At 32.8% G+C, this 113,476-nt stretch overlaps 5 protein-coding genes and 1 long non-coding RNA gene across 13 annotated transcripts in view; 3 read left to right on the top strand and 3 right to left on the bottom strand.

Moving 5' to 3' along the window:
- The window catches only part of LOC106068549 (transient receptor potential cation channel subfamily M member 1-like), a 47,776-nt gene extending 27,967 nt beyond the window's left edge, over positions 1-19,809 (bottom strand). Inside the window, exons 1-2 of the mRNA XM_013227956.2 lie at positions 19,665-19,809; positions 2,224-2,422 (exon numbers count right to left, since the gene is read on the bottom strand). The gene's annotated coding sequence lies outside the window, so the exon portion shown is untranslated. The remainder of the gene's footprint in view (positions 1-2,223; positions 2,423-19,664) is intronic.
- Positions 19,810-24,532: 4,723 nt separating this feature from the next.
- Positions 24,533-35,812, bottom strand: LOC106068550 (quinone oxidoreductase-like protein 1). 8 transcript variants are annotated; one of them, XM_056033818.1, is made up of 13 exons: positions 35,734-35,787; positions 33,216-33,360; positions 32,939-33,118; positions 29,625-29,702; positions 29,281-29,404; positions 28,752-28,820; positions 28,455-28,636; positions 27,645-27,708; positions 27,405-27,503; positions 26,712-26,845; positions 26,437-26,542; positions 26,128-26,173; positions 24,533-24,876 (listed from the first exon to the last, which is right to left on the bottom strand). In XM_056033818.1, the coding sequence occupies exons 3-13, from the start codon at positions 33,011-33,013 to the stop codon at positions 24,780-24,782; spliced, it is 1,074 nt and encodes a 357-aa protein (XP_055889793.1). In that variant the 5' UTR covers positions 33,014-33,118; positions 33,216-33,360; positions 35,734-35,787; the 3' UTR covers positions 24,533-24,779. The 8 variants fall into 8 exon arrangements, with proteins under 8 accessions (XP_055889793.1, XP_055889809.1, XP_055889780.1 ...); XM_056033834.1 differs by lacking the exon at positions 33,216-33,360 and adding an exon at positions 35,046-35,132 and having other exon boundaries at positions 35,734-35,749; XM_056033805.1 differs by lacking the exon at positions 35,734-35,787 and adding an exon at positions 35,442-35,727.
- Positions 35,813-35,826: 14 nt separating this feature from the next.
- Positions 35,827-84,432, top strand: LOC106068571 (intersectin-1-like). The gene is made up of 47 exons (XM_056033864.1): positions 35,827-35,951; positions 42,520-42,588; positions 42,760-42,843; positions 42,972-43,035; positions 43,133-43,335; positions 43,441-43,596; positions 43,831-43,861; positions 44,006-44,097; positions 44,198-44,261; positions 47,972-48,144; positions 48,416-48,517; positions 49,281-49,431; positions 49,570-49,681; positions 49,770-49,919; positions 51,059-51,199; positions 51,333-51,417; positions 51,516-51,655; positions 52,018-52,178; positions 52,310-52,350; positions 53,612-53,743; positions 53,942-54,036; positions 54,133-54,260; positions 55,075-55,159; positions 56,436-56,642; positions 56,759-56,814; positions 57,419-57,489; positions 57,921-58,096; positions 59,102-59,812; positions 60,485-60,512; positions 60,749-60,870; positions 60,962-61,078; positions 62,359-62,425; positions 62,998-63,180; positions 70,800-70,915; positions 71,032-71,138; positions 72,900-72,975; positions 73,120-73,227; positions 74,004-74,102; positions 74,337-74,504; positions 74,757-74,828; positions 75,049-75,186; positions 75,335-75,450; positions 75,745-75,827; positions 76,907-76,984; positions 77,496-77,567; positions 79,344-79,517; positions 80,809-84,432. The coding sequence occupies exons 2-47, from the start codon at positions 42,573-42,575 to the stop codon at positions 80,955-80,957; spliced, it is 5,700 nt and encodes a 1,899-aa protein (XP_055889839.1). The 5' UTR covers positions 35,827-35,951; positions 42,520-42,572; the 3' UTR covers positions 80,958-84,432.
- On the bottom strand, positions 40,052-41,917 carry LOC129924245 (piggyBac transposable element-derived protein 4-like). Its single transcript, XM_056018409.1, has one exon. The coding sequence runs from the start codon at positions 41,915-41,917 to the stop codon at positions 40,052-40,054; it is 1,866 nt and encodes a 621-aa protein (XP_055874384.1).
- A 1,818-nt stretch (positions 84,433-86,250) lies between the features above and the next one.
- On the top strand, positions 86,251-110,809 carry LOC106068551 (uncharacterized). The gene is made up of 10 exons (XM_013227962.2): positions 86,251-86,509; positions 101,941-101,992; positions 104,370-104,428; positions 104,574-104,656; positions 105,258-105,331; positions 106,262-106,332; positions 106,425-106,531; positions 106,654-106,718; positions 107,026-107,120; positions 107,279-110,809. The coding sequence occupies exons 1-10, from the start codon at positions 86,419-86,421 to the stop codon at positions 107,440-107,442; spliced, it is 861 nt and encodes a 286-aa protein (XP_013083416.2). The 5' UTR covers positions 86,251-86,418; the 3' UTR covers positions 107,443-110,809.
- Positions 90,688-97,006, top strand: LOC129926961 (uncharacterized). Its single transcript, XR_008778672.1, has 6 exons — positions 90,688-90,967; positions 91,613-91,695; positions 91,822-91,899; positions 92,039-92,215; positions 94,021-94,140; positions 94,828-97,006. It is a non-coding gene; the product is annotated as an uncharacterized LOC129926961 (long non-coding RNA).
- Positions 110,810-113,476: the final 2,667 nt, after the last annotated feature.

Below are 113,476 nucleotides of genomic sequence, written 5' to 3'. Positions count from 1 at the left end.
TCACGTGAACACTTGCAGAATGTGTTCAATAGTTGGGGCCATAACTTATCCCTAAAACTCTCTATAGAACGTTAGACTTAGCAAATGTCCAAATCAAAATCAAACTATCCAAAGAAAATCTATCACATCATTGACAACAAGAGATGGGACGAATATGTCTATACAAAGATTTTAAATAGGGTGTCAAGTCACATTTTTTTTTTACAATTGCCACATGGCTGTAATGCAAATCTCGAGAGTTAATCTGAGAGAAAAAAACATCGATCTGTTAAGGAACGACCTAGTTTTCGGTCGTTTAAATGGGCTTTTGAAATAGATCTAGTTTGTTTTGTTCTAATTCCTATCTTGTAATAAAATGTAGATGTTTAGGATCAATGTTATATGGCGACCTTGGTCGTTCATAGTGACCTCAAATTATTGCGCTCGTTTGCCTTAAGCAGAATGTCTAAGCTAGGATAGCTGAATGATCGTGTGAAATAGTCTGTCTCGATGGTGCCAGGTTCGAACCCCTGAAAGCCCTCCCCCTCTCCCAGCAGTCCTGCGGGATGTTTGGGCTAGGTCTAAAAAGTAATAATTCTCAAAAAACATTCGAAACATGTAAAACAAGCTACATAACAAAATACCCTTTCTCTCCTAATTGACGATACCATCGTTGATTTGACCTCATTAAATTAAATTAATGTTTGATTTAAAAACAACAAAGCTTATATTAATAATAATAATCTTTATTGTCCGTACAGAAATTTGTCTTACAATATGTGCATTACACCAAACAAAAAACATAACTATAAGAAACCAAAGTATACATTCACACCAGACTCACTCATAATTTACATGTGACAAAGTTCTTATTTAATGATTTCATTGCCAGGGGAACAAAAGAGTGTTTGTGTCTGTTTGTCTTTGCTATCGGTGTCTTGTATCTCTTTTGTGATGGTAAGTGTAATGGTATCAATCAGTTTGGTTCAGTCATGTAATTATAGGAATGATTGACCTAGACACAATATAAAATGTGCAATCAGAAATATTTTTACCAATTCTTTTTAACTTTTAGCTTTCTCAATGCGCTGTGATCCTATCACTTGTCTGGAACAGTTGTTAAAGAGGAAGGACAGAAGGGGGTATCGTTGTGAATGTATGCGTGATCGTTTTTTAAATGCATAAAAAAAAGTTCACTCCGGTCTCAAGAGTCCTCAAGGGGACTAATTCAACTTATACCACCACATCTGTCAAATACGATTTCTTTGTTCAAGATACTAAACAAAATAATTAATTACCAATAGTTAATTAACTAATTGGTTAATTTTTATTCTTGTGTTGTCAGGTAAAAGAAATAATTGTGACAAATTTCAACTTAATTCGAGATTGGGTGTGGGAGAAAAAAAAAACGATTTACTAGACAGACACAGACAGACAGAGTGAATTGATATAAAAAAAAAATAACGTGTAAAAATGTTTTACCATACAGACAGACAGACAGAGTAGATAGCTTTGTAAAAAGAAAACAAAGACCCTTGTATTTTTAAACGGCCAATTCGCGATGTGACTATTATGCGTTTAAGAAAAAAAGTTCGAAATGTGATGTAACTGTGAATCGAATCGTCGTTCTTGACATGGCTACACTTACTTGGACCAATGTAAGAAATTGTGTTTTTATTGCAGTACATTATCTGGTTTTGTGACATGGAAGTATTCTTTTGATGTGCCATTTTGAAAGTTTAGTTTTTAAATGTACACATTGTTTTCAATCTTCATGCCCAATCTACTGATCGTTCTCTCTTGTCTAGACGGCTTATCATTCATTGTCTCACAGAGAATGTCTTCTTTTTTTTCCATCAAATTAAAGCCGTTCACCTTCAAACGTGCAACCGACCCTGCCTCTTTCCACAACAACCTTTTTTTTTTCCTCAAGATGATACAATAATTTCGACACATTAGGCTTCGAAATAATCAACGATTTTCTTTAATAATATCTATGTATCTTTTTATCAATCGATCAATTTAATCTACTGCTACGCCTGCCATCTCTCCCCCCCCCCCCTCATTGATCAGAAGAGAGAGTTATATAGACAAAAAGACACAGATACAGACATACACAGGACAGATACATAAGTACCGCTACATAGAAAGACAAGACAGATAGACAGACAGACAGATGGATAAATAGATACATTAGAGACTATATTGTATTTTTTTTAAAATCTATGTTTCCAATGAACTTACATGATGATTGCAGGTCAAAGAGTGATGGTGTCTCGCTAACTGATGGCTGACTACTAGTAGTGATCATCCCTAGATTACGTACGCCGTTCTTAATCCGGAGACTCCGAAACGGTGCAGGAAATAGATCTAGTCTCAATTGCAGATTCTGTGATGTAAGCCAAGACAGGCGAGACCACTGATCATCGAGATGGTGACGTAACTGAAATATGAACAAGTTGATAAGAAAAGAGTAGGCATGCCACTGTGACATCATCAGACAGCCACACGGTGTGTAGGCCTATAGCCAGTTTTACTAGCCATTTTTTTTTTGTTGTAAACAGGCCGGGGGTGGGGGGGGGGGAGCTATATAGTGGCAAGATCCATTAATGGAATCAGGTCTAATTACAAAAAAGTGATCGTATGGTTACAGTGTATTATAAAGTTTTGAATAAGACAAATGTAGGTTAACCAAGCAATGCTTAAGTTGTTAGACACGTTTTTGATGTTGATACAGTCACTTTTAATTGATTTTACGCTCACGATATACTAAAACCTAAGAATTGTCACTAAAATACTGGTCCATTGCTAGAATGTAAGTTCGATACATTGTATAAGCCTACCAAGATTTCTAGAAAAGATAATTCACTATTGGCGTCAAGTGTGATTGAGTCTTCACCTTCACCTATCCCTTAGTCTGTTGAACCGTTGGGGCACCACACAAGATCTGTTGAGAGTCTTTCTCCATTCTTCTGTCTTCGCCTTCGATAGGCCCGTCCATTCTTTTACGTTGTTTTCCCAACGCTTTCCCTGCCTCTACTTTTCCTAGTGTACTGTTTCCTGAAGGAAGGTCTTTGCGAGAGCTGAGGACTTTGTGATATGGCCATAGAGTTTTAGCTTGCGTTTTTTGACAGTAGTTAGCAGGTCATCGTGGGTGTCCAATCACTGTATTAATCCTGTCTCTAATCTCTTCATTAGTGATGAGGTCTTTGTATGTGATACATTAAAATCTTTCTGTAGCTTCTCAATTCCATTGCTAGGATCCTAATATCTAGTTCTGAAGTCAAGTGTCCAAGATTCACATGAGAATGTGACGTGATTTTAGTATCGAGGGCTATGCCTTTGTCTTTCCAGATTGTTATGAGTGAATTGTGAATGAGTCTCTTGCACTTTAAATGTACATCTTTCAACGAGTAAGCTTAATTGCATTCCTAATACTAGATCTTGTATTTCCTAAACTAATACTTAATGCGAGTAATTAGCTCAGGGCTGCTCTCTAAAGACTCAAATTCCAAATGCTAGTAAACATGCCCCTAACCCTAAAACTTTAGGCGTACTACACTTAAACAATTCCATAAACTTAACCTCGTAGACTTTCAATTCGTGATTGAACTCGGGCTGAGTTGTGTTACTGGAAACAAAGACAGTGAGTAACTTTATGCTTTATCCTGCCCTCAACAAAAAAAAAACAACATAGGATCTGAGCAAAACGATTGTGTTAGACAATGAAGACGCCATACAAAAAGAAAAAGAAAGCGGCAATACAGCGGAATGTCGGGCTATGGAAAGACCAGGTGGTTACATAGGAAGCCTTCGGTGGAGAAACTATTTAAATTATATTCTACTTTGAAATCATATTTGTTTTTCCAAGAGAAATGTCCCATCATAGTCAAATGTTTATTTAAAATCCCATGTGCCGAATTGTGGCTGCATTTTGTACACAACATTGCGGCAATATTCCATGCAGAAGTTTTGTTTATTGGGAGAAAGAATGTTAGTGCTCTTGAAGTATGCACGAGAAGAATTATGCACGAGAGGAAGTATGCACGAGAAGAATTATGCAAGAAAGTATGCACGAGAGGAAGTATGCACGAAAGTATGCACGAGAGGAAGTATGCAAGAAAGTATGCACGAGAGGAAGTATGCACGAGAAGAATTATGCAAGAAAGTATGTACGAGAAGAAGCATGAAAAAGTTCCTCCCCAAAGAAGTACCGGTACACATAAGACTTAACTATTTTGAATGACGCGTTTTGATTAGAAAAGTGACTATCGTAAGCTTTTACGTGAACCGTGCAGAGTATTTCAGAGAGAACAGCGTCCTATTCGATAGGTTAGCCATTTAATAGGATAGCACAGATAGATGATCTCTCTTGGAAAAACTTTTCTGAAAGCTTTGAATTATTTAAATTATTGTGTGTGTGTACATTGTAATGCATTGGCATTGTAATAAAGTCTAAGTTGTTGAAACCAATATTGCTCGGAAAAAAAGCCTGTTCCTTTTAGGTCTCATGATCGACATACATCCCGCTTTATCGCCCCAAGTATCTGGTCCCCTTAACAAAGCCAGAAGATAAATATAACCTTCCCAGAAGCTCAATCAAATCGTGCTACGTGAAACTCCTAAGAATGAAAAGTCACTATAATTTCGTATCAACTTTCAATCCAAAATATGTATGCAATCAACAACAAAATATTTAATTAAAGGCTAACTTTTAGAAAGAAAAGAAAATTGACAACAGTGTTCGATTTTTGAAGCTATATCTACACAAGGTAAAACAAGTGTTTTTAGTTTTCGATTCAGAACTAAAACGTGTTTTATTTTTCGAGTTAGCCCAAGCCGGCTCCAAGCTCTACCTACAGAGATGTGTAGATGAGCACTTTGAAGTAGGTATTAACATAGTTTGCGAGTGTGTTTTTACAAAACTAATATAATTCACTCTGTCTGGTATATTATAACGTTTGTACATGTTATTTATCACATGGTGGCATAAGTTGAATTAGTCTCTTGGGGAGGGTTGAGCCCTCAGTTCGTTATCAAGACATACATTTTTTATGCATTAAAAAATAAACGATCTCGGTATCATTCACCCAGATGATAAATGCATGAAATAGCGCTAAACAAAAACAATTAAAAAATTCTAATCGCACTATAAATTTAATTACATGACTGACCCAACTTATACCTAATATAAGCTTTTTTTTAAATTACTTTTTTGTTGTTTTCTTGTTTTAAATAACTACGTTAGTTGATGAAGGCCTACCTGGAGTAGCTCAACTTAATTATCTTTCAACAAACAAACAATACAATTACAACAAAAAACAACCTTAACCAACACACCCATTCCAAGTTTGGATAAGACTGTCAAAAGAAGACTAGGTTTTAGTGTGTAGAATGTTTATTGAAGACTATCTTTGGCCTTAAAATTATTTTCAACCAATTTCGAAATAAATTGTACACAGTCGGTTTAGTGGTGTTGATTTCAAAAGCTGAGAACATTTCTAGGGATAAAAGCGTGCTTTTTTAACACGGCACAACAGAATCACGGGTGTGACTATACATTGTCAGGATAAATACAAACACACACACACACACAGTATCACATACACAATGAAGTTGGTGAACGTACCATTGAAATCTTTCAAAAATGTGAATGAACCCAACGTTCTGATCGGAGCCATTTTGACATAGAAAGCAGACTACGCTATTTAATCATACCTACGTTTCTTTTTTTCACTCCACGGAATTCTATTTAGCAAACTTGACAGAAACTATTGAATGTTACCGATTTGTACAGCAATAAAACTACCCGATATGACTTTAACTGAAAGACTATAATGTAATTAGTATGGTCCTTAAAAAAAAAAGATTCTGTATCAGCTAAAAATGAATCATTCCCTTCTCTAAGGATGATTAATAACACTTTTTAGCTTATTCGCTCAACAGGTGTGAGTGAAAATAACCACGATGATTAATATTGCATAATGCATTGACTTGGACGTTTGTTATCTTCAGGCATTAACCAAAGATCCAAATAAGAATCAATAACCTTCCATGGTTTGAAAAATGTGCCATGTATCAACTATTTTACAATCGGTAAACTGGTGAAGTTTAGTGGTTTACTATGAAAAAAATAATAATGAGTGTGTAACTACACTGGTAAGCGTATTTCTTACAGTACCGTAATATATTTGAAACCAAGGTTTAAATTTTTAAATATTGATGAGACCATCTATACTATTACAGTCGAGACCTCGTGCAATATTATTCCAATAGTACCGGTAGTTATGATTTAGAACACACTAAAGCAAACATTACTTCATTTAAAATACGGTATCAATAAATTATCCCGTCAATTGCAAGCTAACTTACCAGTGAATAGAATCTCGTGTTATCCAGATAATCAACTAGATTTTAGATCTACCAGAGACGTCGGTTTGTACTAGACGTCGATGACTGTCGAACAGAATATTGAACCGAAAGATCCTCGACACAGCAATCGTAGAAAGTTGGTCGGGAAAAATGAGATCTTTCCAACGGGGTCTAGTCATTTGATTAATGTTTACGAAGGACGTTGGGTGGGGACTTGGAGGATTTTATGACTCCACTAGAATATTCGCCACTAAAGTAGGTCAACTGTAACCGTTACTGGAGTAGCAATCCGACTTAGAAAACGGACGTCAGCTGGTGACAATGTGACTCTTAGAATACATTGTTCTGGCCCGTAAACAAGGGCATTCATTCATGTTTCTAAAGAAGATTTTATTTAGGCTTGGCCTGTTATATCAATGATCGACAATGTCAAGTGTAAGTGTGTGTGTGTGTGTGCTACGAAACCATTTACCTACACCAGTTTAAAATAGCGGACCAAAAGACTTCCCCTTTCCAGACGAGACTGTTATCTCTGCCTCGTGTTTGCAAGCATGGAATAAACAGGAAAAGTAACGCCAATCTAGCACGTGGTGTGCCTGTCACCACCACTATGGGAACTTAATTTAAGCAAACAATAACTTGGTCCCAAGCTTTTAGTTTCAACTCAGCAGATCTAGATCTAGTTACATAACATAATTACCTTAAGTTTGAACTCAGCAGATCTAGTTACATAACAAAATTACCTTAAGTTTGAACTAAGCAGATCTAGTTACATAACATAATTACCTTAAGTTTGTACTAAGCAGATCTAGTTACATAACATAATTACCTTAAGTTTGAACTAAGCAGATCTAGTTACATAGCAAAATTACCTTAAGTTTGAACTAAGCAGATCTAGTTACATAACATAATTACCTTAAGTTTGAACTAAGCAGATCTAGTTACATAACAAAATTACCTAAAGTTTGAACTAAGCAGATCTAGTTACATAACATAATTACCTAAGTTTGAACTAAGCAGATCTAGTTACATAACATAATTACCTTAAGTTTGAACTAAGCAGATCTAGTTACATAACAAAATTACCTAAAGTTTGAACTAACCAGATCTAGTTACATAACAAAATTACCTTAAGTTTGAACTAAGCAGATCTAGTTACATAACAAAATTACCTTAAGTTTGAACTAAGCAGATCTAGTTATATAACATAATTACCTTAAGTTTGAACTAAGCAGATCTAGATACATAACATAATTACCTTAAGTTTGAACTAAGCAGATCTAGTTACATAAACATAATTACCTTAAGTTTGAACTAACCAGATCTAGTTACATAACATAATTACATAACTTTGAACTAAGCAGATCTAGTTACATAACAAAATTACATTAAGTTTGAACTAAGCAGATCTAGTTACATAACATAATTACCTTAAGTTTGAACTAACCAGATCTTGTTACATAACATAATTACCTAAGTTTGAAAGGTAGTATGAAATAAATACGTTGGACAGCTATTGGGACATTTGACCCTTAGCAACACAAATGTTAATAATGGGCCTACATTTATATCTAAATTACTAAAAACTGAGGTTAAAAGTAAGCTGTTCCGGTCAGTGGCGTTACTAGGGGGGGGGTGCCAAATTGAACTATAGATTAATGAAAATGTCTTTGATTCCAAAGATTAAGGATGAGTGCAGAGTTTCACATGACTACGCAAACCCATTGAACTGTAGATAAATTGATATAAACAACTGAATTTTACAATTTAATAGACTCATGTTATAGTTGAACAATCAAATAAAGTATGCAATTATAAACTATATGTATAACAGCGCAACATACAAGCGAAACAAATGATCTTTAAAGTGGTTTGGGGGCGGGGGGGGTGACACCCTGAGCTGACCGCACCGGGTGACACCCACCCTAGTGACGCCACTGGTTCCGGTAGTAATTGTTAGATTTAAAATTTCTTCATATGTCGTTGCATTTCAGTTTAAAATTAGTTTTTAGCTCAGTGTGATTCCAAACGTTTTATGAACCAATGGTTCGACCATTTTTGTATTAGTAGTATACGTTTTTCCCCCATTTCCAATGAACTTGTTTACTATCTAAACAGATATGCACTAAGCATTCTAAAGCAAATCTGATATTCATTATTATCTACTTTTATTGATGTAAAAGCATTTATTTTGACTTATATTTATTTGTTGTAATGTGTTTGTGTTTTGTCTTGGAACTAATGTGATGAACAAACATTAAAATATAACAGAATGGAGAAAACAAATAATAGCAACAATAAAACTATGATAGTATATAAACAACAACAACAAAAAGACTGGAAGAATAAAAAAATAATGTGTTAGATTATTTGTTAAAAATCAAGTTTGAATCAGTAAAGACAAATTCTGTTAAATCAAATCGATTAGTTAAAGGTCAATATTGTTCCAGAAAGTGCTAAACACTTGAATGGTAAGGCTACTGCTTAAAATTCTATTCACCTCTTAACTATCGACCGCTCCTTAAGCCGCCCGTTATTAGTTTGGACACGCAATGCGACCTGCGCTACATCAGAAACATGAATTGTCCACATGTCAAGAAGAAGAAATACATAAAACGAGTTGCTTACTTCTCAGACGACATTGTCGCGTGCAGAAAATGGACAGACCAACGTTTACTGCCTGCAACGGGGGCCAAGAAGCGAGATTAAACTGGCCTTAAATGGTTGGTCACAATGGTCGTTTGTGGAGGTTGAGACGCAAACCAATTCACAATCAATACAAACACAATCAATACATCAACTTTGTTGCAAGTAGCAGGAAACAAACAAACCATCACACTGAGAAACAGGGGGAAAAATGTCGGATTTGGCGGGCTCTTTCGAACCTCTGACTCCAGTTTGAACAAAAGGAAGAACAGCGTTGAGAAAATGAATGTTGGTGAAAAGGCATGCCATAGTTTTATCATTCATAACAGAGCATGTGGACGCGTTATATTTTTTTTTTATAACTGAAGTAGAATTTCTTGATTGTCAGAGTGTAAGCAAGTAATCATAGCCAAGGTCAGCCGCCGAAAGACTAGCCATCAAAGGGGGCCTCTACCAATTTTTTTTTTACAAATATGCATATTTAATATGGAAAAAAAAAAGAATGAAAATTAGATCAAATGTTTTATTAGTATCATTTTCATTAAAAGTCTTCGAAAGATGGTACTGGGTTACACAAGAATACTGTTCAGGGTCAACTACTTAGACTCGGAGATGGTCATAGGCTCGGACGAAATTATGTTACGAATGCAAACGTATTGGCAGATAAAGGCGAGAAACAAATTGACAATTTGAACAAGTGAGCCCCAGCTCGTCATCACAAACTAAGCCTCATCGTTTTCTGTGCATAATTTTAATACATTGTGACCACTGACGCAACATTCGAATAAAGTTATTCAGCGGTTCTCAATGGATAAATGTTTAATTAAACTACAGCTACTCAACAGTGGACGAAAGTGAATATAAACCGACCGTGAATTATAAAAGAAAACGTGACTATAAACAAACAATTTAAATGTCATATTTATAATGTGCAAGTCATAGGCTCGAACGAAATTATGTTTAAATTGTTATAGCTGAATAGTTTCAAGGTTGAAATTATGTTTAAATTGTTATAGCTGAATAGTTTCAAGGTTGAAATTATGTTTAAATTGTTATAGCTGAATGAAGCCCCTTAAAAGTTGGGACTACCAATTATGTTATTTTTGCTGACAGCTCCTGCAACTGAGGATAACATCACTAAAGACAAGAGGGGACTATGATGCATATACAACCGATAACCTTTATTTAATGATTTCACTTTTGTACCTGGACTAATATAATTAGGGAGGTAATTTTTTTTTTAAATTTAAAAAGGTTTGTGGGACTTAGTACCTTAAGGGCCACCGAAGTTTACAAGTTGATTTGGAGTAATTTATGATTACATCCTGCTCTCTATCAAGAAATCTTGGATCCAATAGTGTAATGGACCATAAATGCCAAAGCATTAAAACAATTTTTAGCATGCATGCTAAGGTGGCAAGCTTTGTCAAATGCCTTAGAGATGTCCAATAAGATGGCATCTATTTGCTAAATTTTATTTAAACCTTTCGAAAAATCATCTATAACATCAATTAATTGAGTTTCACTTGATCTAAATATCCTAAAATCATGCTGATATGAAGCTAATAAGCTTAATTTTTATGCTAAAATTACATATAATGAAGACAACATCACATTTAAGAATGATTTTTTTCTATTTGATATTTCTATGGTCTTGATCCTTCTGCCTTTTATTATGCAGAAAATATAGAAAATAATAATTATCCAACAATACATTGAAACAGTGCAAAGTAAACATCACTATAACTAACAAGTCCAAGATATTCAATTTGTATTCATCAAGATGATGATCAATGGCTAGAGTTTTCTGTATTGCAAGGATTACTTTGAATGAGATGCTATAGTCGCCTGTAATGCTAATTTTTTGTTTTGTTTTGTTTGTTGTTGTTTTTTTTTTGTTCTCTGGTCTCACTCAATAGCTGTCACTTTTCTGAATCTAAAAACAAGTTTCCATTATGGGTCAATGTTAAGTAAATTTCAATATGGTAACTTGTTTTCAATTATTTTATAATTTATCACCTTCTAAAAATACTTTAGTTCCTGGACTATAACAAATTAATGTGAATCAGTACAAGCAATGAAGACCAAAATTTTATGGACAAGCTCTCATCCAAATTTAAAATAAAATGATCCCCAGTATAAGCTATCCCAACATGACCAACATAAAATCTTTTGCTGGACACAACAGAATTAAACAACACATGTTCTGGAAGATTGGGATTAGTGAAATCTGCCCTTGTGGAGTGTCACCAGAGAATGACCATGTGTGACAAGTTGGATTAAAGTATTGGCCGTTATAGGTGTCTAGGGGATTTTATGGTTTGAGAACCCACGCTTGCACATATAAACTACAAGCACAGCGTTATAATGCAGGCAACAAATACTATATTTAGATGTAAAAATATGTACAGTTTATTATACAAAGAATAATTAAAAGGTAAAATGCTGTACAGTTGCTAGAATAAGGTCTAGCGTATTTACATGTAGGGGTCTATCATCATTAGATTTGAGAACCAAGTGGTCTGAGTGTCATTAGGCTGGTTGCTTAGCTTTTGGTCCGGTGCCGCACTGATGAGACGGGTGTGGCTGGTACTGATGCTGTCTGCTGGTGGGCTGGCGTAGTGGATCCAGGCTCCGGTTGCAGTCCAACTTTATATGGTTGCAGAGCTAAGCTGCGTCTACCATTCAGTCAAGCCAGTGACGAGTCTGTGGCTAGCGTTATTACTTGGACTCTTGAAGGATGAGTAGGGCTGATGTCTTCAGACCTGATGCCAACAAATCTGGTAACAGCTTGAGGTTGCTAAGATTTCAGGCGGATGTAGCCTATAGATAAAAGCTGCAACGATATGATGTTCTAATTGATTTAGCCATAATGATAACACTGGGAGGTAGATGCCTTTCCGTGAAGGACATCTTCAGACTGATGTAGAGAAACTATAGGCTAGTTTCATAAATATCAAAGGGAACTAACAAATGAATATAGTGTCCCATCAAGGGAGATAACAATAATAATGGGGACTCCCATAAAGGGAAATAACAAACAGTAATAAGTGATATAAAAGTAATACAAGTGATGTTCACCAGTCACGGTGAATAGCAAGTACATACATCGCTTAGATAAAAGAGATGAAAGGGGAAGGGGAGATCAACGATTGATACTCGCCCATGCTCTCACGTAAGTAAACATAGAGCATAAGTAATTACATACTCAGTAATAAGACATGTTTACAGGAATGTTTTGATAATTCCCTGCCAAGGAATTAATCAATGATGTTGTATTGAAGGCTCGTGCTGAGCGCTAATATATCAGAGTTGAATTAATAATAGTTAAAGAGCTAAATACATCTGGTAAGAATTGTTAATAAATTCTAGTCCAGCTGGCTTGAACATTTAGCCACAAAAGTCATGATATAAAATTTAAGTATACAGTAATCTACTTACATTGTCCATGATAAGAATGCACAAATATGTACACAAATAATGTAGTAATAAATGCACAAATATATACATGCATTACTAAGTAAAATGGTTCCCAAGCACTTTACTAAGTTACATACCACCAATCCAAAGTGAAATAAGGGAATGAAAATAGTCCAGAGCTCAAGCAAGAGATAGATGTGTTCCCTGTCAGCTCTCCACCGAGAATGAGACCGGACGATGAAGTTTCGTCCATATACACGTGGAGAGGGGGAGGGTGGCGGGAGATAAGTGCAAAGGTGGTCTAGACTATCTGGCGTCTTTTGACAAAGGGATCCCCGCTTGACCATGACGAGTTTCCGGGAGATAGACATTGCGCGAAGGCGCGAGTTGAAAGTCCAGGAAATCAGCCCAGGTGGTCAATAATAGTCCCCAAAAGGGGGGGGGGATTATCAGAGCTTGGCCAGATCAAGGGAGATTATACCTTGATAATGGCTAGGGCTAGACGAACAGGGTTGCCCGAGGCGTTGAGTTGAATGGGCACTTTGAAGTGACCAGCCGCTCCCTAAAGGGGGGGGGGGTCAACTGGTGTTTGTCAAGATAGATGGAGGGAGCGTACTCTTGTCAAGAGTCTAGTGTGACGCGTGTCAAGGTTACCTTTACCTATCCCTTAGTCTGTTGGGGCACCAGACAAGATTTGTCGACCGTCTTTCTCCATTCCTCCCTTTTTTTTTGCCTTGTTTAGAACCTCTCTCAATGGCAGGCCTGTCCATTCTTTAATGTTGTCCTCCCATTGCTTTTTCTGCCTGCCTCTTCTTCTTTTCCCTGGCACTGTTACCTGAAGGAAGGTCTTTGCGAGCCCCGTAGATCTTGTAATGTGGCCAAAGGTTTTAAGCTTTCGTATTTTCACAATAGTTAGCAGGTTGTCATGGGCTCCGATCGCTACTGTAACCCTGTCTCTGATTTCTTGGTTTGTGATGCGGTCTTTGAATGTGATGCCTAGGATCCTTCTGTAGCATCTCAATTCCACTGCTAGGATCCTCCTCTCAAGCTCTGCATTCAATGTCCACGACTCGCAAGCATATAAAAATGTGGCCATGACCAGAGAGCGCATCAGTCTGATTTTGGTGCCGAGGGCTAAGCCCTTATCTTTCCATATTATTTTAAGTTTTGAAAGGGCTGCTGTGGACTGTGCTATTCAGGCCTATAGTTTGGGTTTTGTTCCCTCATCTGAGACAATAGCTCCGAGGTATATGATGCTGTTAACACTAGTTAGCTTTTCACCTCCAATACTGATGCCCCTTTTAAAGCCCTGATGGCTATTGGTCATAATTTGAGTTTTTTCTGCATTTATTTGCATGCCATATGCTGCGGAAGTCTTGTCAATGCGCATCACTAGGTCAGCTAGTTCTTCTTCGGTCCCTGCTAGGCCGTCAATGTCATCTGCGAAGCGCAAGTTAGTAATTCTTCTTCCTCCAATGCTAACAGTACCTTCATAGCCCTCAAGGGCATCTTCCATTATCCTTTCAAGGAAGATATTGAAGAGTGTTGGTGACAGTAGGCAGCCTTGTCTTACTCCAACTGTGGTTTTGAACCAGTCCGAAATATTATTGTTGAAGTACACCGCACTGGTGGCATCCTTGTAGAGGTTCTGGATAACTTTGATTATGTTTTTATTAATGTTGTACTTTTCCATTGTCGCCCAGAGTGCTCTGTGCCATACTCGATCGAAAGCTTTCTTGAAATCAATAAAGACATGGAAAAGATTCTCTTGGTGTTGGAGATATTTCTCACAGAGTATTCTGAGGTTTAGGATTTGCTCTGTTGTGCTGCGACCTTGTCAAGGTGGGGATAGTAAAATGTGACATCGATGCCAAAGGGGGTGGGGTTGGATTGGAGGGGTAGTGACTGTGTTTTTAGCGCTTGATCGCTAAATTAGTAAAATTGATGATTAATAGCTTGCAAATAAATTAATTAAATGCTTACACCTGAGTGATATCTTGAGTGAGCTAAAACGGTTCGTCACACCATCTCCTTCAAAGCTACATTATCCATAAAAAAATTGTAATAATAGACTAGATCTTGGATAATTACACATGGTTAAGATTTTAACTTTTAGGAATGTATACCAGAAATTTCAAAACATTTATTTAAACCATAAATAAACAAGTTCATTATTGACTATGAAACCTTGTTACTCATTTTTTAAAACGTAAATCATAATTGCACAATTTTTATCTAGATTATTTGACTCAAAACAAATTTTCCCCTACAAACGTGTATGATAGTAAAATGAAAAGGTTATTAGTAACACCACGAACAGTTACTGACTTAAGTAGATTCTAGAACTAGAACTAGTAGTATTGTAGTCTTAATATGATGGTTATAATGTATGATTCCGTGAATAGCTCCAAAAACATTTATAAAGTGAATAGAAAAAAGTCTAGAAGTAAATATTTATTTTGAAATACTAGTGTTGTGCAGTTTTCAGGATGTAGTGATTCTAGATTTTATTTAGTGATACTACTGTGCTAAAATAATGCAAGACTTTTTTAGTACAGAAACATGATTTCCAATTTAAACTTAACAAACAGTACTTTAAGTGAAAACTTGAATTGCAGAATAAATCTAACAGGCATAATTTCTACAGTATAATAACACTTTACAGTTATTATAGTTGAATTTAATGAATAAATCCACAATCAGAACACTGAAATTTTACAACTGACTGACCATATTTATTTTCTTCCACTTAAAATATAACAGACCTTTTTTATTAGAAGTTATTGTTATTTTTCACACATCAGCACTAAAGTACATGTCTTGGATGTCCTTCACTTGCTTTTTTTTTAAACCTTATAGTTATTGGAATTGCATTTATATTATAAATAGTGAAGTGTGTGCTGTAAATCTAGACTATAGGAGAATATCATGCATTCTTGCAGCTCAAAATGCATCAAATATTATAAAAGCTTGTATTTACAGCACTCCCAAGCCCAAGGCTCTGATAGAGGAGGGCTGCGTAGTTTGTGGTTTGCAGGCTGGACCATCTTTTGGTTGTTTCAATGGTCACGATTCATACCCTGTCCACTGTCATATCCCGGGAGGTTTGATTTGGACTAGGAAGCATATTATCTTCAACTCTAAAAAGGAACATCCAAAACATGTAAAAAGTTTTACATAAACAAAAGAACAAGGCACAATCCGGACCCACTCCTAGCAAGCTGAAGGGATGCAATAATACAATATTATGACACCAATTATGTCACATATGTGAATTTCTTATTATTGAGTATAGTCTAGAATAGATCTAGCTATAATTCTATCATGTAGAATCTATGACACAGATCTATAAAAGTAAAAAAAAAGTTCCCCTGGCGGAAAACAGATTGAGCTCTCAACATTCTACTTTTAGGGCTATTTTTTTTATCAATTTCAAAATGGCTTTTATTGACATATTATATATCATTTTTATTGCCCAGGAATAGAGGAATTCAAAAAAAAATAAAATCAGAAGCAACAGACAATTATTTAACATAAAAAAATTGGGTCAAACACACTTACCCCTAAAAATGAAAAATCCATCACTCATAGAAGATATGCCCAATAATCCATGAATTTCACAAATTCACAATATTATTATCAGAAAAATGTGTCACAAAGTAAAGTATATTTATAGAACATTTGAAAAAAAATTAAAAAATAATTTTTAAAAAACATTTATGCCTGTTAATTGAGCCCCCCCAGACCCCACCCTCACGTAAAAAAAAAGTTGCAAATTATACCTTATCATCATGCTTAATAACAAAACCAGTTAAAGTTTTGACATATTATATATCAATTTTAATGCCCAAGAATAGAGGAATTTAAAAAAATAAAATCATAAGCACCAGACAATTATTTACCCATAAAAAAATAGGTCAATCACACTTACCCCTCGACATGAAAAATCCATCACTCACAGAAGATATGTCTTTTAATCCATGTATTTTACAAAACAAAAAAAAATATTAAAAGAAGAATGTGTCACAAGGTAAGTATACTTATAGAAGATTACAAGAAAAAGAATTAACATTTATTTTTAATATTTATGACTAATAACTAAGCCCCCTCCCCGACCCACCCTTCTAAAAAAAAAAGTCAAATTTTTGTTTTCTTATATCATGTTTTGACATATTATTTATATTTATCCATTTTAGATAGATATACATTGTAGATATAGCCTAAATAAGAATGTTATTTATTAAAAAAAACTTATGTCTAGCAACTAGCTAGATCTTGGATGGTATTACATATCATAATGATATTAAGAATGCAAGATTACTTTGCATATCAGAAAGCTTCAAAGTGAGTCTGTGCTACATTTGGAAGCTAGATGATCTAGATCTAACTGATGTTTAAAGTACATTTTAGACTACAAAAGATCTAGATCTGGATTTAATAGATTATTATATATAACTTGTAAGAATGTAACTAGTCTAAATGTAAATAAAACAATGCTATGAATGTTGAATGTTTGATTGTGCCCTAGATTAAGATAGCCATGATAGTGATAGCATGATTTAGATCTTCATATTAGACTTTATTAACTTTATAGAATAATATAGAGACTATAGATCTAGATCTAAATCTATAGATCTAATAATAGAAATATTATCAAGATATTTCAGAGATCTGCAAGAGGTCTAATTATTCTAATAGACTTTTGAGAGTCAAGGAAGGGTGGATTAATTAAGGCATAATATTGTTTATTAATTATCAGTATCTATTCTATTTCTGAGAAAAAATAAAGAACAATACTTTTATACTTATAAACATCTAAAAACATCATTCTATTTGTATTAGTATTATATTTAGGTATAGTATCTAATTAGTGTAATGCTTTTAATTCTTTGGATCAAGGACTAAATGTGTAGATCTAGAATCTAGAGTAATCTAGACCAGGCTAGATCTTGAATCTAGATCTAGTAATCACAAATCAATTAAACTAGAATTTAATAGATTAGATCTCGATCTACATTAAATTGATTAAAATTATTTAAAAATGTCACAGTATGTGGTAGATCTACTAGGTCTAGATCTAGATAATTGAAGAAAGACAGTATGGCGAGTACGAGGTTTTAATGAAGTCTAGATCTAGTCTAGTAGATCTAATTCTAATGTACACAATTATTTCTAGAATTAATTAAATGATTATTAATTTTTACGTTTTAAGACTTAAGACATTGATTGAACTAGATTTGATTTGTTTGATAAACTAGATCTAGTAAATCTAGAGTATTACATATCTATTATCTACACACTACACACGTTTTGGTCTAGTACTAGATCTAGCTAGATCTAGTAGAGAGGCTATCCATAGATCTAGTCATAGATTATAGATCTATGATTATTCTAGATCTAATCAATCTAATTTGATCCATAATATGTTTCCCTTGATTAATTAAGACGTAGATATAAGTTAGAAACTATTAGATCTAGACATGTATTTCTGGAAACTAGATCTAGATTAGTGTTACTGTGTGTTCTCCATATGATCCATTGTAAACACGCGTGCGCTAATGTCGACCTCGATCTCATCTCTAACAATCTCACATCTGCGACTGACTAATATTAAAGTAAAATATTTACCAAAATAGTTGATAATATTTCAAAATATCATGTTTTTTGGCTACTTTAGACTTAGATAGCATTTCTTAGATGCTGCAGCCTAGGCGATTCAGCTTGAATGATTGAAAATCAAGTTTTAAAAAAAGGGTATCACGTCCATTTCCGACGACGAATTTCCGATTGGTTAAAAAAAACAACGTGCTAAAAAAAAATTTTTTTTTTAAATATATACTTTTAAGTACTAAAATGAATGAATTAGGATTCCTTAAGTTAAAATTATGTCTTTAGTAATCTAGATATGAAATATTTAAGTGGAAATAAATAAATATCTGAAAACGAGATCTGACGACGAACAATATGGCGGAATGTCATCGAGGCTATTTATTTTTAATTCTAAGGCAAACAAATCTTTTTATTTACGTTTTTTTTTCTTAATCATTTACAATAACCATTTTTTAATCGTAAGTAAGCAATTTTTTTCATATAATTATAAAAATAATATGTTTCTTACCTTTTCAAACGGGATCACATAAATCCATAAGTAAAACCTGTTCGTCGTCATATTGATACTTGGGGACATTCACAAACACATCAAATCTTTATAAAAACGAATTTCTACAAAACTTTGATAAGGAAGCTTATACAAACATAGATCTATACCTCAGTATAACCAAATATGCTACGGATGGCCTATATCTAAAAATGCATTTTCAATGGAAAATCTGTTTTCCGCCCCCTTTGCGATCTATAGCAGTATAGGGCACATGATGTTAAAGTTAAGGTCATCTGTTTCTTTAGCCAACTGTTAATGAGCAGGGTGTTATATGGCCAGCACAACGAACAACCACCTTTACTTTCCCCAATTAAAGTCAGGTACCCAGTTGGGTGGACCCAGGGCGCCCTAAAAATCCTGGAATTCAAAATGCCAGTTTTCAACGAGATTCAAAACCAGGACCCCAGGTTTGGAAACTTTACTAAGCACTTAAGTCTTAACCACTCAGCCACTGCGCCACCTTACATCTAAATAGATCTACGTTCTATATGTAGTGTCCACCCAACTCTAATTCTAATTCTTGACTTTAGTTGGGGAAGTAAAAAAAAGGCGGTTGGTTGTTGTGACAGTGCACCCTGCTCATGAACCATTGGCCAAAGAAACAGATGACCTTAACATCATCAGGCCTTTAGGTCGAAAGGTATGAAAGGGAATTTTACTTTTTTTTATTCTGTTATCTAGACTTAGACCACTACTGAGTCAGTGAGTACTCTAGCTTAGTAAACTAGTCTGACTAGACTACTAGTTAACTAGACTAGGTCACTAGTACTCGGAGAAGTACTAGACTAGATCTAGTAGGCCAGTAGTACTACTATATAGTATACTACTAGTACTAGACTGTAACTAGACTAGAGTCAGTGACAGTAGAGTAGTAGATTATGTAGATAGTAAGATCTAGAATCTAGATCTGTCATCTCTGACTCTAGTCACTAGATCTAGATCTAGCGTTCTATTCTTCAACTTTTCTTGTCTTATAACTTAAGACTTAAACAACTTATAATTTTAAATTTAACTTTAACTTGTGATTACTTGTGGTGAAGTACATTGAATAACGGTGACATTCACATTGCTGTATCTTAGTTCTTACCTAACTGGGCCCTGGCCTTTTACTTCTCAAACTTGAAATAACTTGAAGATCATCATCATCTGATGCCAATTATAGAGTTTCTCCAGTCCATAAGTCTAAGTCCATACACTGATGATACAGACCAGACACTGGTCTGCTAGATCTAGCCTGTAGAGATAAAGATTCGGATTAGATCCAGTTTAAAAACACTAAAAAAAAAAAGATTAGAAAAAGCAGCGAGAAAAAAATGTCTATTTTCACGAATTCGACAATATGATAGTACAGAAGACTAATCTTACTATAGATCGACTTGATTGTTATTACATTTAGCTCTAGATTCTAGACTCATATAGAAGATAATTATAGGCTACTAGATATCTAGATATAGTCTCTGTGATACTAGACTATATAGATATACCTTTAATATCTAGTTAGGCAAATTTAAATTAGAATATGCACCCTCTGTTTGGGATCCCTCAACTGAAGAAAACGTTAAGAAACTAGAACAGACACAAAATATAGCAGTGAGATTTATAACAAACGAATATACCAATTTAATTAGAGTAACACCATTAGTAAAAATCACTAAAATTAGAGACACTTCAGGACAGAAGAAAACATAAAAGTTTAAAGTAGCTAAAATACTTAGACAGACTTAATTATAGACTGACTGACTTATATATGGCATATAGGTCCTCCCGCGCCGTTCGGCGCATTCGGCGGCAAGCTGTCCCCACAAAAATCTATCACTGGCAATGTCTTAAGCCTCCTCCCACCTGGTGTCCACTGTTCTTTGGTCCTCCATGAAAATGTGGCGCCAAGTTATACGAGGACGTCCCTGTTTGCGCTTTCCTCGTATTGGCAGAGCTCCATGTCATCGCAACTCTTGGTATGCCTAGTTCATTTTGTCGGAGAACATGTCCCACAAACCTCATGCGACGCTCAACTGTCACAGCCTCACTAAGTGTTCGACTCTCAGTTCGGCATAGGATTTCCTTGTTTTGAGACCCGATCTGTGTTAACTGACTCCCAAAATCCATCTCAGACTTATGTTGAGCCGCATTATTAGTCTTTTCTCAATTTTTGCAGATGGCTTCCATGTTTCACATGCATAGGCCTATGTTGTTGTTGGGATGACGATTGTATTAAGAAGGTGTATTTGTGTTTCAAGTCCAATGGCTTGGCTAGTCCAAATAGGATGCAGCCTTTGGAAAATGCTCCCTGCCTTTCCTATTTGGCACAATACATAATCGTAGGCATCCCCATCGTTTGTTATGATGCTGCCATGGTATGTGATAAGTTGTCCAACTCTTCGAGCTTTGACTCGCTAAGTCTGACGAGTACCCTTTGCCTTATATAATCCCACTCGCAAAATGTTAGTCTTATCCAAGTTTATGCGGATAAAACTTTTGGGAGCCTCTCTATCTAGGCTCTTCGTCATTTCTTGTATGCTTATATTTGTAGCCCCGAGTAGTGCAACCGTGCAACGTCATCGGCCAAGTCCAAATGCGTCATTCGGTTTTGTTCACGCCATGGAATATATACCAAAGGCAGTCTGATTCATTGCTTTCCTCATTATGTAGTCGATAGTCGATGGCTAGGAGGAAGAAGAAGGGAGTTCAGATGCATCCCTGTCTCACACCTGTCTCGATGCTAAAAACTTGATTGTCGTTCCTTCTTCTGTTTTAATGCAGCAGCTAGATTGACAGTATAGGTGTCGTAAAATCTGGACAAATTTTTCTGGGATGCTGTATTCTCTAACTATTTTTATAGTAATTCTCGGTGGACGCTATCAATCGCTTTCTTAAAGTCTACAAAACTGATCGCTATCTGTTGTTGGTACTCGAGACTTTTTTCTATGATATTTCGTAGAACGAAGATCTACTCTGCACACGATCTGACTCTTCGGAAGCCTGCTTGCTCTTCTCTGAGCCTCTCATCTACAGACTGTTGAAGCCGTCTCACTTTGCATGCGGCCCGTTTGGACACCTCAAGAATTGTAAAAATAATGTTTAATTATTAAGTGTTTAACAGTCGCCACTAATTTTCATGTAAAAAAAAAAACAAACCAAAATGTAACAATCATAACTTTGTTGTATTCTTTAACGATCAGTGCAACTCCAGCTGATTAAAGAATTGCAATTACATTCGTTGTTGAAAGCGAATTATACAGAAGTGGATGTGCCAAAATGTTAGTTATTTACTTGAATTTACGTTGAATTTCGGAAATTTGCAGACAGTATTCTTGCTTTATATGTAGGCAGATGCATGCAAGCACATTTTTTTCTGAGCAAAGTTTTTCCCTAATGAAAGCTGTATAAAAAAAATATATATCACCGTTCGAGATCATTTGATCCAAATTTCTCCTCAGTGATAAAAGTGTCAGTGGCAAACAAACTTCAACCTGACATTAATAAACTTGTAACCCAGAAAAAGATGTCAAGCATCAGGACAACGAAAATAATGCGTAATCATAGTAATTTTCAATGAACAAAATAGTACTACAGATTTAGCTAACTAGGGGACGTATTCCAAGTATTATTGTATTTTATCTAATTTAGAGAACGAAGAAGAAAAGTTTCTACATTACATAAAACTAGCAGGCTATGCTTTCCAACTGATTTTTGGCTGCGGCCCTTCAGGTCATTGACAAGCCTGATATATAAGGTATATAACATTAGCAATAAAAGGTATTGCTCAAATGACATAAATGTTTTATGATTTTTCTCTTCAAAGATAACCAAAGGTGATTGGTACCAGTACTGATATCTTAAAATGTCTGGAAAGAGATGGGCCTGACTTTTTGATGTGTTGAGTTCAGGGATATGATAATGCAGCTACAATATCTGGAATTCATGAAGGACTGCATGCAATATTTAAAAATAAAAACACACAATGAAAACGCAATTTTTAATGGCGCAACAAAAAGATCTTAACAATAAGTTTTTATTGGGAAGATTTGAGGGGAAAGATGAGGGAGGGGTAACACCCATCCCAGAGACGCCACTGGATCTATACATTCGCTTAACCAGGATTCTTTATCGTGGGTAAGTGGGGGGGGGGGGTAAATATGTTTCATTGTTTTTAATCTAACATTCATTAGTTTTTACGAGAAAAATAAGTGTATAAAGGTGGTATATATATTGTATTTTTTTGAAGTATTATTTTTTCTTGTTTATAATGTACGTATCTTTCCGCAGCCATCTCTAAAACCTGTTTGCTTCTCTTGTATAGTTTTGTCTATTAAGGTTTAGCGAAATGAAGCAGACACCGAACTAGTCCCTTATTCGGCTAGCAGGTCTCTAGAGCACTACAAGCTCCACCAGCGGGGATCCGAGGCGGAGCCCTGCGTTTTACAGGTGACCGGTCACTTCATCCCCAATTAAATATTTTATATATAAATATGATTATGTAGAATGCTTTTTGACATTTTATGACTTGTTACTAATGGGTTTATAGTGTTTCCTCTTCCACTTTGTTTTCTTAATGAGAAATCGTATATTTTATTGTAAATCTGGGTGTGTACTTAGCTATAGCGCTTCTATTGGATGTGGGGGTTGTAATATCATAATATTATCCGGATCGAAGGCCAAGGTTTGGTGGAAGTAGTAAAAAATAATTTGAGAGATAGAAGTGCGATTACAATAATTATGACCGTGCCGCTGATAACTTATCATCGAAGGCCAAGGTGTGGTGAAAGTACGACCATGTTTCACTTTATTTTATTTTTAAATCGCTCTTTCTTGAAAATGGGCGCGTCATTTTTAGCCTTGAAATAAGGTTTTATTTTTTTTCAAATAAAGGCGGAGTTCACCCATCCTCATGTCGCCTGTATAAGTTTTGCTTTAATTCCTTTTAAACATTAACGTGTTACAATTTTGTCATTTAAATAAAAAAAATGAATACATTAAATATTGCTCATTTCATGATTTTTTAAATTACAATTTGTTAGATAAAAATGATCAGATGATGAAAATATCTGGGGATGAAATGACCGGGGATGAAGTGACCAGGGGATGAAGTGACCGAGGATGAAATGACCGGGAACCGTTTTACAGCTTCAGAAACTCTTTCTCCTCGAGTCTATAATGCACTTTTTTTTTTCTGAAGAGGTGTTGTGTTGAAACTAAAGTGTGAGAGACATTTAAGGTAGTAGACTACTAAGTAGAGCATGTAAAGTTGTAATGACTTGGTTGTCATAAAGACGCCCGATCAATAGAACGTTACTCTGGAGGAAGTAGTCCGTTCTGAAGTAAGACTGTAGTAGAATCTAGATTCTCAAACCACGTTGTGGGTGACACATTGAAATGTCTTTTTTAAGGGAACCCTTTGAATCGATCTTTTTACTAACGTCTTTCATGAAAACAAAATGAGAAAAAAAGGCTCTACTTAGAAGATAAAAGGATGTCATAGTTTTTAAATACTTAAATATTGAACAATTTTAATGCAAATAGAACTAATTTTGTCCTATTGTTCTTCAAAAAAACAACTATTGGTACATCTTTGTTAAAGATGAAAAAGACATACTTCATCCAAACAGACGAGAGAAATGCCTATTTTCCTCAGATTATACTTTGTGAGAAAATATCTTTAATTGAAATCTGCAGACAGGACTAGGGGTGAAAAGCTCCCAGTCCACGCCTATTCGCTGGATAAAATCCAAATATTTTAATTATTGACTTAAATACACACACACACATTAAACATTATAAGAAGCATTCTGAAAATGTTAAAATGTAGAAGGTTATCTTATAGTATATAAATGTAATTTACTCATTTTTATGCATAAAAAATAGTTTTATAGATCTTTAACACATTAAAAAATAAACTGAGCTAAATTAAAGCTTTATTGCAGAAGAATGAAAGAAAACAAACAAAAATTTGTGAAATAAATATTTTCAATACTTTTATTGATAAGGTTTTAAACAGCACATTGATAAACAAGAAAATTTCATTATTTCTGCCACTAAACAAATATTTAGACAAACTGAACAAATCTCTAAAAAAAAAATATTTAGATGAAATCATATTAAAAATAAATAAATTACATAGATTAAACAATGAAACAGAAATCACTGTGAAATAAAACATTTCTTTTGCACATAATTATAAATAAAAATGCATTCATATAATAGATCAAAAAGTTATAATATAGCTTTTGGTGGAATCCAAGTCCTTTTGCATCAATACATCGGGTGCATACTGTATTGGTGTAGAGATAATGTTACTACATCTGAAAAAAAAAAAGTTATATACATGTATAAGATAAATAGTTTATAATTAGCCATTCTTTATTCATTAAGTCCTGCTTAATATCAGGAACCCAATAATATTGTTCAATATTTAAATATCAGCAGCAAAAAATTCCTACACTATCTATGGAGGTAGAGATAAAGAGGTATAACACAAACAATAAACAGGTTCCCACCTAAACTTAGGAAAAATAATGTATATTACAAGCTATTACAAGATGATTGACTAATTTATTTTCGACCCCAAGCAGGAAACAACAGAATGAGATAACACATATGTTCTAAAAGCTGAAAATAGGAACTTGCAGAGTTTCTCCAGAGAATGCTAATGAATAATGAAAAGTAGAAAATTAAAAAAAAAAAAAAAAAACCTATTTTAATAGAATTTCAGGGACAAATCTTCCATAAATTAGAACAGTAAAACTAGTGAATGGGAGAGAAAATACAAATAAGAGAAATATTGTCCTGATTTTTTAAAGGATATATTACATAAATTAGAACAGTAAAACTAATGAAAGGGAGAGAAAATACAAATAAGAGAAATATTGTCCTGATTTTTTAAAGTATATATTCCTATTTTGCTCAAAACGTTGTGCCATATAATCTTTCATTACAACTTTCATTGTCTTTTCTTTAACCTTATGCTACCCTAAATATAAAATAGCACACTGGTCTTATTGATTATTGGTTTAATCTTTTTATGAATCAACCATCTTTCTACACTGCTATTTACCCTCTCACATTAAATGTAAATATATTGGCAGACATTATTTTACTTATGTATATATTGATTTAGACCTTTCCTATCACTCTGATCATTGATATAATTTTATATTTGAGAAATAATTAATGCAATTGACAAGTAGATTAATAAGGAAACTATAAAATGTTGTTCTTAGAAAAAAAAGGGTAAGAGCAATTAAAACAGTGTTGCTTAATGAGTCATTAACAATATAGTCATAAATAATTTAGCTAAATTGTAAAAGTTCCTTTTTTTTTCTGTTTCTGATGACCTTTACATAATCTGCCCAATAGACCGCATAGTCTGGAAAGGGAACTTTACTTATTTTCTTTCCCTTAATTAATGAGTACCATAGATAAAGATACCATACCAAAGATAATGCCATGGTTTTTTAAGATTGCATAATATTTTTTAAAGATACTTTTTTAAAAATCCATTTTGTAATGTATAGGTTAAAAAATAATAAAGTGCAAAATTTAACAAAACTTACTTTATAAGTCCAGCAACAACACGTTCCATTAAGTCTTTTAAAACATCTGACTAAGATAAGGCACTTTATGCTGACATAAATTTAAGTAGAAATCTCTTAAGTACTTTAAACTTTTGAAACAGAATAAGGTACTCAGAACACATTTTGCAGGTAGTTTGATTAGTCATAAAAGTTGTATTCTTTTCGTATTCATTCTATCTATACAATTATTTCAATCTTTTAAGGCCTCTGTTCAATTTACTAATTGAATTTGCTATGTATAGTAAATTAAATTACTAATTAAACACAGTCAATAAAAATAAAGGATACGATGATATCGACCATGCTGTGCTCTAGTTAATGTCCATGCTGGAGGAAAAAGGAATGAAACAGAAGCACCTCTAAGAAAAAGCTGCTCACTATTTGGTGGATCCAACTAAGTAGAAAAAAAAGTTTACATTAAAGATGAAACATGACAACATTAAACCCATTTTGACAGAGTGAGTTATAATAATTAAAAAACAACTTATTAATAAAAAAAAAAGTAACCTCATTTTTAAAGAAGGCATTCATTAAAAAAATTTTAGCCTCTGATATTTTAATACCTGTAAATTGGATTGTGAGGTAATCCATTTCCCAGAAAACCCAAGACAAGCTATAATGTCAGATTTGTGTGGTACTGAACGTAACAATCTCTCATCCATCAAATCAATGTCTTCTTCACTGGTAAACATGCGAACTAGACAATGATCAAATAAAAAAAATAATTTTGTTTGATAAATACACCATTTAATTTTCTGTGAGCCTATTTGGTGATAACAATTCTAGCCTAGCCTTCAGCTTTATTTACAAAGAAAAAATGTTAACTAGTATAAGGTCTTTTACTATTTGTTCTATTATTTTCTAATAGGCTAAAATAGCTGTAGAAATTTCTGTAATGTCAAGACACTTGCCAAGAAAGATCACAGAGAGACTAGAATAAAGAAGCACTAAATAAGGAAAGGTGAGGATAGACAATGACCACACTTTAGTACATATTATTCATTTGGCAAACTACATCTCTTCCATTTCAATTTAATATTATAATTAAAAAAACATATATATGGTTGTTCAATTTATTCTATTGGAGTGTTGGAATTTTAATTTATGGATTATCTTTTGTGCTTTATTCATAGCAGTGTTGTGCATTGTTTAAATGGAAACAAAGAATCTGCCAGATTTACACTAAGTAGGGTAACACCACATTACAAATACTTAATGCTTAATACTTTAATAAAGTAAAGCCAATATAGGAATACCTCCATTGTCAACTACACAGTCCACACCCATTCCCCCTGTTTCTTCAGCTACAGAACTTGACATGATGCTTGAACGCTGTGTTAGTTCTATGATCTGAGCTAATGAATAAAACATTAGTAAAAAAATGTGAGATTTAAGATCTTATTTAAAAATTGTCTTTAAATTATATTTTGATATCCCATTAAAAACAAATAAGGTAACTAATGATTAATTTAGAAATTAAAAACTAACTAACTAACCTACAGGTGGTTTTAAGCTTTCTATAAACTGTCTGTCTGCTAAAGTTTTGTATGTTGTTAAAACCTGATGAGAATATAAATGTTGCTAAATATAATTTATTTGTAGTTAAAAAGCATTTGGTTGTTTTTATTTTTGCCAAGAAAAAATAAAATTAAAATAAGCAAATTTCTGAAGGCAGTTGATTTGAGTCTCTTAAGAAGAGGAGCAGAGTTCTAACATGCAAGGAACTATTGTTATTACTTGGAGGGTGAAGGTAGATATTATGGCCTCTCTAAAACAATGAGCTTCATGAATTAAGAAAAGAAAAGTGACACTCTAATTTCTAACATCTGCTGCCATGTTGCTAATGCTTCAGGAATCAGCCTTAATGAAACATCAAGAAAGGAGCCACTTAGGCTTTGGAACCTCTGTCAAAACCATGCAAAGGGCTTGGTACTAAACATATTGCATAGGATTCCATGGATCACACCAGCAAAGTTGAGAGAGGCACATGATGCATGGGCAACACATGTTTTCTAGACACATCTATTGTCTCTCAAGACAGAAGGAGCAATTTATATTATTTGAAAATAATCAATATATATTAATTGATTTTTATTAAAGGCTGGATAAAATCTTTTTCAGATTTAAGGGGAAAAAAATAAAGCAAGATGAGACTCATTCCCCAAAGATAAAAACTTTATTTATTTTTTTAACATTTCTGAAATAAAGAAAAAAGAAAGCAATACCTTCTTTTTTAAATTCATTTTAAAATGACCATTTATTAAAACAATTTAAGGTGATATTTGCATACTGTAATTGGAACTGACCTTTGCACCCCATAACTGAGCCACTTGGATAGTGAGATATCCTTGTGGAGAAGCTCCATCAATTACAAGAACAGTATCACCAGCAGTCACATGACCAAGATAATGAATTGCAGTATAGGCTGCTAGTCCTGTGCCCACAACTGCTGCTGCAACTTCATGGCTGAGGCTGGAAGGCTTTTCCACTAAAAATGCATTAGGCAATTTTTTTATTATTAATATTATAGAAAATTCATTTAAAGTTATTAAGTTAATATTAGAAAAAAAAAAGCTTAAAGAAAAAGTATGCATAGATCATACCTAGATCATACTGATGAAGTATACAGAGGTCAGCACAACCAGATAAATTACTATCATATGGTAGAATACCTGAAATTAAAAAATAATTAAAAATGAAAATAATGAGAAATTTTATTTTTTCAAAGAAAAATAATGAAATTGATATATTATTTTCATATTTCTTTTATACAAGCATTGATAGTTTCTTTAATAAGATCAGAGTATTTTTTTTTTTCAAATATGGCTTCGGGGACTTAATGTTACTGTGCAAAATGCATCCTTTAAAATATTTTAGAAGTTTTTTTTTAAACAACCCCCCCCCCCCCCCCCATAATATTAGCCTTTGTGTACAAATTAGAAATTAGGATTCTCAAAGTTTTAAAAAGTTCTCATCTATATATTTTGTAAAACAAGTTAGATTTTATTAATTTGTCATTGTCAAATTCAAATATATTTTTGAAACATAACATTTTGATAACCATAAACACTAGTAAAAAAATATTCTAGGTCAGATGTTCAACAATATATAAATTAGATCAAGTCAACTTACCAACTACAGATGTACCTTCTTTATAAATATCTTCAACAAGAGGTCCCACTTTAAGTATTTCACCAGAGACTTCATGACCGATTGGACAATTTTTAGTAGATGATGAAAGAATCTGACAATAAGTCTATGAGAAATTAAGAAAAAAATTTTTCTTACAAGTTACCAAAAAAATATAAATATAAAAATATAATAAAATATCAAATAAAAGAAAAAGGATTTTGTTTATGACTTAATCAAGGCTATTTGAACACTCTTTCATGAGTAATTATTAATAGTTTTAATATTCCTGAAATCTAGAAATACCTAATACAATATTAATATATAGAATTAAAATGTGTTTTTACCTTTTCCTTCTGAATATCAACTGCACAAGCCTTGATCTTCACTAAAACTTCATGCGGAGCAAGCTCTCTTACATATGGCTGAAAAAAAAAAAAAGAACTAAAAATCTTGGAGGCGCGATGGCTAAGTGGTAAAGCCAACTGGGGATTCTGCGTTTGAATCCTGGTGAAGACTGGGATTATTACTTTCTATATATCTTTAGGGTGCCTCTGAGTCTTTCCAGCTCAAATTGGTACCTGACATAAATTAGGGAAAAGTAAAGGCGGTTGGTCATTGTGCCGGCCTCATGACACCCTCATTAACCATGGGCCATATAAACAGATGACCTTTTAAATCATTTGCCTCATAGATCACATGTTCTGAAAGGGAAACTTTATTTACTTTACTAAAACTCTATTTTTTGTTCATTTTGATATATTTGGGAGAGTGAGGCAGCACGTAGAAGAGATACCAAATTTGTATAAATACAATATGTACATTTCTGCACAGTCTCATTTGAGTCCTTATTTATGTTTGTCCAGAACACTTTTAAATCCATCAATAAAATGGCATGCATTAAAACACTACCCCACCTCTAACAATTTTTTAAACCCTAAAATGCTATAAGTCTGCTTTTTTGTCTCTTTCAACCTTCCAGGGAACAGCCCAGCAACCCCCTATTATAGAGTATGCACTTACACTTCTTAGACAGTTGTAGCCCGCATTACAATGCCCCCTCGACACAATATTTTTTAAAATGACATGCCCCTCCCTCAATACTTTTTGGCTCTTGTATTTTCCAATGGAATGGCTGTCCTTAAATTCAAAACCAGATTGACAATACTGTGGTCCAGCAGCATTTTAAGGCAAGCATCCATACAGCCAAAACAAGACGTTTTCCTGGAGCTGACATTGGAAGCAACCATGACCTTGTTACAACTAAAAAAAGGTAACAAAACAAGGACTAGATGGATAAAATTTGACCTGAATATGCTGAAAGATCCCCATGTAGCTGCCATATTCGAGGCACAAGAAGGACGCTATGCAGCCCTCAATATCTTGGACTCCAATGTTCAGGATATCAAAACACAAGTCAATATGCTAAACACAGCAATCACAGATACAGCCCTGGAACTACTAGGGAAACTCCGCCTGCAAAAAAACCCTGAGTAACTGAGGATATACTCCAGCTCTGTGATAAGCGATAAGCTAAAAGGGAAAAAGTTGCCTGACTCCAAATATGTCCACAAATACATACTGATTAAAAAGGAAATTAAAGAAGCAAAGAAGAAGTGGAAAGAGAATAAGTGTCAAGAAATTAAGCAGGGACTAAACAGTAAAAAATGGTAAAGGACCTCATTACCTAACAGCATGGAAGAACTAACAAAATACAAGACAAAAACAATAGATGTGTAACTGAGGGAAAGGATAAGAAGATGGACAGAATAACTGTTCAGAGTTGTATAACTTAAAAATCTCAGGAGATACAGAGATACTAAATATCCCGGCAGTATCTAACATAAACGATTTTCCTATTCTTCACTCTGAAGTAGCATCAGCAGTGAAAGTCCTGAAAAAGGGAAACATTCCTGGTGAACTTCTACATGCTGGATGAGAAACTATGATAAATGCACTTTTTAAGATTTGCAGCAAGATCTGGCAGTCAGGAGAAATGGCCCAAGCCATGGACCCAATCACTCATCATCACTCAAAGAAAGGCAATTTAATTTACAACTTTGTCAAACTACCACACCATCAGCCTCATAATCCATCCCAGCAAAGTCCTGTTAAAAATTATATTATTATATTGAATTCTATTAAACCGCTAAAACCAATAGCAGACAAAATTATTTCAAGGAGGTTTTAGACAAGGTCGCAGCACAACAGAACAAATCCTAAAACTCAGAATACTCTATGAGAAATACCTAAAACACCAAGAGAATCTTATCCATATCTTTATTGATTTCAAGAAAACTTTTGACTTGGGCATTCTGGGCAACAATGGAAATGTACAACATAAATAAAAAAATAATAAAAGTAATCTACAAGGAGGCCATTAGTGATGTGTACTTCAACAATAATATTGGGGACTGGTTTAAAACCACAGTTGGAGTAAGACAAGGCTGCCTACTCTCAACACTTTTCCTTGAAAATCAAAGGATTCATTGATGATATAGATTGCCTAGCAGGTACAGAAGAACTAGCTGACTTTGTGATGGGAAGCGGACAAGACTTCTAACTTCCACAGCTAATGGTTATCAATGCAGAAAAATACAAATTATGACCAACAGCGCTTTAAAAGGGGCGTCAGTATTGGAAATGAAAAGCAGACAAGTGTCAGTTTCAAATACCTCAGAGCTAACATCTCAGATAAGGGAATGAAACCTGAACTACTGGCCCGAATTGCACAGTCCACAGCAGCACTAGCAAAATTCAAAATAATATGGAAAGAAAAAGGCATAGCCCTTGACACCAAAATCAGACTGATAATGGCCACATTCTTATATGCTTGCGAGCCTTAGACACTGACTGCAGAACTAGAGAAAAAGATTCTAGCAATGGAATTGAGATGCTACAGAAGGATCCTAGGTATCACATTTAAAAACGCATTACAAATGAAGACTTTAGAGACAAGGTTATTACAGTGATTGGACCCACAATGACCTGCTAAGTATTGTAAAAAAAACAAAAAACAACAGAACTATGGCCATATTTCATATTCGGGGCTTGCAAAGACCTTCCTACAGGGAAAAGTACCGGAAAAAAAAAAAAAGAAAAGGCAGACAGAGAAAGCGGTGGGAAGATAACAATTTAACATAAAAGAATGGAGAAAGACAATTGACAAATCTTGCATGGTGCCCTAACTGTCCAACAGACTAAAGGATAGATGAAGGTGGTGAAGATCAGTATTTTAAAATTTATATTGTATTATATAATATATATTAGTACATAAACAATATCTACATTTTAGTGGAGGAGAAAATTAGACCAGACTTAAACAAAAAAAAAAACAACAAGAAGAGAAAATCTTTATTGACAAAGAAAGCAATGAGAAGATAATATAAAAGAACGGACAGGCCTGTCATTGAAAGAAATTCTATCCAAGGCAAAATACAGAGAGGAATGGAGAGAAATGGTCAATAGGTCTTGTGTGGTGCCCCAGTGGTCTTTAGAAGGGATATAGATAGGTGAAGATCTATAAATCTCCAAGGAAAGATGAGCGTTGCTTCAAATAATTATATTTGAATTTATTTTTAGCATTAAAAATTCAATAGCTGAAAAATTGTTAAATAAAAATAAATGTTCCTATAAATATCCTTTATCCATATTAACTTACTTCACTGGATATAAAAAGAGTAGTGCCTTGAACTTGGTTAGAAAAATTTCCTCTCAGAGCCTGTATTGCAGCCATTACTAGAATCTAGACTCTAGATCAAGTTCTAGTGGTAGAGTAGAGTTAGAGCCTAAGTCAACTAAGTGGCACAAGCTGCTGTTAAAATTCCAAATGTTACAAAACCTGTGTTGAAATAAAGTGACAACATGAGTGTCTTTCTACTCTAGTCTACTAGATCATCATGAACTTGATCTAGACTAGAAATAGAAAAAATTCTTACAAGTACTCCTTCTGCTCAGGATAAGTAATCTTTATCAGCCAGGAAAGCCAACAACATAGCAGAGTTTAAGTTATTTAAAACATTAATTAGCATGCATAACTAGATTGACACATGATGCGTAGGAACTTCTTTTTTGAAGTAACGGCTGTAATATATAAGTTATATAAGAATAAAGAATTCTAGAATTTAGATTCTAGGTCTATAACTCATCTTCATATTTTACAAATAAATAATGGTTTAAAGTAGGTACTTCGCTAAACTGACCTAGATCCATTTTTTTTATCTCCCAAAAAATGGCAAAAATGTGTGTCAGTACATTTTAGGGGTGGTCATTTCCATCAAAGTTTTAGCACATTATTTTTTATATCAGGACTAATTGTAATTACTTTTTGTAAACCTAAGATATTGGAGATCATTTTTATTTGCTTTTGAAGCCAATCTGTTAAATTTTTCTTAAATTTATATGAGAAAGTTGACATATTTAAAACTATTTTCCTATTAAAGATACAAGAATGTTGTTTGTTACAATAATTTATCATATTAAGAAATGTGATTTCAAATTTCATTAAATTCTGCTGGCACACTTTAAAGATATTTGATATTAAAATTAACAAAGACAAAGAAGCGTAAAAATATTTTTAAAAATAAAATAAAAGTGTTTAAAGATACAACAATCTTACTAATTCTATGGAATTCAGCATGCTAATATTTAAGTTTTTACAAATCATGCATGTTAATCAATGACTTATTTTCTGCTAGGTCATTGTTTTTTCTGGCTTACTCAGCAACCCATTCCATGCTCTAAATATAATAGAACTAAGGAAGGAGCATTTGTACAAATTTGTCTTAGCATATGGAACAAGGAATGTATGTGCCTTTATCTGAGTGTCTTGCTGAGTATTTTATTAGGTTTTGTTTTTGTAATTGAAGATTATGGTTCAGCGTTTTATCATATTTTATGTATTGATAGATCTAATAGCTAATTTACTTTTAAGTCATCTATCATGAGAGGTTTCTAAATTTAGTGATTTTAATAAACTGAGTAAAGGCAAAGGTGTTACTTTAATCCAGTCATGTCAAATGTGAATATTGGTTTGTTATGAGTCTCACTGCTCAATTTTGTGTCTGTCTCTATATATAATCTAAGTTATGAAAGTAGATCTAGCACTAGTTACAAGTAGATCAGACCTGTCAACAGATTTACAGCCCATAGCAGAATTGACAAGAAAGAACACACCATTTGTTTGGTCTGATCAGTGCACACGAGCTTTCAACAAGATAAAACAGAAAAATACTGACTCATGGCACACTGATATATCTAGACCCTAACAAAGAGCTTACATAAACATTATTCGAGGTGAAAATGGTGCTGTATATCAAAGAAAAAGAGTGCATATCAACTCAGCAAAATAAAATTGGTATCATTAATCATTTGAAAGCATTTCTCAAGCTCTAACAAAGTAGAGTAGCTTATTCAACTCTATTGCATTATAAAATATAATATAATATATAATCATTTTGAAATTTTTACCAAAGTACCTAATACTAATAATAGCCAGTGCCAGTATTTAATAGTAGTATTAGTACTAATAATTATGACTTATTTATGACTAATACTTATACAGCATCAGTAACTTCAGTATACTGAGTATATAGCTATATATCTACGCGGACTACAGTTATTTTACTTATTACTTACTAAGGCTAAGCCCTAACCTAAAAGCCTAGGGCTAGGCCTAGGCGTAATAAGCTACTTTCACTTTGTCACTAAGTCTAAGTTGACTAAGTCAAAGTGACACTAGTCTAAGTCTAATACTTCTGAATACTCACTACTAACTCAGAACTGAGAATAGTCATGCCAGTCATGGTCATGAATAGTGACTACACTGGTCTGTAGACTAGAGCTGTCTATTTAGTCTATGATAATAATAATTTTATATATCTAGACTCTCTTACTCTCTGTTATATTATTTAGATCTATATCAAATATTATTTATTTACTAGTATTACTATTACATACTACTAGACTCTAGATTCTATATGATAAAATTAAAAATATGATTACTAATTCTAGATCTACACTAATTGTGACTACTAATAATTCTATAGACCAGAGTGTCGAGTGTCTACACTGTCACTACACTGTCTAGCTAGAGTGACTATAGATCTAGATCTAGAGGACTAGAGGATAGTAAATCAGTAATCTCTATACTCTCACAGACTCACTCTACTAGTAACTAGACTCTACTCATTTACTGCTGTTTGAAGACAAGTGTTTGTCTCTACTGAGTAACTGACTCTAGAAAGTCTAGACTAGAGTAGAGTAGTAGTTGACTAGTAGAGACAGACCGCCACCGTGACCATCTACTGATCTAGTCTAGTACTAGTAGACAGATCTAGATTCTAGTACTATATCTAGATATGGTGTAGATATCTATAGTTATAGATTCTAGATCTAGATTTAAAGATTCTAGTAGATTCTAGATCTAGTAGATGATATTTCTACAGACTACAGTACATTTGAATTTATTGACTGCATTTATTTACACAACACTTCCAATCTGATTTTTTAAAGTTCCAAAACACGCCCCCCTGACCTTTCCCATAATGCCCAGGAAATATTATGTGTCTTTTACCCGGTTCAGTCTGTACACAGAGATAATTATATTGATTGTTTTGGGGCGTTACACTTTAGAATACTTTAGATCTAATATAAAGTTTAGATCACATTTAAAGGTTGTTACTTAATGATAGACGATGTGTATGTTCGATAGTGCAATATTAAATATAAAGCTTAATAGATCTAGCCTTGGAGACTATACTGAATAACTCAGTATTAAAACTTACTCTTGACTCTTAGTAAAAACTGTCACTGTCTCTAGACTGAGACTCTAGACTTAAGTCTAGACTATAAACTTAGAACTATAGCCTACTCTAAATAGATCTAGTGACTATCTATAATAATAATCTATAATTATAATTAAATAATAATAATTAGATTTAGATCTAATAGAATTTATAGATCATCTATAGTCACTATAGATCTAGTAGTGTTCTTTTGTATGTATCATGACTAGAATCTAGATTCTAGATCTAATAAATCTAAGTCTATTATAATAAATAATAATTATTCTATATTTCTATATTATAAACTAGATCCAGACTCTATATTCTAGACTGCTTGATTTGACTATTTAAAGGTAATAGGCGATATTATGCCGCCCACGCCTGATCCGGTTCTTTCTGTGGTCCTATCGTAGACCATAGGCTCATCGTCATAAACCTACCCTCCAAAGCTGTACCATCGCAAATTAATATTAAGCCGAAAAAAAAAAATTTAGTTTTTACGGTTCCTTATTATTGCTGTAATAGAGGCAACGCCATATTGTTATGATGTTCTGGAGAGGAAGTAAAGAAAAAAATGTCACTGAACTATATATCGTTTGGAGCACTATATTATAGTTTAGGATTAGGTTTAGTAGGATCAAAATAAAAGGTTTACTGCTAGGTTTAGGGTTAGGTTTAGAATAAGAATTAGGTATAGAATTAGGGTTAGGTTTAGAATTAGGTTTAGGGTTAGTATTTAGGTTTAGGTTTAGTACTAGGTTTAGGGAATTAAGTTTAGGGTTAGGTTTAGTATTTAGGACTAGGTTTAGGGATAGGGTTAGTGCTAGGTTTAGGGTTAGGTTTAGTATTTAGGTTTAGGGTTAGTGCTAGGTTTAGGGTTAGGTTTAGGGTTAGTGCTAGGTTTAGTATTTAGGTTTAGGGTTAGTGCTAGGTTTAGGGATAGGGTTAGTGCTAGGTTTAGGGTTAGGTTTAGTATATTTAGGTTTAGGGTTAATGCTAGGTTTAGGGTTAGGTTTAGGGTTAGTGCTAGGTTTAGGGTTAGATTTAAGGTTAGGGTTAGGTTTCACTAAACCTATTCTAAACCTAACCCTAATCCTAAAACTAACAACTAACCCTAATTCTAAACCCAAACCCCTAACCCTAAACCTAGCAGTAAACCTAACCCTAATTCTAAACCTAATCTTAAACCTAGCACTAAACCTAACCCTAATTCTAACCCTAAACCTAATTCTAACCCTAAACCTAATTCTAAACCTAATAATCCTAAACCTAACCCTAAACCTAATTCTAACCCTAACCCTAATTCTAATCCTAAACCTAATTCTAACCCTAATTCTAAACCTAACCCTAAACCTAATTCTAACCCTAACCCTAAAGCTAGCACTAAATCTAAATTTTGATCATACTAAATTCCATCAAAATAATGTATAGTTCAGTGATACTTGCTCTTAGTTTATTGTTTTTTAAACTTCTGGGATGGAGAGTTACATCCTCTTAAGAACGCCATAAACAAAATGGTGTATTTTTCATTACAACAATGATAAAAGAACTTGAAAACTAAAATTGTTTTTTTCGGCTTAATATTAATTTGCGATGGTACAGCTTTGGAGGGTAGGTTTAGGAGCTTATTGTCTACAGTAAGACCACAGAAAGAACCGGATCAGGCGTGGGCGGCATAATATCGCCTATTACCTATTTAAAAAAAGTATACATTTATTTTCTAGATTTAAAAAAAGGGGTGAGATTGATCTGAATTCCAACTTGTGGGCTAAACTAAAGGCTTCTCAAGCTAACACGGTAACCACTATGTTAGCGAAGAGTTTATGAACATGGAAATTAGTATACTTACTTATCTATTGTTCTATTTCACATTTGTATTACTCAGACAACAAACTAAAATAAAGGGGACTAATTCAGCTTATATCACCACTTCAGTCAAGTACTATTTCTTTCCCAACAAAATAATTTATTACCATTAGTTAATTAACTAATTGCAGACCTGCCTACCGTTACGCAAAATGCGTATTCGTTACGCAAAAATGACAATCAATACGCATTTAACCCGTCGCGTTACGCATTTCGTATCCCTTTTTTTTCCCTCTCTTGACTAGCTTACGAGCGGTCACGGAGGTCACGCTAAGCCGTCCTGTGGGGGGGGGGGGGGGCAGAAAAGGTGTGGGGAACACATTGTGTCCAGATCTATACGTTGATTGGTTCTTAAAAGCAATTAGATTTAGTCTAAAAATGAAGAACGCGAGAGTGAGGGAGTGGCGGGTTGGTACCGTCAGTAAGCTGATACACCAACGTGACTTTTTTTTTTTTTGTAATTCATTAGTAGAAATTAATTATAAAATGTTGAATCCCTGATTTCCGTATTCATTTGTATCGAAAAAAAATATCGAAATCGATTCAAAACACATTGTAGATATCTAGTCTAGATCTAGATCTGTATTCTAGATCTAGATAACTTGTTATACAGGAATAGCTAGAGTCTAGCTAGTCATTACGTCATGTCATGATTCTCTACATTACATTAGATTGACTAGATCTAGATCGATAACTTCTACCATCTAGTCAAGATCTAGACTAGATTCTTAGTCTTAGTATAGAATAGATCAAGGATGAAGGTAGGCCTACGAAGTTTGGAGTAGACCTACGTTTGTAGCGGATCCACGTCATCGCCGGCATCGGTAATACCTTTGAGCTCAGATCTAGAATCTAGAGTAGATTATATTCATTATATAGACATAGATCTAGTCTAGATAACATCTCTATTGTCGTATTGATCTAGATTTAGATTGTAGATCTAATCATGACATCTAGATCTAATATTATATATATATATATATATATATATATATATATATATATATATATATATATATATGACAAAATAGTGGATCACGTAAGTGTTACGCATTCTGGTGCCAAAATACGCATTTTGACCATCAGCGTTACGCATTTGGACTTTTTTTGGTAGGCAGGTCTGTAATTGATTAATTTTTTGTTATTCTTGTGTTGTCAGGTAAAAATAATAATTTGTGCAAAATTTCAGCTTAACTCTTTCAGCCTGTTGCTAAAATAGCAATGGATGCGGGCAAAAATGGCTACCAGTTTTTGTTTACAATAGGGTTATAAAAATATTTTTTATCTCATAAACGGTAAATCACAGATAAATAAAGTTATATATCAAATTAAAGCAAAGATCTTCACCAACACAACTCTTTTAATCTTTTTGTAGTTTATTTAATTTGTATAGATGATTTTGCAGGTTGAATAGGATGGAAAAAAATAAAAGAGTAAAAAAAATTTTTTTTGTCTAGGTTTGTTATACATAATATATGTATAATATTGCTTGAAAAGAGTATATTTTGTACTCATTTTAAAGTAAATTCATTTTGATAAACATAAATCAAGTTTTTTTTCCTAATTTCTTGCTTATTTATTTTAATTTAATTTTTTTTCTAAATTGCATAAATTTTAATTAAACTACTTTTTTTCCCATATCTATTATAAAATAATTTTTTTTAATTACTTTATTATTACAGTCACCATAAATTATATATTAAACTACATAGATATGCATAAGAATTCTTTTTTACCCTTTCTTTATTCTTTTAAATGTAAATAATTTGTAATTTCATGTCTTAGATCATAGTCAATTTTTTTTCGCAATTTTTTTTTCTTTGCAATAACATCAATATATACTCTTTATTTTTTTTGTATTGACCATTTTGACTAAATACTTTTCATTAATTAGAAAGAAGATTCATTTCTGAATAATTTGATATACAACACTTAAACATGCAGTGAAGATTATAAAACAGATATTACCTTAGACGCGTAGAGTTGTAAATCCAATTCGAAATCATTTTTGGCAAAAAACAATATCCAGTGAAATAGGAATAATATTTACATTTTACACACACACACACATATATATATACATTTATTTACATTACATAGATGCTACTGCCACTACTCGAAAGCTATATTTTTGCCAGATCCTCATGGTATAGACGAAAACAATGTTTCACACAGAGCCGAGGTTGCGACGGGCAACCCGAGCAAAAGAATCTAGTCCGCTTCCGTTGTGATTGACTCTTGCAATAGACACAAGGGCGATCATTCTCTTCATAATGAACAAGATGAGGCCCAGGTGCTATTTTGCTGTCAGCTTTAACAGTCTTCACTTTCACCTGTCTGGGAACATCACCCAGTGCAGTGGCAGCATCAACTAAACCATCAATTAAAGTTTCTTTAAATTTTTTTAAAGAAAGCTTTTTTGAAGGCTGGTCACATGTAACCTGTGTGGCATTATAAATGATGAGGGCATTAATCTGTGCAATTTCTAATATCCAGAAAAAGACTTTCTTCCACCATTTCATGCTTTTTCTAGAATGCACAGAATAATAAGAGAGCATTTGGTCTGCCCTGTCGCAACCATTCATCATCATATTGTAGTCGTGAACCATTTCTGGCTTCTCGACAACACTGCGCTTCTGTTGCACATTAATGATGCGATTGGTTGATTTTGTGGACACCATAATGCAAGGCTTTTTAGCTTTCTTATCCTGCCATGCCACACAAAGAGCATCTATACTGCCCACAGACTTGTAAAATTGAGTTTCTCTGTGACGCAGCTTTTGCTTCTTGAGCTCGGCAGGGAAATTTTTCCTAGCCAAGTTGACTGTCCCAGTATAATAAAATCTTTTCTGAGTTAGATATTCCAAGAGATCTGTTGATGTATAATATCTATCAGCAAAAATATGATGCCCACTTTGAAGTGGTTGTAGAAGGGTATCAAATATTTTGACTGCATGGCTGGTAATACTCTTTGATGAGTCTGAGTAAGTAGTGTCACTTCCATAATAAGTAATAAGATTTATTACATAACCTGTACTGCTATCACACAGGCCATAATTTTTTATGTGGTGCTTTTCAGGCTTACTAGGGTTGTACTGTAATGGTCCAAACCTGCCTTTAAATCCTATCACCATCTCATCAATAGCAACCTCCTCAAAAGGATAAAATGCCTTTTGAAAATTTGAACACATCATCTTTACGAAGGGTTCAACTTTATCCTTACCGACCGAGACCGCTTCACCTACATGCATCATGCTAAAGAACAAGAGTTCAAATCTAGCTCTTGTAAACATGGTATTAAACCATGGCTGATAATATATGTCTTTATTAGACCAAAAGTCCCTGACAGACTTTTTGTTTTGTAGACCTATCGAAATAAAAACTGCGAGAAACTTGTACATTTCTGCAACATTTGTGTCTGTCCAATTATTAAAAGTGGACCTGACAGTAGGAGGATTGTGTTTTTGAATCACAATTTTAGCATAATCATTAATGCTATCAACTAAAAAGGTCATGATACAACCATCTACTAGCCTGGTAAAAACATCAAATGGTGTAGAATCTCTTGTCAAATCTAACTCAGAATTGACTCCACTTTTAGAAGGCTGGGACATTCTAAATGTATTGGCAGTACTGACAGGACAATTGTCAGCAACCCTCTCCCATTGCCACCCATCATTATTACCACTAGTTCTAGGTCTAAAATCATCTGGTTCTGGAATTGTAGCAATAATACCAGTCCCATCATTGTTAGCTTCACTGCCACTATCACTGTCAGAATCTGAGTCAACCACAGTATCATCATATCTAGCTCTTTTCTTCTTCACAATGTTATCATCTACACCATGATTTTCTGGCAAATATGTGGAATCATCTTCACTATCACTATCACTAGAACTTTCTAAAGCTAAAAACAATTGAGTAGCTTGTGCTACCGTCAATCTTTTAGGCCTACCACTAACACTACTGCATCCAGGCATAGCATCCATGTTTGTTTTTGTTTGCTAAGCAACACACTAATTAAAATAATATTAAAACAAAAAAACAATCCAGGTTATTGCATAAAGACGCTTAAAAAAGGAAGGTTTCGTTTCTTTTTACTATTTTTGTTTTTAGAAATAACTTTAAAAACTCTAACTACAAGAAACGGACTAATTTTAGAAGCCACCCCCCAAAAGCCAGTATACTGGCAAACCAGGCTATGAGGTATAGCTGTTTTGCCAGTATACTGGCAAAACAGGCTGAAAGAGTTAATCCGAGATTGGGTGTCGAAGAAAAAAGTGTTTACAAAATTTCGACTAGACACACACATAGAGTGAGTTGATACAAGCTTTGTAAAAATGAAATGACTACAATCATATGGCATACCTCAAAAGTCTCAAGAGATCACCTACCATTTGTACCTTAATTTCACAATATAGATTTAATAAATAAAAAAATGAATGTGTTTATGCCCCCCCCCCCCCTTTTTTTTTTTGTTTCAGCATATCTTACACTGTTTTTCTTTAATGAATCTAAAATACTGTTTTGGTTAAAATATTACTTAATATTTCAAAGCCTTCAGGTGTAATTTTGTTGTTGTTTTTTTCAGATGATAATCTGTTAAGCCTAATTCAGTGAACTACAAAAAAAAAACAAAGCACAATGGCTGGAGCACAAGGTGTTCTTTTAGTTTCCTACACATTTTATGTAAAGTTGAAATGCTTTTCACAGACATGCATTTCCTTTATTTAGACATACTTTTTAACTCACACCTTTAAAATCTTAACATAGAACATTTTGTTTTTTTCTTTGATGTTTAATGTTAACATAAAACACTGTTCTTTCTTAGATGTTTGGAAAATTAGTGGAGAGGATAGATCAAAGCATGATGCACAGTTTTTCCAGTTAAAACCAGTCAATGGATTTATTACTGGTAAGAAAAATAAATTATTGAGTCTATGGATTTTTGCTGCATTTTAAATAAACAGTCATAGGCTAATGGGTAATAGAATTAAACTAAATTTGTTTAAAATCAGTAGTCAACATAATTTTTTTGTGTAGGTACACAAGCCAGGGACTTTTTTGTCCAATCTGGATTACCAACTCCAGTACTGGGTCAAATATGGTAATTATCCCTTTATATATTTTCTGTTTCAAAAGTATTGTGTCTAAGTTTGTGTAGTTTGTGAATATGTTGTTTTTTGTTTTTTTTTCACTGACAGGATGCTGGCAGACATGAATGGCGATGGTAAAATGGATAAAAAAGAATTCTCTATAGCTATGCATTTGATAAAGAAAAAACTTCAGGGGTATGAACTGCCTAAAGTTCTTCCTGCGTCACTTAAACTAGATCCCTCTCCATTGATAGGATCTTTTGCTCAACCTGCAATGGTGATGCCACCAAATACAGGCTTTGCTGTCCCAGGTAGACTGTAATTTGCTAAGATCTTTGTACAAACTTGTATAAAAAGGAATTCTTTAAACTTTTGTAAACTTTAAGGTACTCATTTAAATTTTGTCATTACTTTAGGTATGACACTTCCAATGGTGCCTGGGATGATGCCGCAGGCCTCATTAGGAACAGCTACCATGACAACAGGCTCCTTAAGCATGGGTCCTCGAATGGCCAATGGAGCTATAGGATCAATATTACCAACTGGAAGTATTGGGGGCCTTCCAATGTCAGGTTTGTCATTATTGCAGTTTACTTAATTTACCACTCAGCACCCTTTTTTATTTCCTTCTGACCATATGTTTTAATTTCTTTAAAGCTGTCAGCAACCAGTTTACAATTATATTTAACTTACATGTGATTGTATGCTATGCTAAAACATCATAGTTATTTGGGCAAATAAATGGTTAACCAATGTCTTCACTGTAATATATTTATCAATTTCTCGCTTAATTTTTTTTTTTGCAGTTGCTCCTGTCACAACTGCTTCACCAGCTGGGTAAGCTACTTCTATGTAAAATTGTTGCACTAGATTATTATTTTAATTCACTTAGGTTGTTTTTTTTCCCTTTTCTATTTTGAATAAAAAGTTTGTTAGCAATAAAAGGCTAAATATCAATATTGTCATCATTTTGTTCAACAGTGGTAGCATATGGGCAATGCCTTACAATAACAAGTTAAAACATACACAGACATTTAATACCAATGACCGTAATAAAAGAGGATATCTTTTGGGTAAGTTAGTTGTTTTTTTTTTAACAGAGAGATATAACTTTCTTCTGTAATTATTTATTAAAAAGTATTCAAATGCTGTTCTATATGTTTGAACATTTAGGTGTTGAAGCAAGGGCGATATTGATGCAGTCTGGCCTCCCGCAACCAGTCTTGGCACAAATATGGTAAATTACATTTATTTGTACATTCACATAAAATGAGTTTTAAATGAATAATAATTATTATAATATTTGTTCATTTTTTGAGTTTGGATGTGTCTTCAGAAATGAAGATTATTTTATCCTATTCCAAACCTCCTGTTGGTTGGATGTGGGCAGGATTCAAACTCAGGTTCAGCCTGACAACAGCCCATAGTGCATACCCATGGATGCAAGATCGCCGGCTATAACCGGCATGCCGGCAAAATCGAAGTAATAAAAAAAAAGCTTGCCGGCAAACGCCAGTCCGACTGATTGCCGGCTCGGTATCAGACTTTTTTTTTTCTTCACATTCACGTTTTGATCTTTCAAGCTAAAACTTAATAAGTCGAATTGAAAAAAAGACAGGAAGTTACAATTCTTAAATTACGGCGCATGCGCTTATTTCCAAACTTTCACTTTGTATCATAAACGTAAACAAAAGTTAGAAACAAATCTGTATGACCCCGGCCTGAGACGCCTAATTTAGTAAGTAGATCTAATTCTAATAAGTTTGATCTGACGGCATAAAAATTGAAACCAGACCTAGAGGCTAGATTTAGTCTAGAGATCTTGATTCTAGATCTATTTCTACATTTTAAAATGATTTTAGAAGTTGAACATATTTACCCGAAAATGCGAAATTACGTACCTTTATTATCATCGCTGTGTGAATTATAATAATATAATGATACTGATAGTTATATAAATATTATAATATATAGTCTAGAATAATCTAGATAATCTCAGTAGATGATAATGATAGATCGATATCAATGAGTATTAACTATTAGATGTAGATAATTAGAATAATTAGTTAGAATCTTACAGTTACAATCTACCACTAGCTTGACTAGGTCTAGTCAAGTCTAGTCCCTGGGCAGAAGCAGCGTATATCAAGTAGATCATAATAATCTATTATCAGATATAATATTCTATGAGTAAAGTCTAGATCTAATTAAATCTAGATTCTAGATGTAATAATAAAAAACTTATTTTAAAAAGGCAAGACTCTAGATCTAGTAGATGATTCTAGCTAGGGCTAGACTTCTATCATCTAGCATTAGGCCTACTAGATTAGTGTCTAGATAGATCTAACTTCAAGATCTAGAACTAAATCTAGAGTATATAATTTGGATTTAGGTCTAGGCTAGACCTAAATCTAGAGAAAATCTAATATCTAGTTAACTAGTAGCTCTAGTCACCACTCTAGTGACACTCTATTCCTAGACAAGTTAAAGTCTAGACTTAGGACTTAGACTCTGAGACTATTGTGAGTATGTCTAGATCCTACTAATACTTAATACTTACTAGTTTCTTTATTAGACCTAGATAGGTGTAAATTGATGGATCTACTCTTTTACTATTATCAAAGAATTAAAATGACATTTTGACTAGATCTACATAATCTAGTATAAAAATCAAAGTACTTTAAGCTAGTACTATTAGTTAGAACAGGGGTGGGCAACCTTTTTGGATCGAGGGCCGCATTTCTTTAAATTTGGGAATGGCGGGCCGCCTACGTAAATACAACTTAGAAAGATACTCTAGCTAACTTTTAATTCATAGTTACACTGTATTATATTCATGTTTCTTTTTTTCCACACTCCACGATAAGGAATTACAAGAAGAGTTAGCAATTTTTTAAATCAATTAATAATAATTTTAAAAAATTGCTGTTATCTTTTTATATTACAATAACCCCACTAATATACAGTTGTACTTAATGTGCAGTATTTTACTTTTTACACTCGTGCATAACGTTCCGAAACTGTGGAACTAGCGTACTAGTTGTTACCCTTGTGACTGCTGTCAAATTACAGTCAGTCAAAATCGACCAGTAATTATACTTGTTTAGTTTTCCCCCACCCAAAATATAATGCTTGTTCACTGGATGAGACAATTTATGTTCCGAAAGTTAAATGTCAGGACGAGCGAAACCTGCCCTTGTGGAGCATCATCAGAGAATGCTGACCATGTCCTTCAATGGTGCATACTAAATCAGAGACCTGAACAGGACTCTGGCCCCAAAGCCCTCCTATAGAATCAAAACTATTTGGAGAACTGCATGTATCTGGAAAACATTGCGCGGTTCATCTTAGATATAGAATTACTGATCTGAACCGTCCAACATGTGAAATAAGAACAAAGAAGAAGAAGAACAACAGATGTATGTGTACCCCAATGGTGTGAACAGCAGCACATTTTGTAAAGTGTTGACATACAGATTCTGGCACCCAAAAGACTCCTGTGGAAGTACTGACTGGAAATTTTCTTTGCTCGGAGTTATGTCCTCTGGAGCTGAATCAGCTTCTGCGCTAAATGGTGAGCTAATGGTATTGAAGACCGGTTCTTGATGTCTTAAAATTTGCTTATATAAATTGCAAAATTAAAGAATCTAATTAAGTGTTGTACTTTTAATCATTTCAGTAAAAATAATTTCACCTTTCAGCAAAGGAAAATGACAAAACCTGTTTTCTTTTGCTTGCTTGTAGAAATGGGAAGGCCTTGTTTGAAAAGATTTAACATCCATTTGCATTTCATGTGCAAAAGTACTCATTGTAATTATGAAATCTGTCTTCCACTCTTCATTAGAAATATTGGTAACAAAGTCACAGTCAATGTCTTTCAAGTAACAAAACAATATCTTCCTTCAGATTTTATAGTGTTCTCGTTTACCTTGCCCATGCTCTGATAGAGGAAATATTGGATTATTTTGTTCATAATCGGAACTACCTGTGGTTAATAGGCCCAATCCCTAATATGTATTATTACTATGTGTATTTGGCTATCATGAAAGTGAAATTTTATGCAGCTTTGTGCAAACTTTCCTGTTTAAATTTTATGGTTGAGGTATTAAAAAAAAACACCATTTTACTCATTCAAAGATCAAGTTCCACCAGTTGTCACCCTTGCCATCTTCTTCCAAGCCTACCCAACATTCAATATAGTTCTTCATAGCATTGAATAAATACTGATCAGAGATTGTGTCTTGAATTGAGTGTATTGATGTATAGCCAATAAGCATAGTCTTCGTTTGCTTGAAACTTTTTATAATGATAGTTTCAATAATTTATATTTAAATTATTTTTAATATATTGTATTTTTACAAGTATATACTGTGGGCACACCTGACTTCTGTAGGATTCGGCGGGCCGCATAAAACACTCCGGCGGGCCGCATGTGGCCTGCGGTCCGTAATTAGCCCACCCCTGAGTTAGAAGATCCAGTTAACTAGTTCTATATATGTGATTGTGATAAGATCAGCCAATAAATATTTATAGATCTATTAGATCTTTTATTTGAAATAGAGTTAACTTTTAACATAGGTGCTACAAAGTTTGATTTATACTAATATAGTAGTAGTAGGTAGGCCTATCTATGTGCATATTATATATATAAAAAAAAATGTTCAAACATACACATGTAGATTATAGTAATTTAAGTAAAAGCTTAGAATTTATATTTTGTATTTAAAGATATATATATATCTGTAAATGTTTTATTTATGTCGTAAAGATATAAGAGGCATCATGCTTGCAGGTTTTTTGGGATTGCCGACCCCCCCTTGCAGGCAAAACAGGGTTCTGTTGCTTGCATCCATGTGCATACCACATGACCAGGTATCCTGGCCTAGTTATAGAATAAATTTTTATTGAATTATATTCATACATTCAGAATTGTATTTTGATCTCTAGGACATTGTCTGACATTGATAGAGATGGGAAGTTGACTTGTGATGAGTTCTGTATAGCCATGCATTTATCTGAACTGGCCAGATTGGGTCATAGCCTGCCTCCTGCTCTGCCCAGTGAGCTTATTCCTACTAAAGCAAGGTCTGGTAGTTTGACTTCACCACCAACATCTGCAGGTAGACTAATATACAAACTAAATTTTATGTACATTTCTAGTTCCACCTTCTATATGTTTTCGGAATATTTATATATATATATATATATATATATATATATATATATATATATATATATATATATATATATATATATATATAGTTGTTTTTTAAGAAAAAGTGAAAGCTTGAAAAGGTTGTGTATTATTATTATTTTATTATTTACTTATAATGTTCAGTTCAGTTAAGATTGTGTTTAAGAAAATTGTGTTTACACTGTACTTTTGTTAAGGAACTCCTAAACAAGATGCTTTCGGAGATCTGTTAACAAGTGCAGGTATGGCACCTGTTTCAGCAACACCATCACAACCTACAGAAGACCTAGACAGTAAAGGTATTCAAATTCTATTTTATGCCCTGCTTTAAGTTCATATCTAGTGAATGTTTTTTTTTCTAAAAAAGCTGCACAATTAAATTGTTATTTTTTAAATTTAAATTAGTTTTTTTTTTTTTAATGAAAGGTAAAAATAACTTTTACGGTTTATAAATTTACAGTTATAACATGAATGTTAAATTTTTTTTAAAAAGTTTAAAAATGTATTTTAAAATGTATTTGTTTTACATATATAGAAAACTTTTTTCATTAGCTCAGAAGTTGTTTTGTTTTTTAACTTTGTTTCATTTTTAAAATGACTTTTTAAAAAGTCTTAACACCAATTTAATGATTTTTTAAACAATTGTTACAATAGAAACATATTTTATTCTTTGGTATAGCTTATTGTATTTCTAAACACTATAAATCAACTTGTTATAGGCTCCTTCCTGGACTGTTGCATTATATGTCCAGGGGATATAGATTTTAAAACTTTGTCAGTTAAAACACATTTAACTTATTAAACAAATAAAAAAAACAACAGGTGAGCATAATGTAACTGTAAATAATGAAATAGTGCATTCAAAGTCTCATTTACTAGAAGATTTTCCTAAATAACCTTTTAAATTTCAAAAGTATGCTATGGTATTGTTCTATTGAATGCTAGGGCCCAAGGTGAAACATTTTCACTTTGTATTTCATTGTTAAATTATTTCACTTTAAATACATTTTCATATTTTATAAAATCAGTTTCTTTTAAAAGTGTCTAATTGGCTTTTAACAGTTACTTTAGAAGACAAAAGAAAAGAAAATTTTGACAAAGGTCAGGCAGAGCTTGAAAGGAGAAGAGCATTATTGAGAGAACAACAACAAAAAGATGAAAATGAAAGACTTGAAAAAGAAAGACTTGAGGCAGAAAAACGGGAAAGACAAAGGTTTAGTTTTTGGCAATTTAATTTTTCTAATTTTGTCAGGAAAATTGTTTAATATTAGTCATTGTTTGTAGTATGACTTGTTCTAAGAAAGAATACCTAAAAACAAAAAAAAAACTTTTTTTAAAATTTAAATTGTAGACTAGAAGCTGAAAGCCGCAGACAAGCAGAATTACAAAAACAGTTGGAAAAACAAAGAGAGAAAGAACGGGAAATTGAAGAACAAAGACGAAAAATGATGGAACAAAGAGAAGTGAGATTTTCCTTCTTTAATTACATTTTAAACATTTGTATTTATTTTTTAAATTTAAAATATCTATTTTTTGTTAAATATATTTTAGGCAGCTCGAAGGGAACTAGAGCGTCAGAGACAGATGGAATGGGAAAAACAGAGAAAGGAACAATTGATGGCAGAAAAGCAAAGAGAATACGAACAACTTAGCATTCTTAAATCCCAAATGGCTAACTTAAAAAATGAGCTAGAATCTCTGGTAATAAATCTGATTTTTTTTTCTGTTGTAATTTGTTCAAATTAAAGTCTTACCATAGAGGGTGCAAATTGCTGAGGGGGGGTTAAGTGTTAAGCTTCCAAACCTGGGGTCCTGGGTCAGAATCTCGTTGAAGAATGGGATTTTGAATTTCTGGATTTTTAGACTCACCTGAGTCTGTCCAACTCTAATGGGTCCTAACCTAAGTTGGGGAAAGTAAAGACGGTTGTTTGTTGTGCTGGACACATGACACAATGCTCATTAACCATTGGCTAAAGAAATGGATGACATTAACATCATCTCCCCTATAGATTATATGTAAGTCTTACCCTAAAGTTTTGTTGTATATTGCCCTTTAATATTATCCCTCATCACATTATTATGAGGACCTTTTATTAAAATTATATTTTTACTTCTTAATGCAAATCATGGGGATGGGATAATCTGAATTGTATTGATGTACTGAAATTCAGTATTAAATTATTTAAGAGTAAAATATAATAAATTTACAGCTTCACTGGCGTTCTGTACTCATACTAATTGTATTAGTGTCATATTAATATGAACTCGTTTATTTCGTAATGTACCAGGATACTAAAAAGGCAGAGCTAACACAAAAAATTACCCAAGTTCAAAAAGGTGTCACTGATTTTACATCCAGTATAGATGCTATGAGAGTATCCAGAGATCAAACACTGGCTGATATTGATAAGTTTCATACTAATTGTATTAGTGTCATATTAATATGAACTCGTTTATTTCGTAATGTACCAGGATACTAAAAAGGCAGAGCTAACACAAAAAATTACCCAAGTTCAAAAAGGTGTCACTGATTTTACATCCAGTATAGATGCTATGAGAGTATCCAGAGATCAAACACTGGCTGATATTGATAAGTTTCATAATAATTGTATTAGTGTCATATTAATATGAACTCGTTTATTTCGTAATGTACCAGGATACTAAAAAGGCAGAGCTAACACAAAAAATTACCCAAGTTCAAAAAGGTGTCACTGATTTTACATCCAGTATAGATGCTATGAGAGTATCCAGAGATCAAACACTGGCTGATATTGATAAGTTTCATACTAATTGTATTAGTGTCATATTAATATGAACTCGTTTATTTCGTAATGTACCAGGATACTAAAAAGGCAGAGCTAACACAAAAAATTACCCAAGTTCAAAAAGGTGTCACTGATTTTACATCCAGTATAGATGCTATGAGAGTATCCAGAGATCAAACACTGGCTGATATTGATAAGTTTGAAAGACAATCGTTGGTTAGTGTTTTTTTGTGTTTTTGTTTGTTTTATTTTGTTTTGAAAGTACATTTGGAAATAAAATTATTGAAAAGTAATGTAAATCTGTCAAGACCGTGTTTTTTACATTTTAAAAAAAAATCTGCATTAATAGGAGCTAAATAAGAAAATGAAACTGTTGTACGGTGAAAAAGAATCATTAAACATTCAAGTACAGACAGCACAGGCTACACCATTATGTGAGTTACAATTACATTCAGAAAAAATAGCTAGATTTATAGTTTGGCTTAGTTTAGATTTCATTTTTTTTATTTCATTGATTTACTTTACTCTACAGCTGATACTCATAAAACAGTAGTTCACAGTGTTGAGACAAAAAGAACAAGCATACAGCAGTTAAAGAAAGAGGTTGAACAGCTAGAGAGTGATACAGAGGCCAGGCTGGGAGAAATAGATTGCAATAATGCTGAATTAAGGGTTGGTCACATCAGATTGTTATTGCATTAGTTGAGGGGTTGTTTTTTTTTTTCTCAAGTTGGTGTAATCATTAGTTAAGGGTTAATCAATTCAAAAAGGTATTTTGATTGTTTAAACTTAAAAAAGAAAAAAACAACTTAAAATTATGATCATTTGAGAGTAAGTTACTTTAAATTGGTCTTTACTATTTGTTGTACTTAACATTTGTTTGTTGTTAACATGTAAGCTTTTTTGTTTAGTATAATTTAATTATGATGCAGTCAAAAGTCTTACAATATGTGATCATGTCTTTTTAAATTAACTTTTTTCTTATTATAGCCTTAAAACCTCTATCTATATTTATTTATTTTTTTTATTTATAGAATTTAAAAGAACAGTTAGCAAAACTAGAAAGAGATTTACCACTTTTACAAAAGCAGCAAGAAGAAAAGCAAAAGAAGGCAGCTTTAGAACTTCAAAAACAAAAGGCTGAGAAAGAACGTCAGGATAAGTTAAGACAGGATATAAGCCAACAGTTAAAGAAGTAAGCACAACAATACTAACCGTATCAAATTATTTTAAACTAAATGTTGTTTATTATTTCATTTCTACTTTTAACAGTAATTGATGCAAATGGTCATAAGATGTACTTAATTTGAACTAAACTCTTTGCAGGTCAACAGCAGCTTCAGTGACAAAGCCAGCTACATCAAATTGTAAGTACAATCATTGTCTTGTTATATACAAACACTGCAAATACTGAGACTTAAATTACTTTGGCTTAAGCAACTCATTAAAATGTGTCCTTTGCCAAGTCAGGGGATTGGTTATCAGTGGTATGATGGTAATTCTTCCAATCATTCGTATGTTATCTCTTTTAAGTTTTCCGCTCTTCTACTACACCTAAGCTTTTGATGAAACTACAGAAGACCTAGACAATTAAGTTATTCAAATTCTATTTCATAAAAGTATATTCTAACCTGCTCGCCTGTCCTATTTTGTTGTACGTTGGCAAGAAGATGAATAAAGCTTTAATGCTGTATATACTGGATAAGTTTTGTATTCCCTAGATCAAACAGAGCCAAATTAACTAAAAACATCCAGCTTCATAATATATCTCAAATGTTACAAATTATTTTTACATAGATTTCTTATCATCTTTGCATCTGACATCACCATGCTAGAAAATTTCAAACTCTTAAACCATCTATTATATATTTTTTGATCTATTTTAAATAGTTCTCTTTATTTGTTTGTATCACGTAGACTGAGTGGTAAATCGCTTGGCTTCCGAAATGGAGGTGTGTTTTGAATTTTGGAATCTTTAGTGCGCCTTTTCCGAGTCCATGCATATCTAATGGGTACCTAACATTAGTTGGGGAAAAGTAAAGGCATTTGTTCATTTTGCTGGCCACATGACACCCTCATTAACGTGGGCCACAGAAACAGATGACCTTTACATCATCTGCCCTTTAGATCGCAAGGTTTAAAAGGGAAACTCTTTATTTGTTGTAGATTTCCTTTATGCTCTAAATTGTAATATGAAGAGGGGTAAAAACTATCAACCAATAGTAAATATACATTTTAGGTTATTGTAATAAATGGGTGCTCAAAGTCAAAGCTTTAACTTTTTATATTTAAGACAGACTGATCCACACAAATTAAATTAATTAAAATACTCTATTGAATATTTAAGAACTCCTCTTGGGTTACTGTGTTTTTACCTTGCTTAATGAAATGTTGAAAATCACTTGCTTGATGTTTTTTTTAGATAAAGAGCCATAACTAAGCATAATGACTTGATTAATAGTATCTTATTTCCATCAATTTTCAAGATGATTGAAAACACACTTTGCTTATTATCTAATACTTGAGCCATTGACATTTTTGTCATTTTTTATTCTAACTAAATCTGACCTTTTTTTTCTGTTGTGGATAATTAATTATTTTTGCATAATTATTAAAAAAAAAAATTAGCTCAGCCTGGTTGGGCTGACTTTGCTGTCTCAGAAGGCACCAAGTCAGCCAATTCTGATGTTAGCTGGGAACCAGCTTTTTCTGGTGGGAGTACTACTTTGAATTGGGATTTAAATGGTGGAGTTTCTTCAGGTTAGCTTTGATGCAAAGACATCACATTTAGTGTTACATAGTTCCAATTAAATTCTTATTTATTACATTACTTACAAGAGAAGCTATGTGTGGTCTCTTTTAATAATTATCTCTTAGTAAGCTACAACTACATTTAAAATATATTCTGATATTCTAATTATTTGTAAAGTCAATAAGTAAAAATATCATCTTTCTCAGCATCATCATCCAATAAAATCAAGTACCGCGTATTGTATGATTTTCAAGCCACCAGAGAAGATGAATTGTCTATTGTGGCTGGTACAGAACTTTTGGTAAGCTAATTAGGTTGTAATTTACACATCAATGATTTTTTTAAGAATGTTATAAGCATTATTATGTGTAATAAATCTAAACACATTCTTTTTTAGGTCTTGGGTGATTACACCCCTATACCTGGAATGGAAGACTGGCATAAAGGAGAGTATGGAGGGAAAGTTGGTTGGTTTCCAAAGGCATATGTTGAGAGGCTGGATGAACCATCAGCAGATTTATTTGGGTTAGAGAGATAGAAAATTGTTTACATGTTATAGATTCTATAGCAAAAATATATAGATTATATAATTATTTTTTTTTTAAAGATCACTCTTTTGGAGCAGTACTATTGCTAATGAGAATAATTCTATAAGTGGCCCCTTGTTAGTCTATTGTTAAAAAAAACAATGCAAATCAAATGCCAAATTTTGATATTTTTTAAGACTGACAACCATGAGGGCAAAATGAAATTACAATAGCACTCTTTCATATGTAATAGAAACAATTGTTAATATAAAGAAGAAGAAGTTATTGTTAAGAACTAAATGTAACTGAGGTAACAAAAAGTCATAGAAAACTTTTGTGTATGAGTATCAACAAGTAGAAATAACAAATTATCAATAATCTCAATCCTATCTTCCAATTGTAAAACATGATTGTCTGCTATCAATCACATCCGCTGGACGAAGCCAACTTGTTACCTGTCCAAATGCAGCTAGTATGAATAGTGCAATGTTTTAATAAGTACACCCAAGAAATGAAAAAATTAATAGAGACTTTAAGGCGCGGTGGCTGAGTGGTAAAGTGTTTGGCTTTTCAACAGGGGACTGGGTTCGAATCCACGGATGGGCAACTCACAGCGCCCTTAAAAATCCTGAAATTAAAAATCCCAGTCTTCCCTGAGATTTGATCCCAGAACCCTTTGTTCAGAAGCCAAGTGCTTCACCATGCCCCCTTTCAATCATTATAGGCCCTTAACTTTTTTTAAAAATAAAATATCTATGTAAAATAACTATTAATTTTTATTTCATATTTTAAATATATATTATATTTTAAAGCAGTGCTTTTGAGTCCGTGCTTCCTGTGACTGCTCCAAAAACTGATGCAGTGTCTACAGATCTATTTGATTCTGTATTTAGTCAAGTAAGTATATGTTTCATTGGAATACATCTGCAGGTTTGTTAATTTTAGCTAAGAGTAGAACAGTACAAAAGCAAATAATGCACAATGTTGACATAATGTAGACACAACTATGAAGCCTCATCAATATCACCTGATTTTTGGATACCCAAAAGTATTACTTAAGCCCTATAGTCTCTTCATTCAAGTTAGCCAAAAACTGTCTTGATAGTGCATAGACTTCATCATTTTTTATGTGGCTTAGACAAAGCAAAAGCCTTCAGCTCAACAACAAAGTGCAATAATCATCTCATAAAGTTATAACCATATCACTGTGATCCATTACATTTTGAAACTGCACTCTTGATTTACCCTACTCGGTTATCATAAACTCCTTATTTTGAATTCCTGATGGAAAGCCATTTTAATGACTTCAAAAGGGCTTCATATATTTGTTGCGATGGATTAATGTATGACTTAGGTTGTATTTATGATCTATCTGAATCCCATTGGAATGGATTATTTGGTCATGATCAGTTATATCTATTTTTAAATTTCTAAATAGTGAAATGTGACTTCAACTATTTTTTTATATCAACTCACTCTTTCTGTCTGTCTGGTAAAAAGTATGTACATGTTATTTCTCCAACACCCAATCTCAGATCAAGCTGAAATTTTGCAATTATCTTTTACCTGACAACATAGTCAAATTTTAAAAATTAACGAATTAGTTAAATAACTATTGGTAATTAATTATTTTGTTTAATATCCTGAACATGGGAAAGAAATTGTACTTGACTGAAGTTTCGTTATAAGCTGAATTAGTTCCCTTTATAGGTTGCTGCTTTAAATAAGTTTGAAACAAACAATAGATAACTAATCCTCACTACCTTACCGCACCTCATTAGCAGAGTGGTTAGGAGGCTTGAGCCATGAATTCAAATTCAGGTTGTTCTCCACCCCCCTTTTTTCCAGATGTGATAGGATAATAGCATATGGAGAAAGCTAAAAGCATGAAATATTGCAAAACAAAAACAATTGGTAAAAATATTTCTAATCGCAAAGATTTATTTTTGTTGGTCTAGATCTATTACAAATTTAATTACATGACTGATCCAAACTAATTGATACAATAACCCTTCTTATAAGCTTGTTTTTTTTAAAGTAATTTTTTGTTTTTCTTGTTAATCTTTCTATTTTTTTTAAGTTCAACACTGTCTATCATTATTTCAGAATTACTGTTGACATAATAATGCTTATTATTAAAAATTTTCTAATATTACACATGTAACCATTCCAGCCAAGTGCAATACAACCTTTAACTGCTGCTTTTGATAACACACCATCATCGTCCTCATCTAGTAAGATTTTACAAGAACCTTTATTAGCAAAGGCAATTTACCCATGGAAGGCCAGACAAGAGACAGATTTAACATTTAACAAAGATGATGTCATTCTAGTCAAAGAACAAGATGATATGAAATGGTTTGGAGAACTCAATGGAAAAGTTAGTTGTGACATAATATTTGAAAAATTGTTATAATAATATTGTAAAAACTAATTATTTATCTATATTGCATATTTCATGTTTATTAATTTGTGAGTTGCATTTTTTTTTCATAGAGTGGTTGGTTTCCTAAAGCTTATGTCAAGCTTACTGGGTTAGCTCCTAAAACAAGGTACTTAAAGATATACAAAATATATTTATTTATTCCTTCATTTCATTCATTCATTCTGTAGCTGTTTTCCAAAATCTTGTTAATAATTTGTAACAACAAAAAAATATTAATTAATACTTCATTGATCTTATTCATTATTTATTTATAACTATATATTACAATGTAGGGATAATCTTTTTTATGATGATTTTACAATTTGTTTCAATGTATGAAATCATTGATAATATTTTATGGCGGTGTTGGGGGTGAGTGGTTAAGCAATGGCTTCCGAACCTTAGGTCCTAGGTTTGTATCTCAGTGAAGACTGGGATTTTGAATTTCAGGGTTTTGAGGGCGACGTGAGTCCACCCAAATCTAATGGGTACCTGACTTAAGTTGGGAAAATTAAAGGCGGTTGGCTGTTGTGCTGGCCACATGACACTCTTCTCATTAACCAATGGTCAAAGAAACAGATGAGAGAACTCATGGTGTTTGGTTTCCTAAAGTTTATGTCAATCTTACTGCCCTATAGATCACAAGGTCTGAAAGGGGAACTTTTTTTTTTATTGCCTTTATAAGATTTATTGTAATTTAAATTTAACCAATTATTTTGCTCTTTTGATAGTCCATCAAATGAAAATGGTGCTGTGAATCAAGTAAAAAGTATTGCTAACACAAGTTCTGAAACACAAGGAGGTAAGGGATACTTAAAGAAACTGATATTTTAGTTACTGCGGTCTAATTTTTTATTGTTTTTAAGTTTCACATATTATGGGGTAAGGAGCAACAAAAAAATTTTTGTTGTTGTTTTAAGAAAACTATTGTCCCTGTCTAAGTTGTAAAATTATTTGAAAACAAAAAAATAGAATTATTCTTAATTTGTCTCTTGTTTCAGTGAAGTGATTTAGTTGCATATATAGAAAAGTGTAGAAAAACATAAAACTTATTATTTGATGTACTTCACTGAAGAAAAAAGATAAACTTTTATTGTTTTTTTGGTATGAAGTATTACATAATTAGTAGCCATAATAAACATTGCTTTTGGTAATCTACTACAGGACGAATCATATTTGGATTTTTTAAGTTAAATTTATAACACATCTATTTGTACATGTTTGTCTTTTTAGAACTTTATGTGGCAATGTACTCATACACATCAGATGAGCCTGCTGATTTGAATTTCAATGAAGGAGACATCATTACTGTTACTGTCACAAGTGGGAATGGAGATTGGTGGACAGGAAACATTGATGGAAGAAGTGGAATATTTCCATCAAATTATGTGAAAAAACTAGATATTCAGGTTGGGTTCTTTTATTTATTGGTTTATCAAAGGCACCTATTCTTTTTTTTTTTTTGTTTAGTTTCTTCCCTTAAGTCCATAAGGGTTTGGCCTGCTCAACCTAAGAAGTGACATCGGCCAATCATATGATCGGCCGCTAATTTCCTTCATAGACCAACTTTGAAGGTTTTTTTTTTCTTATGTCAGTCCATGTTTTTAAGGGAACATTTTTAACTAAAAATCTATTAAATGTTCTTCCTGACTATTGAGTTTATTTTTGCACATTGTTGGTTATTCATCAGAAATTTTCTGTTTTGTTTAATATGTAGTGGACGTTTCTTTAGACATGAAGATACTTATGTCCAAAACTCCTACAGAATGACTGGACAGGGTTTGAACTTGGAATCTTTGTGACAAAAGTGTGAAGTGCATACCACATAACCAATGTCTCATGCTAGTGCTTGTTCATAAGATGTTAAACGAGGTTTAAAGGGTTTCTAAAGGAGTTAAATGTTTTTAATTGAGTTAGATTTTATGATAGAATATTTTGCATGTTAAATCTGCTGATAATAGTGGGGGCTGTGATTCAGATCTAGTAGATGTAGTCTTTAGTCTTTATAATGTCAATTAAGACTTAAACTGTAGCTAATAATTCCTATATGAAATGTCCATTGAAATGTGCAAACTTGACTTCTGTTCTGTTGACCTGTAGTCCTTGATTTGGTTATTAGAAAACATTTTTTATGTTTCTTATTTGCCACTATCTTAAAAATATATCCAATAATAATGCAACTATTACTTTAGGATCTGCTGTTAAGTAAATTATAAAAATGACTTAAAGTATAAATTGTTATCTAACTGACCTGGGAATCTGTTTTCGATTGGTGTTGAAACTATTAATATCTTAAAACTTTTAGAGATGTCTAATTGGCTGTTGACTAGTAAGTGTGCTCAATAACTAGATAGCTCACACAATGCATGCTGTAGCACTGCTTTTATATTTTATCTGATGTTTATTTTTTTTAGCTCAGTAGTGCAGATACCGCTTTAAATAGTCAATCTGACTTAGTCCTGAAAAATGAAACAAGCTTTTCAACATCAAACTTAACAGATGATTTTTTTAGCCCCTCAAATCAGATGCCAGAAATTTTTCCCGAGATTCAAACCGGAGACTTTGGATTTGATAATTTTTGTTCAACACCTTTGAGCACAAACAACATGCTTCCCGATACTTTCAATTTTGATTTGCCACAAAAAAATGCCTCAGTCATACACAGCCTCAGTTCAAGCCATGATGATATATTAGCTGAGTTTGGTCCCTCTTTAGCATCTGCACCTGCAGAAAGTCTAAAGAAAAGTTCAAGCATGGGTGATTTGTTGGATTTAACTGCAGATATTTTGGGATCAACAGATAACTTTGCTGGTCTAAATGTATTTGGTTCAAATCCAGGCTATACAGAGCTGATGAAAAATAGCAGTTTCATTGATTCCTTTAAGAAACCAGCTGACCTAATGGCTAAAACTAGTTTTGTTGACCATCTAAAACCAAGTCTTAGTTTACCTGATATTTTGGACTTTGAAGATAACTCCACATCCAGTAGTGATTTAAATGACATCTTTGCTTTTGGCCAGCAAAGTTCAAGCTCAATATTTGGCAATTTATCTGGAAAAACTAAGGCTGCACCACCACCACCTAGTGCTAGGAAGTCCATTCCAGTACCTTCTGATACGACATCTGTAAGAGAATACATTTTACTACCCTGTAATATCCTTTTTTGTAACACTTGCAATTACATCACTTGAGTTCCTCTTGTATACCACTGTAGCAGCCAACACTTTATCCTGGCTTCTTGTGTACTTTCCTTGCATATCAGATTACTTGTACAAGAGGAGCACAAGTTATGACCACTACCATTTTTACTTGCATCTCTCTTACCCCCTGCTTTCAGTTGATTTGGAAATAATGTTTTTAAAGTTTTTGCTTGTTTTAAATTCTTTTTATGCATTCATTTTTTTGAAATAATCAATTAACTAAAACTAGTCACAAGCAGTAAACTAATATGAAGTATTAAGTTTGCAGATATTTTTCAGTTCATGTTTGGTAATCTAATAACTAATTTTTAACTGAATTCCATTTAAATTTTTCTTTCAACTCCTTGGCCTGATACTTCTTTATTTGACCAAAAGAAATATAAATCCTTCATTGATTTTCCCCTCACCTTCCCTGGATGTATTTTAAATGTACATTAGTTAAGCGTCTAACAAAAAATGCATTGAATGCAATAATACATTTTGATAGGAAGTCTGTACTCTGTAAAATATATTCTATATATATATTTTTTTAAATGTTTCAAATAGACTCTTCTACTATGCTTATTTCTTATTTTACCAAATGCTCTTTGTTTTCAGCCTGAACAAAAGAGTGTCAAAAAGCCAGGTATTTATTTAAATCTTTGTTTTATTTTTTTTTTACATTTAAAAACAAACAAACTAAAAGCACTTTCCTCTACACAAGATAATAGCAATTAACATATCAGATATGAAAATTATATAGGTACGAGGACTCTGAAAATATAAAACACTATTTTAAATAAAAAAAATAATAGACATTTATTTCGATGTATTTTGTATTTATCTTAGTATTGCTGAAATCAATTCACTTTTTTTTTTCAGAAATTGCTAGAGTTATTGCACCTTATGTTGCTACAGGAACAGGCCAGCTAAGTTTAGAAACTGGAAATTTGATACATGTTCGCCAGAAAAGTCCCCGTGGTTGGTGGGAAGGAGAATTACAGGTAAAGAGGGTAGTATTTAAAAATTAACCATAAAATTATATTTTCAATAAATAAATAAAGCGACCAATTATTTTATTTTGCATTACTCTAGGTAAGGGGACAGAAAAAGAAGATTGGATGGTTTCCAGCTAATTATGTTCAGCTTTTGGGAGCTTCTAGTGCCAGATCTACTCCTGAACCAAGTGCTGCTGGAGCAACAGCATTGACGGTAATTTTGACACATACAAATAAACCTCTCAGTATTAAAAACAACTACTTATTAAGAATTAAGAAGTATTTTCATTAAATCTACCGTAAATCTAGACTCCAGATCTAAGTCACTAAAATTCGCGGACTTCACACGGCTGTTTACAAATTATCTTCACTAGATTATAGTGGTTAAGTGATAATTTAGAATCTATCGTATTTCTAGAGTAATCTAGACATTAGATGTATCTAGATCCTTAAATTGACTAAAATTCACTGTGTTTTCAGGCTAGGTGCGAATTATCTTCACTATATCTAACTTAGATCTAAAATCTAACTCTAGATACTGTTACTAGCTAGATGATTTACGGACTTTCCACGCGAAGTCACTCTTACTGTTACAAGAAGATTTAAGGTGAGGAAGGGCCCAAGGGGTGTAGCCTACACATCAGGATGGTAATTGCTCTAATTATAGACAATAGTCACTACACACTAAATCTAGCGCGTCTTCAGTCGTATCAATGAAAAGAAACAACCATTTCTGCACTGCCTTCAGAAAAGTAATGCCAGGTGAAATGCTTGCTTGAGCCAAGGCCATCTTCAATCACGAGGTCAGGCTTCACAAGAGGGTGAAAGAGGACCAATAGCTATTTATGGTATTCACCTTTTAATTTTCGTACAGTTACAAAAGCCTCATAAGAACCAATGCAGCATCCAAAATCTCAGTGTATTATTTCTGTATCTGTATTATTTTTAATGAATGTGAACGAAAATCAATAATAAACAAATGACTACTTTAGTGGAAATGTTAAAAAAATCATATTAGAAAAGTGCTACTAAAGCTGAACAATGAAAAATATTTAGATCAAATAAATAGAAATATGCATCCATATAAAATTAATTACAATATATTTAGATATGAAATAAATTACAATATTAAATATTATTATCAAAAGTTATAGTCATCTACCAAAAAAACCTAGTCTATGCTGTAAATACAAATACTTTAAAAAAAAAATTACCATTGTAAAATTTCAGCACCAATGAATACATTACTTTTCAAAATATTTCGCACAAGTAACAATTTGTTTTGCTAAAATCCTGTATAGTTAATATTTTTATGCTCAGTACACTTAAGTCCAATCTCTTTTGTGTTGGTATGGGATATCTGGGGGAATGTTTCCGTGATGCTTTTAGGTGCTCAACAAATACAAATCAACTATTTAGTCCTAGCCAAGTGATGCCAGTCAGTCACTTCTTTCCCTACCTAGCCTAAAATGTATTGTTGTTTTCATATTTCAGGTTAGTTCATATGGCAGCCGCTCTGCTACGCCTCAAGGGAACCTAGAAAGTACAACAAACAGTCAGTGTATGTTCTTTGTATTATTTCTAATTTTAAAACATTACAAAAATAAAAATATCTTACTTGTAGAATAGAATCTTCTTAGCAAACAAAAAAGATTTTTAAACTCTTTGTCTAATATTGTTTTTTTTGTAGCTACCAAGTTTGTGAATAAGAATGGTGGTTCATTAATTATCATTATTCTTTATTTGTTTGTTGATAGCCCACTCCCTTGCTGAAAAGTATATAAACATAATCAAATATTCTTAGTATTTTCAAAAGTAATGAATTGCATTATAAATAAATGATGTTTTGTGTATGATAATGGCTTCGAAATAATGTTTTATCTAGAACAAAAAGTTCAAGTATAGACAAACCTAGATAAACTTCAACTAGTAGATTTATGAATATATATATATATGTTATGAAACATTTAATTCTGTTTTATTTACTTTTATTCCTAGAGCATAACAAAAAAAATGTAGATTTAATAATTTTTTTTTACTTAAAACACAAAATAAAGGATTTTCTAGTTCATTCTATTAAGCATATTTTTATCCTCTCTTGTTTGTTAAGACATTTTTTTATTAAACTTCCAGTGGAAACAGTAGTAGCACTGTATGCCTATGCTGCACAAAATGAGGATGAGCTGACCTTCCAAAAAGATGCTGTCATTACAGTTTTAAATAGAGAGAACCCTGACTGGTGGACTGGTCAATATGAGGGCAAGACTGGAGTGTTTCCATCCAACTATGTCACCCCTAATCCACAATCTCAGTCATGTAAGTAGTACTCTTTTCTATTACTGTTAACTCACTTCTTGTTTTAAATAGTAACATATCTATTAATACATTAGTTCTATTAACAGGTGTATAATGTTTTACTTTCTTTCGTAATTTTTTTTTTTTTTTGCACATATATGCTTTGCTTAACTGCTTTAGTAATTTTTTTTGGGTTCAGAAAATTAAAAAAAAAAAATCATCTCAGTTTTTCAAAGACAATTTTTTTTTCTTTTGAAGGGTACTGGTATAAAGTGGTCTAAATGTTTGTGGAAGAAATTATCATAACATAAATTAAAAAATAATTGCTTATTGAGAGTCTATTTAGTTCCAAATTATAAATTCTATTGTTTTTCAGTTTTGTAAATTTTTATACATTTTCTTTAGAGTTAACATTAACAAATCCTTTTTTATTTCTTAAATTCAACACGTTTGAGTATTGAAAAGTCTATTTTGTTTTATTGGTTTATGTGGGTTAATTATTTCTGTACTCATATATATACTTTAAAGTAGCCTGTCAGTTTTGTTTTAGGTTGCTGTGGGGGAAAGTGCGGTGTTTATGCTGTAAGCTTGCTGTAACAACACATCTCCCTTTGTCTTTCTACAGGACAGCAAGTTTGCAGCTGAGCACCGCACTGCACCATCCTACACCAATATTGAACTTACTCCATCTAGAACATGAGATTGCAGAGTTGGACAAAATAGTTGTAGCCATTGTGAACTGAAATAGCTAGATCTAGTCTATTAGAATTAATGTTTTTTAAATATATGTGGTAGCCTTTGGGCTTTGTATACAAAATCAAATTTCCTTTTTTTTTTAGAAGAAACATTTGAATGTTTATCAAGTTTATAAGGTTGGTAGATTTAGATCTAGATCCAGCACTAGGTCCAGACATCTAGATCTAGTAGATTTATTCTAGTCTCTATCTTTTGACTAGTGACTAAATCTAGCTCTAGAGTAATATAGACTATTATAGACTTAGAATATAAATCTAGATTTAGACCATGAGCATAAAGTTTCTTAGATTGAGATTCTCCACTTAGAACCAAAATGAAACAGATTGAGGTATAACAAGCCAATTGAATTTTTCTATTAAAAAAATTGCTGTGTTGGAAAACAAAATGATAATTAGAATTTAAAATAATGATTTTTATGACATGATGTGACATTCTGCCATTTAGATTTAGTAGCTATCTTAATCTAACCTTCTAAACAATACTTGCTTCAAAAAGTTTTAATTTTGTTGGGTATGGGTATAAATAACCTTTGTTAAAAATGCACTGACCATAATGCTCATTTTCAAAAGTTACTTAAATTATTGATTCTAGATCTAGCATATTATTTGTATTCTATTTGTGGCTATCAACCTTTGTCAACATTACAACATGCAGATCATGTGACTTTGTCATAGAGCCCATTAGAATGTTTAATATGAATTTATTAGTTCAGTAAAGTAATTATTTTTATTCTTATTTAATTAATTCAATAAATAGCAAATTATTACTAAATTATGTTCTTTTGTGCCATAACTAATGATACTAATCCACCATATTTTAACATAAAAATAATGTAATCTTTAATAGCTAAAGATAAAGGTCTAATGAAACAGTATCATAATATGTTTTGTGATATTGAAATTTTTAACCTGTCTTTTTTTCTATTTAATTTTGCTATATTAAATAATATTTGGTAATATCAAATTTATAACTTCTGCATAAATAAAAAAATTTGACATTTATTTTTATCACTTTATGTTCCAAATTTTTTTTTCTTTGCCCCTATGCTTTCATTTATTTTTCATGGTCTTTCAGAATCTGTTTTGTATAATGCATTTAAACCTTTTAAACTAAGATTCTGGTAAAGTTCTGTTTGGTTGATTGAAAGTAACTGTCAGTTCTTTGTAAATATCAAACTGAAAGGTCGTTTAGTAGAGAGTGAAAATATTTTAAAATTGCCAATGCAAATTATTTAAAATTTTCTGTTTCTTAATTTGTTTTGTTTCGTTTACTGCGTCCCACTTACCTTCCATTGTTGAATAACATATACATATTATTAGCATATTTATAATTTTAGGGTATACATTATAACAGGCATGTCAAACACAGTGTTTGGGGGCTGCATGTGGCCCGCTTGGCCACCTCCAAAATTATCATAATAATGTTAAACTATTACGCTGGAAAATAGAGATGGCAAACTACTTGAATTGAAAAATAATATTTGTTAAACTGAACAAGTTGCAGTGAAAGCCAGCTACATTTTGTCAAACTTATTGCAAGCCAAAGCAAATCATTTAGTGAAAGGGATTTTATGAAGAAGTGTGCCTAAGTAATTTGTGCAGAAAAGGTGAAAGCATTCAAAATAATAACGTTAACTAGGAACACAGTGGCAGATAGAATAAATGACATGTCAATCAGCTTGCGTGAACAATTAAAGAACAAAATAGTTGATTTTGAATTCTTTTCGTTGGCTCTTGATGAGTCAATTGATGGAACGGGTGTAGCACAATTGGCTATATTCATAAGGGCCTGTGACAGGAATTTTGAGATACATGAGGAACTACTTGAGCTCTGCTGTATGCCTAACACCACAACAAGCGAGGATGTTTTTTGAGAAATAACAGGAGGTGATATTGCAGTACAATTTTCCTTTGGTAAAGCTAGCTAGTCTAACAACGGATGGCGCACCACCATTATGAAATGGTTTTGATGCAAAGCTGCTTGCAAAAGTAAGAGAGACTTATGCACAAGGCAATTACAATTCCAACATATCATAAGACCAGTTTCAGTCACTATCAATTTTAATTGTGCCCGTGGATCGCCAATTTTCAATGTTTCTAGATAACATTGGACACGAAGTCTGCTGGCTGTCCTGTTATAAGGTATTGAAGAGATTTTTTGCACTGCGTGAGGAAATTGTATTGTTTCTGAAAGGTGAGCATGTTGAACATTTCCAAACTGACCAATGAGTTCAGGATTTGGCATTTGCAGTTGATCTCACTGGTCACCTTCAAGACTTGAATTTGAAACTTCAAAGTAAAGACAAAATTGTCACAACTGCGTGTGATCATGTGAAGTGCTTTCAAGCAAAATTACAACTGTGGATAAACCAAATATGTAGAGAAAATCTTGGTCACTTCTCAACGTGTCAGGAACTAAAAAGATTAAATGGCTACAACATTTGGTAAATATATCTTACACCTGGAATCGTTAGTAGATGCTTTCAATGACCGTTTTGGTGACTTTGTTTCATACGAGCACGAATTTTCGTCGTTTTTATCTCTACTTTCATTCGCTTCTGAAAATGCTGCTGGTAATGTGCAACTAGAGCTGATAGAATAGCAGTCAGATTCTTTGTTGAAAGCGAAAAGTCTAGAAGTGGCTGCGCCAAAATTTTACAGTTATTTACCTGAACGGTACGTTGAATTGCGGAAATTTGCAGCCAGAATTCTAGCTATGTTTGCAAGCACTGATCTCTGTGCGCAGTTCTTTTCTATAATGAAAGCTACAAAACACCTCATCGTTCAAGATTATCTGATCAAAATTTGCCATCAGTGATGATAGTGTCAGTGGCAAACAAACTTCCACCTGACATTAATAAACTTGTATCCCAGAAAAGATGTCAAGCATCAGGACAAAGAAAAAAATGCTTAATCATAGTAATTTTTAATTACCAAATCATACTACAAATTTAGCTTACTAAGGGACATGTATGCCATTAATTATTGTATTCTAATGTATTGTTTCTAATTTACATAAAATAGTCATAGTAAGTTTTTTATGTGGCCCATACACCTTAAAGTGTTTGACATGCCTGCATTATAATATTATGCCTAATTCTATTTGTTAAAAAAAATTGATCCCTTTTATCCCAGATAAGACGATGCTACAGCAGTCTTGAAATACATTATAGCTCATAATAACCATTTCCTTTTTCTGTGATGCATAAAATATAAATATAAAAAATTAAAAAAAAACTAAATGCACCTCCAGGATAAAAGAAAATACTAAAATAAATAAAGATGGATTTTTGTTTAGTAATTTTCAATATTATAAATATTGTCCATTAGTGTTAAAATAGATTTGATGTCTTTGTCTCCATACATAGAACTAAGTATATTTTAGATCAGCTGAGTTACAATGCTATTTGCCACACAGTGCAACCTTGTATGACACATTTTTTTTTATGTAATTGTGTTATTTATAATTTGTATGCTATTGTGTTTACTATTTATAAAATATATACTCATAAAAGCCAGTCTAATCTACCCAATTTACTTGGATTAGGATTTAATAATAAAAAGAAGTACTTTCAGATCCAGCACTTTATCTTTGCATTTTTTTAATAGCAAAGTTTTAAGGCAATCTACTTAACCTTTACCTCATGGCATTGTTTTACAAGTTAATCTTGTATGCATTAATCGTAATTTATTCAGTATGTTGTTTACCTTCAACTAAAAGTTTTTTTTGACCACATAGAAAAAGGAAGAACTGTTGCATTAGTATTAGTACTGCAGCATTTATAACAATATCCTTGACTAATCTAGACTTGAATCATTTGAGGGAGTGACATTTGATAAACTCTTTAAGAAATAAATATTAGTGAGGTTACATGATAGAACAAGTTATTTGATGAAATCTTTATCACAAGCTTTCAGCATTTTTTTTTTCAGCTGACCAGAAATCATGTTGTATGAACTGGAACCTATTCTATAGAGTACAATTTCAGTACTTTGATCCTCTGTATTTTTTTCTCTGTTCGGATACATTTAAGTTGGGCAATATACCTTATATGTGTATAGTCTAAACCTTAACCATTTTTCTACAAGTACTGATGCATTAATATTGTTTTATTGATCTATCAGGTGAAGTCTCAAACTATAGATCCTATAATTTTTCTAAACTTTAACTTTTTTTAAAATTCTGCATAATATAATCTATTATGAAAAGCATAAAAAAGCATATAAAAAATTTCTCTGAATCAAGAAATGCTCAAAAAATATATATAATTTTGTCAAAAATGCATTAACAGAATTGAATTTTTTTCCATTTGTATTTGCAGTTATTAGGTTGGATTATTCTAGGTTTTAAATATATTTATACATTACATTATGAAACTATGTCACTAAATTCAGAGGATGGTGAAAATTCCCCAATTACTGACAGTGGTATTTTAATCAAATTTTTAAACATATCAATTATTGTATGTGTTAATGTAAAAGTGTTAACACCTGTCATTGGCAGCACTGCATTGCATGAGAATTGGGGCATTAGAGAATGATTGTAACTTATAAAAAAGAACTGCTTCAATGCTTCAGTATAAGAAAATGCATTAGCCATACATCTAGCAAACCATGCGGGACCAAACTACTTTGTTCCAGTAGGGTTTTCCAAATATATGTCCAATGTATTTTTCTATACAGTTGTTGACCCCTGCAGCAGTAAATCTTTTTTTTTTTCAATACTTCAATGCAACTTATTAGAAGACGATAAAAACATTGTGTGAATTAAATTGAAGAAAAAGCACAAATAAAACATTTTGAAACTAACACCAGGTTATTTGAATATTGGAGATAATCAGATTTTCCTCATAAATAGGTCTGTAACACGTTCTTTTCTATAGCCGCCAAACTCTGAGATGTTAAATGATACTAGTGTTAAATCAAAATGTATTGATATTTAACCATAGCCACCAGTATTGATTGGAAAGGAACTTTTTAAAACCAAAATTAACTTTCTACAATTTAAACCTTTATGTTAGTATTCAATGTAAAATGGTTTATTCTATTCATGTCTACTTTAGTAGTTTCTTCTGTAAATGTATGCACACATTATTTGATTTTGAAAATATGTTAGCCTAGTACACCTTTCTAAATGTGTTGTCCACATGTTAATAGGCTAATTATATCAGTTATTGAGCCATTCATTAACAGTAGATCAGTGTGTTAATAGCAGATTGATATTGTTTGCTAATGTACTGAGTTTAATAATCATACCAGAATATTAGAAATCATACTGGACACAACAGTGTAGCAATAGTTTATTTTTAAGTTTTGTTATTTATAAATAAAGAGCCATAATCGTGATTAGCTTTTGTGTATTATTTCCATTGCAATTGTCCATTGTTTTGTTGTTTGTTCATGGGTTGGTTTGAAATGGTTATAACATACAGTGGCTGGCACTTGTTGAGGTGGTGGTGTTTTTTATATGGGGAACATCTTGTCAATTAAATTATGATTTCACAATGCATTTGAGTTGTAATTACCCCTTCACAAATGAGAAGTAGTGTGATAGCCTAAAAAGTTCTACTCATGTAAATGTTCTATGTAATGAATGCCCTGCCCTATGAAATTGAAAGGAATATGACAAAACTGAATGATTAATACTACTTACTATGATATGATGTCTTACATTAAACTATAGTGGGAAATACCCTGCTTAATTTAGTGACAGTGTGCTTTATGTTATGTTTTTATAAACAAAAATTTAACAGTGAACTAATTGGAAATCTGTATGCTTGAAAACAAATGGCATGATAAAAGAGATAGCAAATAAAGAATATCTGAAGGCCATAAGGCATTGTTCCCAACCACTTGATTGCTAAGACGAGTCAATACTCAAAGAAAAGTGTATTTTATACAAAACAATTCAGTTAGTGCTATTGTATACCTCTGAAACCTGAACACTTAACTAAAACAACAGAAACCTTTTTAAATACCATGGGAGAAAGAAAATCTCAACACCATGACAGAATGAAAATGGATGGACAATATAAATAGTAATAGTAGAACCCTGTCTCTGCTGGTTTCAAACCCTGTCTGCTGGTTTCAAACCCTGTCTCTGCTGGTTTCAAACCCTGTCTGCTGGTTTCAAACCCTGTCTCTGCTGGTTTTAAACCCTGTGTCTGCTGGTTTCAAACCCTGTCTCTGCTGGTTTCAAACCCTGTCTGCTGGTTTCAAACCCTGTCTCTGCTGGTTTTAAACCCTGTGTCTGCTGGTTTCAAACCCTGTCTCTGCTGGTTTCAAAACCTGTCTGCTGGTTTCAAACCCTGTCTCTGCTGGTTTTAAACCCTGTCTCTGCTGGTTTCAAACCCTGTCTCTGCTGGTTTTAAACCCTGTCTCTGCTGGTTTCAAACCCTGTCTCTGCTGGTTTCAAAACCTGTCTGCTGGTTTCAAACCCTGTCTCTGCTGGTTTCAAAACCTGTCTGCTGGTTTCAAACCCTGTCTCTGCTGGTTTCAAACCCTGTCTGCTGGTTCGATCATCTAGAAAATATTAAACAGAAGGCTGAAGGTAATGATTAACCAGAGAGTAGAATAATATTCAGACAAAACTAAATGATGGGGAGATGGCTCTGATTTCTAACAAGGAAGTGAAAAATGTTAGATCTAATGAGTGGAGACTAAAGTTGACCTAAACTCTCAAGTGGTTGTAGTCTCATGGATGGATGGATATTCACATTCTAGTTTAGTCATAACAAATATCCATAACCTTTTTATAGTTGTACATGTTGTTGGTAGTCACTCTTTAGTCTGTACACATTTTGTCTAATAAGGAATTCAACATGAAGAGAAATCTTAAGATCCAACTGTTAGTCTGTAAATGGTTCTCTATTTCTCCATTTCTAGGGATGAATGATACACAGGGTGCTCTAACAAAGGATGAACGAAAGCGTCAACAAGCTATACAAGAACTGATAAACACTGAAGAATCATATAATGCTGATATGCAGATAGCTTTAGAGGTAAAAGACATTTTTGCTAATTTAAAGAATCCTAAAATTTGTTTTATTTATGACTTTTTATTTGAAAACATTTAACTATATTTTTTAAACATGAATTGAATGTTTTTATTCCCAAGGTTTTTAAAAAACCCATGATCAGTAACAACATTGCCCCAAAAGAGAAAGTTAATCAAATATTCATTAACTGGGAAGAATTAATTGTATGTAATAAGAAACTATTACAGTAAGTAATTTTCATTTCTTTTTTTGTGAGGTTTTTTTTTTAGACATTTCTCAAAGAATCTAATCATAATTGTTTTTGTGCAGTTGAAACAATAAAAATCTCATCAAGCTGATTACAAGTATCCAAACCTGAAAAAAATGCTTAAAATCTAATTTCAATTTGCCATTTCATTATTTGGAAAATCTTTCCATTAAAATGGTGATGTTCTTTTCTTATTGCTGTTGTCTTTTTTGTTTTGGATGGAAGACATTCTCTTACTTTATGATGATTGAAGTTCTTTCATGTACCTTACATATTTTCAAAACAGAGTTTATCCTAAATCATGTTCTTTGATCTAATTTTGATGTTGGATGGTTCAGGCGAGTAGATATCTGAGATAAACTATGCAATGGTTTTCAGTGGTTTCCAGATCAGGGATCTCTTCAGTTATTTGTTTTATAGGTTGTTGTTTTTTTTACATCGTTTTTGTTGATCTGACTAAAGCCTTTGACATGATCAGTAGAAGAGGCCTTTTCAAACTCCTAAGGAAAATAGGTTGTATTCCCAAACTACTGAAGTTCATTGAGTGCTTTCGTAAGGAGACTAAATGTACCGCCTAATTTAATGGAGCCCAATCAGCACCTTTTCAGTTTAGCAGTGGTGTCAAACAGGTATTTGTGCTCGCACCTACTCTGTGTGGGACAATATCTTGCTGACTAAAAAATACTAAAGCCTTAGTCTTCTGGACCTATGTGATGAACACTTTGCTATACGGAAGTGAAACATGGTCAACCTACTCATGGCTGGAAAAAAAGCTGAATGTCTTTCACCTCCGATGCCTAAGGCGGATCATTGAAATAAGGTGGCAAGATAAAGTAATACTACGAAGAGCAGGGTGCCAGGACATCCGCTGTGCTATCAGCAGCGGACGCCTTGGCTGGCTCGGCCACGTTCATATAGTGCCAGTAGGTTGACTTCCACAAGATATTCTGTATGGTGATCTAACAGAAGGTCTTCAAAATCAACACTATCAGCTGGGAAAAAGTGGCACTGGATAAATCCACAAGGAGAGTGACGGAAGGGTTCTAGATTACAGATGCCATACAGAACAGTAGTAGAAAGAAGGGTGAAAATGCAACAGTGCCTGATGATTACATATGCCAAACCTGTGACCTCAACTGTGTAACAAGGATTGGCCTCTTATAGTCACCCAAGAAGTTGCTATGGGGAAGAGACTACTTCTAAAGATGTAAAGTGCCACAGAGAGTTTCTTTTAGGCCAGTGTCTTGTTGAGGCCTCTCAATATAGTATGCATCTGTGAAAGACATGGTTGGCATTCTCTAGTGATGCTTCAGAAGTTCTGAAAAATATGTTGGTCATGTCCAGACGGCGTGTAATAGGCATTGTTTTTATTGTAATTTTTATGAGAGCAGGTCTATTTCTCATTTATCCTTTTTTTTTCTGGTTAGAGAGGAATTTTCTATTGTTTTTTCATGCTTACATTTTTGGCAAATATTTTGGTTTTTTTATTGTATGCTCAGATCCATTGAAGAACAGTTTCCTTGCTGTTGTTGTTGAAATAAGTTTCTTATAGTCTTATACTCTGGCAGCTTAATTCTGAGAAAATGAGACATAAGGGGCTAATAATAATGTCTCAAAATTATTGTAGTGCTGTTTTTTATTTTATTTATTAATATATATTCACTATTATATACTGGTACTTGTATTGTCTAAAAAACTATATTCTCTATTATTATACTGCTTTGTATATTTTCTCCTCAGAGCACTTCGTGTTAGAAAGAAAATGTGTGGTAAGAATGGAGTTATAGTCAGTATTGGGGATATTCTTTGTGAAAGTGTAAGATTTCCTTGTTCTTTTTCTCTTCTACTTTATATCTAAAAAGCCTCAAAAAAATATTTTCTACTTTTGAAAATGTAAAATCTCATAATTTAACCTGTTAAAAGATATGCATTATAAAATGATTTTATCATCTTTTTACAGCTGCCCCACATGAATCCTTACATGCGTTTTTGTAGTTGTCAATTGTCTGCTGCTGCTGCTTTACAGAAAATTTCAGAATCTAGTCCAACTTTTGTACAATTTCATAAGGTAAATATTTAAAGAAGATCATTTTTACTTATTGGTATTTAGTCTAGATATCTTATAAATTACGGACCAGTGGCAGATTGGCTGTCAAAATGGCCCTATCAGTACCATATGAGGTTAAAATAGATATTTAAATCAATTTTGCATGTGACAATGCTATCTGAAACCAGATCTTTTATTTTTTATAAGAATTACCATTAAAGACCTCATCCCCATATTAGGTTTGCATTAATTGCGCTTGCAAAGAAAATATTTTAAAAATTACATTTTTACCAACTAGATCTTTTAAAAACATTTAAAAAAATAATGTTCTTTTGATGTAATCTTAGCAGATCATTTAGCTTCAGTCCATATAATCATTCTTCCCCAGACTATAACCCTATGTGAAGGTTGTTGGAGCACCACTCCTAAGTCTTTCACAACCTTATGTTATCTACATTGGTCGTCTGCTGCTATCATTGTATTTGCCCAAATGCCAATTTAGCCGTGGTCCATACAGCCATTCCACTCTTGTCTGTAGCCCTGTATGAAGGTTGTTGGAGCACCATTCTTAAGTCTTTCACTACTATATCTCATCTAAATTGGTCATCTGCTGTTCTCAGCATATCAATTTAAAAAAAGAGTGAAACACATAAACCTTATCAAATTATTCAAAGGCTCTTCAACTGAATATTTAATGCAGTCATCTTAAAAATGCAATTTTGAAAGAGATCATACAATATAACCTTATTAAGTTATTTGTTTTTTTTTTTGCATTATTTTATTTTGTGTTTTAACAGTTGTGTATGCAGAATCCTAAAGTCAAAGGTATTCACTTAAGTGGTTACTTGTTAAAACCTATGCAGAGAATTACTCGATATCCTTTACTTATAGAGAAAGTAAGTAAATTTTTAACTCTTTTTTTTTTTAGCTAGTTATATTTTGAGTTATAAATAAAAAAATTTAAACTACTATCTTTTAATATAAATTGCAAACATCCTAACAAACGGTTTTTCAAAACTAGAACCTTATATGATTGTTAATATTTAGTTGTAATATTGATTCTTATAAATGTTTTAGAGGTTTCCTTTAATTTAAAAGAATTAATTTTTATTATTGTATTCTTAATTCAGATTTTAAGTTGCACTCCACCTGATCATGCAGATCGAACTAATTTAGAAGAAGCTCTTACCATGGCTCAAGAACTTTGTAGTCAAGCCAACCAGTGTGTGAAGGAAAAACAAAATTCTGATAGTTTAGAATGGATTCAGTCCCATGTACATTGTGATGGTTTAGCTGAGGTAAGACTCTTTTGTCATACAGTGAATTCATTGTAATGCTTTCTTCTATGGTGAATTATTTGCAACCTCTTGGGTGAGCCAACTGCAACCTTTTGTCATAAAGTGAGTATATTGTTATATATAGTGTTATAAAAACCATAAGTTGCGATCCTAATTAAAAGATGTATAATGAATTAGTTGTTATCATTAGAACTTATTGGAAATCTTCTAGTGATAAGTAGCTTTACAAATTTTATCTGTTTTTATTTTCAGAATATAGTTTTTAATTCCTTGACTAATTGCATGGGACCAAGGCGACTTCTTTTTCATGGAATATTATACAAGGTAGTGAATTAGTTATACATGTTACTATTTAGAATTGAGATAGACTAGTAGTGAATTAGTTATACATGTTACTATTTAGAATTGAGATAGACTAGTAGTGAATTAGTTATACATGTTACTATTTAGAATTGAGATAGACTAGTAGTGAATTAGTTATACATGTTAGCCAGTGTCAAAACATTCAGGCTCGACAAATTATTATTTTTTTTCCAAATTTCAGGCTAAAAGCAATAAAGAATTAGTTGGTTTCTTATTCAACGACTTTTTGATGTTGGCTCAAACCTCTCGTCCTTTAGGATCAAGTTTTAGTACAATACACTTGTTTGATACGAATACGCAGTTTAAAATGTATCGTCTTGTAAGTTCAATTACTTGTGATAAACTGACATTCAGAAGAAGAAAATGGCTTTGAAGTTCAGAAATTTTTTTATACATTTATTTCCTAAAGCTAAGAAACGTCTTTATAAATTTGTCCTATTATATGATATTTATGTTATATTCAATAGCCAGTGTTTCTAAATGAAATTAATGTAACAAAACCTGGAGATGATAGTGAACCTTGTCTGTTTCGTATTACTAGTGATAGGCTGATTAGTCTCAAGGCTGTCTCTGCTGTTGAGAGGTAAGCTACATGGAAATTTTATAAAGTGTCAATATTAAATATTTCATTCTACGTTTTAAAAAACTGTCTTAAGCCTGAATACTTGACATTTGCAAGCTGGGTGTCATTTACCCAGATATAATTATTTTTGGAAACTTGAATTCTCTAATTTTGTTGAAGATATTAGACTTACAGAATCAGTCCCCTGTCTCCATTTAAATTAACACAAAAAAAAAGCCATCTAACAGTGTAAAATGTTATGAAACCATGGACATTTGTGTCAGATAAATAGAAAAAGTGTCTTTATAAAAACAGAGATACATGGGTCAGAGAAATAGAGAATGCATCTAAACAGTATAAAGATAAAGCCAAGAGAAAACTTGAGAGAGCTCATTCAGGTAAGAATAAATCTGTTCATTGAACTGTCAAATATTGGGTCATTGCTCAAACTATAAAAAATATTTTTGTAGTCCAAGCGTATATATTACAAAACTTTCAGATATATATACTCAGTATTCTACAAGTTGACATCTTCTTTCTGTATCTGTGACTATTCATGGATTCTATGATTTTTCGGGGGGGCATAGATTTAAGCCCTAAGCCAATTTTTTTTTTTTTAAATCTTAAGTTATCTTTTTAAATTATAAATTTATAGTGGAATAACCTAAAATGACTTCATTGAGCTACCACTCAAAGTTGAAATGAGCTTTGTCATGATGGCAAAATGAGGGATATACTCAAAGCTTGACCGTAATCAGAGGATCAATCCTAGCTTTGTACATGATTAAGATCATTTTATAGAAAGTGTAGATCATGTGTAAGACCTTAGGTCCAGACTTAGAAATCAGTGCCAAGAAAGAGCAAAATATTCATCGATACAAGTTGCTGCAGGAAGCATTATGGCCAAAACCACAGAAAATAATCCAATAAAGCTTGGTATTGTTAAAAAAGCTAAACCTTTCTCAGATTGTGCATCATTGTCATTTGTAATAGGAACATCAGCTTCACAATAAAAATAAATAATTTTGCTTTTCTCTAATGGCTTGTGTACTCTTGTATGGTTGGTTGCAAAAGAATATATGGTTGGCCAAGAATAAGGTAAGACAGAGTTGTCAGAAGCTGGTTTGACAATGTCAGTGTAATAGTTTGTCTCTAGGTACACTGATACATTTTAGTGGCACTGTTGATACTTCTGTTTGAAACGAGTTGGGAATTTAGCCTCTACTGTAACAATTCCAATCATGAGTTAGTGAATCTATCTGGTCTTAATCTCAGTAATTTTCTCTTGCTTTAGAAAACATTGTCTTGTTTTTCTGAGACACAAGTTTCTTTAACATGACATTTATACTTTTTTTTATAAAATAAGGATTTGGGTAGTATTTTTTAATTGGGATAAAAAAAATGGGCTGGGGAATTTGTTATAGCTAAAACAAAATATGCCACAATGTTCTTAAGTTGTATTAATACTATCTTGTAGTATTGCGTGCAAAACCAATTGGCAGAGTTCTTGTGGTTGTGGAAGAAGGGTTGGGTTTAAGGCCAGCACTTGATGGTGGTAGGTGCAGATTCTTAAGGTTTTTTTTTTTACTGATGCACGTTGCCGGCTGTTGTCTTGCCAATGTTGCACTTACAACGCTTTGATTTGGTTGACTACTATTTAGATGGTTTCTATTTTAATCCTGTTTGGTGTTTTTGTTTTTCATTGTTTCACTCAATAGTTTTGCCTGCATGAAATACAGTTTTGTATGGAAAAATGTTGACTTTATGTAGATCTAAATGGTATTTTTTTTTTAATTTTAAAGAAAAAATAAAATCAGTGTCATTATCATTTGGACAAAATTTTCTGATGAGTATGAAATATTTTTTTTTATTTATTATTTGTAAATATTTTTAAATATATCAAAAAGGCAATGGATTTCTTGCATATTTTTGTTTTTGAGAATATTAGTTATCACCCAGTTTTTTGTTGCTGTTGATTTTTTTTATAAATAACTTTGAGCATGATTTAGTTTAATTTTTGTTTCTTTTCATTGCATGTGGTTTGTCTTGCTGCTTTTTTTTATTAGTGAAGAATCCTAATGGTCGAATACTTGTAGTGATTCAAGAGGCTTGTCATCTGAAAGCCTCAGATGCCAATGGTAAGTTATGTTGTTTGCTTTTCAATTTGGAGTGTATTGCTGTCTGCAATGAAGCTTAAAAAAAAATATCCATTAAACCTTCATGTATATTTTGTTTTCTGTATGCACAAACTCTTCAGTTTTCAAAGAAATCTCGCTTTGATTTAAGGAAGTTGTTTTATGTACAGATAAAAATTATATTTCTGATATAAATAGCTGCCAATTTTTAAAATGCATGAAACATTAATCATTTAAAAATGTTGCATGTTAGCAAATTTATAAATATGATTGAAAAATAGAGTTAAATGTTACTGGTTATTGGGCCTTGTTTGGGTTGTATTTCCAGACAGCTAGTCCAATTAACCTTTGTATTATTTTATTAATACAGAACTTTAATCAAATCTGAACAAACTTCTTTTTAAACAAACAATGACAATATATACAGCTTTCAATTCCAATGTATGTAGAAACACACACACATAATAGTTAGATGCTGAGCAATTTAAAGAAAATGTAATTCAATTCAAAACTACAATAAAAAGGTTTCTCTCAGTCTCTTTCTTCAACATTTTGAGCCCTTCACCCCTATTTATAAACTTGTCTGCCTTAGTTTAGTAACATGGTTACAGCAGAATTCATCAACAAATACAAACATGTTCACAGACTCCATAACAATGTGCCATCTAAAGAAATATGCTCTAAGTCATTTAAAACTAATAATCTGCCAGGGTTGTCTTGTAAGCTTGTTTCTAAGTCACTACTGTCCATCCCGGACTAAAATATACTTGACCACTCGGTCCAAAGAATAACACTTGACTTCTAACTTGACTTCACTTGTCTGCTTGACTTGACTGACTGACCTCTAAGTCTAACTTTATTCATTCTACTTCCTGTTTTCTACATCAGGAATTCCATGTCTTTTAAACTATTAACATGACGTGAACTTTAGATCATGCAATGTCAACTAAGACTGTGACACCATCATAGTGAAAGAGGCTCAACAAAACAAAAGGCTATATTGTAACCAAAGTGCATTCTCATATTCAGCACACAAAAGAATTGGTGCTAGAAAATTATAAAGTATGCACCAACATAAACATTGAAGCATAACAATTGTTGCAACTTGTCACTCCTACTCCATTCAATGCTTTCTACCCTCTTTTCCCATTAAAAAAATAAAGCAACAAGTCTGAAATTAGTATGAATTTTGAAATGTCTTGATGATATTGCAAACCCTCAACTCAGTTATAGAAAAAAAAGAATGTATTTTTAATTGTAGATCCTTCTCTATCCCAAAATTTCTAATAAATACATTTTAGTTTACTTTTGTCTTTAATTGAAATTGCAATATTACTAAGGAAAAAAATAATTTTTCACAAATAAATTTAAACAATAATTAAATAATTATAAGTAATGCTGGAAAAAAAAGATAATTTTCATATTATTCATTTGCAGTTAATTTAGCATTTACAGCCCATTCAATTAGATAGTTTTAAAATTAAGCCTATTTTCTGTCATTCATTATATCATATAAATCATAAATAATTATTATATACATATACATTGATGTATTGTTTATCTTTATTGTGTCTTTTTTCTTCTTCTATGTTTTATATTCCTTCAAGGATGTTTCATTCGTAGTGACACTGTTTGCAAATACAAATAATAATTTTTGCATACTATTTTAGTACAAAGATATATTTTGACTGCTTGATATGAATTTATATGCTAGTATTTAAAAACAATTTTAAAACTGTGAAGACAATGTTCAGACCATGCAATTTTAATACCTACCAGGTCAAAGTGACCCCTATTGTGAAGTAAGTATGGGTTCTCAAGAACACAGAACAAAAGTTATTCCTGGAACACTTAACCCAAGGTGGAATGCATCAATGCAGTTTATGATTAGAGATGTGGATCGAGATACACTTTGCTTCACTGTTTATGACAGAGATCTATATTCACCAAATGGTAAATACATTTCCAGCTAAACTTAATAACATAATCACAATCTGGACAAACACCCACTGTTATTTATATTAACTTAAATCAAAATTCAATAAGCATTAAAGAAAGGGCCAGTGACTGCTGTTTTTTTTTTCAAAACTTGTCACATACCTTTGCTTGTTTTCTCAAAAAAATAAAACATGACAGTGATGATACAGTAGGATAAGTACAGCAGCAAGAAAGCAGGTCTGCAAAATAATTTTCCTTTGGATTGGGTGAGAGGTGGGGTAATGCACTCTTAATTGTCTTTAGGCCAGCACAATACACTATCTACACAAATTGTAATAGATGCAAAATTGTTATTATGAGAATAAAGATTGCATCATTATTTGTTGTTCAGTGTTATGCAATAAAAAAAAAAATTTAAAAATTTACGTTCAATCCTTTATAATATGATGTTGTTTCTCATTCATTGTGTTTATCACATTATCAACTTCCTCTCAGATGTGTGGCTGAGTGGCATAAACTGCTTGGCTCAAGTTTGAATCCCAATTCAAAATGAGTTTTTTGTAATGAGGGACTAAAGGCAGCACTGGAACCTTCTCCCAGATACCCCCTTTCCCACTGGTCAACAAAAGAAATAGGACCATGGTGCACTGAGAGTGCATGAAAGATATGCTATAGAAAAGTAATTTAAAAATAAAATAGAGAGTAGAATAAATGAGAATCGGATGGAATTGAATCCCAATTACAAGAAAAAGGAAGCCTATTATAAGCTATCTCGACATGAACAATGAATAATTTTTTGACAACATATGCTCCTATAGAAGAAAAACTAAACAGAGAACTGCCTGATCTGGAAACCACTGCGCAGTTCATCTCAGATATAGGATTACTAATCTGAACCGTCTGACATTAAAAAAATCCACCCCCTCCCAGTCTTAGGATAATTACAAACAAGCAACTTGTTATCTAATACTTAAGTCATTGACATATTTGAGATTTATTTATTTATTTATTTATTTATTTTGTGCAATGGAGGGTTTTTGGTATTCTTTAAGTTCTGAAATTTGAAATCCCAGTCTATTTTTATTTAGATTTGAACCTAAGACCCCTGGGTTTGGAAGCCAACCACTCAGCCACCACATTCTTATCTTATATATTACAGACTTTAGTTCCAAAAAGAAGATAATAATATCCAACGCATTTCATGTGTCTTCTTGATATTTGTTTTAATAAAAGAAAAACAAATATGATTGAAATTACTGTTGAAATGACACTAAATAATATTAAATTGGATTGTTTTGTATTCTAGACTTCCTGGGCCGCACTGAAGTGCGAATTAAAGATGTCTTAACAGAAAGTGGTGAGAGGCGAGGGCCGATAACTAAAAGACTTATTCTCCATGAGGTTGAAACTGGTGAAATTATTGTTAAGTTAGACTTACTATTATTTGAATCCTGAGATTTAACTCTTTTTAAATATTATTTTTTAAAACATTCCAAGAACAAAATTATCCAATGGTTTTGTTTGTTGAGAAATACATTTCAAAAGTGTAGTTTTAGCTCTTCTACAAAGAAGCATAAATAATATATGCTTTGAATAAATAAGGATTTTTGTTTTAACCTGTGCCTGTTAGGTATAGAAAATAAAATCACTAGTTTTTAAAGATAGTATTTCAAGAATTCATCTATATTTTTATTTTTCTTATAACAAATATTCACAGTTTTTTCAATTCCTATTGTGTTTGATTCTATTGTAAATTATCTCTGATATTGCTATCAATTTATAATTCAGTTTTTAGATATTTGTTTATAACATATAACAGTATTGTTAAACTTTGAAGCTGTTGGCAGAAGACACTGTTCCTGTATCTGAGTGGGGATGAACTTGTTATGTAATAGTCTCTACTAAACAAAAAAATAAGTAAGCACACTGATTAATTAAATTCAATGAAATTTTTAAAAGACTTCTGTGAATGGAATTTTATGGACAGGACATGTTTATGCTAATTAACCTGTTACAGTTGCAGACAGTGAACTATATAATTGAAAGATTGTCTTGTTTTTTTTTTATTTTCTTTCGCAATCAGAAGAATTAACAGAATTAACCCACATATTATCTTTTTTTTCATTTTATTTCATATATTTCATTTCATTATGTAAGATTATCTTTTCAAGTAAGAAAACTCTAAGAATAAAATTACAATATTAGTCATGAAGTACTATTTGCAAAGAACATATTGTTTATAGGAATAAAGGTTTGATTAAATAGATGAAGTCATTTTCAATATAAAATTTATTATATCATTCTATGTATACAAACTTGACATTTCATTTCAATGATGAGTCATAAATGCTAGGTATGTGTTGAGTATCATCTTATTAATGGCAATACCTTTTGCTTCAACACCTTGTTGTGTTCATGTGATTATCATCAATATTATTATAGGACTCAACTGCATCATTTTTTTTTTCATTTCAAAACTGACAAACATATGTAGTATTTTTTTTTGTCTTTCATTTTTGTTTATAACACCACAATTGTAAATAGTACATGTACAGTGCATAGTTTAGATAACTATTAAAAATGTGAAATATTTTCATGAGCTGGTTAGATGTCATAAAGATGACATCTAAATACCTGTTAATTCAATAGGGTAATACAAATTGAATTTGCAATCATGCTAAAAGTGTTTTTTTTAGAATGTTTGAATTTACATATTTCTTTTTACCATGACAAAGTTTTTTTTTAATGCGTAATTAATTTTAAAAATCATGTTTCATGTAGAAGTCTATGCATCATACATTATTTTTACTTACATTTTATACATCAACAGAATATGAATCCTTTTATAGAAGGAAAATAGAGGGGAATGAGGGTTAACATGTGCTTACTAGATCTGAGAAACAATCATGTGCATCTATTTTTACATCATTTTATGTAGTCCTTACATACAGTCTCTGTAATAAAAATATATTTCTTTCTACATGCCGTACTTATTTTATTTTTTTTGGGCCACAACCAGATCTGACTTGTGCTGTTGTCACATTCCAATTTAATATTCTCCTTTTTCTATACCTTAAGAAAAAAGGGAGGGGGGAAGCATTTTGACATTATGCAGACATTTTTTTTCTATGTTCTAAAAGACTTGAATTTATAATTTTTCATTTGTATAATGAAATTTTTATTGATATGATTTTTTTTCAGCCTACTAAATTTGTTAAGACTTCACTGGTTTCTAATTTTGAAAGATTATCTCACTATTTGCCATTAAGGATTGTTTCACACACTTTAGATTTTATTTTGAAAAGCTAAGTAGCTTTTAGAAAACTAATCAGTCTTTTTTTTGGGTTATTGCTTAAATTATGTTTTAAAACAATTAAAATGATAAAAATGAAAGTACATCAAGTGTATTATTTAGCTCTGCTAAAATCAACATAGTTTCCAACATAGTATTTGTATACTATACAGAAATTATATTTCATATTTTTTAGATATTTTGTATCAACATTCTAGGATTTCATTAAATAAATGTTTATTATCAAAATATCAAGATTCTATTTCTTTCTATTCTCTTTTTTATTTGTTTTTGTTTTAATCTTATCTTTGTTTTGTAATGATGGTTTTGAAAATGTGATTAGGCTAACTTTTGTTAAAAATACATTTACAAAGTTGCAACTTTTTTTTCTACTTCAGTTCAAGAAAAAAAAATGTTGTTGCTAGAGATGACATCAGTTTTTATTGGGGGAATTTAAGGTTCACACTTTTTCCTTGTTTTGTTTTTCAAAAAAATATTATCTTTGCTATTTAATGTGTTTAAATGTCATTATCTGTAGTTCACATCAGGAGAATTTTATAACCTAGTCCTTAATTGATGTATGTTTTCAGCCTAAATTCTTATGTTGTGTTTGCTTTAGTTGGTTTATATCTCTGTGCAGTATCTGATCAGGGTTACAGTAAGCACCTATAGCTAAATATTTCACCAATTAATATTTAGAACATTCACAGACACTAGCTTGTAGTTTGCCCAATTATGTTACTCACTGCTAAAAAAAAAAAAGGGGTATTTAAAAAAAAATTAGGTTATGATAAGTTATAATAGCATTAAATTTAAGTGGACAATGTGAATAGGACATAGGAATTTCATGATTATTGTTTTCTATTGCTCTTCCCTTTTGTTTCTCTCAAACAAAAGTTTATGATCTACATAACAATTCATCAGGGTCACAGTTTTAAGAAGATAGTAAAAATACTGTTTATTTTCTGTACTAATAAAATGTGAACACTTGTTTTGTTACAATAGTTCTTTAATATAAAACCTGGTGTAGTCAGGGTTTTCCTCTTACCATTATTTTAAATCAATCTTTGTACAAATTTAGCATTGAACCTTTTATCTCATTTATATTTTATGTCATATTTTCCCAAGTAATAATCTTGTCCAGAATTTCTTTGAAGCCTACAGCTTGATTTGCCCTAGTAACAATAATAAAATTTATTTTTTTAGTGAAACATTATGGATGTAAACATTCAAAAGGGTGTTTATATCAATTGATGTTTTTAAAGAACGAAAATGAAGGTCTTATTATTATTATTATTATTGAAGGTTATGCTTCAACATTTCTATATTAACTATATATATATATTTTATTGTTATTTAAGCTGTGATAACTCCGAGGTTTTAGCAGTTTACTTTGCTAGGTAGGCATACATATTGAAGTTCTTGTTACTAGTTGTTACAATGTATTTGAATTGTTGAACTTGTTCAATTGTTATTATTTCACTGTTTTTGTATTTGTTTTTTTTTTTATCAAACTTTGCTTATTTCTTTAGTGATTGAAATCCTGTATTATGAATGTAATTGTACATGTTACTAAGCTTCAAAAGGACAAAAGAATTGTGCTTAATTGGAAACAATAAAATCCCTATAATGACTAAATTTTAATTTTTAATTTTTTTTTTTTATAGACCAACTGACTTGAAGACTTCAACAAACATTTATCTTGATACCAGTTTGGTCTATTAGTTTCAATTTTAATTACGTTTTAGCAGCTGTCCCAGTGATCTGGGATTGTTTTTCAAGTGTTCAGCAAATTGATATTGAATAGTCATTCTCAATCCTTTTATTTTGGCTCTGCACAACACTTGGGACCAGACTTGGTCATATATCATGCTCAGACATAGAAGCTATACTTATCATAAGACTTGGGTAAGCAAAGACCACATGTCATAATCATATGATGAAAAGGTTAACCTAGAATCATTTCAAAGATCAGATCAGACTCAGCTTACATAGAGAACACATGGTGGGCGCTTAGCTAAAGAAAAAATGGGAGAGCCCATGGCAAGACTGCAGCATAAATCTTTGAGGCCCAAACAAAAGTTGTAGTCAAAGATAAAGGTACTTATGATGATAACAAAGTAGGGTTTCTATTATTAAAATTATATAGAAGTCTGGGATTTTGAACTTCTACGTTTTTAGGGCACCCCTGAGTCCACCCAACTCTAATGGGTACCTGACTTAAGTTAGGGAAAGTAAAGAGAGAAAAATCATTTTAAATAGAATTAAAGGGGGGGGGGCTGGAAAGAAAAGGTCATTGTAAAAATAAATGTCAAACATTGTCAATATAATAGCGAACTAAATCAACCTTTTGACTAATGCAGCTCTTGTATTAAAAGCTTCATCAGTAATAATTAGTAAATACACCCACTCTATGCATTATAATAGGCTTGTTTTTGAGTCCAAGGATTAATGAGGAGTGCAGTATTTCACATGGTTACCCGTCCCAGCTGCGACCTATATATTGTGTTTCTATTAGGTCTACGTCATTATTTCCTATGAATGTATTTGCGAACAGTACTTGTAAGAATGTGACCGTAATGTGATGATATTCTTCAATGTCTACTTTTACCAATACGAAGTCTCTGTTGATTGTCTACAATAATTATACAGAACATATATTTGCCACATCCATAGCAGACACAACCTTTGTCTGCCACTGGTTAATCTAGATTCTCTTCTCGCCGTCTACGTCTGTCCTCGTCAGTGGAGTTTCCTTTGGTCTCAGATGTGTATCACGCGGCCTTTGTAATTGATCTAGTTTCGATTAAGCCACCTGCATTAGTTTTAGTTCTATGTACCACTATTACAAACACTTACGTAGATTGATTTTTTTAAAAGAATAAATAAAGAATAACATTTGCTATTCAAATTGCCTTGTAGGCCTAAGACACCATTTAGAACTAATGAACATATAAGCAAATTTTCTGATTAGAAGTGTTTTCCCCACTTGGAGACGAGACCCGAGACGTTTGGAGGAAGCTGGTTGGGGGCCTTTAAATTGCTACAGAAGGGACCACAGATATAGAGGTGAGATAAGATGTCATTATCCACTCAATTGATATAACAGGAAATATTATTTTAGACAACTTCCATTACCGCTTAATCTCCAAGATTAGGTTCCCATATATTTTCTTTGTTTTTTCCATTTCGGTTTTTCCTTATATTGTTAGATAGTGGTACGGCGATGTCAATGATTGTAATTGTTATTGTAGCGTTGTTTTTTTTTTTTTTTTTTTTTGTCAATAAACAGCCGATCAGGGCGATTAAAATCCATCGTTTTGTCAGTCAAAATACGCCTATCCCAGTATATATCTAATAAGTGATCAGTAGACTCGAGAATTATTATTAATAATTAATTAAACTAAATTACATATTAGAGACAGCACTCATAAAAATGATCGCAGTTGGCAGCATAAGTTTACAAACAAACAAATCAGATTTATGTGACACACTGTCACTGATATACAATTGACGTAAATTCTCATTCGATAGCTCGATCTATCTAGATCTAGGAAACTAGGATCTTCTAGACATTTGAGATCTGAAATTTAGAAGATAGTCTGATCTAACTCTTGATCTAGAATGGATAATCAAGATCTTCAATATCATCCCGCAGGTGATATAATTGTATTGGATAGAGGCGAAGGAACAACTGCTGTCATCCATCTTCATGGTAAAAACTAAAAAAGAATTTTCAAAATTTCAATCTCTTCTCTTTAATATTTATTAATATTAATAGTTTAGATCTATTCTATGTTGAAGTCATTAAAGATCAGTATGATAGGTTTACTTCTATTCAGAGTCTTAAAACTATACTCTAAGTAGTCTAAGGTAAGCCTGTTTTACTATTACTGACAGTATTATGGCATAATGATAATTTATGGTAGGAAGTGTTAAGTATACTCAGTATACTGTATTATAGAGTATATAGACTATAGAGTATAATTTTAATACTAATAGGATAGTATAATAATAGAGTATACTCAGGGTGTACTCAGTATACTAGCCTACATAGACTATGATAGACTACTATAGTTATAGACTAATATAGTCAATATAGACTATCTATTTTAGTATAGTGTCAGTGATAGTACTAAATAGTAGTATAGTGTCTACTGGCTATAAACTTAATAAAGTCTAGATAGTGAGTCTATAGACATGATAGTTGATAGATAGCTACTTATATTCAATTAAAGAATCTAAATATCTAGAGTCTATCCCAGCCAGCAAAGCTACCTGTTCAGGCCCGGGCTGAGTTAGGGGCCCGCACGGGGAACCGGATAGTCGTGCGGGGCAGTTTTTTCCTTTCCTACCCCGTCATGCGCCCATTCAAAACCCCCCTTAGATGAATGGGGCCCGTAAGTAGCAGGGGATGGAGAGATTCGCCCCATTGTTTCACTGCTGGGCGTCGGCTGGCGGTCTGAATTTTGCGTAATACAGTTAAGGTCCCACCACCTTCCCCCTTCTCGTCCTACTGGCAAGGAGTGCCCTCCCCGCCTCGCTCTTATCTCGGACGAGACCGTCGGCCAGGAAACTCGTTGCGTAATGAAATTAAAGGGGAGACAAAAAAAAAAAGAGCTCAATATAATTGGTTCGGATAGTCTCCCATTTCATTATAAACACAATAAACTCATTGAATGTTTTGTTATTTTTTTTATATAAACTTTTTATTGCTTCGTTTTTTGTTTTTTTTTACATTAAAATATTTCGTTTTAATATATATGTATATAGCTATGAAATAAAAACAAGTGTTTTATTGTTATACAATATATAAGGACGATTCTTTTGATTTAATAATTTTATTTACATATTTAATGAAAACTATATTTTTTGATATTTTAAATTTATCAGAAATTTTTTTACGAACAATATAAAAACTGATGTAAACGCTGCATACAATAACTGTATCCCTGATAGCAAAATTTTCGGGCCTGGTAAGGACCCCCAATTGGGCCTGCCCATACTAACCACATGGGCCTCAATTGGGGAAAGAACTCGGCCCTTAAGGTTGAGTCTGGGCTCAGTCAGTGGCCCCAGAAAATCCCCTTGTGAAATCCGTGTGGGACCAGTAAGGGAAAGGACTTGTGGGCCCCAATAAGGCTATAGATACTTGGCCCTTTGGGGAGAATTAATGAAAGCCCAAATGGGGCCCTTAGGGGTCGAGTCTGGGCGAAATCAGAAGGCCAAGATGACGCCGTGATGGAAACCTCATGGGGCCATTACGGGGAAAACATTAAGGGGCCTGAAAGGGCTTAACACATGGGTTCGATTTGGGGGATGAACGTTGGCCCAAACGGGTGCCCTTAGGGCTGAGTCTGGGTTCAGTTAGGGGGCCCAGATGAAGCCCTGATGGAAACCTCATGGGGCCAGTATGGGGAAAAATTGAGGGGCCTGAGAGGGCTAAACTCATGGGCCCCATTTGGGGGATGAACGTTGGCCCAAACGGGGGCCCTTAGGGCTGGGTCTGGGCTCAGTTAAGGGGCCCAGTTGAAGCCCTGATGGAAACCTCATGGGGCCAGTACGGGGAAACATTGATGGGCCAGAAAGGGCTAAACACATGGGCCCCATTTGGGGGATGAACGTTGGCCCAAACGGGGGCCCTTAAGGCTGAGTCTGGGCTCAGTTAGGGGGCCCAGATGAAGCCCTGATGGGGCCAGTACGGGGAAAACATTGAGGGGCCTGCTAGGGCTAAACACATGGGCCCCATTTGGGGGATGAACGTTGGCCCAAACGGGGGCCCTTAGGGCTGGGTCTGGGCTCAGTTAGGGGGCCCAGTTGAAGCCCTGATGGAAACCTCATGGGGCCAGTACGGGGAAACATTGAGGGGCCTGCTAGGGCTAAACACATGGGCCCCATTTGGGGGATGAACGTTGGCCCAAACGGGGGCCCTTAGGGCTGAGTCTGGGCTCAGTTTGGGGGCCCAGTTGAAGCCCTGATGGAAACCTCATGGGGCCAGTACGGGGAAACATTGAGGGGCCAGAAAGGGCTAAACACATGGGCCCCATTTGGGGGATGAACGTTGGCCCAAACGGGGGCCCTTAGGGCTGAGTCTGGGCTCAGTTAGGGGGCCCAGATGAAGCCCTGATGGAATCCTCATGGGGCCAGTATGGGGAAGACATTGAGGGGCCTGATAGGGCTAAACACGTGGGCCCCATTTGGGGGATGAACGTTGGCCCAAACGGGGGCCCTTAGGGCTGAGTCTGGGCTCAGTTAGGGGGCCCAGATGATGCCCTGATGGGGCCAGTACGGGGAAAACATTGAGGGTCCTGAAAGGGCTAAACACGTGGGCCCCATTTGGGGGATGAACGTTGGCCCAAACGGGGGCCCTTAGGGCTGGGTCTGGGCTCAGTTAGGGGGCCCAGTTGAAGCCCTGATATAAACCTCATGGGGGCCAGTACGAGGAAAACATTGAGGGGCCTGATAGGGCTAAACACATGGGCCCCATTTGGGGGATGAACGTTGGCCCAAACGGGTGCCCTTAGGGCTGAGTCTGGGCTCAGTTTGCCTCTAGTTTCTCTCTCTCTCTTTTCTCCCTACTGACAAGGAATGCTCTCCCGGTCTAGCTGTTATCTCAGACGAAACGTTTTACGTTTTATCTGTAACATGTATTAAATATATTTTAACCATTCATACTACAGATCTGATTTACTGTAATTGTGTATAGTTGCACTGTTCAATTAGATTTCAAATAAATAAATTATTTAAATTGCAATTCTTATTGCATCTTCTGGTAATAAGCCGATTTTAAAAGTTTTAATGTAGCCTATAATGCTAGTTTCCAGTACCGGTAGATATTTTTAATGTAAACAAACTTTACACAAGCAAAGAATATTAACAATAGGGGTTTTACCAATCTTGTTTGAATTTATTTAGTCGTTTTGAAGCATGACTAGTAAGAATGCTTTTATATTGATTTAAATGTTTGTCTCAGTTATATTTAAATATAGATATCAATTTATAAAGATCGAGTGCGTGTAAAATTCCTACAAATAAAGATCAGCTTAGGTTAACACGTGTTTGACGTTTTCCTTGCTCGTTGCATAGAACGCGTGCTATCAAGCAAGAAAGTACACGTGTTCACACTGATGGTCAGTAGGTCAAGGCTCACTGACTCTCACTGTAAATCTTTTTCGTATACCACCTCTTTACTCGATCTTTTTGTTGACGTAATAGACCTTGTGATCTCTTTCTTTTATGAGTTACACAAATGTTTAGGTCAATAACATTCAAATATAATGAAACACGTAACTAAAACTATCGTATGATTTAAATATAATTCAAGGAATTTTTATTTTAAAGTATAAGATATAACTGGCAAGATCATGATATATGAACGACAGGATTTGCTATTCAGTTTCATACATTTTAAAAAAAGTTATGACTCAAAATACATGCTACATGACAGATCTAATAAACTACATTATAGGCACAGTTCGTAAATATTATCGATGACTGATTCTACGAAGATAAAGAGCATAAAAAAAAATCAAGAGGCATGCAAATGTGTTGTAGCCATAGTTGTAGACTATGTACGTGTCAGTGTTTTATCTAGTAATATCTACTGTATACCCCATTCTAGAATATTTATGATTTAAAATATATATAAAATTAATTAGATCCATATTTAAAATCGTGCAATCTAACTTTGTAAGAACCATCTTCGTTAATTATAATGTCTATAATGCAATTTGTGTAAGTACGGTAGTCAAGTAGATGAGGTCATGAGATGAACCAACACATCCTCACATCATTTGTTCAAATGCTGCACATTGCTTTATGGTATCGAAATACTAGCGTTAATAAAACAAACAATTTAAATATTCAACAAGAGACACTACTAATACAGTATTAGAGAAGATTATAGTCCTGAGGGGGGGGGGGGAGAAAGACTGTGCCGCTGGTCAATGTGTAGGCTACCCGGTCACGTGGCTTACTTACAATTGACCAACCAGAGACAGGTCTACATGATAGGCTACAGCCTATTACATCATTAAGAAAAATAGCGCCAGAACCAAACACCATGACCATCCCATTCCAGTCATAGTACTCATAGATCTACTTCAAGATTGTGTTGATTTGTGATTAACTCGACTCTATTCTAACAACTTTGGAATGTGTGCGTCAAGCAAAGGTACTTTTTATTTTATTAGACAATTAGATCTACTTTATTATTTTATACTTATTTATAGAGATTAAGTCTGGATAAATTAAAGTAGATTAGATCTAGAATACTAGAATCTACATCTACATTTAATTTTAATGTCATTTTTGTTTGTGAATGTGCTTTTTTGGTTTAAGTTTAAGTCTAGTCAGACTAGGCCGTCACTAGGCACAAATAATTATTTTAAGTGACTCAAGGAAAGCCGTTTGAAATAATAATTATAATCATTCGAATCCCGTGGCGTGTCTCACAGTTTATTAGAACCTTAATAGAGATTAGATTTAGAAAGTCAATTTAGAAAAGATAGTAAAACCAAATTCAACCATTAAAATTAATATTTAAAATACGTGAGTTCTTGAGATCTATTTTCAATTTAAATGCAAAATGTAGGCCTATAAATACATTTGTGTATATACTTTTTTGTAGAAGCAAATCTAACAATGTTATACTATACTATACTGAAACTAGTCAATAATCTTGTCATTCAATATGTTGTGCAGAATTTATAATTTATCTTTATATTGCTTATGCCTTATGTAGATCTATGTATTTAATATTTCTCATGTGTGACTTTGATTTAAAAAAATTGAAATGTTAAAAAAAAATGATTTTCAGACTCTTGGAACCAAAGAGTGAAAGAATGATGGCATCACTATGATCACTTCTTGCTGGATCTGTCCAAGAGTCAATGAGTACAGGTATTTAATTTAAAATATAAAGTATTATTACTACTCAATTTTATTATAATTACCAATTGATTAAGTTTAAAAAAATTATTACTATACTTAGGCTACTATATTAATATTTTTTTCATATTCTTCAAGGTGGACCATGTTGGAAAATAACTTTCAGTCAAGACTCAAGTTGAGACAAGAGCTCCATTGATGTTATTGATCAAACTGGTAATTTTTTTTTACAATATTTTCAAGCCAAAAATGTTGTATACAAATCTGATGATCCAGATTTCCTGAATAATTTATATTAGCAGTCTAGATTTACTTGTAAAATTTATTTAATACTTATTTTATTTTCTGTCTGCAGAACATGTTCTAGAGATACTGGAGAAAAGATTTGAGTGCAGTACAGACTCATTAATTAAAAGAAGCAGAGATAAATACAATCAGGATTGGGTATGAAGCAAAATTCCCAATGGCAAATAATGTATCACTGTTGGAAATAGAAGTGAAACTGAAGGATGAAGATTCTCATGAAAATTTGGTAAGGCCATATTATATTGTAGGATTTAGGATGTAAAATATTTATGTGAATATGTACTTCGATAAACTGACCTAGATCAATTTTTTTTCTCTCAAAAAATGGCTGAAAAGTGTGTCAGCACATTTTACCCTTTTTTTAGGGGTGGTCATTTCCATCAAAGTTTTAGCATATATTGTATTTGATTTGAGGACTAATTATTACTTTTTGTAAACATAAGATATCAGAGATCATTTTTATTTGCTTTTGAAGCCAATCTGTTAAATTTTTCTTAACAAAAGTTTATGTGAAAGTTGACATTTTTACAACTTTTTTCCTCTAAAAGTTACAACAATGCTGTTTGCTACAATAATTTATCATATTATGAAATGTGTATATTTCAAATTTCATTAAATTCTCTTGGCGCACTTTAAAGATATTTGATATTAAAATTAACAAAGACAAAGAAGGGTAACATTTTCTTTTTTAAATAAAATAAAAGTGTTTATGGTTACAACAATCTCACTAATTCTATTGAATTTAGCATGTTAATATATATCTGTTTGCTAAGTTTGAACTTTGTAGCTTTGCGCACTCTTTAGATATTGATTTTCAAAGTTGATGGTTAAAATCTATTTTTAGTAACAACCAACACTGTGATTTACTGGAAATGGTCCATTTCTGTCTATCACATGCTATTTTTAGAATCACACATAGGAATCTTTCATTTAGATTAACTTTTATAGTGTTTGAATGCTAGATTATGGAGAGGGAATGTGTCTTTATTATAATGACTTTGTAATCTGCAAATTTTAAAGTAAAAAGTTTAATTACTTTAAAAAATAATATTAAATATTACAATTTTTTTTTCAAATTTTTAGCTCAGCGAACTAATAATTTTTTTTTTTTTCTGTGTGTTGTTTTTTTCTATTAATATACATGTAAATTAATAGTTAATAAATAAGTACATTATATTTTTAAAATGATGAGCTATTATTATAAAAAAATCGCAAGGTTTCTTTTTTATTTTATTGTCCGAAGCAAGAAATTTTTCATTTACAATCTAATTTTTAAAGCATTTAAATTAAGGCATTTTAAAATGATTAATTGCCAGTGCTGTACAAAAAGGTTAAAACTGTTTTTTTATGAAGTTTATGAAACTTATAGTAGTTATAGTCATTAAATTTTAGGAAATATTTTTCTGCGCAGTGCTATTTTCATTTATAATTTATAAGAATTATCTATCTGATGCATATAAATAGCTATTTAAATACAGTAGAATTATAATTAAACAAAATAAAACACAATACAGATCTCTGATTTGTTTTATTTGTGATTTTTGGGCTCATATGATGATAAAATCACATATATTTTTTTTTTTTTGTCGAAGGCTTTTTTTTTATATTAATTAACTTTTTTTCAAAGATTTTATTGCTTGGTCTTATTTTTTAAATTTATTTTAACAGAATACTGGTTAATGTAAAAGAGTGTGAAGTTTCAACCCCATATCTTTAAGACTTTTTATAATACAGTTAATTTAAGTTCAACTGTCAGTTGTTTCGGTCACAGATTTTTTATTTATTTACAAAGGCTAAAGAAGGCTAATTTTTGGCCACTAAAAATTTAATAACTTCCCTCACAATTAACTCAGCAATATAAAATTGGTATCATTGGAAAGCATTTCTCAAGCTCTATCTAACTAAATAGGTTCCATTGCATTGTGATCATTTTGAAATTTTTATCGAAGTACCTAATGTGAAACAATAATTCAGCTATTTATTTATTTATGTGTCAGCAGAATCATACTTATCTCATCTTATATATTACAGATCTATCCAGTGAAAACAGCATTAAGAGAACAATAGTATGGATTATAACTTGGCTGGACTGGACATGGCACAAACAGAAAATAAATGTATTGAATTTTCAATCCAAATTATGGATATTAGGTATGAATTTTTATTTCCATATTTTTAACTAACATAATCTTTATAATGTTTTTTTATGCCACAATTGCGTTGTTACTTTTCTTTCAAATCATTTCTTGATCAAATGCTGCGTCAACCTAACCTAAGAGGCTCATAAGTATTTTAATTTTTTATGAACATTGTGTGAAAACTGATAGGTCTTTATACCTCCTATAATTCGCTGTGTGGTTGTAAAATGTTTTCTCCACCATCACCAGATAACTATGTCAGTGACTTTCTATTGGAAAAACATACTACTTATACATATGATGGTAGGCCCATATTTCACAGAATTTTGAACTCTCTGTTATCACTTGTTGGAACAACTGAATCTCAATTGCATCTTGAGGGACAGATAAACAACAATTAATGTACTGTTAGTTTACGCCAAGTCACGTTTGGTATATGATACGAGTTGTAAGATTAAAAAAAAAATATTTTTTTTTTATTTTTTTTTTTTAACTTGTGCAGGATATGTACATGTGCGAAAATACAGTAGTTAATGAAGCCTGCATACACAAATCATGAATAGATAATGTCAGCATTTTTTGGTTTGGAAAAAGTGAAAATCATTGTGTTTTTGTTTTTTGTATGTTTTATATGAACATTTCATTTTGAAATCATAGGAATATATTTTTTTTTTAATTTTTTTTTTTATGTTCTTCTTAGATTATTCAAGTGAGTTACCCAAGTCTGTCAAATAACTTAAAGAAAGTACTTGAACTTGGCACATGTGATGGCACAGAAATCGTAAAAAAAAGAAGGATGATCCCAAACGTGTAAAACATTTTACAAACAAACCTAATCAAAGTTTATAAATGTTTAAAAAAAGTAAGATGCACAAGCAAATTTATTTACATACTACAGATATTAGAACTAATGACTAATGGAAAAAAAAACTACCTATCTAGACTTAACAACAAAGAAATAAGTAAATATAATATTTCAAACATGTGCTGGATCTTGTTAGTTTAATAACATACTATGTAGGTGCATTACATAAAACATGTAGTGGTTCTTGGTTGTTGATTACCGGTACTGTGCTTTTTTCAAATACACATTAGTTTTGTCATATATTAATTATAAATATTTATGTTCACCATTAATTATTTCGTTCAGCTATAGCAACATAAGGAAGGCATGGTGGCTAAGTGGTTAAGCATTTGGCTTCCAGACCCGAATTAGAATCTCAGTGAAAATTGGGATTTTTAAGACACCCTAACTCTGATGGATACTGGTACCTGATTTTAGCTGGGGAAAGTAAAGACAGTTGTTTAGCTAGCCACATGACACCCTGCTTGTTAACCATTAGCCAAAGAAACTGATGGCCTTAACATCATCTGCCCTATAGATGCTAAGTTTGAAAAGGGGAACTTTACTTTTATTACAACATAAGGTTATAAGTTGACAGTTACAGATGATGTACCATATGAGCATCATTGTTGTTTACTGGCTTTTGAACAGTAGCTTGAAACATTTGCTCTTACTTACATAGAATATTCACTGTTAAAAAATTATGAATATGATAGTGCAGCTAGTTACTCTGCTCAAAATTGAAAAAAATATTTTGTTGAAATTATAAACATGAGCTACCGGTATATATAAATGTATAGTTTTCATTGTTGAGCACACACTTTTTCTTTGGTACTGGGTAACGTACATGACCTATATTTTTTTGAGATATTATCATCTAAAATTAGGCGAGGTCTTGAGAATATTTACCTCGAACAGACTCATCTTTGGGTTTTTGTGCATGTAGACCCTATTGATTAAAAAGCACCATTCTCTAATTATATTTTACTTGTTTAAATTTATATATTTATGGTTATTAATTATTCTTTGTATTTATTTTTTTAATTTTTTTTTGTAAAGTAAGCACTGGTATTTTTCTAAAAGTATGTTTCACATTTATTTCATTTTAAACAAATTAAGTCATTTACTTAATGTTCAATTATGTTCTAAATGTATGTTTTTAAAATTTCAGTGTTTATATTGCTAACATTTCACAAACTTGTTACAGGTAGCTTATTTTTGTTTTGGTCATTTTTTCTTTAGAACTACCGGTACAACATAATCTGATGTTAATTTTTAAAAAAAACATTTGTTTCATGATTGTGAAAACAGTTTGCTTTTCAATTTACATACAGCAGGCTCATACTTTGTTTAGATAATTCTGAATTACATTCTATATATAATTTATATGTTTCTGTATAGGCTATTCAAGCTTTTGTACATGTTAAAATTTCATAAATTTGGTAGCCATTATATTTTTAAAAAAATTTTATGGTATAAGTACTTATTGTATTTTTAAAAATATAAGCATCCATATTTTAAAAACTTATTTCTAATTTGCCATTTTAAGCAATTTGTTATTACAATTAATATTTAAATGAATATGCTTTTACTTATTTCAGTGTACATATTGCTTACATTCCACCAACTCAATACTTTTTTTGTTACTTTTATTTTTTTATATTTTTTTTACATAATTACAAAAGCTAATTTGTAGTTTTTGGTTGTTATTGTTGTTGTTTTTATGATTGTCAAAACTGTTTGCTTTAAACATAATTTTTATACAGCACTTATACTTTCTGTAGATGATCCTGAATTATGTTCTTTATATATTTGTTATAGATTTTCATGTTATCATTCACAACTTTTTTGTTGACTCAATGCATTTTCCATAGTATACTATAATATTATAGGATCAATTTTCACAGTTAAAATCTTTGCTACAGGTATTGCTTTTACTTTTTAAAAAAGTTTTTTAGTGTATTCCGGTATTTTTAATTATTTTTAATAGTTGCTAACATTAACATTTTATAATGCAATAAACTATTTATTTCAACTAGTAAATTGTTTATGTAATTATTTATGTCATTTTATGCCATTTCAGCTAGAGCTCAATGTCATTTCTTACTGGCCTCATCTGGGCTACTAACTGAACCCAGACTCAGCCCTAAGGGCACCCGTTTGGGCCAACATTCATCCCCCAAATGGGGCCCATGTGGTTAGCCCTTTCTGGCCCCTCAATGTTTGCCCCATACTGGCCCCATAAGGGATCCATCAAGGCTTCATCTGGGCCCCCTAACTGAGCCCAGACTCAGCCCTAAGGGCACCCGTTTGGGCCAACATTCATCCCCCAAATTGGGCCCATGTAGTTAGCCCTTTCTGGCCCCTCAATGTTTGCCCCATACTGGCCCCATGAGGGTTCCATCAAGGGTTCATCTGGGCCCCCTAACTGAGCCCAGACTCAGCCCTAAGGGCACCCATTTGGGCCAACGTTCATCCCCCAAATGGGGCCCATGTGTTTAGCCCTTTCTGGCCCCTCAATGTTTACCCCATACTGGCCCCATGAGGGTTCCATCAGGGCTTCATCTGGGCCCCCTAACTGAGCCCAGACTCAGCCCTAAGGGCACCCGTTTGGGCCAACGTTCATCCCCCACATTGGGCCCATGTGGTTAGCCCTTTCTGGCCCCTCAATGTTTACCCCATATTGGCCCCATGAGGGTTCCATCAGGGCTTCATCTGGGCCCCCTAACTAAGCCCAGACTCAGCCCTAAGGGCACCCGTTTGGGCCAACGTTCATCCCCCAAATTGGGCCCATGTGGTTAGCCCTTTCTGGCCCCTCAATGTTTGCCCCATACTGGCCCCATAAGGGATCCATCAAGGCTTCATCTGGGCCCCCTAACTGAGCCCAGACTCAGCCCTAAGGGCACCCGTTTGGGCCAATGTTCATCCCCAAATGGGGCCCATGTGTTTAGCCCTTTCTGGCCCCTCAATGTTTACCCCATACTGGCCCCATGAGGGTTCCATCAAGGGTTCATCTGGGCCCCCTAACTGAGCCCAGACTCAGCCCTAAGGGCACCCGTTTTGGGCCAACGTTCATCCCCCAAATGGGGCCCATGTGTTTAGCCCTTTCTGGCCCCTCAATGTTTACCCCATACTGGCCCCATGAGGGTTCCATCAGGGCTTCATCTGGGCCCCCTAACTAAGCCCAGACTCAGCCCTAAGGGCACCCGTTTGGGCCAACGTTCATCCCCCAAATTTGGCCCATGTGGTTAGCCCTTTCTGGCCCCTCAATGTTTGCCCCATACTGGCCCCATGAGGGTTCCATCAAGGGTTCATCTGGGCCCCCTAACTGAGCCCAGACTCAGCCCTAAGGGCACCCGTTTGGGCCAACGTTCATCCCCCAAAGGGGGCCCATGTGTTTAGCCCTTTCTGGCCCCTCAATGTTTACCCCATACTGGCCCCATGAGGGTTCTGACAGGGTTGCATCTGGGCCCCCTAACTGAGCCCAGACTTGACCCTTAAGGGCCCTAATTGGGCTTTCATTATTTGTCCCCAAAGGGCCAAGTATCTCTTACCCTGTTGGGACCCACAAGTCCTTCCCCTTACTGGCCCCACAAGGGTTTAACACTGGGATTTTCTGGGCCCCCTGACTGAGCCCAGACTCAGCCCTAAGGGCACCCGTTTGGGCCAACGTTCATCCCCCACTTGGGGCCCATATGGTTAGCATGGGCTTGCCCAGTTGGGGCCCTTACTGGGCCCAAAATCTTTGCTATCAGGGATAGTACTAATTACTAGATTCTATCTAGTTCTAGTAGAATTCTGTCTAGAATACCAAACCTGCAAGTACAAATCAAACAACAAATTTATTTAAATCTATCTATATATTATACACACACTGATGAAAACTGCCTTGTACACCAAAAGAAACTTTATAGACTTCAAAAAAGCTTTTGAAGTGGTTTGGCAGGGATCTCAACATAGAGATAAAAACATAATTGATGTGAACAAAGTCCTATATTTAAATGTGAATAGCTCAGTACTTCTGAAAAAACAAATTGGAGAAAGTTATAGGAAATCCATATAGGAGTGCTGCAATAATACATTTTCTCTCCAGCTCTTTTTAACTTATTTCTCGAGTATGATATAGACCTCATTATGGAAAACACAGACCACGTTCAAGATCTTACTTCAAAACTGGATGCATTAGCTAGAACAGTTGGCATGGAAATCATTGCTGAAAAGAGTAAAATATTAGTTTGTGATGGAGATAGTACGAGATGTTGCATATTGTTGAATGGCCAAATATTAGAGGGAATTGACTCATTTAAATACCTAGGGTCAAGCAGAACAAGAGATTGGGGGTTCAATAAAAGAGATAAAAACCTGTTTAAGCTTGGCATCTGCTGCCATGAGCAAACTGGAAAATCTGGAAGGAAGAGTAACATCAGATCAATTTCCCAGTAAAATTAAAACTGTTATCATCTTCCCTAGTGGTCTCTGTACTCCTTTATGGTTGTCTAAGTTGGACACCTAATGCTGAGACTGAAAGAAGAATCCAAGCATTTGAGAGTAAATGCTACAGAAAAATGCTCTGAACCAGATATCTGGAAGAAAAGACGAATGAGTTTGTAAGTCAACACTCTGGCAGGCAAAAAGGAAGAACTCCTTAATACTGTGAAGAGACGAGGGCTGAGTTGGTTTGGTCAAGACATGACTCACTATCAAAAGCCATTCTTCAAGGTCCAGGGAGGTAGTGTCACATGTTTATTATGTTTGTTTGATTGGATGATCTTGTGACATGCGGATTCGGAGGTGCCTTGATTATAGTTCAAACACTTTAATAATCAATGAAGTAACAAAGTGCTGATATGTTTTTCTTTAGCTTTAATTAATGCAAACTTGAACTTGAAACAATAAATGTATGTATAGAAATATACAAAACAGATACAGGATTCAGTTACAATGATCAATAAAATGAGTAAATATTTACTTTAAAACTAGCTACTTCTAAGACTAACTTTCTAGCTCTCTCTCTCGTCTCAAGCTAACACTCCTCCTTTTATATCTTTCTTTAGAATAAAGAACCATGACATCTCAGTAACCATCCTTGACTCCTTGACCTGTTTACATTTAATTTTCCTTTTAATTGTTTTTTTAATTTAACCTATGTTTCCCTGCTGTAGCCTTGAACTAAGTTTTAATCGGCGTCTTTCTGGCATTTAAGCGTGGGTAAGCTGACCTGATTTGAGATATGTACAATGTCCTCATTTTGTGAACAATGAGGTGTCACTAGGGACGTGACAGGTAGCATGAAGAAAGGGTCGTCCAAAGAAAAGCTAGCCGGATAACATTAAAGAATAGATCAGCCTCTCTTGAAATCCAGCTATAACAGCTGCTGATTGGTCCAAAAATGTACTATTGACAAAATCTGACCTGCAAAGTTGGCAGAGCCTCATTTATAGTCTAAAATTTAAACAATAAATAATTTGTGTAACATTTGTTTCTAACATGGACTGTGCTAGGCAGAAAATTATTATTTCCAGTAAGCCATAGTACAGATTGTAATACAGATCTTTTCTAAGAATGCTGTAAGATTAAATTACTGTCCAAAATGATCTGTCATCACCAAACCAAGCAAAACATAGAACACCAATGTAATGCTAGTTAGATTTACTTGAGGGGCTGTTTGTGAGTCTTTTAAGTGCAATTACAGACATGCATATGAAAAGATAGAAGCACCTTAAGTCCACTCTACAGAAGATTTCCCTAGCTACCTTTGGGAAAATAATTATACAAACTATACTATCACCTGTCAACAAAGCAACAATGAATGCATACAAAGTTCAGGCTACTTATAGCTACATAGTATCCATATACTCTGAAAAAGGTTAGAGCAGAGACAGCATGGCATTACTCCACTAAATACTGGACTGAGGTCTGTAAAAGTATCCAACTTGCAACTCTAAATCTTGAACCCACCCACAGGATCTGCAGAATGCAAATATCTTAATAAGAAATACAACTGAAGTGACTGCAAGCACCAAAGTGGGATTTCCTTTTTTGGCATTTTTGTATGAAAATCCTTCTTTCATATCGTGCCACAGAAACTTGCAGATCATGTCTACCCAGAGGTGCAGTGTGGCTTTCATTTTCGGATCTGACATAAGAAATATAAGGCAAACAAAGAAAGCCCTTTTACATTGCTTTCATTGATTTGTCTAATGCCTTGATCATGTCAGCAGAAAACAGTTTAATTTTGCACAAAATACGCTTCCCAAACTAAAAATATTTCTTGTACCCTTCCATGAAAATTTGGTGGGTATTATGCAATTTAACAGTGTCTGCATCAGCAGCAGAGTATAACAAAGGTGTGCTAAAACTCTTCAGCATATTTTATTCAATGTTCATCCACCATGTGTTTGACAATTATACAAAAAGCATCTACTTCCACCCAAGATTTGATTGTAAATTACTGAATATTGCTAGGATTATGTGTATTACCAATGTCATTGTTCTGTGAAAATATTTAAGATTACAAAATGGTAAGTGTGCATAAGTGATTAAAGAATCAGTGTTATCCATAAACAGCGGCCCACGCTATGCTCAAGATGACTTCTTATTTAAGAGTAGAAACTAAAACTGACCACTTCTTCTCGGTATTCTACATAGCTGGGGTATTTCTTGTTATGAAGATTGTAAGAGAAAATACAAATACATTTGAGGACATTTGGTAGGGTAAGCAAATACCGGTAATCTAGATAACTTTTTATTAGTGTAAAGGTTAGACACACACTGTACTTTTTTTTTACTCATCTACTTCATCTAACCTCATAGATATTAAAATTATTTTGTATTGTTCAAGTATCAAAAAAATTCAGATGCTTCTGTGTTAATCTTTAGTACCGGTATATAAATATATAATTTATTTATTTATTTATTAAGAAAGCATTTATTGTTATAAAATTTGTGAGTTGTTTTTTTATTCCAAAGGTGCTACAGTACTTTCATGGAAGTGTCATGGGGTTGAGAATTTGTACATGAGGTATAGAACTTAAGCTAATTTTATTTATGTTTAGAAAGGTGACCTATTAATAGAAAAGTAGAAAGTCTGAATTTAATATATTATACCGGTGGCATATCATACGCCACTATTTTGCAGGGCCAGCCTTAGGCGCCTGCAACCTATGTGACCGCAGTGAGCCCCGCACTTTCATAGGGCCCGCTCTAATTCAAGGTGTAGAAATTATTAAATTAAACCATTTTATAACTTAAAAGAGATTTCCTGCGCCCTCCTGTCGATTTACCAGGAGCACTTTCGTAGGACCCGCACTAATTCAAGGTGCATAAATTAATTAATTAAACCATTTTATAACTTAAAACAGATTTCCCGCGCCCTCCTGGCGATTTACCAGGAGCTCCTGGAAATCTCCCGAAATCGCTAAGTATACGAAAAAGTTATTAAAATATACGGAAATATATACACGAAAATTATCATTTTGGAAAACGCCAATCTTAGGCGCGACATTATGCATCAGCCGTAATTGTGTAATCTGGTGAAAGAAGCTTCTCGCGCCTCAAACTAATGAAGAATTACTTGAGGTCAACAATTCTCAAAGATAGATTGAAACATTTGGTAATTCTTGCTATTAAGCGTGATCTATGTAGGAAACAAAATTATTATGATATATTGTATGACTTCGCTACACGCAAGGGTCGTAAAGAAATTTCTGTACGTAGTAAAGAATGAATAAAATGCATAGACGAATTTATTTTCTAATACAAACTCTTAAATTTCACTTATTGTCCACTTCCCTACTCAAACTTGGCCCCGCGAAATCCGTTTCGCATATGGCCCCACAATGGTTAAGTACGGCCCTGCTATTTACATATATATACATAGTAGATTACTTATTCTCTTTCCATGACTTCTAAGTCAACAATGGTTAAGTCCGGCGCTGCTGTTTTGTGTTTGTAAAATGTTTGTTTGTAAAATGTTTTACAATGTTTCGAATGTTCCGTCAGAGTTAAAGATAGTTTACTTTCTAGTCCAAACCTTCCACAGAACAAAGGGGGATGAGAGCAGGCAGGGTTTGATAAATTTAAACGACAGTCCAGTGCTCAGGCAGCCATCCGTAGTGTGAACACTACTCTTGTGTTTTCTCGTGGACTCTCCACAGAAATAAGAGAGTGATCTTTCCTTTACTTCTTGTTTAAACTTTTGAGGGAAGAAGAGAATTATGTATATAGATTTTAAAGTAGGTAAATTAATGTTGTAATGGGGTAGTCCCGGATCTCATCTCAGTCACGTGGGTGTGTTGTTTACATTGATGACCTTATTGATTTCATTGTAATTTAAACATGAAAATAGTCTAGATCTTTTCATCTTTAAGTAATAAAAAGTATGTTACAATATTTCACTAATTTTTATGATTATTTAGTAGGTCTACTAGATCTAGGCTAGCACTAAATCTAGAACTACATCTTATCATAGGAAGATATTGCCATGTATAAGACCATAGTCACATGACTTTTTATATAGTAGGTCAGAGATTCGGAACTACCTCATTATTACAAGAAAAACTATTTCAAAACATAAGATTCTTAAAGATAATTTGAAACCATAACACCACAGATACATCAGATCTGGACAAAGTGATTTCTCTTTTCCATTAAGGCTAGATCAGAAATATTTTAAAACTCCTTTATTCCACTTTCAGTCAGGGTGTTTCAAGGTCATTTATTGTCACTGAGAAGTACATAGAAGCCTAATTTATAAAGCACTGGTTGTGTGTGTCTGTGTTTCATATGTGAATGTTGTTTGTGGTTTAAACTATATTGTTATTGTTATAATAGTAATGCTGAGGTGGACATTTGTAGTCAAATTGAATTTCCATTTGTTTGGACCATTAAAAATATTAAATCCAAAAAAAAAAAATTAAATTGTTTTTTTACTGTGCTACACTCCTAGCACAGATCTGTACACTTGCCAGCAGAATGAATGCTCTAAAAATATATGTCAACCAGTAAAATTATTTATAGTTTTTATATTATTGTTCAAATGAATATTCTAATAAAAATTGTCAATACTTTTTTAAATCTGACAGAAATTATAGTTAGATAAAAATAATTTACAAAAGTGAAGTGCTTGGTTCTTTTCAGAAAAAGGTTTTAAGTAATAGTGCTTGCCACTTAAGTGTTAGACATTTTAAACTTTACTTAATTTACTTACTCTATAGATGTTTTGAATGCAAAGATATTTTTTTACTTTGTGATCTAATTTCTAAGTTTCTATGTGTTTTTGTTTTTTAAACATTTGGTTTAAATTTTTTATTTTAACAAAAAGTACACATGTTATATACAAATTTATATATATATAATTATGTTTATATTAATGTTATCTTATAATACCTTTTTCTTAGCCAGTCTGCAGTGTTTGATAATAAAAAAGCAATCAGAGGAGGCATTCCTGTTGTTTTTCGTAGGTTTTTCTTATATATTAATTTTGTAATGAATGGATACAAATTAATTTAAACATTAAAAGTGGTAAAATTCTTGAAACTTACTTTTAAAAAAATACTTTAAAATACTAAACGATAAATTATGCTGTTGTCTGAATTTTCCAGCTAATTTTGGACCATGGCCTTTGGGTCCTCAACATGGATTTGCTAGAATAAAAAGATGGAGTATTGCTGTACCACCTCGAAAGGTATGTTTCCATGTTCTACTTTTTACAATTTTAAGATGTTGGAAATTCATAATTACATTCATATGGTTCTCTAAAGAAAGAAATACTTGTGTGATTAGATTAAAAATTTGGTAAGGCAAAAGGTACACTTTCAGATTTTGCCACCAGGCCCCACATATTCAAAATTAGTGGTCACTAATGAACTTTTTTTTAAAAATATTATTTGGTTAGGTTTATAATTTGCTTATTTTACATTTATAAGGAGTTTATATGATTAGATTCTATTTATATTATATTATTAAATCTAAAATAAATTAAATATCAACTTTGAAAACAATCTGACATTTAAAATAACTATGTATAAAATATACATGTTTTCTATTTGAACAAACTGACTAAAGGGAAATGTTCCCATAAAAGGCTAATAATGTTGTTGTTTTTTGCAATGGATTGACAGTACTGATGATTCAACTGTAAACAATGATTTATATATGAATTTACTAATTTTTTAACACTATATGCTACTGGTCTCTGGGGCTTCTTTTACTTACTTATGCTTTTGACATTCTGAGAAGGAAAATATTTTTGTTATTGTTTAATTCTTGAAATATTTTATCTCTAGGATGCCAATGGTGATGTTATTGTTCTTTTTATGCTTGAAGCTGATGAGGAAACTTTGGCTATGTGGAATTACAAGTATGTTTGAATTAATTGGAACATTTATCAAAGTGGACAAGTATCTCACATTTTAGAATAATTCTTTACATAGATTCTTAGACTACTTTTATATTAATGTAATACTAGTTGGATATGACCCGCAGCCTGTGGGCTTTAATTGGGTATTACTGATCTTCTGGATTGAATTTAGATCTATGTAAAACATGGAGCCAAATGTTCCCTTCACATTTTTTTATTTTGCTACGAAAATAAAAGTAGAGTGTAAAATGCTCAGACGACATATTCATAGCAATATAAAATACTTTGAAGACAGAATTACCTGATTTAAAAAAAAAAAGTTTTGTTCTTTAACAGAGATACAATTAGGTACTTTTCTTCTATTTTTAGGGCCCTTCATTTGTGGGAGGGACATTAAACATACACTACGGAAGGGTTCATAGCACTCCTAAAATCTCCTTAAAAATCTTAAAATTCTCCTAAAATTTGTCAGAATTTGCCAGAATTCTCCTAAAATTTTGTTCACTCTCCTAAAATTTTTATCCAATATTTTTTCTAAATACAATTTTGTTTATTTCTTGCTAAACAATATGGGAAAATAACTAAAGCAGGATCGAATGACAAACTGGCTGTGTTAATGAGCTGACCAGTGACGCATCTACACTGCCTTTCACCCATTTGTTTGCTTAAGCATGACCACATTTATGCCATGTTCTATCAAGATTGGTCAAGACATACATACATACATATATACGCCTTACTTTGTGCTTTATGTTATAGATAATTATATATCTGTATTAGTATCCTAATCTATAAATACCTAGTACAGAATTTATTTATTTATTTTTTTTTGTTTGACAAATTTGAACGAATTACCACTTTAAAATTTGTATTCTTTTAATATCAATATTTATATATAATATATATTTATATATTTTTATTTTATTTCAGGTTTAGGTTAGTTTACACTGTAGTATTAACTGCTACTTCATTGATGTCAACTTTGGTTGTTCACAATAAAGGTGGAGTATCAAAATTCTTTTTTGTTTTCATTTCAGTTTTTTTTAATTAACATATTTACCAAATGAATAAATGTGTACAATTTTGTTTTTAGACGTGAAAAGCTTAGGATTTACTTGTCTGCTTCATACATACTTGAGGGTCGCAGACATAAAACATTTACGCATTGAAGGACTTCAGGGACTAATTTATGTTGATAAGGTAATATCAATAACTTATTCTGCTTATTTTAAAGCTCTGTAATTGTATGATGTTAATCTATGTACATTTATACTTTCAAATTAACTTAGGTATGAATAACTATCATAACTTTTTATTCAAAGCTGAAGAATGGAAAAGAAAAAAAGGAATCAAGAGAGTTTGTTACTGTGTGCAAAAATTATGACCGGTAAATATAAATTTTTTATTAAGAGATCCATATGTATTGTTTTTCTTACATTTTAAATGAACAACTTTAAGAATGTTGTGTTGTTTTATCAAGCCTATATAGTGGTGTTGTTTTACCAAGCCTATATAGTTGTTTTGTTTTACCAAGCCTATAAAGTTGTGTTGTTTTACCAAGCCTATTTAGTTGTGTTGTTTTACCAAGCCTATATAGTTGTGTTGTTTTACCAAGCCTATATAGTTGTGTTGTTTTACCAAGCCTTTATAGTTGTGTTGTTTTCATAACTATTTTAACATTTCTATGTTTCTAGAGTTTACAAAGATGCTCCTAAACGACTAAACATTGTGAGTGGCCCAGAACCTGTGAGAAACATTGAACTTGTCACTTTTAACTTTCCAGATATAGGTGAATAGTATTTCTTTATTTTTATCACAAATTAAGTTTGCATATGAATTAAAATATTCTAATGAAGTCACAACATAAGTTAAATGTTATTAAATATTGCTAATCAAAATGTTGTGTATGTTCATTTGAGAATATTAATTGTAGCACTTTCCTTGCAGTTGTTTGGAATCCATGGGAAGAGAAAGCCAAAGAGATGTCAGACTTTGATGATGATGGTTACACAGAGATGATATGTGTGGAGCCAGGGAAAGTTCTTGTTCCTATCACACTTGAAGCTGGACAGCAGTATGAGTGTAAGCAAACCTTGATTTGCAAGTTTTGAATCATTTTGTGAAAGGAAATTGTTGCACCTTTTGCAGTGTTGAATGATTCAGTTATTTATTTATTTATAAGGATTTACTGTATTAAATTATATACACTTTGAATGTAGTAATTTATTAAAGTGTAATCATTGCACTGTTATTACAAAATGGATTAGTTTATTTATGACCAATTTTCTTAGATAATAAAAAAAAATGTTAAAGTCTTTTAATTAGGAACAACAATTATTCTCAATGTTTTTTTTTTTTTAAATATTCTTACACAATCACTTCTATCAATTATTTTCTGATTGTTTTTTGAATTTATATGACCAACTCCATGGACTTTGCTTCACCACTGTCCTAACTTATCATCTATCTTTATGGCTTTTATCAATAGTAAGATTATTATAGCTCTTATTCCTTTTCCTGTGCAATAAAAAAGTTCATGCCCTCAGCATTCAAATAAGGAAGATGCAAATAATTTTTTTAATATGCAAAAATTATATGTAATGTCTGTTTAAATTGTACACATTGAGAAATTTATCAGAAATAACTTACAACTTATAAATATTTAAAGACTGTTTTTGTTTATTAGATATTCATCATATGTTTATTAAGCATTAAGGAAAAAATATGTTGTTTCAGTATCAATAGTTGTCGCACTTGTATAACCAAGGTTATGTAATTCATGCTGCTTTACTTTTCTATTGGTCTTAATCTAATATACCATTCCAATAACTTAACAAATGTTCATACTTTTTCATTCAAAATTCATTTCAATGTGATATTCTGATACTTAAATCCACTTTTGGGAAATCTTGTTTTTTAAGTTTTTCTTTTATGTATCCTTCATTTTGTTCACTGTGGTTTTTATTTACTCTTTTTATATTGACAAAAAAATTTAAACATATACATATTCATTATTACAAATAGAGGTTCTTCATAATTCATATATATGCAATCAATAGTTGTTGTTGTTGTTGTTTTTTTTTGCATAGAGTTTTACTTTATAATTTATAATAAAATAATTTTTTGAAAAACTCCAACACAATTCCCCATTAAATTTTTCAACATTTTATTTTCTATGAAAAAAAATTAATGAATTAGATTTTTTGTTGTTCTTAAGTTACAACATTTGCACTTTCTGTATTTATTGCTTCAGAATTATTCAGTGCCTTCTCTGTAACTATTTAATAATAAAATTGTATACAAACTATATTAAACTCATCAGTAATATATCATTATTTCAATAATCTTTTGAAATATTTTTCAAACATGTTATTTCACTGGGTAAATTTAGTAAAATGTGAATCAATTTCACTTCATTGTTTTCAAACACAAAACAATTTTTATTAACAATTATGCTATCTGAATTATTTTTATTTTTTACATATTGTCAAAAAAAATTGTATACACCAAAGCTTTAATAATTATTATTTTTAAATGTTTTTGTCATAGGTGCAATAGAGTATGTAATTATCTTGGGACTTTTTTATCTATAGGAATGTTAGTACTTTATAAGATAAGACAATATATTTTATTTTTTAATTGATGATAAATTTTGATAAGAAATGTTAAACATTTTTTTTAGGTTTCTTTTAGCAAAAAATTGTAGTTTTTATCTAGTCAGTCTAGCATTTATTTTTTAATAATCAAATGTAGAGTGTATTTGTTTTATGTATAAAGTGTCAAAAAAGCATATAAAGCACATTATTATTATAATTATAATTATTATTATTACGTTATTTATGAAGTGTCCAAAAAAAAAAAAGCTTTATTCATCTTCTTAGGATTTCAGACTCTTTTCTCTAAAACCATTCGTTTGGTTTATTGAAGAAATAGACAATACATTTTAATACATCTTACAGTTCCTTTTAGCATCAAGTTTTATTGATCAAAGACAGTCACAACTCTTTGACATGTGGTTTTAGATGTTGCTTGCTGTGCCCAATATTTATTTGCATTGAGCCTGAAGATGATTCACTTGTAAGAGAGTGTGAAATTCACATTGGTACTGTTATTATAAGACCAATTTTTGTTGTTAGTTTTTTTCTTTTTTTTTTTGGCCAATTTTTTTAACAAACATTAAAATGCAGTATAAATAACAAAGATATCGAAGAACCTAATTAATTACATAAGATTTATGTGATACCTCATTAGTTTTATGTTTAATGTGATATGGCCAAAGAGTCTTAGTTTGCGTTTTTTTACAGTAGCTAGCAGGTCATTGTGGGGTCCACTTGCTGTAATAATCCTGTTTCTAATCTCTTCATTTCTGATACGGTCTTTGTGTGTGATACCTGGGATCTTTCTCTAGCATCTCAATTCCATTGCTAGGATCCTCCTCTATAGTTCTTCATTCAGTGTCCAAGATTTGCAAGCATATAAGAATGTGGCCTTGAATCAGTCTGATTTTAATTTTGAGGTCTATTCCCTCTTTTTTTTTTCACATTGTTTTGAGTTTTGCAAGTGCTGCTTTGGATTGTGCAATTCTTGCCAGTAGTTCAGATTTAGTTCCTTCATCTGAGACTATAACTCCCGATGTATTTAAAACTACTGACACTTATCAGCTTTTCATCTCCAATGCTGATGAAGCCTGTTGGCTATTGATCGTATGTGTTTTTTCAGCATTGATTTGTATGTTGTAGAAGACTTTTCTATGCACATCACCAAGTCAGCTAATTCTTCTTCTGTCCCTGTCAAACCATCTTTGTCGTCCACAAAACGCAAGTTAGTAATTCTTCTTCCTCCAATACTTATCAGTACATTTGTAGCCCTTTAGAACATCCTCCATCTTTCAAGGAAGATATTGAAAAGAGTTGGTGAATGTAGGCAGCCTTGTCTCACTTCAACTGTGGTTTTTAACTAGTCCCCAATGTTGTTGTTTTTGACTAGTGGCCTGCTTCTTGATGTTCTGGATTACTTTTATTATGTTTTGATTTACATTGTACTTTTCTATTGTCGCCCAGGGTGCCCCATGCCATACTCTGTGGAAAGCTTTCCTGTCCATATATACTGTACACAATTGATGTACACATCTCATTTTAATTTTTTGTTTAAATTGAAGAAAAAGAAACCTACTTTTTTAATGCATCAGATTTTGTTACTAATGGAAAAAACTGCTTCTATTCAATCATATTCACGTAATTTTTCATCTGCTTTTTTTATGTTTTAATTCAATAGTACAATATTTCTTCGGCTTGTTCTTGTTATTTCTACTTTGTGATCATTGAAACTTTTTCATGGTGGGGTATTGTCTTCAATGTTAAATATTCTACAGTTCTATATAGTGCATGCCAAATGTATTAGTTTATCTTTATAAATGTTATGAACAATAGAGAGGAATGTGCTATAGAGAGGAAAATAAAGTTTCATAACTTACTCACAGTTTACGAATTATTTTGTGTCTGACTCATTTATTGCATTTACTTCACAGTACCGGTTACATAATTCTTTGTGAAATTAGTTCACAACATAGTTTTGAAGCCAGACAACTGATTCAAGTTTTCTCTGATCTTTCTATTAAATTTTTTTGCCTAACTTTAACTCTTTATGTAAATCACGTATCTCTAAACTGTTGCGACGTCTAGAAAACGCCATATAAAGGGCATCAAAAATTACACTCACAACATTACCATATTTAAAGGAACTTTTTGAACAAAAAGGTTTAAGGAAAATCGAAAATATCTTGGACAACGGCCACCCGCTCCATCAGAACTGCGTCAGGTCGTCGCGAAGTGGACGACTGCTGTCAATCAAAACAAGAACAGAGCAATACAAAAACTCGTTCTTACCTCACTCGTTGATCAGGGAACATGAAAAGCACCAAGATGCTTGTGTGTAGCTGAATGAAGTCTTTATGTTATGTCTGTTGTATTTATGTGTAATTTTCTGTTGTGTTGTCTTTTTATGAGAAAAGAGTCCTTGTAGTCACAACAAATTTCGGTAAGGATCAAAAAAGCAGTCTTAGTCTTAAAGACTAGATGCCATCTTTTTTTTTTTGTAATTTGTGTACATAAAGGTCTTGGCACATTTAAAAAAAAAAAAAAAAAAAAAAGCTGCCGCTTCTTATTGGTGAAAACAAAAATAGATTCGTGGATATCAGCAAAACGTAAATAAACCTACTGCTTAACGTCATGTAGTTTTGGAGATAAACATTTCTAAGTCTCTTGACCAGTCGAAGCACGGACATCAATTTTGTAGGCCTACTCACCAACTGAATGCAGAAAATCTTTGGGAAAAGTCCTTTAGGGAATCGGTGCGCTTCTTATCACTGGCACTGTTCCCTTCCCTTTACTGTCAATCATTGTTTCAGCATTTAGCTTCACATTTGTATTTACGTTTCAGCTTAATTGCTAACTACTCACTTCCATATGTAGTGTATTTATGTTGTCAAATTGAGAGATCAACTGTTAAAATGGATCCATTGTTTGTCTACTATATTCTAAATTGCTAGTTGCTACCTACTCACTGAAGCTTCTACATATAATCATAATATAATGTATTTATTTTGTCCGATTTGTCATATTGAGAGATATACAGTTCAAATAGAGTCATTGTTTGTCAGCTATATACTAAAGACTATTTGTGTGTCGGTTCTGTTTGGATTGTTGGTGAAGGAGGGTATTTCTGGGTGGCTTACATGACCATTGACCCCTGGGTGGAAATTGCATGCTAGCGAACGCCACTGCTCCGAAAGATGTTTTTACAAAGCTTAGGCTATATCAACTCACTCTGTAATCTGTATGTTTGGTAAAAAGTTTGCAGGCCTACACGTTATTTCTCCCACACCCCAACCTCGAATCAAAGTAAAAATGTGCACAATTATTTCTTGTACTTGGCTAAACAAGAATCAATAAAACAAAGTAATCAATTAGTTAATTAGCTATTGATAATTAATTATTTTGTTTGGTATGGAACAAGGGGAAAAATTTACTCGACAGAAGTGTGGTTGAGTTAAATTGATATAGCTGCATAATCTTACCTTAAATTACGCTGTGTTACCACTTGTCAGAAGGTTGTTATCGAGGCCTATGTGTAACTTCAGTTTGTATCCGTCTTGGTATATTTAATCGCCGCAAATCGCGTTTGTATTGGTATTTATAATATTGCAGTCCAAGTTTGGTCATGACCCGACTTGGACTGTGGTTTTGTGTGTTTCTTTTCTGTTGTGTTTGATTTGTATAATCTATAGAACCTTTATAAGGTGATGAGTTTTTAAGAATATTTGTTTGTTTGGTTTACATGTTTCGGATGTTCCTTCAGAGCTGAAGATAATATAGGCCTACTTAACCTAGTCCAAATCTCCCGCAGGACGATGGGGGATGGGAGCGGGCAGGGTTTGAACCCGGGACCATTGATAAATTTTGAACAACAGTCCAGCTCGCAAACCGCGCGACCAGGCATCCATCTATCCATTCATTTATAATGTGGCACGCAATTTTTGATTTTGATATTAAGTCCACCCTTGATCTTGGGGCCCAATCTCCATTGTGATCCAGAATCGGATTTCCTCTTTTATGATGCAGTCTTTGTAGATTAAACCTAGAATCCTGTCAAGTGTCAAGCCTTTTAAAAATTCCAGAAGAATACCATTTACTAACACAAAAATGGCGAATTCGAATTTAAATAAATTTTTCTAAAATTATTTTTCCAAATAGGGCCTACATTTTTTTTTCGTCGGCGATCCTCAAATCTATGGAGTTCACAAATCTTTTCTTTTCAAGGAACTAATCTGTTGTATTTGCAATGTGGTTAGAGCCTATACATTTACATGATAAGTTTTAAAAGTAATAACATTATTCAAAAGGTTCTTAAAAATTAGACATTTTGTGCGCGTCAACCACCGTTCTGTATTGGCGTCCTATTCTGACCGAAAAAGCCTTTTAGTTTAGGCCTACATGAGGTCTCGCTTAACATGAAGATAGCCTAGCTAACATTACGATAAATACACTTAATAAAGATATACTTACACAACTTATATCTTTGTCACTCACACTTCAGTATTAACCATTGCCCACACGTTACTTTATTTTACTAAATTAATTTTTTTTA

Source organism: Biomphalaria glabrata, chromosome 1 (assembly GCF_947242115.1).
Source record: "Biomphalaria glabrata chromosome 1, xgBioGlab47.1, whole genome shotgun sequence".
NCBI lineage: Eukaryota > Metazoa > Mollusca > Gastropoda > Planorbidae > Biomphalaria > Biomphalaria glabrata.
The sequence above is the reverse complement of the archived record's forward strand: the minus strand, read 5'-3'. Positions and strand labels throughout refer to the sequence as shown.

Excerpts from the sequence above, each read along its gene's own strand:
- LOC106068550 (XM_056033809.1), bottom strand. The coding sequence starts at position 33,013 with ATGGCTGCAATACAGGCTCTGAGAGGAAATTTTTCTAACCAAGTTCAA. Across the intron at positions 29,703-32,938 it reads CTCTTTTTATATCCAGTGAA|CCATATGTAAGAGAGCTTGC; the intron begins GTAAGTTAATAT and ends TTTTTTTTTCAG. Across the intron at positions 26,846-27,404 it reads CTGTGTAGTTGACAATGGAG|TTCGCATGTTTACCAGTGAA; the intron begins GTATTCCTATAT and ends ATCATTGTCTAG.
- LOC129924245 (XM_056018409.1), bottom strand. The coding sequence starts at position 41,917 with ATGGATGCTATGCCTGGATGCAGTAGTGTTAGTGGTAGGCCTAAAAGA.
- LOC106068571 (XM_056033864.1), top strand. Across the intron at positions 56,643-56,758 it reads TTGGAGAACTCAATGGAAAA|AGTGGTTGGTTTCCTAAAGC; the intron begins GTTAGTTGTGAC and ends TTTTTTTCATAG. Across the intron at positions 60,871-60,961 it reads GGTGGGAAGGAGAATTACAG|GTAAGGGGACAGAAAAAGAA; the intron begins GTAAAGAGGGTA and ends GCATTACTCTAG.
- LOC106068551 (XM_013227962.2), top strand. The coding sequence starts at position 86,419 with ATGGATAATCAAGATCTTCAATATCATCCCGCAGGTGATATAATTGTA. Across the intron at positions 105,332-106,261 it reads TTGGCTATGTGGAATTACAA|GTTTAGGTTAGTTTACACTG; the intron begins GTATGTTTGAAT and ends ATTTTATTTCAG. Across the intron at positions 106,719-107,025 it reads GTGTGCAAAAATTATGACCG|AGTTTACAAAGATGCTCCTA; the intron begins GTAAATATAAAT and ends CTATGTTTCTAG.